At 40.9% G+C, this 144,179-nt stretch overlaps 2 protein-coding genes across 7 annotated transcripts; one reads left to right on the plus strand and one right to left on the minus strand.

Annotated features, from left to right (window-relative positions):
* Positions 1–4,489: 4,489 nt before the first annotated feature.
* CHRNA2 (cholinergic receptor nicotinic alpha 2 subunit) lies at positions 4,490–22,140 on the plus strand. The gene is made up of 6 exons (XM_007427095.3): positions 4,490–4,556; positions 8,867–9,024; positions 9,715–9,759; positions 11,546–11,655; positions 17,070–18,162; positions 21,926–22,140. The coding sequence occupies exons 1-6, from the start codon at positions 4,490–4,492 to the stop codon at positions 22,049–22,051; spliced, it is 1,599 nt and encodes a 532-aa protein (XP_007427157.2). The 3' UTR covers positions 22,052–22,140.
* A 3,166-nt stretch (positions 22,141–25,306) lies between these two features.
* On the minus strand, positions 25,307–118,878 carry PTK2B (protein tyrosine kinase 2 beta). Of its 6 annotated transcripts, none has more exons than XM_007427091.4 (31): positions 118,644–118,878; positions 70,612–70,867; positions 68,255–68,433; positions 67,667–67,754; positions 65,363–65,442; positions 64,746–64,808; positions 63,723–63,777; positions 62,662–62,802; positions 61,293–61,367; positions 59,403–59,504; positions 57,104–57,221; positions 56,302–56,341; positions 55,335–55,381; positions 54,713–54,766; positions 51,991–52,088; positions 51,175–51,259; positions 50,019–50,119; positions 49,738–49,853; positions 47,879–47,979; positions 43,088–43,177; positions 42,568–42,772; positions 41,948–42,056; positions 40,273–40,338; positions 38,588–38,713; positions 33,833–33,979; positions 33,297–33,335; positions 30,590–30,617; positions 30,126–30,172; positions 28,653–28,799; positions 27,616–27,696; positions 25,307–26,940 (listed from the first exon to the last, which is right to left on the minus strand). In XM_007427091.4, exons 2-31 carry the CDS (start codon positions 70,831–70,833, stop codon positions 26,725–26,727), a joined length of 3,066 nt encoding a protein of 1,021 aa, XP_007427153.1. In that variant the 5' UTR covers positions 70,834–70,867; positions 118,644–118,878; the 3' UTR covers positions 25,307–26,724. The 6 variants fall into 6 exon arrangements, with proteins under 6 accessions (XP_007427153.1, XP_007427152.1, XP_088008380.1 ...); XM_007427090.4 differs by having other exon boundaries at positions 30,126–30,181; XM_088152254.1 differs by lacking the exon at positions 38,588–38,713.
* Between the last annotated feature and the right edge of the window lie 25,301 nt (positions 118,879–144,179).

Consider the following 144,179-nt stretch of genomic DNA (forward strand, 5'->3'; position numbering starts at 1 on the left):
TCCTTTTTTCCAATGGGCAACAGGTACTTTAACTTTTTTTTAAGTGGACAATTTCTGTCACACGCGTTGCCTATGACTTGGCTATGGAAGCAGTGGCTTTGTTGGGCTCCACTGAAGTTACATTTGACAGGATGAAATAAATAATCCATGCGTAAAATACCCAGCGCAGAGTTAAGGGGTTGCTGTGGGGTTGGCTCTGGAACAGAGGAGCAAACGGTGGGCAGAAAATGGTTGGTTTTTAAACGACATTTGAGATGACAGCAACAGAGATGCACACAAGCATGGAATGGGGCTTGACTTTTTAGAGTTTGTTACTACACATAACTGCAGAATTAAATGGAACAATTAGTTCCATGATTGGGAAGCTGTATCTCCACTGAGGCAGCCTAAAATTGCATTTGCTTTGTTTGTAACCACTGCATACTGCTGACTCATACTTAGTTTGCAAAACTAATATTCCAAGATCTTTTTTCGCAAGTCCTCTTACCAAGTCAGGCCTCCCTCACCTTAGACCTGTGCAGTTGATCTTCATTTCCTAAGTGAAGAACTTTGGACTTGTCTCTTCTTTAAGCTGTTTCTGTCATCTGGGCAATTATCTATCCCATCCCATTTTCTGCCATCTGCAAATATGATATGCACTCCCTCTTCAAAGAAGTCATTGATAAAAAATACTTACTATAAAACAGTGAAGCAGGGTGGCAATTGGCACCCTCAATTTCAGTGCTATAGTTCAGAGTTTCTCAATCTCAGCAACTTTCAGAAGTATGGACTCCAACACATGCTGGTTGGGGAATTATGGGAGTTGAAATCCACCCATCTTAAAGTTGCTGAGGTTGAGAAATACTGCTGTAGATTATTTAAGCGTTCAAAGTTTGAATCTTTATCACTGATAAGGCGAAGGCCACAAATGGAATCCGCTGAAAAAGCCAGCTATCCTCAATATGGGGCTCAGCCTGGAGGACACCAAGTTGGGGAAGACAGCTTGACTCAATTCATTGGGCTTTCTCAGAGACGACCTCAGTAAGGTTTTGACTTTCCAGCCTAAACCCTGTGAGGCCCAGATCAGAAGCTGCTCAGAAGTAGTGCTTCTCTAGTGCTTTCTGCCCTTACATAGATATGTCTCTCACTCTCATATATTCAGTGCAGCAGATCCTGAAGTTTAATGACAGTTGGCCAAAACGCCATGGGCATCTGCAGTAGAGATGGAGGGAAGTGCTATCGTGGGCATCATGACATGATGCAGATTACATAATCTGCATCATTTGTGCAATGATGTCATTATGTGCATGACATCGCCATGGCTTGTATTGGACTCTGAGGCACGGAGCACAGTCATTGCATTTCAGAAAAATGCCTCCATGCATGAAAAGGAACCATGTTCTAGTGCTGGGCAGCTTCTGATCTGGGCCTCACAGGGTTTAGGCTGGAAAGTCAAAACCTTACTGAGGTCGTCTCTGAGAAAACCCCATGAATTGAGTCAAGCAGTCTTCCCCAACTTGGTGTCCTCCAGACTGGGCCCCATATTGGGGATAGCTGGCTTTTTCAGGGGATTCCATTTGTGGCCTTCGCCTTATCAGTGATAAGCATTCAAACTTTGAACCGTTAAATATATGTTTTTTTAAAAAAAGAGGTATCCTTGAAAGTTGAAGATAAATATACAGCATATAGGACTATATCCTTGAGTGTGTCATTATATAGTCCTTCTCCTGAGTGCTCATTGTCTGCATTAAATGGACAAACTTAGTGGGGCAGTCAAGGCATCAGGAAGCAGTGGAGTAACGGGCCAGGTTAGACTCAAGATACTGTCAGGTGGAGAAGCACTTGTGCTATTAAACAAACTGACTTTTTGCCACCACCATCAATCAGGGACCATTGTGCTGTATCCCAGCTTCTTTCTGCTGAAATTCGGAGGGTTGCTACAGTTTTTAGGCAGGGAATGATGCCACAGAAGCAACAGGGTTGTGCAAATAATGTTGCATGGGGCACTATGGGCAGCCATTGAAGAGAAGGCTTGGCTTGGCTTGGCTTGGCTTGGCTTGGCTTGGCTTGGCTTGGCTTGGCTTGGCTTGGCTTGGCTTGGCTTGGCTTGGCTTGGCTTCCAATACTGTGGCAGTAAATTTCCGCATAGCAGTGGAGATCAGGGTTATTGGGTAAAGAAGTGCAGCAGACAGAATGGAAATTGCCAGATTGATGTATGTTCGACCTGTCTGCGTTCTGATGCAAAAGTGAGTGGGTGAGATGAGATACATCTTACTGGCCAAATGGCATGCTCTCATTTGTCTGTCCCTTCTTTAGATTTGCAAAGAAGTAAGTGTACCTATTCCTGATTCATCCAGGTAACCATAAATAGTCAGAATAGCCTGCTCAAGCCCTGCTTCATTTTCATTCATTCATTCATTCATTCATTCATAGGCTGGTTGCTTAGAATTTCTCTAATTTGGTCCATAAAAAAGTGTTTTTTGATCTGGAAGATGTGTGTTCACACTTTACTCAGTCCCTGATTTTGGTTAAATCGCTATGTTGCCCTGCTGTTGGCAAAATGAGTTTGGGAGGGTTGGAATGGATTAGAGAGCGTGACGGAGATGCAGACTGGCAAGTATGCTAGAATAAGTGGGAGATGCAAAAACAAATGGGTTTGGGGTTTATTTTTTTCTCCTGCAGCAAACAGTGTGCTCAGTCCTCAGTGATCTATTTTGGAATCCCTCTCCCTACACTTTTCCAAAATAGCTATACTTCTGCAAACTTTGGCATTTTCCCAAACTAGTTGATACTTCCTACTTGTGTGTGGGTGGTGCCCTTTTGGCTCGGTAATGATTGGTGTTCTGGAAACAATGACTTTGCTACTACTACTACTTATGGTGATTAGGATTAGACAGATCTTCAAGGGGCTGCTTTGCTTTGAAGAAGGCTCATGTGAAGCCCCCCCCCCGAACCAAGATGGTCCCCTCGCTTCCAAGAGCAGGGTGAAGTGGTTGTGTTGCTTCTTTCTGCCTCTCCTGACCAGCAGTTGCAATAGCTGGAAGGAAACTTTGCCCCAGGCACCTCTTCCAACTGGTGCAAATGCTGGTCAAGATAGGCCAAGTGATGCAAAGTGTCTCATTAGCCTCCATTGGGTCACCTCTTTGCCTTGAAAAGAGAATTGCATGGCCTCCCTGGGACAGAGTTCTTCACTGAAGTAGATCCAAGTGGTTTCATACATGCCTACTGATGATAGTTCTGTTAATATTTTTTTTCTCTTCCACTCAGAGTTCTATATCAGATGAAGGGCAGAGTCCTGCAAGATGTTCCCTTGTGCCCATCCTCTTGGAAGTAGACACCTGCTTACCCAGGCCACTTTGGTGTTGGGCTGTCCTCTGTGACTACAAAGAGACACCTGATATTTCCAATTAGGTAAAACCAGCCACGAGGTATTTTAAGTGCCAAATGAAATATACAGTGACTTTCCAACTTGTCAGAAGAATAGCTAAATTTCCAATAGCAAAGGATTTATAGACCTGAAAGTGAAAGACCTGCATGCAAATCGTGTTCTTTCTTTCTTTCTTTCTTTCTTTCTTTTGGCCTTGTCTCCAATGCTATCAAATTCCTAAGTTTTAAAGAGAAATATTTTGTAGCATATTTTGTTCTCTCTATTCGCTCCATCCCTCTCTTACCTGCCTATGTGCTGAAAGGATTCCAACACAGCATGGTGTGTATGAATTAGTACGTGCATGTGATCTGCAAAATGTGAGTGTATGTAAGGGCAGATATTCATGGGCCCTCCAATGTAGGTATGTGTGTGGGGTGTGCGCGCGTGTGTATATGTGTCATGCTTGAGCCCTAACCCATGTATCCTGTTATAGAAAAGAGCAAAAAGCAATTGCCTGAATCCCAGGCAGCTCTTGATGCTACAAAATATTTTTCTTTGAAACTTCGGAATTTGATAGCATCAGAGGTTCAAACCTCTCCCACATGCCTACCATGAGGAATTAATCTCACCTTCTCTTTTGTAACCCCAAGCCATATATTGTTTAAAACATAGTGGACTGTGAATACCGGTCCTATTCCCTTCCTCTGGACTTTGACCTCATGGTATCATTCTGTTGGTTTCCTAGGGACAGTGATGCCATATCCTTGCCTGCACCCTTGCTTGAATGTCCTGCCTTGACCTGCAATCAAACACTTTCCTTCTTTTGTTCCCATGTAAATGTGAGACAGCATGTTTGGACTATCCCTATGCTGTAAAAGCCCCTGTTAACGTGCAAATCTCTAGGTGACAAGAAGCTCCTCCAACGGTAAGACCAGCCAGCTGTCAGCCAGGAAGGGACCCAACCAGTGCAGCCCTGAGCTCAGCTACCTTCCCTGATGGAGTCAAAGAGGGTGAACATGGATGTTCATTCAGCCTCCTAGGTGTCATTTTGTGAGACCTTGCCAGTGAAAGAGGCGCTGAACAAATTTCTATATCTGGGCCAGGAATTTCAGGGGGAAGCGATGAACGACAACCTCTGAGAAGATGGAGCCATTTATGAATGGATTTCCAGCCTTCTGGATCATCCTAGCCTTTTGGTTTGTGTTGTCAGGTAAGGGACAACAACTCTTTTCCCTCCACCACCTCAATTCTAAAATTATTTACCTCCATCTTTAATCAAATTCCAGTATCTTATTATGCAGATCAGTGTGGGATGTGATTAATGGGATGTTGCGAAGGAATGCATAAACAACAGTAAAGAGAAGAAGGTTTGAGATGTCCCAATAAATGTCAATTAGCTAAAGAGAATTTCTTTAATTTCCCAGTGGGCATCTTCTGGACTCTCTAAAAGGTTTCAGGAACAGGAGAAATGATTTTATATTGGTTTTACTCCTTCCTGAGTAGGCAATACCTGTCAGTAGTGATGGGGAAGAGTGGTCCAGACTATGGTCCCTTTCATATGGGGTGCTGCAGGCCTCCATCCTCTAACCTACACTATCTAACCTACATACACTAACTTACACTATCGATGTAAAGCTGCTGGGAGAGGTCATCTATTGGTTTGGGGTGAAGTAGCATTAATTTGTTATGATACTCGGTTGTACATCTCTATCCAGAACCAAAGAGGAGATGCTGTGGAAATCCTTACCCAGCATCTGGCGGCTGTAAGGCTCTGGATGGGACAAAAAGAGTTGAATCTTGATGAGACAGTGTGACTGTTCAGTGACTATGTAGTGGTTGGGTGGTTCCCTTGCAGGCTTTGGAAGAGGCTGTCCTCTATCCAAAGGAGCTTGTCTATAACTTGGGAGGCTCCTGGATTCATAGCTTCACCTAGATTTGTAGATCAAAGCTGGGATTAGGAGTAACCAACGCTGGCCGATGGGCCAATTGCAGCTTTCTAGAGTAGGAATCTCTGGCAACAGTAATTCACGCCCTCATGACCTCCAGACGGGGTTACTGCAATTCACTTTATCAGAGGCTGCCCTTGATGACTACTAGGAAATTGCAGTTGGTGTAAAAAAGGCAGCAGTATGTGTGCTGATGTGCCAGTCCATTTAGCAATGGAAGATACGTTTTGTGGATCTTGCACAAGTGCAAATCAAGGTGTTAGTTTTAACTTATAAAGTGCTGAAGGGTAAAGGCCCAGGATATCTAGGGGACCATCTCCTCCAAGCTGACTCTGGCCAGCCTGTTTGTACTGCTTAGAAAGGGATGATTCATCTTCAGGACCATCTGTGGGGTGGGGGGATCACTCTCAAATGGAGTCCCTAGATCTGCTTCTTGTCCCATAGGTCTTTCCTGCACCCACAACTTCATACCTTTGATGCCTTTTCCAAAGGTTTTATTTCTTCTCATTTCTTGGGGATACCCTTCCCATCCACCCTCCATTCGGTCTGTCAGAACCCTTTATCTCATTTTGTGATTTTTAGCTCTGTTTCCATCTTTTTGCTTAACCCCCCAAGGCCTCTTTCCTACCTCCTGTTAATTACAAATTCTAGGCAGCCAGATTCCTAGCACACAATTTATTTCCTTGTTTCTCATGACAAATCTCAGGAGTGACCATGGGTGGGGGAGTGTCAAAACCAACAACATGGCAGATGAATCATTACAACCCAAGTTTCGCCTCTTTTGAATTGTGTGATGCATCTTGAAAAGGGTGGGGCTTGCATCGCATCCCTCTGCCATCGTGACAATTTTAACCCCTGCCCCTGCTTGTGCTGCTGTCAAATCTCTCCCAACATGTGGCCAGTTCTCACTCTGAAAGAGTCTCAGCAGACTCAGGTAGGCAAAATATGGCTTGAGTCCTGACATGTACGAATGTAGCAATAAATGTACGAACAGCTACAAAACAAGTGAAATGTCTTTCTGCAGTTTCCCCCATCAGCTGTGGGGTAACAGATGGGGTCTCCTGCATGCTTCTGATAGTGTTGATTGCACAAGCTCCCTCTTGTACCATCTTTCTTTCAACGCTCCCCAAATGAGTTCACTTCCAGAGATGAGGTGCTATGTCTGTATTTCAAATCCACTTGCCAACAGCAGGAAAAAATTAATCTGGGTAGCCAAGGGCAGGTACATGTAGTCCCCAGTTTAAGAACAAATTCCATTCCCAAGGTCTGTCCTTAAGTCGAATTTGTACGTAAGCCGGAACAGTATTATTGCATAATACTGTATAAATAGTATTGTGTAATGAACTAGAATCATTGTGTATTTAACTCGATTCATTCTGTATTTAACTCACATTTTGCTACAACAGGCTCCGTTCTTAACTATGGGTCATTTGTAACCTGGGCATTCTTAACCCAGGGACTGCCCATAAGGCCTCTCAGCTGCACAAAGGCTACCTTTCCTTCGTGCCAGTCTGCCCCTGGGGACAGGGAAAGCCACCCATTGATTCTGTGGCTCTAGCTTTTCCCTTTCGGTGGATTGGTTTCTTTCCTGACAGTTATCTGGCACAGTATTTTGTCACTTGATTTGTCCAGATCCATGGTCTGCCTCATCTTGAAGAACCAGCATGTGAATTTGCAAATAAATACATAAATGCCATTAAAAGCAAACACCCACTTAAAAAAGAAAGCATCCAGCAAAATCACAGGAGACAAAATCCAGGACACTAATGTTGTTTTGTATCAAAATGCATTTATTTATTTATTTATTTTATTTTATTTTATTTTATTTTATTTTATTTTATTTATTTAATTAATTTAATTTATATTTCAAATTTGCCACCCGCCATCTCACTGTGAAGTGACATTTGTGTGACATACAAGGCATCAGGCTAGACACCGAGAGACCGTGAGTTTTGTCTTGCCTTAGGGTGACCTTGGGCCAGTCCCTCTCTCTCAGCCCTAGGGAGGAGGCAATGGCAAACCACTTCTTGAAAACCTTGCCAAGAAAAGTGCAGGGAGTAGTCCAGGCAGTTGCCAGGAGTCAAAAACTGACTTGAAGGCACGCACATATATACTGTAATGACCCTGGTTGGTGCACAATACTAAGAACAGTTGAAAACATTATAAACAGCAAAAGAACAATAGATCAACTCTTCATCCTCCCCTTTCTTTGTATGGTTGTTAATGTTTAACAACAAGAATCAGGATAGAAAAGGCTTCTTTTACAAGCTATTTTAGGAGAGCTCTGCAGCTCCCAGAATTGCCATCTCCTTTGGCCATCTGAGAGGCGCAGCCTTAAGATCTCTGACTGAGAGGAAGCACAGCTGTGAAGGGCTGTGAAGATTTCATTTTAGTCTTTCCTCTGAAACTGTTCTGCTCCTTACATGGCCAACCCTGTGTCACTGGAACTCACCTGTGGGACCTTGGCCATCAGATCTAGCCTAGCTGTTTTCTTACCACTCTCATCCTCCCTTCCATCCTGGGCAAACTATGGTTCTTCGCCTTCATCTGCTCTTGTTGTATAACTGCTATTAAGAGCCATAAAGGAGTAATCTGGTGACCCAAGCTACAATTGGCATCTTGACTTTTAAGACTGCCCTGCAGACATTACTGGATCCAAAGCTAGGAATTATAATGATACAGCTAAACTTCTGCATTTTCTGTTATTACTTGTAGCAATATGAGGTTTATATCCTTTCCTTCAGCTTTGTTTGTCTTCTTGAGCTAGTAAATTTCCTTTTTATGCATGCAAACTTCTGCTCAAGAGCTTTGCATTTTTGTGTTTTTCTTCGTATAGATGTGTTTTTGCATAATAAGGAATAATGTATAGGTGCAGGTTCCAGTAATGCCTATCACTAACTGGTTTAGAGAGTTTGTTCTCTTTTTCTCAGTCTCACCCATCATTTGTTTGGGATATTTTAATGTGGATGCCTGCACTGAGCAGAATGGCCTCTTCTTCCAGCTTTAGGATCCTAGAGATTGATTGTTTGATTTAACAAATTCATATAACTGCCCATCTACCTACAGAACCCATGTGTGCCAAAATGTTCGCTACCTTACCTCATGGTGGCTGCAAAAATTACCACAATCTCATGAAAGGTCACATCAGTATATAAGATCTTCTGGATTTTGATGTGTTTGCATGAGACCTTGAGGTGAGATGGCTTAACTCTTGCATGATAGTATCAGTCTTGCAAGATTCAGAGGAGGTGGAGGGAATTTTCTTATTTATTTGAGCCACCTAAGCCATTATGCAAGATCGTATATTAACACTCAAGGCTCAACAAAGTTGCTGACTTCGGGTTTACAGAGTTGTCAGAATGATTAATGTAAGAGATGTGAAGGATTGCTAAGCTTAAATATTTAAAGAAGCATCTGGTTGTGTTTGAATGTTGATCTCAATATTTAATCTCATTATTTAAATTTATTTAGAAGTTGACTTGCAATACTTATTTTGGAATATTTGAGAGATGATATCCCAGTTTTTTTAGTTTGGTTAGGCTGACCATAACAAGCTTGCCTGTTCCGTTTGTAGATTCTGCATCTGTCCAAGGCCGGACACAGACCCAGGCAGAAGAACGACTCTTCAGATATCTTTTCAATGCTTACAACAGGTGGTCCAGGCCAGTCCCCAATACCTCTGATGTTGTTATCGTCAGATTTGGACTTTCCATAGCTCAGCTAATTGATGTGGTAAATATACAAAATGGCACTTGATCTTTTTTGTAGAACTTTCAGCAAAAATATTTGTAGCTGAAGAAAACACTCATTAATTGTATTCTCAAGATACTATGAAAATAGGAGAAAGGATTCAGATTAAATCCCTCTTTTGGAATTGACGTGCTTTCAAAATGAATTTGTCTTGATTTTTTTTCTTTGAAAATAATTTGCGTTATAGGTATCATGGAACACATGTTGCAGAAAACAGTCAGGGACATATTTTTCCTTAGATGTTATGGAAAACACAACCAGTTATAACAACCATTCTCAGATGTCAAGGAGAAGGCATCTGTGCACTTCACTCTGATGAGAAAAGGGAATAGCTGTCCTTAGAGTTACCAGAGTTCATACAACTTGCTGAACCTAGACTAACAACATATGATTGCTGTATTCTTGGAATCTGCTGTGCCCAAACAAATGAGCCACTTTATGCTTAGTGCAATGGCTTGGTTCACACAACCTGCTAAGGCAACAGCTGAGTTCCTACTACGTGCTGTAACCCCCAATTTTACCCTAATCTAGCATACTGATCAAGACCAGCCATACAAGTGCAACATTTGGTCTCCTTCTTTCTAGGGTTAAATGCAGTGACAAGAGTTAATTTGTGTCTTTCTAATTTCAATCCAAATACTTTTTATTTATTTTTTTTCTTTGCCTATGAAGGATGAGAAGAACCAAATGATGACCACAAATGTTTGGCTGAAGCAGGTAAGCAGGACAGGTATAAATCTGGTGGGAAGTGAGACTCCAAGGATCGATTACCCAAACGTAACAACATGACATGGATCTTGTGCCACTTAAAAGGGGTCATGGCCTCCTTTGCTCTTTCACTTCTAACAGATAATCCAGAGGGCATTACAGCAACCCTTGTGTTGCGTTTCCAACTTTTTTCTACATCTGAATATAGCTGGTGTCTACCTACAGGCTGTCCAGTTTGTTGCATTTTTCAGGGCTATGGCTTGTTTATTTAATCCTTTTGAAAAGCCAAGGAAGACAATGTCTGAGGTGAACATACCATCACTATGTTCCTACAACCAAGTCCAGTAAAAAGAGCAGATGCTTTTGCACAATGTGCTCTTGGTTAGTGTTAACCTTGATTATGTTTTTGTGGGTTGGTGTGTCCTATAAACCTAGCTTATTTGCATAGTTTATGATTCAGTGTATTCAGCAAATTCAAAATATGGGTTAATTCAACCAGAGAATGTGAAAAAATAATATATCTAAGAACATTATACATGTCTACCCCATGCCAGGCAAGTGATGCTGTTTAGATGCGGCTCAGTGCCTGAAGGCTGTAACGGCCCCGATGGGAGAAACTGACTGCAACTCAACCCTAGCAAGACAGAATGTTGTGTGTTTTTGGCCCCTGGGGTGAGGAGAGTTTACATCTATGACTCTGGATGGGGCAACACTCCCCCATATAGATCTGGTGTACAATTTGGGAGTCCTCTTGGACTCACGGCTCCTACTGGAACAGCAGGTAGCAGCCATGGCTGGGGGGCTTTTGCACAAATCTGTCTTGTGCACCAATTGCACCTGTTTCTGGACTGGGAGACCTTGCTCACAGTCACCCATGACTTAGTCACTTCCTGCTTTGATTACTGCAGCGTGCTCTGTATGGGGCTGCCCTTGAAGACCATCCAGAAGCTGCAACTGGTCCAGAATGCAGCAGCATGTGCAGTTTTGGGTGCCCCACAGTTCACACAAGTAACCCCACTTCTGCATGAGCTGCACTAGCTTCCAGTTGTTTTCCAGGTGCAATTCAAGGTGCTAGTTATCACCTTTAAAGCCCTTCATGACACAGGGACAGGTTACTTGCAGGACTGCCTCTCTCTGAGGGCATCTGCCTGTCCTACTAGGTTAGATTGGGTGGATGTGCTCCAGGTCTCCTCCCTTAAATGTTGCCATCTAATGGGGGCTTGGAGACACGCCTTCTCAGTGGCTGCCCCAACCCTTTCAAACAGCCTCCCACCTGAGATCAGAGGGATCCCTACCCCTCTAGCCTTCTGGAGGGTTGTGAAGACCTGGCTCTTCCCCCAAGCACTGGGCTAGGAGGGGTTGAGCTGTGAAGATATTTGGTCTGGTGCATGGGGGGAAAGATAGCTTTGTTTTTAACTATGTTTTATGGATTGTTGTGAGCTGCCTAGAGTCATTGTATGAGATAGGTGGCCATATAAGTCCTGTAAATAAATAATTAAATAAATAATCAAAGAATCCTCATGGTGTGCTTATGAAAAGTCACATCATCCTGTTAGAGAAGAATGAACAAAGACTTGCTTCCTTTCCTTTACTGTTGTAATGATATACTATGCTAAACTTTTTATTTTTTGTTTTGTTTTTGTCACTTTTTTGTAATAGCCCTTTTTAATGTTTTTTCCCCTTCTTCTTGATAGTGTATTATTATTACTCTGTTTTGTTTTTGTTTTTCTTTTTTTGTTACTAATTCAAAAGCAGTAAAAATTATTTTAAAAAAGACTTGCTTTCTTACCATCAGGAATGGAATGACTACAAGCTACAGTGGAATCCAACAGATTTTGACAACGTTACTTCTATCCGAGTACCTTCTGAGATGATTTGGATCCCGGACATTGTGCTGTATAACAAGTAGGTGATTCACCCAATCTGGGTGAATTGGGACAGTGAGTAATACCAATGTAGAGATCTCAACATTGCACTGAATCAAAAAAAAATTTTCTCTTAAAACTTAACATAGAAAGGACTAACGCAAAGGAACACAGAGAGGCAGATTTCAATAATTTTCATGAAATAATGCAGCTGAATGAAGCGTAATGCAGAGCCATAATATGCACCGAGAAATGGAGACAGGGTGTTGTTAGATATTTTTCAACCATGGCGACAAATATGGAGACAACCTATGTCTGCTGATGTAACTCCAACCTTCTGCCTGTTCTGTGTCTGAATGGATGCTCCTTGAAACTGGATGTTCACACTGAGCATGTTGAACCAAACAGCCACAAATCTAATGGCTGCATTGACATCAGATGCTAAGTTTGGTTCTCTTGACCTTCACTAAGTTTATTTGGGGGCTTAATGTATGATGTAAATCCAGGCCATTGCGTGAGTTTGCAATTGTATATATAACACAATCCAGAGAATGGATTAATTCTGTAATTAGTTTAAGCATGTTGTGTGAACACTGCCTGAGTAGATTTGTGGAGTGATTGCCAGCTGCTCTGCTACTACATACTGGGGAGCAGAGTGGTGTCAAGAAGAGATAGAGAATTGCAAGGGGCAGGTTAGGTCCCTTTTTGCGCTAACTTAACTTCAAATGTTGGTTTCCACATAGCTCCAAATTTCATTCAGCCCAGCCTTGGTGCTGAGTGACTTGTCACATGAATGAAGATCAACAGCAAATCTGAATTTCAGGGAGAGAGAGAGAGACTCCTCCATTTCCAGGAGCATCTACAAGGAGAAGCAAAAAAAGTCAAGATGATGGTCATGACCATGTGATCAAAACCCTACTACTTTTTAATGTGTTGTACAACACACATAAAAAAAAAGGTGGGGTTTCAATGACAGGATCATGACTGCCCTCTTGATTTTTTTTTTTAACACCCATGGATACCTCTTCCCATTTCCCCAAAGTGTGGCTTCCTGCACCTCAAATTTAGGGACTGGGAGAAGATTGCTTTTGTGGGATGTCATGGCTTTCTGGTACATTTCCTTGGCATTCATCCATCTTCTTGTATACAAGTTGAGAGGATTTTAGAAACGCAAGTGAAATATAGGCGCCTTGGCAGCATCCTATGTACAGTACAAAATAGCTACGTGGAAGTTCACTTTCTTAAACTCAAGATAAACTCTTCCTGTGTGACTGTGGGAGCTTAGAGCCAGAGCTTCTCAGGGCAGAGATGACATAAGTTTGTATGCGTGCACGCACACACACACACACACACACACACGCATGTGTTTATCGCTTTGAGGTAGGCCAGGTCAGGAAACAGACACCACAAGAAATACTAGAACTCTACTTTATTGATATTGGCTATAATAACAGAATCTTGAAAGCCTGTCAGATTTCCCTTCCCACTCTCTTACACCAAAAAGAGTCAAGGCAGGGCAATCTTAAGTTTCTTTCTCATGCTTTTTTGTTTTCCTGGGCTAAGATTATGTTTTACTCATGGTTGTCTCTTACCTTCTCCAAGGTCACCTCTGTGTTCCTCTACATTGTGGGTGTGTGAGACAGAGTGATTGCTTTTGTGCACTCTTAACTGTTATTAATTTTACTTGTTAATTTGGATTGTGGATGGACCATGCCCCAATGGGGCACACATTGTAAATGAAATTTATGCCCTTGTTTGTAAATGAACTTGTCCTAAAATCTTAACAGATTTATTATAGCAATAGTCCACTGAGGGCTGAGCAAAAAGACACGGAGACAGAAAAAAATAATATATATATATACTTCATTAGAACAAGCCCTACATATTTCATTCTTGATAGGCCTTCATTATGGACAATCTTATAAATATTTAAGTCTGCATCCTAAAATAAATAAATGAAAACATTAAATAAATAAGTAAAAATAAATCTTAGCTAGTAAGAGGAAGAAGACCTCCAACCATGAATCATTCCAAAAGCATCAACCATCCTTGCATTCTTAGTAGAATAGCAACACATCTGAAATATAAACACATCTACAAGTTATAGACATCCTGCAGTCAAGCAGAATTATGCAGGTGTAATATTGCATAATCTATATCCCTCCCCACCAGCTGTAGACTTCAATAAATGGTATAGGGGAGAGAGAGAGAGACATACAATGGTGATATGAAACAGTGAACAGTAAGCTCTAGGAGAAATGAAATGCAGAAGATGCAGAGAGTAATTATTACTTAGATAGTGCCATTCAAAAAACTTGCAATCATTCTTGTACTTGTACAATATGATAAGAATGATCATTTGTTTATTCTAAAGAAACGTCTTAATAAGATCCCTAACCTTAACACATTCCAGCTCAGCTGTTTGCAATGTGTAGCACAATTTGCTCCTTGTAACTCATGGGATACCATTAGGCAAACTGGGCATTCATCTTATCCTGCAGATGCTGAACAGCAGCAATAAGGTATTGAAAGAAAGCTCCCTGGCATGCAATTTATCTTGGACCCTTCTCTGGTTGCTTGCAAAGCTTAGGTGCTTTGGAGCCTGTCTCATGTCCAGTGTTAAAAAAGTTCCAACTGCAGTTGGCTTTTGTACACAGAATGGGAAGAAGCCCTGATCTTGCTTTTTTCCTCTAGCAGCAAAATGTTGTGAGCCGGCCCTGATCATTATGGCTACCATATCTGAATTGCAAACATTTGAATAGCCACTACGTGGCAGGAAAGAATTCTTTGTCTCTTCACTGACACCTGTAGTTTTATAGCCCAGATATGTTAGTCCTACGTTAGTTCATATCATTAGTGAAAGCTTCAGCAGGTGGTAGTACAGGCTGGCCTTGTCTGGGCTTGGTGTCTAAATAGGGGCTGACCTGGTTGGGAGACCACTAGGTCTGTGAGAATGGGAAGTAGAAAAATATTCTAGGAGAAGGCTAGGGGAAGCCACTTCTGTACCATTGCCAAGAACAGTGCATGGATGTATCCATGAACTCACCAGCAGTTGCTTGACTGAGAGTCTTACAAAGGCAAACTGGCACCTTGAAGGTGTTGCAGATAGGTGCTAAATTCACGTTCCCATGTTGTGGAAGCTGAATGTGAAATATCCTTTGGAAACAGAGGCCAAGGTGCTACATAGCCCTAGTTGGCCACGTTCAGGGGCTGCAGATTGCAGATCATTGTTGAGAGAAAATGGGAATAAAAGGAGAGATTCCTGATGGAAGATTTGACTGGAACCTTGAAAACTGGAACTCTACTTGGCGACATTGTTCTGCAGAATCCACTTTTTTAGACCTAATAGCGAATTGCTCAGAGGCAATATATTGATTCAGGCTGCACCCCTACTACTCTCCTGCTTCAAAAGTGGCCCACTGAACATAGTGAGACTTTCTGTCAAGTGAAATATTTTGTCAAAATGTGAGAAGTTTCGGATGAGGCATGCTGCTTTTATGTCTCAGTTGTTCCCTTCTTATCCTGCTTACCAGAAGCATCTGTCTTCTGGTGGAAACAGGATGTTAGGTTAGAAGAATCTGTGGTTTGCTCCAGCAAACCATACTTTACCTGCATATGATCTCTCCTGCTTCAAAAGTGGCCTTGAGCAAAGTCTGTGGCCTCTGCAGTTCCAAATTTGTGATGTGCTTTGGATTTATTCTTGAAAACATGGCATAATTTTAGCAGGTTTGGGTCTTAAGGAATTACTTTCTGCAATCACATTGCATGCTCAATATGAAGATGTATCCCATTTTTGACTGCTGCCGAAATGTTGTATTCCCTCAATAGCAATGCAAACTTGAAGGATGATGCCCAGCCTGTTCTCCCCCAAGGAATACTGGCAAATATCTTTTTTGTTAGGGGGGTCTGTGTGCAGATCTCAATTCAACCCAAGAGGAATGGCTTTCTTCCATTTGCTGGTATTAGGCTGCCATCAAATGGCTTTCATGAACAATGACAGTTCTGATTTCAGTTCTAGTCTATTTAGTCCCAAATCTTTGAAATTTTCTTAGTTGTGGGCAGGGAGGGGAGTGAGGAGGACAGCATATGATGGGAAGGACAGTGGAAAGGATTGTCCAGGATATACATAAATGTACCACCAGAGATGGTGAAGAGAATATCAGGGCATGAATTCTTAAACTATGCAAATTATAAAGTCCTTATGTTTGAATTAATGTAATATCGATTTGTGAAATGTGCAAACCTGCGTGCTTTCTGCACAAATAGCCACATCAGCTCTAATCTGCCAATGTTACACATCAATATATTATTAACCTACACAAAAGGCATCTCTTAAATGTGCATTACAGTTGCTGTAAGGCTGGAATCAGTTATATTTTCTGTTCCCCTTTGAAGGTCAACCAGTTGAGATAATTTGATATTTTTGACTTTCCAAAACATTTTCAGTAGCTCTTCTTTTGTTTGAAAGTTGGCAATTATACTGCTGATTCCCTAAGACAAGCATCTTGTAGGGACCCCAATCTCTGTGAGATGGATTAACCATTGGGATTTGTGGTAGAGGACAGCCTTGGGATGAGGAAGGTCACAGGTTTGGTTACCAGCATTCCCAGGGAGAGCTCAGAAACTGGTCTGAAATCCCATAGGAGTAGTGTAAAACATTGTCCCTGAACTGGAGGGTCAGGAAAAGCTGATGTCAACAAATCTGAGCTAGATGGTTTGATGATCAGAGCTTGCACAAGGGCTAATAAATATGAATTCTACAGGCTGCTATTAGAATGAATAATGATTACCAATCTGATGTTAATCTACCCAATTTTTCTTTAAGTGTGGTTTTCAGTTCCAAAGTCATCTTCAGGCTTTCTAAAAAGACAATTTCCATGAAGCTATGATAGTAGCCTCAATGAAACCTAGATATATTAACTTCATCCTCCTTATTTATTACATGATCAAAGCCTTAGTAGTTACATTACCAAGGCCAAATACATCATCAAAGCCCATTCTTATAACATTACCAAAAGATGACTTATACTTAACCCTTAACCTAGGGTTCAAAATATTGCATAGATGTATTTTCTTATTAGCAATTAATATTAGCAATTAATGTTTATTATTAGCAATTAATTGTATTAGCAATTAATTAGCAATTGACTAGCTAATTAATTAGCAATTCACAATAGCCAATTAATTAGCAAGGTATTTGCAATTCATATTTGTGAACAAAGAAAGATGGGAGTTTCAACTCTCTTGTTTGGGGGGAGGGGACTGTCTGGTTCCTCAAAGTTTCTGTCACAAGAAGTCAATATATTAGAAGGCTTTCTTGATTGGCTTTAACTCAGTAGGTTACAATGGTGTCCTCACAAAATAAATAAGTTAGATGTTATAATGCCTCAACATGCAGAAGTATGTTTAAGGTTACCCAATCTCCTCTTTACTCCTCTCTTCTCTTCTCTCAAGTGCTGATGGAGAGTTTGCTGTCACACATATGACAAAGGCTCACCTCTTCTCCAATGGCAGTGTGAAGTGGGTGCCACCAGCCATCTATAAGAGTTCCTGCAGCATTGATGTAACCTTCTTCCCCTTTGACCAACAGAACTGCAAAATGAAATTTGGTTCATGGACTTATGACAAGGCCAAGATTGACTTGGAGAGTATGGAGCGCCATGTGGACCTTAAGGACTACTGGGAAAGTGGGGAATGGGCCATTATCAGTGCAGTGGGCACCTATAACACCAAAAAATATGATTGCTGCAGTGAGATCTACCCTGATATCACTTATAGCTTCATCATCCGTCGCTTGCCACTCTTCTACACCATTAATCTCATTATCCCTTGCCTCCTAATTTCCTGTTTGACCGTGTTGGTCTTCTACCTGCCGTCCGACTGTGGTGAGAAGATCACCTTGTGCATCTCTGTCCTTCTGTCCCTCACTGTCTTTCTCCTACTTATTACTGAAATCATTCCATCCACTTCCCTAGTTATTCCGCTGATTGGTGAATATTTGCTTTTTACCATGATCTTTGTCACCCTCTCCATTGTCATCACAGTCTTTGTTCTCAATGTCCATCACCGCTCACCTAGTACTCACAAGATGCCACACTGGGTCCAGACCGTTTTCCTGGATTTCATTCCCCGCTGGCTCTTCATGAAACGTCCTCCAGTGATAGCTTCAGGGTTGAGGGTGACTAGTGAAGAAGTAATTGCGCAATATGACATGCCTCCAGTAAATCTTAGCACTTCTCGGTGTTGGCTGGAGACAGATGTAGATGACAGGTGGGATGAAGAAGAGGAAAATCATGAGGAGATGATTCATGCTGGCCGACTACCCCTCCAAAGCATTTGTCATCGCCAATGCCTTCAATATCGCTACACCTGTGCTCGACATCTGGGAAGAAGATTTGTGGAACTGGTTCAGCAACCAGCCACTACCAAAGCAGAGAGTTCAGCCTCATCTGAGCAAGGCATCCAGCTGTCTCCAAGCATCTTGAAGGCCCTGGAAGGGGTGCACTACATAGCAAATCACCTACGGGCTGAGGATGCAGATTTCTCGGTGAGTCACTGAGCCTAAGATACCAAGAACTGCTTTTCTGGATTAGAACTTTGGCCCACTCAGTCCACCTTTTGTCATATATCCCCAGTCCTGAGGTATATTGCCTCAGCTTCCACTTAAATCATGTGGAATCACTTAAATTCAGTATTCAGAAGACTTGTCTCCAAGAATGTTCTTAGTCCTTTTCTGAGAGTCTAAGATGGAGCTAGATTCAAGTGAGAAATCAGCCTAGCAGAATGGAAGGATAGGAGGAGGAAGCAGAGCCAGACATGCTAGATAGCCTTGTGTGAAAAAAGGGGAAAGGAAGGAGCATAGCCAGAATTAGTGAGAAATCTGTGATTTGATCACAAATCACAATAATTGATTCAAGGAGAAATATTTCATGAACCTCCCCCACTGCGCCCCACAATATGCTTTGTTTTTGCTGACTCATGTAACTTATTCTACAGTATTTTTATTTGTGCATAAGATCAATTAGGTTTAATGGGCTTATGGTGATTCAATCTGCAATGGACTGCACTGTTAATTTACGATTCCATTGTCTGCCAGATATGGCATGCGGTATTCTTTTTAACCTTTGGAGCTCCTTCCAAATGAAACTTCATTGGCATTTTGCAAGATATTCCTTTTCTTTCCAGAAAAGTCAACAAATTGAAGTCACCCATTTCACTGTGAAAGGGCTTTCAGGTCACCTGGAGGTGTGTATGTGTGTGCTGTGGCTGGAGGGATACATAAAACTTTCTTGTTCCCACCCATCTTCCTGGAGGAAGGAAATATCTGGACTAGGCTTTTTCTTAATACTGACTTGTGAGAGAGACCTGGGATTCTTAGCAGCCTAAGCAAATTACTCACCCATAAACTGGGAATAAATAATGCAACTCTGTAGCATCACCTCCTGGTTCTAGTAGTTTTGTGGTATGTGGCTAGAGAACAACAATCCTTTCTCCTTTGGATGAGATAAAAACTGAAGCATGATTTAAAAGTGAGTTTTATTAAAAATAAGAAAAAGAAAAATGTTCTTTTAACTTGAGATAATTAAATGCTCAATTACAATTGGGTAGAAAAGGCATTCAGTGCTGATAAAAATGCCACCAGTAGCTCAAACATCAGTCTCTCCTCCTAGGCATCCATGGTGGGGTGGTGGTGGGGTGGGGTAGGGTAGCTAGATATAACTGGAGGGGCAGTGGGGTGTCAGACATCCAAAATTGGCCTCATCAAATTGTTTCTAATCTTCCTGGAAGTCTGCTGGAAGTGGACTCTTATGCTGTTACCTTTATCCTGAAGAGTCATACTAAACAGACTCAAGGCTCATCTTCACAACCTTCTAATTATGGCATAAACATGCCCACTAGCCATTTTTAAATATCATGTCCTCATGATGTTGCTTTGGTCATATCCTCAGCCCACAGCAGAAGCAGTTTAAAGTTGCCTGGAGCTGTTCTAGTTTTGAAGTAGTGTTTTCCCTCTTTCCCCAATACTGTTTTTTGGTCACGGACACAAATAGGATAGGTCACAGCCAATGTGGTCAATGATGTTGTCAGTGGCTGGGATCTGCCCATCCACAATTGGCCACTTTGCCTGATGTGACATGCCCCTTTCCCTCAGCCCTTGGGCATCTTCCTTCATCATTCTGCTTTTGGCTTGAGGACAGCTTGGAAACTCCCCAGCCAGTTCTGCGGGAACTGACCAGTGGGCTTACTCAGGCAAAGCCACAATCCAGTTTAACCATCTCACTTACTACGGTTGTCGTTATACAGCCAGCGTAGTAATCAATTAAAACTGGCTCCTGATTGTCCCTGACAGCTGTGTGTGTGAGAGAGAGAAGAAAGTGTTGGTGTGAAAGAGGGTGTATGAAGATTCCCTCTCTTGTCCTACCATTTCAGACCAGCATGAATCCCCCCTTTCACTTGCCATTCCTCACAGCGTTGCCCACTTCTGGAAGCCCAGTGAAGCATGGAGCCTCTTGCTTTACCAGAAGGCTTCCTGCCATCCCATGGAACATGGATTGTGGTGGGAAGACTGACTAGTAATGCAAGAAATTCCCCATTCACACTCTGCAGATCAGCTTTCTACGTAGCAAGTGACACGGAGAGCAAGAACCCAACTGGTTCCCTCCTGCCTCGCTGGTGGCCCCTCCCCCTGACTTCTAAGCTTGCAACCTATCAGCCTGGCTATTTGGGGCATTACTTAGAGGCTTTTTGGATGCACCTCCCTACCTGTACCTTATCACTTGGCCAGTGGGAGGGAGTGCAGAAATGGGCTTCCTCTGTGCCCCTCTCCCCACCCCCCACCCCCGCCTTAAGGAATAGCTTATCCCGGCTCCTTCCCTTGGGATATTCTAGAGCAGTGTTTCTCAACCTTGGCCACTTGAAGATGTATGGACTTCAATTCCCAGCATGGCTGGCTGGGGAATTCTGGGAGTTGAAGTCCACACATCTTCAAGTGGCCAAGGTTGAGAAACACTGTTGTAGAGACATGTTAAAACCTGCCTATTGTGGAAGGCTTCTGGGGACAAGGCTGCTGAAAATGATGTGATGCCACAAATGACGGTTGTGGGAAGCTATATCATACTGTTTTACTGCATTGCCTTTATTAGAGATATTGTTGGGCTGTGAATTGCTTAGAGTTGATTGCAACTGAAGCAGTATAAAGACTCATCAATCAAGCAAGCAAGCAATAAAACTTGGAAGGTGGTTAAACCTTCTGTTCCAGGAACTCCTGTACCCCTGCCTAAAGCTTCCTCATCACACATCAGTGGATGTTTTCTGACCAGCAGGCAATGCTCAGTGGGAAGGGAAACAAGGCCAGCAGAATCCACTAACAGCTTTCCTTAACTGGTCCATCATTAAAGCAGTACCTCGAGGCAGAACAGTTGAGGCAGTGCCATTTCTGCTAGCAAATTTTTCTGCAGGCTGGAGGATAACACATGAAGGCAGTTGTGAAGGACACCTCTCAGCCAACCACAGTGGTCAGCCCACAGGGACCCCGTCCCTGAAATTCCTTCCTGAGCAAGGTTCAGCTGACCCAGGGGTGAGAAACACTTTTGGCCTGGGGGGGACCTATTGTAACTTCACACCCTGCCTGAAAGGCATGGCTGGTGATGGTCTAGAGAGGAAATGCAGCTAGTTTGCCCCTTCACCTCTCTCTGAACACCCATTGTGCAGGGATGAGGATATTAATCTGTATGACATACGGCACTCATTTTATCTCTTTAACTTTTTTTTTTAAAGTCTCCCCCCTCCACATTTCAGGTTCACCCAATTTAGATGGGACTGTGGGCTCCACATGAGGTGCTAGAGCTATACATCTCCCCACAGGTTACCAAAATCTTTCCCAGACAATTTTGTTTTTTTTAAATCAAAGCCTCCTAACTCCAAAGGAACCCAACTGACTGAATACTTTCATCCAGCACATTGAAGTTTCTACTCTATGTTCTGTAGGGTTACCAGATCTGGAATACCAAAATCTGGACAGCTACTCAATAGATAACTATGGGATATCCATAAAGTGCTACATTTTTGCTGCCATCTAACGCTCATCTGGATTTTTGCGGCCCAGTCCTGATAGTCTTATTTTCTATCTATTTTAACTCTGATGGATAATTATTCTGTGGTATGCCATATTGATACTTTTCTACCACAGATAGGACCAAGTTACTGATGCATTCAGGGTATGTTATTTAAGTTTTCCCACCCCAATCTTGGTGCATTCCAGTTAAGTTGGTGATTAGTTGCCCAGGTCATGATTTTTCACTTGGTTGCAGGTCAAAGAAGATTGGAAATATGTTGCCATGGTGATTGACCGCATCTTCCTCTGGATGTTTATCTTTGTCTGTTTGCTGGGGACGATTGGACTTTTTCTTCCTCCATTCCTGGCAGGCATGATCTAGAGTTGGTACTCAGGATGAAGAAGCTACGTTCTTTAAATATATCAACACCACCCAGTCTCCACAAACATGCCACACAAACTTCCATTCACCTTCTTAATGAGGCCAATAACAAGATCATCATCTTGTTCAGCATCTGTTGCCCAGAAATTTTAACATTAGGTATTTTCTCAGTTACTAAAACTACTTAAAAAACCAAAACCAAAAATCAAATGGGGAACAATAATGTGGAGGTTTTATGCACCTTGAGGTTTTATGCACCTATTTTACATGTTTTTGATTTGCCAAAAATCAAGAGAAAATCATGCCACCATTATCCAGCAGTATGATCTGGGGCAGCTCTGTGGGGCACAAAAGGGGCCTGTGAGCCACGTGTAGTGTAGTGCCCAAAAATTCTTGATGCTCTTGCTCATGGAGCTAGTCTGCTGTTATTCCAGAAAACCAAGGGTAATGTTAAAAAAGCTGGTTGCAGTGGAGAAATGTCATAGTGTGAGCTAGAATAATTTCCAGACTGGGAAAATACTTTGACTTAACTAAGAGTCTCCTTGTTAATTGCTGCTAAAGCAGCATTTAATTCCCTGAATTAGAAAAAAAATGTGCTGTTTCTGTGTTGAGGATTTATAAATTACAAGGATTTCTGGAGGTCCATGGGAAATATTTATTATTAATTTATTTGGTTTATACCTTACCTTCTTGCTCTGGCAAGCAGTCAGGTGTATAATATATTTTCTATTAAGGGAAAAAGTAGAAATGTTATTAAGATAGTAACTAGTCATCCATACCCTCTAGGACCCAATGTTTCTGCTAAATGCTTCTGACTTATTGAATCCTGGGTTCTGTTCCTTGGTTATGGCATAGCAACATCCCCCAATGTGACTTTTGTTAGATATGTTGGACTAAAATACTGATCAAAGGTGGTGCTGGCTGGGGATGATGGGAATTGTAGTATGGTACATTTGGAGGGCACCAGATTGGAGAGGGTATGAATGCTACATTAAAAAAAACAACAAGCTTGATCAAGTAACTCTAACTTATTCCTTGGTTAATTGCTACCATCATGCATGAAAATTAGATGACCTGTTCATTGGTGCAAATTCTCAGACCTGAGTCATATTGGATGTGTCATTTCCTGTTGGTGAAGCACAGAGGTTTCAGGTGTGCAAAGTCTCCTGTGAAATCATGCCAAGCACCCTCTTTTCCTAGGATGCTAAGAGACTAAGTTCTCCTTCTGTAATTTGTTTATAGGCTTCCTCTTGCCAGTTATACTCATCTCTGTAAATTGGGGGGCAGGGGACAGGAACGAAGTCTTGTTTTAAAAATCTGGCTTTCAGAATGTCATAGTCTGTCTTCAAATCTAAGAAAATCTTATGAGCATGAGGAATGCATGCAGTTTGTAGTTATAGGAACTGGAGTAACTTCTGAATAGCACAGAGACTTTTCAAAGATTCTGTTTTGAATTGGAGGCAAAAAGAAATATTTGCAAATATCTCTCTTTTTGGGGTGGGCGAATGGAGAGAACAGCCTTCTTTTTGGCTAGTTTTTCTTTTTGCCTTTTTACTTTTTCCTTTGCTGTGGTTCCCTCTTCCGGCAATCTGTCAGCCTTGATGATTGACCAGGAGTCTCAGTCTCCGTCTCCTCAGGTCCTCTTTGTCAGGCAAGGCAGATTCAGGGAGGACGAAGACAAGTGGAGCGTGCGCCACTTGAGATGGCTGCGAGCCAACTGCTGATAGCAGAAATAGTTTGCAAATCATTTCACTGGTACATCATTGTGCAATATTGGAGATAGAATAACATATTTACAATCTAATTTTTAAAATGCTGCTTTTGCAAAATGTCAGGAAGTAGATTTTGCATTCTTTTCATTGAGAACTCACTTCCCCTCCCCAAACTGGTGAGTAATCTTGCCTCTGTTGGCTTCTGAAGCAAAAATTTCACTTGAACTGTGTACTGGGTGGTACAATTAACCTCCTTGCTGGGATGCAAACACATGGGGATCCATACAGCCAATTTAGTCACTTTTTGGCCTGATTCATATATAAGTCTAAGCCATAATGCCAGGGCAGGCAATGGTTCTGGAGCCACTTTAAAATATTTGGGGCAGAGCATGTAGGTGACCAGTGACCTCATGTTGTCACTAAAATCAACAGGACCAAGCGTTTTGCTTGTTGGTGGTAAGTTTTAAGGGGCATTATGGATCTATAAATATTGTAGAAACATAAAATATCGATATTGTCCTTTTAATACCCCCCTCCCCCAGCAAACTTGGAAAAATGCTAAATTTTTTGTAGAGGTGATTAAGATCGATTTCACTGTTTAAAATACCCTCGAGCACTGGAAAAATGTCCAAAATCTTTTGCCCCACCATGCCATGTAGTTCTAGAGATTAATAATTTGTCAAGAAATTTCCAACAGCAAGTAAACATACCACATTTTAAAAAAAAATCTAGCATAACCAGCCTTGTTTTAATTGTTTCCCCCTAGCCTTTAAATTCTTTACTTGGAAAACCTGACCCTTAATTTGAGTCACTTGTATTTTTGTGCAGCTTTGCTATCTGCTTTAAGAATTTGGCGTTGGAGTCCGAAGTAATGTACATACACCCTTGCATTTGCCTAGAGAAGAGTTTATGGGGTCCAGAAAATAATTGGCTCTGCAGCTTGAGACAATTTGAGACTCTCAATACTGGGTTTGATGAGCAACCCAAAATGTGCATATATTCTAACTCTCCATGAATCTAGTGAATATAGCAGTGTTTCTCAACCTTGGCAGCTTTAAGATGTGTGGCTGGGGAATTCTGGGAGTTGAAGTCCACACATCTTAAAGTTGCCAAGGTTGAGAAACACTGGAATATAGCAATGTATCATAAGCAGGCTACGTATGATACGTTCGAATCAAAAGTAGCTTGGCCCTCTGTCAAAAGAGCTGGAAGTTATAATAAGCTGAAGCCTCAAGTAAATTTGTGCAGAGTTGTCACTGCATTCTGTAACCATAGTAGCTACATTACTATTGCATATAGTAGCTATTAAGTCCTTTGTCTGACATCCTAATGGAGTAATTATACCAGCAATGGCTCTCCAGGTTGCAGGCAGGGGGTCTTTCCAGCCCTAGAGCAATTTCAATTGGAAAATGCCAGGGACCAAAACTGCAGCTTCTTGTGTGCATACCGTAAAGCATGACACTGCATGATGGCACCAGATCAAGTCTCTAGCTAAGAAAAAGAGCCGTTCTTGATGAAGAAATGGAAGATCAGCCACTGGAGTTTTGTATTTCATTTATCTCAGGCAAAATAAACAACATTGCTTTAGTTTTCTGATCAAAACCCACATAGCAAACAAAGTTTTCTAAACTTGTTGTTTTTTTTCAAAACACATAAAGATAATATTATGAAGAAGTATGGATAAGCTATGCTGACCTCACCTAGGTCAAGAAATGTAAATACCTTGTCAATTTCTTAGGCACCTTCCCCAGCTCCCCCCTCCCCCCCATCCCTCCCTCTCTCTCAGGGATGGATTACCTGCATTCAGGACAATGGAATTACAAATATATTAATGGCTTCTAATCCTTCAAAGCATTGTTTTCAACAAAAACTTCAATTTTAGTAGCAAAATTTAAGCCCCATATTTATGAGGCATGTTTAATATCAATGGTTATCAGGAAACTTAAATTTTAAATTATAATTCAGTAGCAAATATGGGATCAGATCTGTGTTTGATCTGTATTCATAAGATCAGTGAAGGGAGGGAAGATATATGCATACCAGCCCTCAGCTGTATTGATGTTGTCATTTGCATCTAAAACTGCAGCCTTCTATCTAAAAAGCCAGAAAGACTGATGTGGCTACAAGTATCTTGTGGCACCTTTCAAATTAACAGACTTATAATGGCTGAAACACCTCCAACTTCTTACACTCTGATGCCCTCCCATGCTTCTTATGGCTTTATATATTTATTTGGAACTGCTTAATTGACAGAGAGATCCATTGTTTAAACTGGTTCAAAAGTCATCTCAAGTTCAATAAATGAGGCTATTAGGAGAAGAGGAATTAGGGAGGGTGCAAACATTCAGACATGGCCATTAAATATATGTTTCTATACAACATAGAAAGATGCAAACAGTCTCTTCTGAGGAACCAGTATCCCCATGGGAATATCTTCAATCAAAATAGATGAAGCAAGACCTAGCAAACATACTCTCCCACACTAGGCCTTTAGAGCCCTTGGATCAACCAAGGAGCAATCTTACCTGTCATTTTTTGGCTTATCCTGAGAACAGTGTAGGGGTTCACAAACCACCCCACCCACCCCTGCCTTTGATTCCTTTCACCAGTGAGACAGACTGTATCGCTTGATGCCAGAGGTACTGTCAAAGGAAGCAGAATGTATACAGAAGTCACTTTCTATGATGGGACTACTGGTGCAGATTCAGAGTTCAAAGTTTGATTGAAAGAATCCTCATCACAGGACTAGGATCCTATCATGCACACAGTGCCCCTTAGCAGCATTGTCCACAGAACACTGGAAAAAGTCTCTTCCCTGCCCTGAGCATGGCTTTGCCATTGCTCTCAGAAGACAGACATGACAAAATCAAAGACACAAGCAGTTTTTGGTGAGGCAGGGTCGGGGAGAGGATCTAGAAGTTGTAGAGGGATATTTAAAAAAAAGTAAGTCAGCCTTCTTGGTCACTCAAAAGAGACTTTCACAAGGTTGGCTCGCATCTTGGCTTGGTCTACAGCATCCAGGAGATTCTTTGCATCCACAGCCAGAGTATGTGAAGCCGTTAACATCTGGCGCTTGCATTCCTCGCTCAACGAGGTCATAGCATTCTGCTGAGCCAAACGCATCTTGTTGATCAGTTCTGCAAGGTCCTTATTTAGGAGCTTCTGGGTACCCTCAATCTGCCAATGGGAAACACACAGGGATAGGTAGCAATTAAATCCAGCATTATTTCAAGGCCATTTTTAATAGGGTGTTTTGAGACAAACCCAACCACCTGGTTTGGTGAAACATCTGACTCCATATTTATTTGCTTTGGGGTTTAGGAAAAAGGGTAATACTCCTCAAAATACAAAAAAATATTTAATATTTCAAAATAGATTAACAAATAGAACCTAAACTACCAATTACTGTCAGCATATTAAAAGCTTCTTTATGCTGAGACAAAATACTGATGTAAAACTGGTAGCTCAGAATTGTCTATTCTGTAAGCAGTAGTTTCACATATGCCATGTAGTATCTTCTGGGTGTATTACTGGCTCCCAGAAATGTCCTTTCCAAGTCTTGGATAAAAAATTCCCTGATTTCTTTAAAGAGATGATGCCAAGGAATGAATTTTGGACCTTCTGCAGGCCAAGCAAACTTTTTGCCACTGCCTTTGATCTCTGCTCAGTTCTAGCGCTCTACATGGACTATTAGACAGAGGATTTCAAAGAAAATTATCTTTACAATTGGCCGCAATCTCCTGCCATAAAAGTTAGTCAAGGATGACGGGCCCATTTCTGATCATTCTTGAGTTGGGGGGGGGGGTTGTCTCACTTGGGAAACAGAAAGACTCATTGTTGAGCAAGATTCACCTCAGTGCGTGAGGATGCAGGTAGAGCTGGAAGGATGTCATCCACACTCCCAATGAGTTTTCGAAGAGAAAGACCCACATCCTACAAAAGGAAAAAGTCAGAACGTAATATGAAAATTCTAGTTATTTTGGTTCTTGGCATAAAGGTTCTAACTAGATCTGGAACTCACATGAATGGGAAATGCATTTTAGAAAATAATTGCCTAGGGTAGAGTATTTCAAATTGTGTTATGCAGCACCCTACAAGGGCCAGTTTGGTCTAGTGGTTAAGGCACCAGGCTGGAAACCAGGAGACTGCGAGTTCTAGTCCCACCTTAGGCATGAAAGCCGGCTGGGTGTCTGTGGGCCAGTCACTCTCTCTCAGCCCAACTCACCTCACAGGGTTGTTGTTGTGGGGAAAATAGGAGGAGGAAGGAGTATTAGGTGTGTTTGCCATCTTGAGTTATTTATAAAAATAAGAAAGGTGGGGAAAAAAAATCTAAAAAAAAAAAACCCTTGATGAGTTCTGTGAAAGACTGAAGGCAAATAAATAAATAAACGTTATTTTGGACACAGCCAATTTTCTATCCCTACAGCTTTGCCTTTTGATTTGGGACTCTGGATTTTTTTTTAAATTAACAGATTGTGAGGCCTGAAAGAAGCTTGACAACCCCTACAGCATATATCTAGCTTGCCGTTGTGGTTTTTCTGAGCTTCTGCTAGGGCTTTCTTACCCTCCTCATTGCCTTAATGATTCTTTTAACTCAGCCAACTCTGAACTGGTACTTCCTAAGGGAATACCAATAAAATGATAACGCTGACTTTCTAAGTCCTAGCGGACTACTCTGACAGCTGCCCTACTACTTAGTCCCAGCAATGGATCCTTTGTTTGTTCGTCCCTGTTATTTCTGGACCCTTTTATTGCATAGGCTTAGATTGGTTTCTTCTTGAGGACAGTCTCATGTTTTTGCTATATACCTCACTGCTTCCTTTCCTGGGATGCATGCCATTCTGAGAACTTGTTCAGGATTGGGTCAGATAAAAGTAATATTGTATTACCTTAACAACCAGAATATATCGCTCAGGTGGATGGTTGCTGACCTCATTCTTCAACCGCAGGACAGCCTTCACCAACCCCATGACATCACTGTACACAGGATCATCTGTTCGATCAAGATTGGCTGTGGGAGTTGGCTGCAGGGACATCTGAAAAGGGGGTATAAAGTTACTGTCCAATAAGTGTTTCCCCAACCCAGGGGCATTCCTCTTCATTATTATTTATCATTCTTGTTAATCACCCTTTCTACTTATTTTATCACCATGTAGCATAGACTTTGGATTCAGAAGGACTTCCAAAGTGACATAAAATAACAATAAAATGCAAGAGAGGGCCTACCAGAAAATGTCTGTATTTCATTTCCAACTGATATCTAATGTTCCGTACTACTCAATACCATCTATCAGGATTTTTATTTTTTTCCCTTTAGGTGTACAGATTTTAAAATATTCTATTGGACTTCTACCAATTCTGAAGTTTCTCCAAGCATGCTAATATCTCTTCCTCTGGTGGCCCATTTTTGCTCCCCCCCTCAATAATTTTATTAGGAGTTTCTCTGGTGGCCCATTTTTGCACCAGTTTTTTGTCAGGGTTCACTAAGCTTGTGCAAAACAATGGAAAGGGCACTTTGTAAGACCTGTTGGCATAAACTGAGGGCCCTTTCTCAAAGCGTGGAGGGAGTTGCGTCCTCTGAAAGGGTTGCAGCAAGTACTTGGAATGCTTTCCTAGCCTGCGTGTGCACAAGACACTTCCTCTGGAACTGTCAGCAAAGCTGCACACACACACACAAACATATATATATAGAGACACCCAGGGACAGCCAGGGCTGTGGCCATGCTGAGCCTCTCACAGGATGCTTCTCAGCATTTCAAGGAAGGGAGCTTTGTTAGCACCTATGCACGGTGCAAGGCACCTCTCTGAAACCTTTGTGTATCTGTTATGCTTGTTACCTGAGTGTTACATTAACAGAAGAACAAGGCTGGGACTGTAAATGTAATGGGCTGTGAGAATAATCTTGAGAGACAGGAGGAAGAGCCGCAGCCTGGACAATGGTCTGACGAAAGAAATCCGAGTCCAAACCAGAAATATAATTGGAGAAAGCGTCTCAGAATTGACCCTCCCTAGTTCTCTGGAACGTAAAGGCAGGGAGGGGGGAAACACTTTCCAACTTGCAATACTGGTATCAGCCCTTCGAGGTAGTCCAGACCAGGAAACCAAAACCATGAACACTCATATTATTTTTACTGTAAGGTTACAGGAACAGAAGGAACCAGCCACCCTAGTTACTAAACAGTTGGAAACTGTTTTGAAAGAAATTATATTCACTCCCACTGGAATTTTTCTCATCTTTCCTCCCAGTATGAGGATAAATCAATTAATACATTTGGATAATCGCAGCACATCTCTTGTGTGAACTGCTTCAGTTCTGGATTGAGATTAGGAGGAGATAGTAAAAATAAGGTCCAGTTATATACCTGAGCTCCAAGCCTGGGTGGCTTTTTGGGTGGTCCTGTAAATTCAGCTAAGCCATCAATAAAAAGAAATAGAACAAATTATCATCACCATCATCAACATTATGATCATCACAGTATTACTGTAGCAGCTGTGAAGTGGTGAAAGATTTGTTGCTTTAAAAAGAAAACAACCCCCTGTTTCTAATCAACCACTTAATAGATTACATGCAGATATATATATTACACTTTGCAACTCAAAAGGCAGTGTTTTTCAAACTTGGCAACTTTAAGGTGAATGGACTTCAACTCCTAGAATTCCCCAGCCCACACATTTTAAAAGTTACCAAGTTTGAAAAACACTGGCAAAAGGGGTAAACATCCTTCATTGTACAGAAGGAGAGGCAAAATACACAGAATCAGTGGACAGCAGATAAAAACAGTAACAATACTTTGTGAAGTTAAAACAGCTTGAGAGAGATACTCACTGTAGCTTGTCTCCTTCTCTGGCAGTTTCTGAAAAGAATAAAACAAAATAAAATAAACAAACCCTCTGACACCTGTAGCACAATGCTACATAAGAGTGTTAACTTCAGAAGAAGCTCCAGTGTTCCAAGGATTGAAGCTCTAGTCTAGTGTTGTGCAAACTTGGCCACTTTAAGATGAGTGGACTTCAACTCCCAGAATCCCCCACCCAGCATGGCTGGCTGGGGAATTCTGAGAGTTGAAGTCCATTCATCTTAAAGTGGCCAAGTTTGGACAACACTGCTCTAGTCCACAGAGCAGAGAGCTTATCTGGAACTCTGAAGCATCAGAGAAACAGATCACACACTCCTAGGCAGTTGTCTGGACCCCTCTTTTATATGGAATGGAACCCTTTTGGAGCAGTAAAAAGAGTTTTCTTTTTCCTCCATTGGAGGGTAAGGCAAGGGCCACAGAAACAACTGCAGGATTGCTGTTGGAAAGAAGAGGGAAGGAAAGTCAAGCAAAGCCCCACAGCTCCCAGAAGCAAACAGCAGTATGATGGAGCTTCAGGAAAGAAGCAGAATTCTATTGCAGCCTCCCCTCAAGGGAGGGGGGGAGTTCTAGGAATTTCAGCAAAGGGTGAAGCAGTGGTGTGGCTGTAAAAATGGAGGGATAAAGGAGAGCCCATTACATGTAACAAGTCTCAGGTGAGATTGTGAACTGCCGATCCTGAAAGGACTGTAGTATAAGGACAAAAACATTATGTATGATTTAGAGCAGTGTTTCTCAACCTTAGCAACTTTAAGATGTGTGGATTCAACTCCCAGAACTCCCCAGCCAGCTTGGGAGTTGCCAAGGTTGAGAAACCCTGATTTTTAGAGTATGGATGTGTTAAAAGCAAGGATGGCCTGCAAGGATAGAAAGAGATAGGCATGATATTGGGGTAAACTAGATTTAGCTATGATTCATTTTCTTCTTCTTAACTCATGCCTTCATTTCTTTTACTTGCTGTTTCTTACTCCCTTTCTACGCTCTGAATAGCATTGCTTACTCCTAAAAGAAACAACGTGATGGATATGTGTGTAATCATCTATTCCATTTCACGATCTCTCAACAGCATCAAAATACAGGAAAAGAAATAGAAGAAATTTATCTGGGGTTGGAAAAAATAGCAAAAGGCATTATCCACTCTGAAATTAAAAAAAAAAAAAAAGAAGCGTATGGTCTGACCTCAGAATAGAGAAGATGGTCTTTTAACAGGCATTAAAAAATGAAAATCAAAAATATATTTCCATTCTGAGTTTACTCTCAGTACATGAGATTTATTACTCTACCCATTTGGGTGCAAGGTGAGTGAATTAGTATTATGTATAGTGTTGTATATTGACATATATAGAAGCATCTCTCAAAAGTGCCCTTTGAGATTTTATGCCCCTAGGTCAAAACTTTTTTTGCTAGTTGTTTTCAATTGTGATGTTGGAAAAGTTCATAATTACATCTGATTATGAAATGGACTGGCTTGTATTTGGTTGCATTACTGAACAAGTGGCTTACTTCCCAAAATGTTATTTTAGGACTTGTGCACAGACTTGTCTGAACTATAATTTATATAATTTAGAGGGGGAAGTTTGAAGGACAGTTGAAAACAGTGCCAAATTCTGACAAAACCCATTGGTTCTTAGGAGGAGCTTATTGAAAACCTAATTCTCCAGAAAGTTTACAGTAAAAAAATCTGATTCCATATTGAGCTGGGAAGATTGCTCAAGGCACAGTGCTATCCTCCAGTTTGTGAGCTGGCAGAAAAGTATGCTAACATAAACTACACTGCCCTCATCGCCAGTACCTATTCTGCCCTAGAAAACAATGGCTAGCAAGTCGTGCTATCCTTACTGTTTTAATGTGGAACAAGTTAAGGGCAGCAGTTGGTAGAATAAATTAATTTAGAGGCTGCCAACTCCAAATGACTCTGGGTGGCTTATACTTTAAAAGAAAGAAACAATAAAAATTGAGAAAGAGATCATGGGCATCCTGAAGAAAAAACCATACAGAGCAACATTCATATCCCTTCCCTTCAAGTGCCATCTGCTGGCAGCAGAAAACTTGGTTTTATATTTTCAGTCATAAATTTCCTTCAATCCACTGTATATCAATTTGCAAGTTATTTTTACAAAACTGCACAAAGACGTACACAATTTCACAAACATCCTAACAGCTATACTTCTGCATAAAACAAGTCTAATATTTTTTTTTAATATAATGCACATTGTTTATTATGTATGTATGCATGTATGTATGTATTTCTGAGATCTACATCCTTCCTGCCTCACCAACTTACTATGGACCCAATAATGAAAAAAGTAACACCTGTGAAAAAGTGCATAATTTTTTTTTTTTTAACTTAAGTGCTCATCACCACTTTAGGAAAAAAAAACATTGCTAAATCAGGGAAATGCAGAGAAGAAGACCCTGCTGCTGGATCAAAATAAGGCATTCTTATCTATCCTGTGGCTGTTTTGTGTGAAAAGAATTTGTTAGGAGATTCTGTCGCATTTTACCCTCATCAGGAGTGTAAATCTAATTCAGTGACTGGCTAATTTCTGAGTGTTTTTCTGACTTTATCTTGTTTTGAAACTCTCAGCAGAAGAAAGAAAGGCTAAGACTTTAGAAAGAGTGTAGAGAGCATAGGTTGGGCCATGATGCCAGGAAGGGTGGCCCTTTGAGTAAACTTACTGGGGGGGAGGAACTGTTGTTCACAGAAGCCATGGGGTCCTGTGATAGAGAAGAGGGGCAAAATCAACAATAATAATAAAAAACCCCAAGTATTTTGAGTGATGCACTGAATGCAGAAATAACTTGCAATCCAAGATTATGCCCCACCAAGGTGAAAATCGGAGCATCTAAATTTACAAAGCCCAGCTTTCAACCCAAGACAACTCATTTAAAGAAATGCTAAATCTCATTTTGAATAAGTGAAAAACCAAGCATTGCTATTTGGAAACTCTAGGAGGCTGATCCACAAAAAAAAAAAAAAAAATGCTTTTAAGCAGTTCCACACTAGCTATTTTTAGCTTCTCCACATGGGCCCTAGGGCTGGTTTTTCAGTATGGCATATCTCTCTCAGCCGTCCCCTTTGATTCTACCAGAAACAACAAAAGAACTGTGGTATGTAAAACAACCTTCCCTGAATTTACTGAGATTGTTTAGCTGGAAGGTAACAAATCTTATTATCCCAGTGGTTGCCTGTTTTGCCTCTTTCACTCACTGACCAAGGCTTTTTCTTCCTGCCGAAGCCACTGATAGTCCTCCACCATCTGCTTCTGCTGCTTATCGAGGAGCTGACGCATTTTAGCCCGTTCCATCTCCCACAGTTTCTGGGCTTCTTCCCGGCTACTGGGCCTAAGGAAATCCTCCTCCTTAGGAAAGAAGGAAAAGAATGGAAAGTGAGAAGCCTTTCTCCTGAGATAGTACTCCCAAATCTCTGACTGGTTACCAGTCCCATGAATTACCTTAGGGACAACCGTCAAAGAAAATGATTGAGATACAAGTGAGCCCCCCATGAGCCAGAAGTTAAAGTGATGAGATGTGATTTTGGTATACATTTCAGGGAGAGGTCACCTGAGATGGAAAGATAGTTCAGGCTCCCATATTTGGGCTGCAAAAATGTTGCTACATGGTAGCAGAGATACAGATCTTTATCTCTTTGCTACCATCTAACGGTCATCAACATTTTTGCAGCTCAGAGAGAGAAGGCTAAGGATATCTCACTGCAGAGGTTTGGGCCCTCAGAGGGACAAGGGACCACCTACAATTCTAGATAGTCATTGTCCAGTGTTGGTGTGAAGGGGAAGGAAGAATTTGCTGAGTAGCTTTTACAGGGATCAAAACATGGCTAAGCTTAAGATGGATATGACTTTCAGAGTTTAAGAAAAAAAAAGGGAGAGTTGGGGGGATTTAAAGGATACATTAAAAGTTTAATTAGTCTAAAATCCAAAGAAACTTTGGAACCATACCAAAACAAAAATAGAGTACAATCTTTTATCAGCATACCATAGCTCTTTCCTTTGGCAAAATAAATAGCGAAGCCAATTGGCTTCAACAGTAGTTCAATAAATAATTCCAATGTACTTCAAATATGTTTGTCAGCGGAAATTGCTAACAGTAAAGCAGATTAAAAGCATCTGTCATTCCATTTGCAGAGGAAGGATGTTCCAACGTGCAGTGTTGGATCTATTTAATTGCTAAACCATTTTGCCCAACAAAGAAATCTGAAATGCACTGAGGACAATTCCTCAAATTATGTTTGCTTCTATGTTTGGCCGTGTCACTTTTCTTGCTATAGCCACACCCCACTTTTTGTTTACTTCTTAAATGAAACCTGGGCTGAAGGTTTTTGGACTCCTTGAACTTTTTCTAGGAAAGTCTCCAGGAGCCACTGGATGGCTTCAGTTCAGAAGCAAGTTAAAGAATAGAGATGAAAAAAGGAAAAGGTTTGTACTTGATTAGCATGACTCACTCATCAGGACTCTTCTTGATTTAATATATTTTATTATTGTTTGTTTCCTGAACAAAGGAAGGCTATTCGAGGCAAGTCATTCCTAGAACCTTCTAGGACCTTCCACAATAGATAGGACTGCAATGAAAGCAGGCTAGGCAGGACTAATTGCAAAAAAGGACATGTAAGCGAATTAGGCAAGAACATTTGCATAAGCAGTAAAAACAGTAGCACAAAGGACAACAACAGCTATACAGCAAGGGAAGATAAAAGTCCTCCTTCCAGAGCATAGCTTCTCACATACACCTGCTGACTGGTTGCCTGTAGCTTTTAAAAGGTGCAGGCCTGCATCCTATTGAATATTTCAACCCCACAAAGGCTTATGTTCTGGTCCATCTTGCTCACCTTCACTATTAGAGTCTTTTATACCCTGGCAATTTGCTGCTAGAGAACTTCAGCCAGACCCTGGATGGATGGATGGATGGTGTCACCTAGCAATATGCATGAAAGTGGGGCCAACTAGTCTCCTGGACTCACTAGTTATATCATCTTTATGAAATGACTCAGGCTGCTTGTTGCCTAGCAACATACATTAGGAGCTTCGGGAAAGACTGAAACTTTTGTCAGTTTGACAAAGGAAACAGGGCAGCTACTTCAGAGTTCTTCATGGGGTTCTCTGTTTAAGAGAAAGCTACTAGTAGTTAAGGCAGGGGGTTTACAATTCTTTATTTAACAACTGGATAGACTTGGTGAGGAGAGCATCACAAATACAGAGTCTGTCCTCAGATTTCCAGATTGATCTGTACTTGTTTGTTTGAATGTTAGAAGAAAGTCTACATGCACCTTATTTACTTATTTATTGCACGAATATATGCTGCCTTTTTTCAGAGATCACATGGGAGAGGCTCCCTGTTAATTCTATCTCCCAAACAATGACCTTGTGAAGTATGCTGGGCTGAGAGGGATTCATCAGAGAGTTCTCTAGAGAAGCTGGACTTAAACTGGTGTTGCCCTGGCCCAAGCCCAACATCTTAACCTCTGAACTGGCTCCCAATGCATCTGACAGCTTTCATAAGACATCTGGGAATTTGATAATTGGCAACCCACCAGCAGCAGGTAGAGATTCATTCTACTCAAGTTGAGTATATGAAAACTTAAGCTGCATTTTTGTCATCATAGTCACAAAGTTCAGTTCATAACCCAGTCTCAGGATCAATTACTATTTTTAAAAATTCAGGAATGGATCTTTGCATCTATACTTGTGGTCACATGTTGATGTAGAGCTGTGCATGTTAAAATAATTCAACCAAAGGACAGGTTGTCAGGTCTTAAGAGTTTCACAACTTGACCCTCAGGGATGAAGTGTGAAAAATACAGTGTTTAAATGATTAGAGTCCAGAGAAAGCTAGCAGACCAGGGTCTGAAGCTGAAGAATTCTTAGGGCCTTTCCCCATTAGCACCTAACTATGGCATAAAAATGCCCTGATGATGTTGGTTTGATCTCACCTTCAATCCACAAAGGCAACTTAAAGCTCCCCTTAGCTTTTCTGGTATTAATGGTTTTCCCCTTTGAGCAAGCAATAAGTCATAGCAGTATTGTTGTGGTACAATCTAATAGGCTTCACCATCCTTTCAATTGGTGTCACAGTTAGATTATCTGTAGGAAGTTGGATTAGCGTGGTTCCTAGTGACTACTTTACACTGGTGCACACATGCCCCCTTCCCTCTGGTGCCTGGGCAATGTCTTCCAGGGTCATTCTGCTCCGGGCAGCAAAAGAGTCTAGATTTTTCAAACCAGGCTGTCTCCTTGTATCTTTCAGGCCTCTAAGCTGAGTCTCTGCTCAGAAAACTGGATAAATTGAACAGCTGATTAGTGATGGTGGCAGGATGGGGGACAGATGGCTAAATCCACCCATCTAGTCATCTGCCAAAACTCATTGCCCCACACCATATTAAGAAGAATGATCAGTGCATGTTTTCATCTTGGTTGGTGATGTTTGTGGAAAGGGAAGAAAACAAAGTCAGGGGAATGCATCAGTCCCTCTCATCAACATGTGCTGTACACTGTAAATAGCAACACCATTTGCCACAATTGTGCCTGTAGTAGGACAGGGACCACCAGTGGGGGAAGGAATTTTCATACCATCATAGCTTTCTGCCAGCTTAAGGGCTGGTGGACAGTACTTTATCTCAGCCATGAGGAAAAGTCCTGAGTCACTCCATGATGGAACCTGATGGATAGGGGAGCAAAGCTAACAGCAAAACCAATCAAGAAGCCAAGCAATACATTGATTTGCTTCCTTGGGGACTGGCCTTTCACTTGGAAGGCAAAACCTGACATTATATTTCATGTAGCATGATTTGTTCCAAAAATAAAAATAAAATAACTGGCAAATGACCCCTTCTCTCTGTCCAGATTAGCATCCTGGTCAATACGAGGCAGTTCCCTCTACTGGCAGTATCAATTCAGACTGGAATGGTGGAGGATGGGGTTCATTTTTTGATGGGGTATTTATTCTTCTTCTTTTATTGCTGTTATTGAAGAGTGTTTTTATTATACTTTTTTGTAAATTGTTCTGGGCAACTTTGGGAGGAAGAGCAGTCTAAATTGAAATGCCCGGCATGGAAACAAAAGCTCCCAGTGGAATTAATGGTGAGCTGGCCCTGAGATTTTACTTCTTGAGACTTCTTGGGGTGACCTGAGGTAAAATGTGAATTCAAGTAATTTGCCCTACCTTCAGAAAATGAGCTAACACAGGTTGTCATCAGCATGGTACAGTAATCCTAACTTACAATATCTCTGTAAAGTATACAGTTAGAAGGGGAAGCCCCAGGCTAAGAGGGAGAGAACTAAGTGAAGCCTTTTTGGAGTTGGGTGGCCTTCAGAAATCAAATAAATAAATAAATAGCATAAAAGTCAGGCATGTATGTGATTCTAAAATGACACATTGCCTTCTTCCAATGAGCCAAAATCCAGGCAGTTCTGGGTAGGGATTAAGATCTTGGACAAAGACTGGCAAGACCCAGGTTCTAATCCTCCTTCAGGCACAGAAACTCACTTAGGGCCAGTCACTGAGTCTCAGCCCTATCTACCTCACAACGTTGTTATGGGGAAAAACAGAAGGGGGTCTGCTACACATCACTTTAAGCTCCTGAGGGAAAGACATGATATAAATCTAATAAATAGTATAATTAGGAGATATCTTCCCATTTCAGCATTTTTTTAAAAAAATCTTTCCTCTTATTCCAGTCCCTTTTCATTACTGTGAACTGTCCTGACACTGCTCCTCATCAATATCATGTTGAAAACTACTAACTTGCAGCAAACTCTCTTGAGAATTCATAGAAGGAAATATAAAACATACATTTTGTGGGAGGATGCAACTTTCTAATCCCCCAACAACCTACTAAGGTCGGCCAAGCCTTTCCTCTCACTCACTCACTCACTCACACGAAGGCCTCCCCCCGCCTTTGTAGCCTTGAAGGAGCCATCTTGCGTTCGTCTTCAGGCTGGCCATCTTTGTCTTACCCTCATGCTGTGACGCTTGAAGACGTTGTGTCTGTTGAGCGGTGGGGTATGCAGAGAGTTGACAGGTGATGGGTACTCGATGGGGCTGGTGAGCGTTGGTGAGCTGGCACACAGACCCTCGGGTACCTGGGAAGGTGGAAGGAAAAGGCAGCGGGCACAAAACAATAGACACAGCATAAGCAGTAGGCACACAAACTGAGCAGAGAGAGCACCCCAGAAACAAAGTTGCAACAACAACAGAACAACGTTTTATATATATAACGTTGTTCCATATTTTAGTGAGCAGTACTGGGTATTTTTTGCCAGAGAAGCTTTTAGGATTTCCGGTCAGATTTTAGAACCCATATTAAGAAGCACCAGAAACTATCCTGATCAGGAGGTCTAATGCCTTTATTTGATTTCAGAAAAGGGAGGTAATTTTTGCCATCAGTTCCTCTTGATTGTGAGAGTCTTTTTTAAAACTTCACATATATTGCCATTTTAAATGTTTAAAACTGAGATTCCTGAGTACAGGGGCAGTGCATTTTGTCAGTTCCCTTGAAAAATATATGTCATCCATTTGTAGGCAAAATAAAACATCCAAAGACCAGTGAAGAATCCCAGTAGGTTTAAGGACCTCCAAGTTTGCATTAGTTCCCCCCTTCAAAAAATCCATAGGCAAAACTAGTAGAATGAGACCAAATAATGTAAACAAACAAACAAATAAATGGCTGGAAAAAATGCCAATGAAGATTGAGTGTGCTCAATTGGCACAGAAATGCAGATGGGGATAGGAATGGAATAAATTATCTTCAAAATTGGCATAACTAGCTGGTAAGGTGCAGCGGAGGACAAGAGTACTCTATAATGCAACATATTGGTTAGATTTTTACAAGTGCATCTTTAGCAAAGTGATATATTTGCAGAGATGCAAGTACTCCTTTCAAAAGTAAATGTCAAGTAATCAATAAAGGAGCCAAATGCAATACAATAAAGTGGTGAGATCTGTCAATGTGGTGAATTTTTAAATTAAATTAAAACTGAGATGTAACTGCAAACCCACCAAATAGATCTTCAGGTGAAGATTTTGAAACTTATATGCAAAGACTGAAGGATCACACTGATTACTTGGTTTAGAAATGCAGAGGGTTGCAAGATGAAGCTTTTATTTTGAAATGATTTGCCCTCAGGGGCATCTGCTAGGAGGTCAAAAAAGATGGTGGCTACGACCATGTGATTGAAGCCCTGCCCCTTTTTATAAACATATGTCACACATGTAAAAAAGGGCTTAACTTTTTTCATGCCCCCGTCTGCCCCACTGACAGAATTTTACAGAGGATCCAAACATCAGTGTCTTTCTTATGTGCTTTCCCTCCTCCACTTCCACCTTATTTTCCTACCCAGCAAATCTTTTAAGCAAAGAGGACAGAATAAACGAGTGGTCTTTCTAGATCGGTAATTGTAGGGGAAGCCATCCATTTGGAATCTCCTCTGGAGAAAAGCATCAAGCAGCTGCTACATATTCAGCACAGGGTGGGATGGGGGGAAGTGACGCTTATCAACAGCTCAGAAGAATAAACATCTATGTACATCTGGCAAAGTCGAGAAAAAGCCAACAGCAAAAGAGATGCATTAGTTCTGAAAGTGTGAGTAGAAGAAAACACTTAAGAAATCACTTTAGGATATGGGAACTTCTTGGATCTTACCTGGAACTGCAGTTTGGGGGCCAGTAAATTGGTCTGAGGAGGTGGTTTGTACTTTGGTCTGCTGGGCTGAGAGGAATAAGAAAAACAACTATATGAGGCAGTTAGCAAGGCCAATAATGGAAGAGTATAAAGCCAAATATCTGGAAATAATTCCTATCTTTACTTCTTTCTAAGCCTCACCTCTACTTTTTAAACAGCAAATCTATAGGCACGAAATCAGTGTATATTTATAAACATCCACAAACATATGCTCCAGGCACTCTGCAAAAACATATGTGTAATATTTAATACAGCATCTCCATCAAATCCATGAATCAAAAATGAGCACTCCCAAGAGCAATGTTAATTATGTATTAATCTCTTAATGAGAGACTGTTTGTGTAGTGGTTAAGGCACCAGGTTAGACCGTGAATTCTAGTCATGCCTTAGGCACAAAGGCAGCCAGTCTCTCTCTCTCAGCCCTAGGAAGAAGGCAATGGCAAACCACTTCTGAAAATCTTCCCCAGAAAACTACAGCGATTTGTCCAGGCAATTGCTCAGAGTCAACACTGATTTGAAGGTTCCAAAAAATAAAATAAAATAAAAACAAAAACAACCCTCCTAAAATAGGTATGTTGAATTAGGAGATTAATGTGTGTAATTGTATAATTTCATTACAATGGCCACCCCAGAAGGTCAACGAAAAAGAGAGAGGAAATAAAAGAAATGGAACCATGGTTCTATCCTTGGTAGAAATTTTAATTGACTGTCTTCTATAGATATAGAGAAATGTTTTTCATCATAATGCAGCTCATATTTTCTCAAATATATTTCCCAATGAAGTTTATGTTTGTCTATAAGGTATTGGGTCCAGAAGCACTGGCTTTCATTCATAAACTTTTGCAATGTCCTAATATAATAAAAATATAAAAATAAAAATATCTCGAGAGAAAAATAACAACTGGACAATGTCTTTTTGACTGTTAGAACCAGGAGGTTTTATCCAAACAGCCCTCCACCCACCACACACATGTCTGAAGCACGGTTCTTTCTTTCCTGTCTTCCATCTTCTAACCAACTGCAGACAGTAATTATCAATTTTTCACAATTTATACTGGATGACACAGAAAAATGTAACTGCAGTAACATTTGTATAATCAGTCATGTGTTTTGCCTTTCCAATTATTCCACTGTATGCAGCAACTGCAAAAACATTTTAAAAATATTGTTTGGGAAGACAGATCATGATGATCAGAACCTGCAAATAAAGTTATTCAGAACTCAGGAGTTGGTGGCAGATTAGTAATTGGTATAATTTGAGCTGTGTTCTCTGCAAATGTTAATACTGAATCAGTGGCATTTTAAGAATGGATTTTTATTCATTTTATATTGAACTGATTGGGGCTGAGAAACAGTAAAAAAGCATGAAGATCAACTCAGGAGTGAAATATATATTACCTTTGCTTTTTTAAAAATGGGTGAATCCTGAGGAATCACAGAAGTGACACCTATTATAATAAAGCACGGAGCTTAGATAGAATGGAAATGGTTGGTTCCTGTTTTGATGGCAAAACCTGCATGATTCTTCCCAAAACTAATAATGGGTGCTAAAAGGCCACGTCTTTTTCATCTAAGCTTAAAAAAAAACAAAAAACTGTCCAGATCTGCTGAACATTTGCCAGCAAAGTCTTCTCACCTTTGGAGGGGGCTCTTGGAAAGAGGTAGGCTCCATAATTTTAGGGGGGCGGCGGCGATTATTCTTCTCTTGTTCCCGTGCAATCTCCTTCTCCATCTGGTAAATGTCACTGAAATTCAGAAACGGAAGGGAAAGGGAAGAGCACAGTTCAGCTTATCCATGAGCTCCATCTGCTGCCTATACAGTGCTCTGTAAGGCTTTTCTTTCCTTTTCATCTCAGCCCTGCGGTTTATAAATAAAAAGATTTTACCATCTTCTTTATAGAGATGGTAGATTCTACAACTTAAAGGGCTGGAGCATCTTTTTGTCCATGGGCTATGCTAGCTGGGACTGATGAGACCCTGAATCCAATGTAAATGTCCTCCTGCTCCATATCCCCTGCAGCATTCAGGGTTCAGCTGGTTGAAATCTCAGAACTGGGTACTGGCTGATTGGAGTTTTTGTTATTGTGTGAAGGGCTTTAGGCATGCAACTTACTGACAAATTGAACTAGAATAAATTATGCACAGTAAGAATAATTCTGAATATTTGCTTACATAATCAATTCAGATTGCAGAATATTACTTTCTCCCATGCAATTTCTGGAGGACAAGTTTGGAAGTGACTAGTCTACCACTTACCTTAAACTACAGACCAACTCCTTAAACTTGGGCCTGTCATTGGGGTCATAATCCCAACAGCGTGTCATCAGAGCATAGAGGATAGGTGGGCAGGCATCTGGCTTGGGGAGGCGGTCTCCTTTCTCCAGCACCCCAATGACATCTTTGTTCTCCAGCCAGAAGAAAGGCTGTTTGCCATAGCTAAGGATCTCCCACATGCAAACAGCTGTGGACAGAAGGAAATGTTTTAAAAATTGGGTTGTATATACTGCTTGCTGCTTGGGAACTAGGCTGGCAATGTCTGCTTATCAAGCCCAATAGTCCCTTCAACCACCAATGCATAGGCTAGACTTGGTTGCATTCTCATGTTTAAACAGTGCCACTTGTTTCTATAGAGCTTTGGAAAAGGTGACACAATTTGAAGAAGTGGCGTCTTAAACCATTTCTTGTTGGCATGCAGGCACAGATAAGCTCTCTATGGCCTCCATCTCTGAAGGATGGGGATGTAGATGTGGCTGTTCCTGTCCAACCTTCTACTCACCAAACATCCAAACATCACTAGCAGAGGTGAAACGGCGAAAGTTGATTGATTCTGGAGCCATCCATTTGATGGGTAGGCGAGTCACTGATGCTGAGTTGTGGGAAGAAGAAATCAGAGTGAAATGTTTTTTAAAATATAATTAAGCTAGCAAGAGGCAATTTAAGTCATTAGACAAACTTTTCCCATTGTTTTAATTTTACTGCCTGGTCTATTTTCTCAGTTTTGTGAACCACAAAGGCTTCCCAGACAGGCAGACCATTCATTTCCCAAGTATTACAACACAAGTTTAAATGAAATTGGAATACATCCAAATTATCTTTAGCTTTTTCTGATCTATGTTGATGTTCACAGCATCTCAATCATGGGCACATCTATACGTTAAAAGTGTACAACTTAAAGAGAAGATTAACCAGTGCTCACATTTGCTGCCTTCAAGCTGGTCAATGGCTGAATGTCCTTTGTGCCCAGCCAGAAGTCCTGCCACTGTGCATATGATTAACAGATGAAAAGATTTCTCTGAAACTAAAAAACTCCCTTCATCTCCTAGCAACTCCCTTGCCTCACTGGATCTACATATTTCATACTTCATAAAATAAAATCACTGAATTGGTCATTTAAGCCATCAAGTCCAACCCCCTGTTCACTGCAGGAATCCGTATGAAAGCATTTCTGACAGATGGCTATCAGATGGATCCTTTTTGAGATGATTCTTAGAAAGATCAGTTGTAAAATGTCAACGATTGCCCCAGGGTGTAGGTTAATTGAGATAGCAATAAGCTGTTATACAAAAGCTCTCCTGAGTGTCTTCAGTCACACTGGTAAAGCAGCAAGCTTTGAAGTATTGCATTAAGCCTGCATTACAGAAGCTATTCTGAGCTGTGGGCAGGGGCAGTGAAGGAAGGTCCATTGCAAATAATCCATACAGAAAAACCAGGATGTTGGGTACCTCAGGATACTAAACTTCAAGGGGGGGGGGGTGTTTGTGTGTCTGTATGTGTGTGTGTTGGTAGAGATTGACTGCACATGTCACAATACATTGGTTTCACATGGAAAATTGAAGCTGTGCACAGCCAATGGGAAGTGTATTGGTGTGGGGGGAGGGGTGTCATAAAACTCTCATGGGCTCCAAAAGTAGGGTTAAAGTTTCTGATGTTGTAACCTGATGGTAGTATTGTGGATTTCAAGGATAAACTAGCCTTTCTCATTTTGGAAAATGTTGAGAGAGGAGGACCATTTTACTAAGAAATTTGATGGCTTCTGAATCATGAAAACTACCAGTAGACAAGATGTTCTCCTAACAGATTAAAAAAGGCATGCAGAAATCTCCTTAGTATGACCACCACATCCAAATTTATAAATATACAAAACTGCCATCTACCAGGTTAGATGCTATCATCTATCTAATCAACAGGCCACGAGTCTTTGGGATTGTTTCCAACCCTGCTTTCTCCCATATGTTTACCTGGAGATGCTGAGGACTGAACCTAAAACATTCCTAATGAAAAAGGTTCTATTCCAGTGCAGCTTATATAAGCACCATTATGCCCAAGCTTCTCATTGCTTCCCTTTGTGCCCATTGCCAATAAATTGTGAAGATGAGAAGAGGCACTGACAGAAAAAGACCAGAAGCAGGGACTCTACAGCACCAAGCATCCCCAATTTCTACATCAGAGAGTGGGCTTTCAACTACTCAGTAGTCATTGTTGGGCTGTCCAGCTTCCCCCACCCACATGCAAATACATTCAGATGTATTTAGATGTTTCTTTGTCTCTAAGAGTAAAGTTTCTTTTTCTTTCTCTAACAGTAAACAAGATTTTGGCAAGGGAGTTTAACTGAATAGAGGGAAGAGAAAAAAGAGAGGAGGAGGAAAAAGAGCAAACGACGGGAGGGAGACAGATTCTGCCTTATTGCTGTTGACTTTTTCCAGATTGCTGCTGTTTCTTGAATAATGCTGCTGACTGCACGTTGTGTGTGAATGGCCCAATGCTTGCTGCTGATCTAGCTGAGGCAGCTTCTGGGAATACATAAGGAAGCCAGTTCCCAAGAACTCAGCGCCTGAATGAACAGAGAAAGCAGCAGGAGTTTGATACAGAATGCCAAGGTGGAGTCCCTTATTTTGTTTGCTGCTGCTGTTATCAGAGGAGCATGGAAGTGGAAGGAAACTGCTCTTGTGACTTGCAAGGAATGTGTCATATTTGTTTTTCACCCTGAAGACAACAAAAGCTACACATGCCACAGATGCAAGCTCATTGAAAAAGATGGTGAAATGGCTAGAAGAAAAAAACGTCCACTTTCTAGCTTAATAGGAAAGATGGAGAATTTTTGTATTGGATATAAGGAGCAGTTGCAAAAGGACAACTGCACCAAGAAGCCCCCCCCCCATGTATTTACTGATATTATTCAATTTTTTAAAAAAAGCCAACCAGAGGGTAAAAGAATGGAGGAATGTGACACAAAGTCTATCAAGAGGTGGTCTTATACTCTGGAATTTCATTTATTTAAATATTTATTATTTCATTCATTGGAATTTAATTCCTGTTGAAGATATTTTTGGATCTCAGGATAAAGATCAGGCTCTACCAGCTTTGCCAAAGGAAGGGTTTCTGCTTCTATCCTAAAGGGGGAAGCAATGGGTCATGGGGTTTGGAGACTCGCTTTTGAGAGGGCTAGGAAGATCTCAAAAATAAGATATTGGAAGTACAACTGTACACGATTCCTACGAGAAAAGAAATTGGGGGAGGACATCTTAGGAAATTGTTGTGGATCCATAGGGAACTTTCAGTTGAGTAAGAATTAAAGGGATATGTATCTGAAATGGAACGTGGACATAAGCAGCAGTAAGGTGTACCAGCAAGTAGCTGATACCTGCAGAAAGAAAGTTAGAAAAACTACAGCACAAAAAGAACTTAGATTCTGAAGGATAAATGAAAACAACAAAATGGGCATTTGGGGTATAATCAGTAGTAAAAGGAAGAAAAAATATCTGGACCCTTTTCAGTCAGGATTCAGGCTGGGCTATAGTACAGCATTGGTCGAACTTGTGGATGACCTCTGGAGGGCTTGGGATGGGGGTGGGGCTTCCTGGATCTCTTGATGGCTTTTGATGCCATCGACCATGGTATCTTGCTAGACTGACTCAGGGGATTGGGAGTGGGGTGCACTGTTTTGTCGTGGTTCTCCTCCTTTCTCCATGGCCGATACCAGTCAGTGCTGGTGGGGGAGGAGATGTCCAGCCCTAGGCCTCTGTTATGTGGGGTGCCTCAGGGCTTGGGTCTCTCTCCCCTCCTATTTAACATCTATATGAAGCTGCTGGGAGAGATCATCCAGCAGCATGGGGTTTGGTATCATCAGCATGAAAGAGCTTCCCACCTGAAATCTGAGTGATCCCTACCCTTTAAGCCTTCTGGAAGGCTGTGAAGACGTGGCTCTTCCCTCAAGCATTGGGGTAGGATGAGAGGCTGTTTGGTCTGGTACCTGGGGGAAAGGGTACTTCTGTTTTTATCTGTTTTTATGGATTGTTATGAGTCATCTAGAATCATTATATGAGATGTAAATAAATATATTTATTTATTTGTAAATAAATAAATCCTGTAAACAAACAAACAAACAAATAAAAGACGTGTAGATTGCATCAACAGAGGTGTCACAATCAATAGAAGTCATTGTCCTTCTTTGGTCTGCATTGGTCAGAACGTACCCAATATATTGCATCCAGTTCTGGGCACCACATCTTAGGAAAGACATTGACAAACTGGAGCATGTCCAGAGGAGAGCAACTAAGCTGATAAAATATCTGGCAGCAAAAACTTATGAGGAAGGATTGAATGGATGAATTTCCTAGCTGTAACAATGGGACAGACAGACTCAGAGGATGGACTCTCCTTCATTGGAAGTATAAACATCTGCTGGGGACGTTTATCCCCAGCTTCCTTCACAGAGGATGTATAAACATCTGCTGGGGATGCTGTAGTAGTAATTTCCAACCTGAGCAGAGGCTGCACTAGATCATTTCCAAGGTCCCTTCCAATCATTACATTCTATGATTCTCTGATTTTCCATTTGTGTGAAAATATTCAGATGGCAAAAGCAAGGAACACTGCCTATCTGTGACTGGCCACACTCCACAGCACTCACCTGATGGTCATGAGAATAACCCTTCATTAGCATTCCAAATGATCCCAAAAGGTTGGAACTTCCTGGATGTACTGTAGGTAGAGGTATAACTGCCTTGCAAGGTCAAAGCAATGGCCTATATATAGATAACTGCACAACATTTGTGGAGACAAGAGCTATGTTTAGCCTTTGAGTGGCAGGCCAGGAACAATAAACAGGCAAGGCCAGGACAAAAATTTAATTTATTTTAAATTTAATACACTAATATGATTACTTCTCATGCATTTAACAATTTTCTACTTCCATCTCATTAAAAATTAAATCTAGCAGAAACTCAAGAGGGACTCCAAAGGCTTCAGGGGACTGCCTATTGCCCTGGGCAATGCTGTCTCTTCTGGCTGACAATGGCACCTCAAGATCCTAGGCAGAGATACTTTCAAATCAAATCAAATCTTTATTATGGTCATAGACAAGCATAAGAGATACTTTCACTTTTTCCAGCCTAGTTACCTAAAATTGTGGCCACTGGAGATGTTGAGAGAAACTTGGATTCTTCTGTATATTCTACTGAGAAACTAATGGTGCATGTGCAATAAAAGCCAAATAACATTGTTTTTGAATGCATATAATGTGATGTCTACCCCCAAAGTCTGGGTTCTTCCCAGCTCCTTTCCATACCTTTGTAATACTCATCATCCTCAATGTATCTGGAAAGGCCAAAATCTCCTAGTTTGACACACTCAGGAGAAGCCACCAGCACATTCCGGACTGCAATGTCCCTGCAGATAATAAAGTAAGCTGGTTACTTTCTTTTGGGAAGCTCTGAATAGCTGCAGGGCAAAATACATGTGCCGCAAGAAATAGGAGCAAAGTGTTTGAGCGTGACTGTATGGGATCCTAAGTCAATGATCATTGATCTGGCCATATTTTCATTTTTTGCATAACTGTGTAACATAGATCCATACAAATGGATAGGCTCTTGGTATTTCAGTATGTGGGTACTCATTTGTTATCTCATAATCAGGAGACCAAAGCAAAAGCAGGAGGAATTAACAGCAAATGAACCTTCACTTGTCTCACCCCTGGCTGCCATCACAGCTGCAGAAGATGAAGTAGGTTTGTGTGTGTGCGATAAGGGTGACCTACTTCCCAGAATGGTGCTTGGAGGTAACTACTATAGGGGTCATGAGTTCCTACACTGGGCTAAAAGCATGGCAAAAAATGATTGCATTACAGTTTTACATCCGTATCTATGAAACCTGGAACCCCTCTCCTCTCAAGCAATTACACTGTTACCAGGCTGTGTATAGAGATATGGCAGTTCAGGACACTGGATAGGAAGTGGTGGGAAGCTGGCATTTTCTTTCCAAGTATCCACTGGATATTAGTATTGATATGATTGGTATCCATGGCATACAGATTTGTATCCTACCAACTACCAAACGTGATCCTACTGCTTTCCTCACTGGAGAAGACTGTCTCCTTCCAATCCACTGCTCTCTGTTGAATTTTGAAATTCGCTTTTTGGGTTTGCTTGGGCATTCTCCAATTATTACCTCTAATTTATCCCTGCATCTTACAAAACAAACATTATGAAAAGGCTGGACTGGGTGTCTTTCAGCATCGATCTGGCTATAATGCTAATTTATTGTGCTTTTTTTAATGACTTCAAGCTGCCCGGGAGCCTCAGTTTTCAGCACTCTCTGGTTATGCCACATGAGGTTGAACTTGAAGCTCTTTTGTAAAAGGTCAGAATCTACTGCAATGTGTTATATTGTAGCTCCGCTTGAAATATGCTTTTGCTCCATCTGGCACACAGCATTCCTTCCAATTCCAATGGAGAATAATTAAGGAGCATCCCTTCCTACAAAGACCAATTCTCAGACATTCCATATGTTCCTCAAAAGTTGTCAACAACAAAAGCTAATTTCCATGTCCTTGTACATTTTCAAGGGCTGAGAATCTCAACCTGGTGATTCCCAAGAGTAACAATGGGCAACTTATGGCTTGTGAGCCACATGAAGCCTCCAGCACCTTATTGGCAGTGCTCATAGTCCTCACAGAAAGGGTTAGGCTGAGAGTTTCAGACCTTTTTTGTGTTTTGAGAGTCTGGAGTAGGATATAGGGGGCAAAATAGGTTTCTTAAGCCTTCCAGGAACTTAAGATACTCATTAAATCCTTCAGAACGCCACTATTTTTTCCCGTTTGGAGGGACTTAAAGAGCAAAATGGGTACCTTAAGACTGCATAGCTTATGGCATCAATTTTGCCACTGAATTTCCCCCTCCAAAAAGAGTTCCAGAATTTCAGCCCCTACCCTGCAGTCCTCAGGCACAGCAGAAAGACAGTGGTCCATGAGCCCAAAAAGGTTGCCCACCCTGGCCTAGAAGCTGCATCCTGGGGGAGGCTGGATTCCATTTAGCCCTGGATGTAGCAAGATGGTGCATGAATATACATAAAGAAATGTTTGTGTGAGTATGTATATATCTGTATGTGTCACCTTTCAGTCTGCCCAGTTAAAATAAAAAGTCCTTGTACCTGTGCACACAGTTGATAGCCTCCAGGTAAGCCATGGCTTTGCAAATTTGCAAAGTATACAAGATAAGGGTCTGCACCTTCAGGTTGGCCTTGTTCTGCTCGAGATAGTGTCCCAGCTGCAGAGGGGAGATGAAAAATCTGGATAGGAGTCTGTTTTTAAAACTTTCTTTCCAAGGAAGCTCAGAGTCAAGGGAGTTCATGTATTTTCTTGGTTCTTTGCTTCCTTATCTTTTTTTAGATTCAACTTCCTACTCCCATTGCTGTTGGTACCGTCACCTCACCTCTCCATAAGGATAGAGCTCCATTACAATCCATGTTGGCTCCTCCTCCGTGATGCCAATCAGTTTCACAATGTGGGGATGGTCCATCTTTTTCATGAGCACTGTAGGTATGTTGGAAGAAACTTAATCTTGAAAATGCCAATTTTTAATGGGAAAAATAGCCTTAATTTCAGAGATCCTCACGGAACATATCTTATTCTTAGAGATGTGTTAGCATCAGTTTTCCTCCACAGCATGATTAATGTTCTCACCCCCTCTATCCAATGAACAAATTATTTTAAAATCCCTTGTTTCACATTAACAATCACTGCCAAGATCCTTTCCTTTCTTACATTTGTTGAAGCTGCTTTAATTAACTAATAGCATTTTTATGATGCCCAGTAATGTTATCCTCTTATTTAGCTTGGAAAACCTATCTTCACTGATTTAAAAGTCAAGGGTACTTGTCCAGTTAAGCATTTACTTGAAAATATAGTTGCTCTGCAGTGCATCACTTGGTGTGATGGAATGTCTAACAGACCCTGGGAAAGCAGAGGATGGAGTGCGACAGTTACAGGAAGAAGCAAGCCCTGCAAAGCTGGCAAGCTCAGAAACAAGAACCACTTAGATTTCTGGAAATGTCCTTATTGCTAGTAGGGTATTGTAGCAGAATCTTGAAAGCCTGTCAAAGCAATTCTCCAGCTCAACTTATACCTAGCACAATTAAGGAGTAACTCTGAGTCTTTTTCTCATGTTTTCCCCTCCCCTGGACTCAGGAATCTTTTCTATAACTGCTCCGCTTTCTCTTGTAACTGTTGTGCTGCCTCCTCCGCTTTCCTAGGGTCTGTTAGACATTCCATCACACTAGGAATCTAACAGCTGCAGGGTGCGGAATTGCAGGTTTTGTGCATACTGCCTGTTGCCTTGACAGGCAAGTGCACTGAAGATAAGATAAATCCCACTCACACGTTTAATTTGGAGAGAGCATGGGGAGAGAGCAAAATCTTTAAAAAATGGCAACTCTACAAGCTCACACTGAGAAAATCTGAAGAAATCAATCCCAGAGAAGCTGCCTCTTCCCACTGCCACAGCCCCATTCAGTCATTGTTGTTACTGTCCTGTGCCAGATGTGGGGGGAGATAGCATTTCAGTTCACAGAAAAAGAGAACCTACATACTTGCTTCACTCATGAACTTCTCCTTGTTCTCAGCAGTGCAATCTTTCTTGCAGGTTTTCACAGCCACGCTGACCCGCTCCCCACTCTGGAACAAGAGTCAGATCCCAGTATTAAGAAGATGCTCAACACGATAAATCACAGAATTTGCTAGTCTGCTTAACTTCAGCTCTATTGGTAAAATGCAATGATCTGGAGTTCATGTATGTCAATCTTTTTAATAGGAGCAAGTGGCACCTTTGGATTTTTAAGACTGTAGCAGTAGTTCTGGGGTCAGGCCAAAGATCTAGAAACTTATTTCCAAAGAAAACCAAAAGGCAGAATATCCCTGCCCACCTTCAATTTTGTAATAATTTCAATGGTCCTACATCACAGCTAAACTATGTGCATGATATCACATGTAATTTGGCACCATGGATAGGCTTCTCCCAATCCTAAAGTCTTTCTAGTGTGCAAAAAACAAGACAGGTATATACAATATATCTATCTGTCTGTCTGTCTTTCTATCTATTAACAAACATTGATAACACATTTTCCTTTTTTTTTTTTAAATTAAGAAGTTGCATGCATACTTCTTTGGCAGGTGACCACTCATCCTTTTCCTTGTGCCATTTGTGACACATACTACACTCTACAGACCAAACCATTCTAGTCTACAGACCAAAGGCAGTCTAGTAAACTGGTGCTCTTTACACATGCTGGACTAGAATTGTCATGAAGCCAGCTGGACCATGGCATATAATGGAGTTGCAGCCCAGCACATCTGATGATCATCTGGTTAGGAAAGACTAGTATAGAGTCCTACTGCTGCAGACTCACCTCATTGATGAAGACACCCTCATAGACTTCTCCAAAGAAGCCTTCTCCCAGGATCCTGCCCAGAGAAACATCTTCTCGAGAAATCACAAACTGTTGGGCTGTGCAAGGAATGGAATTATGAGGCATATCAGCTTGTCAATTGTAAACAACAACATAATGTAATGTAATTCCTCAGTACCACCATAGATGAGAAGGGAAGAAAGGCTACCATTTTGCTGGCTGGCAATGGGCTGACCCAACTATAACTGCAAGCAGGAGGAGGAGGACATTTTACAGTGGTTGCAGTAAAAAAACACATTCAAGTCTCACCTGTCCATAAACTATGGCTTTCAACTAGTTATTCTCTTTCAGGACTTCAGTAGCAATTTTGGAATGGTAATACTGGCTACAACGTTTCACGGTTGTTGTTAATAGTGTACTATTACTAGCAGTGGCTCCTCCACTTATAAAAATACAATATTTACCACGACAATATAGAGTACACCACAATCCAGAATGGTGCTTCCACCTCCCTTCCACCCAAGATCGGACTCAGATTTAGCACCTTGAATCTTCTGCCAAATTTCTGACCCTCAAATTAGGCCCTGCTTCTTCTTCATCTTAATGCTGTGCTTTGCTTCTAAATTTAATCTGTATGCATTTTCTGCTGCAATTTCCTAGTGTTTCTTCCCTTCTCTGCCTCAGTCTCAGTACTCAGTGGCTGCATTCACCCAACATGCTTAATCTGGTTTCTGAATTAACTAATTTTCCTGGCTTGCACAGCACATCGAACCATAAACTAATGAAACAAGCTGGCTGTGCACAGCATGCTAAGCTATGAAAATCCTATCCCAGGTTAAAATTAATCAGGGTTAATATATTGTGCAAATGCAGCTGCTGGTTAAACACATTATATGAATGTAGCAAATGGCTGCATTTTCATGACACACTTTAATCCAGATGGCTGCTACCTGCAGAAAACTGCATACCTGGTGATTTAAGAGCAGACAATGAAAAGTCTGCAGAGATATCCCCACTCAATGAGGTGCACTTACCTTGACAGGTATCCAGTTCCCCTTTTTTCCCCTAGTGCTTAATCGCAGGGAGAAGTCTGCCAGGACTTGATTAGGATTGCAGCCACTGCCCTGGCGGCAGGGTAGGGGAAGGTTGAGCCACACCAAGCCTCCTTATATGCCAATGGAGGACTTAAAAGAAATCATGCAACAGAGAAGGGCTGCTTACGGAACTAAGAATGTAAGCAGGGCCCTGCTGGATTGGACCCATGGTCCATCTAGTCCAGCAGTCTGTTCTTACAGTGGCCAACCAACTGCACAGTGGCCAACCGTCTCCCAGCAGATGGCATTCAGAGGCAGTTATGCTCCCATCAAGGCTAATAGCCATTGATCCCCATGACTTCCATGTATTGGTCCAACCTTTTTTTGAAGCCAACCAAGCTGGTAGCCAGCACCACATCTTGTGGTAGCAAATTCAAAGTTGAATTATGTGTTGTGTAATAAAATATTTCCTTTCATCTGTTCTGATTCTTCCAGGACTCAGTTTCACTGAGTAACCTCTGGTTCTAGTATTTTGGGAAGGGGAACATAGCTTTTTCTTGTCCATTTTATCCACACCATGCATAATTTCATACACCTCAATCAAATCCCCTCTTTTATCTCCTTTCTAGATTAAAAAGCCCCAAATGTCTCAACCTTTCCTCATAGGGAAGCTGCTCCAGCCCCCTGATCATCTTAGTTGCCTTCCTCTGAACCTCCTCTAGCCCCACTGTATTTTTTTTAAGGTGTGGCAACCAGAACTGCACATAGCATACCACCACTGGTATGCATACCACTGGTTACGCCACTGATTTACATAAGGGCATTATGATATTGGCATCTGTATTTTTGTGCTGTTGGCCTTTTTTACAGCAGATGCACACTGTGTTAACACCTTCATTACTCCAAGATCTCCTTCCTCATCAGTCACTGCTAACTCTGATTCAATTAGTCTATATAAGTAGTTAGGATTTTTGGCACCAGTGTGCATCATTTCACATTGTACTTCATTTTTGTAAGGCTATTCTAAGCATTTATTTCCATTGATGGCAGCCAGAGGCAGGGTGTGATTCTTTTCTGGAATCACACAACATGGCTGAGTTAGGGAGGGCAGTTTGACCCAAAACAATTTCTGAAACGTTTAATTAAATTTAATTAAAATGTCCCTCTCCTGTCCTACTGCTGTTTGGTTTTTGTTCACATAACACGATAACTTTACCCTTGATTCAGCTACCCTTGACTCAGCTAAGCATATTTTAGAAAGCAGTCATTGAATAATGGGGTTAGATTTAATCGTCTAAAACAGTGTTTCTCAACCTTGGCAGCTGTGGACTTCAACTCCCAGAATTCCTCAGCCAGCATGTGGGAGTTGAAGTCCACACATCTTCAAGTTGCCAAGGTTGAGAAACAGTGGTCTAAAAGGTCCTTTCCAACTCTGTTTTGATATATTATGTTATATATGTTATCATATAACAATATAACAATACTATAACAATACTATATCTCTGAAGTGCCTATTTTTTTGAGAAAACCCTTTCTTTTAGATTAGTACATCACATTATTCTAGGTACCATTTCGGCATAATAATACAGCCATCAAATCCGTCCTATATATCAATCCAATCTAAAAGTGCAAATGATGAAATCTTAACCCTATATTATTTTGGAAAGGGAACTAAAGTCTGAACAAACCTCCAGATTTGGGTCTGGATGCTTCATCTGGAATCTCAGCATAAATGTCAGAATCTGGAACAAAACATTATCTGTTACTTCAGTGTAAATATCCTTTCCAATGAAGATATCCCATTACCTGGTTCACATAAATATAACCTGGGATGTTTTCAGAAGATTTTACTGTGTTCTCCAATATAGCTTCTTTTCTTTCAAGGAAAAAAAAAAAAACTAGGAAGGGAAAGTTGAAAAGGTCCAAATGATCTTTTGATTGGCAGTGTTAAAAGCTGGTGACTTGGGAGGACCAACCCTGGCTGGAGAAAGAGGATAGTATTTCCCAAATCCCCACCTCTCTTTCAGGACAGTTGAATAATTATATTAGACCTTACTTGATCAGAGAAGCTTGGCACGATTTTGTAATGTTTCAGAAATATGTGCAATCTATTTGATTAGAAATGATAGGACAACAAAAGTATGTATACATCAGCCTATGCTCAATGTAAACTCTATCATTCCATGACTTCTGTTAAAAATGCCACTGCCAGAGGGTTAAGACAGATCAAAGCAGCTGAATACACAGTTCATATATCTGATGTCGTCAATCCTCATTGATCTGACAGTGGTGAAGTAGAATTCAACTTACCTCCACTGAAGCTCTCTGTCAGGGTGGATCTCTTCTCTTCTATATGCCTGTGGGCAGAAAGATATTCAGGAATAGAATTGGGTTTGCTAATTTACTTTGATTTGTACAAAGAAATGTGAGCATTAGGGAGTCTATAAATATAATCAATCAATATGAAAGCCATTCTTCCAATAGTGATGAAGAGTTTAAATTTTTTATAGTCCCTCCATTTAGGATAATGTTTGGGCACCTAAGAGAGGGCTGGAGAGCCAGTCTGGTGTAGTGATTAAGTCACCAGGCTAAAAACCGAGAGACCATGAATTCTAGTCCTGCCTTAGACACGAAGCCAGCTGGGTGACCTTGGCCAGTCATTCTTTCTTAGCCATAGGAAGAAGGCAAGGCCAATCCACTTCTGAACATCTTCCCAAGGAAACTGCAGGGACTAGTCCAAGCAGTCACCAGGAGTTGAGAAGGAGAAGGAGAAGGAGAAGGAGGAGGGAAGGAGAAGGAGGAGGTGGAGGAGGACTGGCAACTAGGGAAAATAAAGACATGAAGAGTCCTGACAGATCAGATCATTGTCCATCTACAGTAATTCAGCATCCTCTCTCCTACAACAGCTGGTTAAATCCCATTAGAAAGCTTATGAGTAGAACATTGAAGGCAACCGCCCTCACTTGCTGCTGGTATCCCAGCAATAGGCACTCTATAGTACAATTCTGTTTTGTTATCAGCATTCATAATTATTGATAGGTGTTGTCTCCATCAAGTTGGTCAACATTTTTCTGTGAACATGGAACATGCTATTCTACTACCTATAATACTTCCAGACAGCCAAAGTTCTGCTTCATCTCTGAGTAAATTAAGAGCTCAGGGACCATTGAGGTAATTTTATGGCCCGTGCAAAACCAGTCTGTTCTCCTACTGTCCTCTGGTATTCAGTATAATGTACAGTCATAATTTCCTAGGGTAGGTCCACCATCTTACTTACTGTATTGGGACCTGAGGCAGACTGATCCTCTTCTCATTCTCTGCAAGGGAAAAGGAGATAAGGCATGTCAAGAAACTCACAGCTCAAATCTAACTGGCCATTTTGCTGTGAATGAGACCTCTTCCCTGTCTTGTTTTTTCCCTGTCTCCAAATAACTAAGTATGGGTGGACTTCCCTTGTTCTGTTCTATTATTCTCTTACAGCTTTGCTTACTCCATTCCACCAAATGAACAGGGAGAAATTCTAAAATGAATTCTGGAACTAGAATGTGCAAAGTTTTCTGTAGCATCCATAAGCACTAATGAACTACAACATGGGCCAGAACATTATTACACAAGTGAATGATTGCTTATGCACATCAGTGAGGTAGAGAAGACAGAGGACTAACAGAATTAAAGTACAAGTAAAAAAATATTTTTTTCCTTTCTAATGTTGTATTTTAACTTTGAATGAAAAAGCCAAATAATTTTAATGTTCGTAACACTGATATCCTAAATGGTAGCTAATACTGGTAGAATATCTACTTTTTTCCTTTATTTCCAATACTCTAAGTTATCTAAATAACAGAATGTCAAGATTTTGTAATGGTATCATATAAATATCACTGTACTGAAATAACATAATGTATCAAGATTTATAACAACACAATAAAAAAGAAAAAACCTCCCACAAATAGCTTAATACTGTTTTAACAAACAAAGAACATCACCCACTCTGCACTATTACATTCCCACTGTGCCCCTTGAAATCAGATATGATCCATCCTTATCATATCCATAGGATCACCTGGTTGCTTTCTCACCTCTGTTGGGACGGACGATGAGGGAGGTATCCAAGCATCCCTGCAACCTGCAGTAGCCATCTATCAAGTCAGCCATGTTCTCTGCCTCAGCAAGGGAGGACGTCTTAATCGTCAAGGACTGCCAAGTAAAAAAGCCACGTAAGGTCCCTATGCCAACCACATAGATAGAGACTTCACTGTCAATGCTCAAGTGTTTGCCCATCAAGATGGTAACTACATTGGTTTAAAGAGCTTGGTTGGAGGTCAAGCTGAGAAAGAGGTGAGCCAAAGCAAACTGTCAGCATTGGAAAGGCCCAAAAAAGTATCAAAAGTAGAACCTTTCATTTTTGAACTTGTATGTTTTCTCAGACTTCCTTTATTGCCTGAGAGAGTCACTTCTAGCAAAGGTTTGATAATCTGAGGTTGAGTCCAACCTGTGCATCTGTAAAGAAACTGAAGTCTCCCTCAAGTTGAGCTTGTTCTTGTCCATGACTTCATGGACATGCTTATGTAGTTTTCATGGAAACAATCCAGAATTAGCTGGCCACTGCCTTCTTCTGTATACTTTCTGGTGGCCTCCTATGTAGGTACTAAACTGGTCTGACTCTGCCTAGCTTTTTGAGATTGGTTTCTACAAGTGGAATGGCTGTGGCTCACCAGGTCTTGTCTAGCCCCGGGGGCATCCACAGGAGGGGCTCCTTGTTAACATGTATTACATCAGTGTTATCCAAACTTGGCCACTTTAAGATGAGTGGACTTCAATTCCCAGAATTCCCCAGCCAGCATGGCTGGCTGGGGAATTCTGGGAGTTGAAGTCCACTCATCTTAAAGTGGCCAGGTTTGGATAACACTGCATTACATGCATATAAAAAGGGTCAGGACTTTGACTGCCCAGGCACAACCACTATTTTGACCTTGCCAACCCACACCCCCTATGCATGCTCCTGTTTTGTGTCTTCCTTCAATAAATCTAGGACTTGCTATTCGCAATGTGGTGAACAGCAAGGTTGCCAAATTTGTTGATGATACCAAATTGGTCAGGATAATAAAATCAAAATGGAGAGCTCCAAAAGGATCTCTACAAACTGAATGAAAGGGCTTCCAAATAGCAAATGTAGCTCAATGAAAGGAAGTGCATATGATGTACTTTCACGTACACATTAATGTTACAAGAGCTGGCAGTGACTAATCTGGAAAGGGATCTTGGGAGTCACAGTGGATAGCTTAATGAAAATATCAACCCAATATGCGGTTGCTGTAAAAAAGCCCAATAATTCCATATCTGGAATCATTAGAAATGGAACTGAAAATAAAACGGCCAGTTTGATAAAATCCCTTTATAGTTCTATTGTGAAGCCACACTTGAAACACTGAGTGCTGTTCTGGCTATCATGCCTGCTAAAGGATACTGAGAAAGGACAACCAAAAATGATTAGGAACTAGAGCAGATCTACTAACAGGAAAGATTACAGCAATTGTAGCTTGGAGAAAAGGTAGGAAAGGGATCTTAAGGGTATATAAAATCATGCACAGTTTTTAAAAATCATTTCATCATATCAAACTATCTAACAGAAAAAAATGAGTATGAGTGTGTGTCTGCGTGTGTATGGGATGCAGTTTGGTGTAGTGGATAAAGGCATTGGGCTAGAAACTGGGAGACCATGAGTTATAGTCTCACCTTAGGCATGAAGCCAGTTGGGTGACCTCGGTCCAGTCACTCTCTCTCAGTCCTAGGAAGCAGGCAATGGCAAACCACTTCCAAAAAACCTTGGCAAGAAAACTGCATGGATTTGTCTATGTAGTTGCCGTGAGTTAAGACTGACTTGAAGGCACATAAATTCTCATAGTATGAAATCTATGGATAGAGACAAGTTTTTCTCCTCTCACAAAGGCAGAATGTGAATATCACCCACTCAAAATAAATGCACAGAGATTTGAGACTGATAAAAGGAAAAAGTACCCCTTTAGGTAGTGCATAGTTATAAGTGGAATTTGCTGCCATCAAATGCATTGATGGCCATCAATTCAGATGGGTTTAAAACGGCTATTAAACTTGATGGAGGTTTGCTACCTCTGAAATCAGATATGGCATGCCTTGATTACTAACTGATAAGGAGCAAAAGTGGAGGAGGGACATTGCATTCTGGTCCACGCTTGTGAGCTTCCTGAATGCATTGGACTGTCTACTGCAAAAGGCTGGACTATACTAGCTCTTGGCCTGATCCTGCAGGATTCTTATTTTTTTCTCTCTCTAAGTTAGAAGACTGGAACAGGGAGACAATTGAGATACAATAAAAGCCATCCTGCACTTTCTTCTTACCTGGGGGTTCCCAGTAAGACCAAGCTGCAGCAAAGCTCTGCCTTCTTCCACGGTAGTACATTTTATGGATTTGATCTGCTTGAATTCAGCCAAGCAAGTGGGCTGCAAAACAGCAACATTAATGCATTACAATCAAGAAATCTTTCTGCTCTCCACATTCTTTAGGGTAGGGTAGGGTACTATGCCAGACCTATACATGCAAAGTAGCAGCATTCTGATTTGTGCCTCTTCATTTTTTAAATTTCACAAAGAAACATTTATGATGACATCCTACACAAATCCCATTATATTTTCAGGTAAGTGTGAATATAATTATAATTTAGGCTCCATGGCAAAACAGCCTTGGTCAACCTGTACTTTATACTTCACTAAGTGTTGTGCTTCGATCTAGGAAGCTCGTCAGTTCTTGCGAGACTTCAGCTCTAACATGTGAAGAAAATCAGCTCTGCTACCTTGGAGCTAATATACACATATAATACCTTACCATAACCTCTGATTATACTTAGGTCATGCTGTAAGCAAAGCACGATAAAGTTTTATTGATGGAATTATCTACAGTCTTGGTAAATGCTGAACCAGGGGTCTCCTAAAATAGCCTTGTCCAAAATGAACTGGATTTTCCTGGGCAGCAGTGTCAGTGGCCTCACTGGCCAGGCTGCTTCTAGACTTGTTTATTTATTTATCCATACATCCATACATAGTATTATAAAGTTGAAAAGGATCTTGGAGGTCATCTACTCCAACATTCTGCCCAGTGCAGGAATTCTCATTCCATCCCAAATGTATGAATATATACATTTATATAATTTATGGGGCTGCCCAGCTCACAATTTGAAATTCTGGGTGGTTTACATGGGGTTAAAAAAAAGACACAGAAAACCTCCACAACAGAAATATGAGCACAGTGCAATCAAGGCCAAAACCACACTCATAATCACAATACAAACCATTACTAGATGGGCTCATCCAATGCCCTGGCCCACTGACTCAGGGAAGAGACAGGTTTTCAAGGTCTCACAGAAGGTCAACAAAATCAGGGCTATCTGAATCTTGGCATGCCCTTTGGAAGAGGTGTCATGACAGAGAAGTGATACCCGCTGGGTCCACCAACTGACAGAAGGGACTCAGAATATGCCCATTCTGTTAGCACTTGTGGGAAAAACAGAAACCATTGGAGATAGGCAGTTCCGCAAACAACCTGGCCCTTTTCCAAGAAGGGCTTTATAAGTGGTAACCAGAAGCTTGACTGCATCTGGAAGCCTACTGAGAACCAGTGTAGCTTGCAGGGTACAATCATTATATGGGCATTCCTTGGTGCCCCCATGACTGCCCACACTGCTGCATTCTGGATCAGTCGTAGCTTCTGGATGGTGCTCAAGGTCAGCCGCATACAGAATGTGTTGCAATAGTCCAAGTGGGAGGTGACCAAGGTGTGAGTGACTATATGTGGAGGAATTAAGCTTGAGAATTCATTCCATCTCCAAGCACATAAACCTGAATTATCTAGTGGAGAGATAATACCCTGTGTTTCATGACTGTACCCTCTACAAGATCCTTTGCCTTACGTCTTACTGCTTGGTTTTACTGCTTGAAAGGACATAGTCCACTTAGTCTTATATCTATTGGATTTCTACTCCTTAAAAGGTTCAGGAATCCTGCATTAAAAATTGTGTTACCCAAGTGTACCAGTGGCATTCAGAGAAGATGATTGTATGGCACAAAAACAACCCGAAGTTACCATGGAAACACTTCTGCTCCCTCACCATCTGCAAAATAGCTTAACTTGTATTCAAGCAACAAAGGAAAGGGAACAATACAAGGTGATGAAAATCTGTATTTGATGGATTACGAAAGCCCTTCTTTACAACAAGGTAAAGGTGAGCAACTCACCTTTGCTTCTTTACTTGTCATCTGTCGGATGCCTTTTGGGCCAATCACCAGGTCCACAGTGATATTCCATCCTTGCTAAAAAGGGAAGAGAGAAAAGTAATTTGTGCTCCAGCCAAAACAAGACTCTCCTAATTTTTGCAACCCCTAACATTCTAGGTGTATTGAGCAGCTGAAGAATTCTAGAGCAGGAGTGATGAAAGATAATTCTAGAGCAGGAAATTATGCAAATAACTAATTAATACTATTATATTAAAGATCAACAAAAAGGTTTAAGCTCTCCTGTATTTTTTAAAACTTATATGGGATTTAGAAGGAAAATATCAACATATATCATTTTAGATCAGCAAAGTGTTGTACGGGTAGTCCGTGGGTAAAGAATGTCTGGGTTACAGATGACCCATAGGTAAGAATGGAGCCTACTGTAGCAAAATTTGAGTTAAATACACAATGGTTTGAGTTAATTACACAATACTACTTATACAGTATTATACCGTAATCCTGTTCCAGCTTACATACAAATTTGACTTAAGGACAGACCCTGGGAATGGAACTCATTCTTAAACTGGGGACTACCTGTACATTTGGAAAATTGATTTGGCTTCAATTTCATCGACCTTTCAGGTTGTGACTCTTAGACACCATATGACTGGAATTGGATATCAGTCTGGAAGTGGAGAGCTAAGAGATGCCACAAAGCTTGAAGCAAAGTGGAAAGCCCCACATTATATGAAACTACTGTGAATATGATACATTACCTAAGTAAGCTCTTAGGTTTGAAAACCTTTTGGAATAAAATCCAATTAAGCATAAATAGGTCCCAGAGACATCAGGTAAGCAGGGAGGAGTCAAAGATAAGCATGTGTAAATTTGGATAGAAGCCCCAATTAACAGTAGAGAATGACTATCATAAAACATATATTTTTAATTACTTGCTTATCTCTGTTAGTTGTCAAGTCTGAAGTTTTGGGATATAGCCTTTTTTCTAAATATGACAATGTCAGGCTAATGAGCTAGAAAAAAAAGTTACTTTATTTAACAAGATTTTTTACCATTGTCTTGGATCACCTCCTGATCTATCTGACCCCCATCTGTCAAACCCTATCCTCTATCTTACAAGTTCCAATCCACTGAATTTCAGAAGTTCTAAAACCCCCAAACTTGGTCCCTATTCTTCTTGCAGCCTGTCAGGAGATCTCTTTGTACAGTACTGGTAGAGAAGACGCCAATCACAATCTATTATGATGACATCCTGAAGAGACGAAGTTTTCAAGGTCATCCTTATTTGATGCATCTATATCTAAACTGTAATTGGAACCACAATAAGGCCACACAGACTCTGGAAACATTTCCTTGCTTGCCCAATACTTACAATCAACTCACAGCGATAGCTTTCTTGATCAATGTTGGCAAAGGTGGAGAGGGTGCCAAGGAACTTCATGATGCATTCTTCCTCTCGCAAGAGTGCATACTGCTGGAAAGTCTGCTGGATCATCTTGCGGAACTGCTTTGGCTATGAATGGGAAGCAGGGAGGAAAAAAAGAAAGAAAGAAAAGAAAACCCCCTCAAACTTCTTAATAAATGAAGTCAGAAGTCTAAGATGGAATGAAGTATTTTTTTCTGAAACTTTCACATTTGTACTACCAGAAACCTAAGATTTTTCTGCTCAGGCAAGCAGAATACTTTAGACAATAGACAGTGTGAGATTATTGCAATTTTCAAATAGCTGTTTCTGTTGTTTAATTCTGTTGTAATTAAAGAAAAATAACCCAGTACAGTACTTTGCTGAACAGTTTTTTGATATGGAGAGAAACTTTTATGCAGAGGAGCAGTAAAAGATATTTTTGACCCAGCCCTTCAGTCTGAAAGTGATGGTATAATTCATTCAGCCATTTCAGATTCTGAAGCCTTTTTCTGCCATTTATATAGATCAGACTTTAACCCAGCAGCATCTGTAGAAAACCACGATGATGCCAACATGACAGGATGCAGTGATGTCATCATGCAAATGCTACCATTGCACACTTATGTTCTAAGATCTGACCCAAGTACTTAGGTTGCATGACTTGTGTGATGATATTTTCATGCATATTTTGTCTCCTCCCAACTCTCATGGATGTTCATACTTTAAACCTTAACTATCTAACTTGTGGGTCCAAGTCTGGTGATATATTAGGTAGTTACTTTTCCCCCTTGTAATTCAGGCTGTGAAAGAACTGTTCTATTACAGTAATTCCTAAGACAGATCAGAATGGGGAAGAAAAAAAAAAGGGGGGGGGAGAAAAATCCACTCAGAATAATTGTAGGAAAACTAGGGGCTCTGCTAACCTTTCTCAGATGCATTACAACTCCCATCAACTCCAGACAGACTGGCTAATGTCTTGTTCCCACCCTCAGTCTAACACATATACATGGAGCTAAAACATTCCTCACCTTCAAGTTGTCCTGCATCTGCTTTGGAAAGAACAGGTCCAGCCCCACTTCCTTCCTTAAAGAGAAAGAAGAAGCCTCTTTACATGTCTGTAGGTGTCCAACATGTGGCCATTTTAATTTATAGTGCTTCTGTTTGGATTTGAAAGCCATTCAGGCTCCATTAGAATGGGCTTTAGCCATGATCATTCAATCTATCTTGCACTGCTGTCTACTTTGGCTGCCAGAGGAACACCACCTTGCTCTCAAGCAAGCATCCTTTCCCAATCATCTGTGACTGTAGACAATGCCCTCTGGGCAAGGAGAGCAGGGATAAGGTCTGTGAAGGAGAGGAGCTTCCCCTGAGATCTTTGTGGACTGGATGGGGAGGCCTCTGGTAACCTTACTTAGGCTGTGGTGTGGAATTGTATAGGATCATTAACTCCTTCCAATTCAACTGAGATGACCCACATCATTGCAGAACCTGGGACCAAAACTATTGTTAATTGGTGCCTTAGCTCCCCGTCATTCCACTTCTGCACCGCATGGAATTTCTCCCCACTGATTCTTTTTCCAGCTCAACCTTCCTCAAGCAAATAAATATTGGGATTTCAGCTAGGGTGAATTGGGGCTACAACTCTCAGTTTGTTTGTTTGTTTGTTTGTTTGTTTGTTTTCTATAGCCACCCATCTCAACCAAGTGACTCTGGGTGGTGACTGTTTCAGTTTTCCCAGTTGAAACAGACAACGATGTAAGCGAGTAGGAATCGGACTCAAAAAAGAGTGCAGCAATTAGCTGTTAAGTCTTAGAGACGCTGCTGTGAATCTGTGGGTGGGATTTGGGAGATCCTGTTTCTGTCTCTCTTCTTCATACATGAACAGACACACACACCTACACACATTTAAAATATCTTCTCTGGTTATGCAAGCAGGGCTGCATAGAGGTACACAGGTAGAAAAAAAAGAAATCTATCAGATAGTTATCACTACAACTAACGAGAAACATTTTAAAAAATCAACCAGCATAGGTAAAATGTTGTCTACATACTCTAGGAATTCAAAGTTGGACTTCTTGTCTAGAGCATTGTGAGGCATGTCCTTGTAGAATCTCCTGCAAAAATTGGATATTAAAGCTAGCATGATTCCCAATTCACTGCAAAATTCATTCTGATGTTTTTAAATTAAACTTTCCCATCTCATCATCAATGGAACATCATTCAGTATCATCACCTGATTCATGCATAATGCTGAGCATTGGTGTGGTTTGTTTTGATTTAGCTAAATGTGGAAACTCACCTATTAAGAGTTAATGCTACATGCAAATCAACCCATTATGGTTTAGCTTGGTGTGGAAAACCCATTCACCGCAGCTTGTTCAGTAAACTGCAGTTAACAATATCCTGCTTTACTATTATGCAGGAGCTGACCAGTTTCTTGTAATATTCCTCCCTAGTTGCATCCTTTCAGATCTCTGGCTTGGCTTGTGTTCTCTTGAATTCATGCACAGTATTCAGCTTTCCTCAGATCCTTCTTGTCAATGTCCCAGCTTCAGTATTTTGATTCCTGTTTTGCTAGGATCATTGTGCAAACCAAGATCATCATTTGCTAGGATCATTATGCATTTCCAAACGTGCTTATGTCAGATGCAACCTAGCAAGTACATACCTAAGCTCCAGGCAGCCTAGCTGTAGAGCCATCCCCTCACTCACTTTGCTCGCATAAAGTTGCATGTACTCACTCCGGAGCTGAAAAACACAAATAAGATGATTAGTTAAGGATCCCAGGTCCCTACCGGTGCTCACTACTCTTTCTCGAAAGCAGAGATGAGTGGGTGTTCTTTCACAGAGAAAACACTAAGGGCTTTAAGTAAATATATAAAATGCATTTATATAATACATATTTATTCATTTAAATCCATGCATCTATTTATTTAAGTAAGTACATTTAACAAAGTGTCAGCCTTGTGAAGTAGTCCAGACAAGAAACACACCCAAATGAACTAATCCTACTTCATTGTAAGGTTAACTGAATCTTATAAGACTGAAAGTATTTCTCCCCTCCTTTCCTTTTAGTCTCTGGAAAACTAGGGAGAGTCCCTTCTGGAATGCTTCCCATGCTTTTCCCCCTCCAGCGGCCCGAGCTGCTTCCTATCAGTCCATTGCCTAGGCTGTCGGTCTTCCTCCTGTCTCCCAAGGTCATTCCCACACACCATTATAAAGTGCTTTTCAACCATTCTTTCCCATGTTAGGCTTTGAACCCACCTACTTTTTCTGGGTGGGAGCACATACAGCACACCATAAAAGAAGAATCATGCAGCTTCCTCAGACCATGACTCATCTAGTCCAGCATCTAGTTCCCCACCATGTCCAATCAGAGGCTTTCTAGAAGCCTAGAAGCAGAGCAGAAAGGCAATGCCTTTCCTTACTCCTGCTCTGCAGGAAACAATCTCCAGGGGGCAGAATCTCTGACATCATTTGGCCAGGGTCTCTATACGGTATATTGTACACTGGGTGACATTGCTTTCCCCTCAATCTAAATCTAAATAAACCACACCGGTCATCCAAATGTTCAGGGAGAGAGGACTACGACTTTAGTAATGTTATCTTCCACATTAATTGTGTTCTGGACCAACTGCAGACCTGTTTGGTATTTTTCCAAGCATTTGACTGTAATCATGGGAACTAAAAACCTGGTCTCTAGTTTAAATGAAAAATAAAGCTTTCTGCATTAAAAAAATGGGGAGAAAGATACCAAATTCTTGAGTTGTGCCTGTGAAATCAGAAAAAAAGTTCAGCTTAGAGCACAGGGCAAGCAACACAAGTTGTTACAGAGCATATACAGAAAAGGGTCAGAAAGAAATGAAATCTATCATCAAAGTTGGTGAACTTCAGAAAGAAACTCTTCCCCACTTCTTGCACTATCAACTTTACCTCATATGGGATAGACAAACAGTGCCTCTTCCCACACAGTTGGCAGATGCTAGCTATTAAAACACAGACTTTCTTTGGGGGTGGGGTGGGGTGAGAAGCTAAGGGAAGTCAGAACTGTGAACTGAAAGACCTGGAGGTTTTAAGGTCCCAAAATGCAAGTACAGGGTTTTTTTTTAAAGCTCAGAATCGTTTGTCAGGAGTTCTAATACCTAAAGTCGTCATATTAAACCCTGTGCAGAATAATTCCTCCTGCTCTTTGACACTCATTTAAGAACCCCTGATTAGGAAAAAAATTTTTTTTTGAAAGCAGACAACCAGCCCTGCATTGAGGTGGTTGGTTCAGGTGATGGCTAGGCCATAAAGGTGTCACTGAGCAGATCTCAGCCTACCTGCCTTCCATCCTTTCCCACTTCAGTCTAGGCAACTCTAAGTCATATACAAAAACAACAGCCCCAGCCAGTACAATACCAAGAATATATAACAGCAGAAATAAAATATATAATTAGAGGTAAAAAATTACAATTAATATAATATTCTTGGTGGTAGAAGTTCTACTGCACTCAAACTCTCAAAGCCTTCCAGACAGCTAAGTTCTTGTGAGTTCTGAAAGAGAGAGGTAAACTATTCCATAGGATGGATCCCCCCCATCCCCAAAGCTCACTTTCAGCATTTAATCCAATACTGATTTTGATTTTATACATGAAAATATGTGCATTGTCTTGCCTGGTTGGTCCAAGGCCAACAGAAGAAAATGTTTTGCTAAGATGCTGATATATCAGCCAATGCACTGTTTTTCAAACTTGACAACTTTAAGATGTATGGACTTCAATTTGCAGAATTCCCCAGCCAGCGTGCTAGCTGGGGAATTCTGGGAGTTGAAGTCCACACATCCTAAAGTTACCAAGTTTGAAAAACATTGAGCTAGAGGATGTGATGAAGTTGCATTAGTAAGCACAATGGAGGGTGCAACCTCACCCATTCAACACAGTTACACCAGAGATAACTCTTTAAATAGGGACTACAGTTCTCGGATTCCAACCTGTTGGTAGAAGTACAGAAGTGTTGTTCGGTCCTCTTGGAAGCGCTCAATATAGTCTTCGGGGAGGTATCGGACCTGGAGGTCATACCTTAAAGAGCATACCAAACTTTAAGTTAAACCAGCTTTCCTCAAGTTTAGTGCTCAGATTTAACAGACTACAAAACCTAGCTTCCCCAACTAGCAGTGCCTTATTGTTGTCCTCTTTTCCACAATGCCACTTCTACTTCTAGTACAACCTGTACTAATTTTACATTAATATTATATGGATCCTTTTTTTTCCTCGGTGTCTTCCCCTCATCTTAAGTTTATTTTATTTTAATCGTTATATTGTACTATCGCTGATGCATTATTTTTGTTTCATTTTACTAATAAAATTAAAACAAACCAACAACCTGTTTGGAGGTGAGATGAGACTTGCTGGGAGAATACAAGCATAATAGGATATCCCAAACACAACTGGACTTCCCCCCGTCATCCCTTAATACCTAAGCATGAAGCTAATCTGGAAAGATTGGCCGAAATTATCATCTCTGTATTAAGGCTAAGGAAGTTGGTGGGAATGCGATGGATACAAAAGGGGCTCCGTACCTCCATTCAGCCTCAATGTGCAAACATTCGTATTTCTCCTGGACTTCACCAACTGTCAGGTCTGGATGAAGCCAATGGATCTCATCTGATTTCACATGCTTCAGGCGTAATCCATAGCACTCAGCAAGCTGGATATCAGGACCAATTCTTCCACTCTGTAGGATTGACTTTATTACTTCCTGTAAGGAAAAATGCAGATAAATAGCAGGAAGGAGAGAAAAAAATAACAAGGAGAAACTTCTGAAATGGATTCTGGACAGAACAGACTGGTAATTAATATCAGCGGTACCTTAAAAGTAAATCAGATATCCACCCTCTTTTCTAGATGTTAGCATGGAATTTAGTCTGAAGAAGTGCAAGCATTTCTAATTAAAAACAAGAGTCAAGGGGAAAAAGTCACTAAGAAATGGGGCTTCACTGGCATGTGCGCACTGAGAATGTTCTATTATATACTCCTCACCAGCAAGATCTTTGCCAACCCACTAATGTCACTTTGGATGTCATCTCTAATGTTTCACATATACAATCATTTTGGATATTCCTCCTTGGACCCAAGAACTAGCATCTGAATGAAAAAATTGTGGAGATCTAAGACTTCCCCCAACATATTGAATCACAGATACATTTGGGGAAATAATTGTTTTAGATAAATGAAAGCAGATAGCTGTATCTTGAAGGTGTATTTGACTACAATTCCCATCAGCTAGCATGACAATGGTAAGACATTGTGAAAGTTAGTGTCCAGATATTCAGAAGGCACAAGATTGTGATTTTTGATAGGGGAGGACAGGTATGATCAGTGTTTTTTGGCATTTTGTCTGGTTTTAACTACACTACTTCCATATGTACCTCCTGTATTTGGAATTATATTCAAATTGTCTGAAATATAAATTGTGAGAGGCTGTATATGACTTGAACATTACAATGAAGAAAGCACGTTGTAAAAAAGTTGTAACCCTGTTAAAAGGGGCCCTAAATTCTCACCAAACCCAAGCAGGGAGATTATATACTCAGAAGAGGTTGAGTAAAACATATTTAGAATGTTAGAACTGCTTTGCTATATTACACCAAAAATACATGTAGTCCAGCATTTTATTCTCAAGAACAGCTTGTTCTCTAGAATATTCACAGAGCATACAGACAATACATCTTTCTGCTTTGCCCCAGCAGCTAAATTTTTAAATTTATTTTAAATTTATTTTTCAAATTTATATAAGCTGCCCAACTCACTATACAAGTGACTCTAGAGGTTTTTAGAGGTAGACTGCTTCTAAACAGGGGTGTTCCACTTAGCTACATTCTAATGTTCTCTGAATATTGAAACTTATGTTGCCAAAACATCATTACTCATGTACAAGAGGGAGAGTAGCAGTTTTGGGTTTAGCCCGATGGTATGCAAAAGTACAAGAAATATTAAGAAAAATAGATATTCCAAAAACTGTGTGTTTGTGTGTTTGTATATAACAATCCAGCAAGGACAAGGATACCCTAAAGTATTTTTAATTTTGTCAGTTTTGATATATTGTAAAAAAAAGAATTTTGCTGAGTCCACTTCTTCTGCAGGGCTAATCTTTGTATAACCCTGCTTTTCCCCATCTCTGGTTTACCTTGTTTGATCTAAATTAACCCCCTAAATCGTTTAGCCTATGGGTCACCAACCTTGGCTGATGGGCTATATGTAGTCCCCAGCCCCGTTTTTAGAACCCTATAGGTTGCTCCACCTCAATCGCCAATGTTTAGTTGCACATTTTTTCCAAATAAAAGGTTGGCCCTGTCCATTTTGATAATGTCACTGTGTCACTAGCCTGCTTCCTATGGCTTTGGGAAGTTTTTAAAAAAAAGTATGGCCTCTAGCCACAAAAAAGGCTGCTCATTCCTGCTTTAGCCCCTGGCCATTAAAAGTTTGTCAACCCAATTTAAATTAATTCTGATGGGGGGAGGTATGGCAGCCTGTCTTGAAAGAGCTCTATTACTGTTAAAAAGCCAGTTCCTTGTATTCTACCATTCTCTGATAGATAGAATTACTATCTATCTATTATCACTCAGGGGTGATAAACTGACAGCCCCCAGGAGCCTGAGACTGTTGCTGAATTTTGGTGATGTAATTTTGGACTGTTTGGGTGCAATTTTAAGGATGGGAATGGGAAAACAAGTTTTCCCTCCCCTCTGTTCCCGTTCTCCCCACAGCCAAAAAGGCCAAAACAATTCTCCACACTCTGGTCCTCACTGACTGGGAATTGGCAGGGGATGGGATGCAGTTTACTGATTAATGCTTAAATACTGATTAAATGGAAGGATATGGGTTCGAGCCCATTGCAAGAAGCCATCAGCCAATGAGACTGATCAGTGAAACTCACCCGGATCTCCGTCATGACTGTACATTTCACCAGTTTGAAGTTCTTGCCCATGTTGAAGCTGTTGCTGTGAAAGCAAACCTTAAGGATCCGAACTTCATCCTTGTCGATATCGATGGGTACAGCGACCATGGTGGACTCCGAGGGCCCTGCCAGGCTGAAGCAGCTGCGGAGAGAATTTGCTCTCAGCCGGCTCAAGGCCTCTGGCAGTCCGGACATCATCATGAGCAATGTAGCACTAACGCCGGAGCATTACCTCCTAGCAACAAGAAAGAAACCATAGAGGAGTCAGCAGGAAACTGGGTTTGCCAACCTGGACCTGTCGGTACCAATGTGCCAATGCACAGATTTCTTGATTTTTGCCAATCTCTTTGTCCCACCTGACTTTTTATACATTAAAATAGTTTTTCAATTTAAAAAATCAAGAAGTTGGCTTACTGAAAGCCAAAACACCAGCTCTATTAGTACATTTATTTCCAAAAGTGTGTTAGGCTCCACAAAATTTCTTTGAAAATAAAAAGTACTAAGTACTTTGTCTGCAAACATATCTGCCTGCTCCAAAAAAAAGAAAAAGACGGCTGGTATCTGTTGGAGAGCATCCTACAGAATGGGAATAATAGAGGGGGTGGCAAAGAGCCTTCTGTTCCAGTGCTACCAACGTCCTCCACGGTAGCCAGTTTGAAATGAGGCAAGTCCTCTTCCAGCACCCATTATCAGGGAATGCCTACAATATGCTCTTAAAATGTCAAAGGTATCCACTAGGCCAGTGTTGTCCAAACTTGGCCACTTTAAGATGAGTGGACTTCAATTCCCAGAATTCCCCAGCCAGCCATGCTAGCTGGGGAATTCTGGGAGTTGAAGTGCACTCATCTTAAAGTGGCCAAGTTTGGACAACACTGCACTAGGCCCAGAAGAATATAGCACAGAACATCTGCAGTCTTTCCCATCTGGAAGAAAAGTCCTGGCTGCAACTGTCTTGTTGAGGAAGTCAAAGGAGGTGGACATAATGCAACATTTTCCCATTATTAACTTTTCCCTCAAAAGCTCAGAAAGCCATTTTAGGAGAAAAGGAAAGAGGCCGTGGTTTTGGATACTGTATTACACATTTTGTGAAGCCTCATGCAAGGGAGCTGATGATTCTGAAGTAGCAGGCACTGAAGGCCTGAACGTAATGGTTTTCATCCCCTCTTGGCAGGCTGCAATCAATGGACAAACCTTTTATACCTTTTATATAAGGAAAAAGGGGTCTAAGCACAGAGTTTGGGGGAGCATATTTCAAGCAACCCTTCAGGATGAATCCCCCACAAGTATACCTACAGGCTCAGGAGACTCAGACCTCCAATCAAACCTGCATTGACAACACCATAGCACCGATTCCCAGTGCCTTGGGTGTGGCAGGGCTGCAACCATCCTGCAGGGCACCCCCTGCCCCAGGGCCACCCTTAAGCATTTCTTTCCCTTCCTTAACCCCAAACACTGATCAGAAGGTGGGTCTAAACACCATTTTAATTTTCTACACTGTCCCTACAAACTGTTGCAGAAAGGCATTGGTGGAAAATTCAAAGGGCCTTTAGACACAGCTGCCTGGCCTGATTTGGAGAACAGTGGTTGCCTGCAAGAGCCCAACAGGCTCCCCAAATAGAGGAGGGCATTTCTTGCTACCCTCTCATCTTCTCCTGTTAAACATAGATGTCAACTCTTTCTACTTTCCAGGGAGAATTCCTCCTTTTTGTCTTGTTTGGATCCAGTCCCTCCTTTGTCATAACGTCAGGAGCTTGTGCACATGTCTGTGCCCTGGAAAACATGTGTTTTCCTTCCGCTCTTGCTTTCACATAGCACCCCCCACCCCCAGAGAGTCAGTGCTACTGAATTACAAATTGTTCTATAATAAGGGCAACCCAACCCACGGAAAAAGTAAATGTTCTTCGGTTATCGCTAAAAAGGAGACCCTCATGGTCCACATACCAACATGCTCACTGCAGAAGAACCAATGTCAGATAGCAGTGTTAGAGGAGAATAAGAGGAAGAACAGCAGCAGCCTGTAAAAAACATGATCTCTCCTTCAGTATTGATCTCCCTAAGCCCAACTAAAAGCATGTACAGTGAATCTGGGCTACCTTTATCCCAACCAAGAGCAGCCTTGAGCAACGTGCAAGAATACAAGACGGGTAGTTCAAGCAGAGGAAGTGGAGACACACCCCTCCCCAAAGTGCCATTTTCACTTCTGAAATATCACACCCAAAATATGCTTTTGTTTTCATTAGTGTTTACACATCATTCTGCAGGGCAAGGATATGACCCATCCACTTGCAGATTGCTGGCAAGAGCCACCCTCCAGCAGGGACCCACTGCTATTACAGAGCCCTCCTTTGCTTCCTCCCCCACCCCTTCTCCCTACTGTTCCTTGCTCTCTTCAAGTACACAAGCTTCCCCAGAAGCTGGGAGAAATATCCACAGCCTCCCCTGGCTTGGCCCTCTCTTCTGGGGCAGATTGGCCCCAGAAGGAAAGGAGAGTATGCAATGATGGTTGGGAAACAAGCCCATTTAGGACATCTTGAATCCTGGGTTTAGTCCAAGGAAGGTAGATCTTAGCTGAGCATTAAGACATTTCAGTGCCACAATTAAAGCATTTACTTAAGAGACTTCCTGCACTGAGCTAGATCTAAGACCCCTTCCAGTTTTTGTTTTTGTTTTTGCTAATCTAGCACTTCCCCCTCCCTCACCATCCGTACCACTTCTCTGCATTAGTAGCATTCAAAGCATCTGATCAGGCCCTGTGCAGGGATGTGTTGCTATTATTCATCTCTTGTGAAGGTGGGCAGGAGAGGGCAAGTCCAAAAATAAGCCAAGTTCTGCCAAGTGGGAGTGTCCATGTATCTCTGGGCTTCCTCTTCCCCCAACCCACTTGGAGAATAAATATAACGCCATTATACAAGAACAATCTCACGATGGTCTCTTTTCTGTTGTTAAGTAATGTTGCACTTCTTGAATTTCTGCCTGATAAGCAGCCACCCAAGCAGCAGGAGCTTTGCAGGAAGGAAATGGGTAGTTTCAGATACCGCTTTTGCTCCAGTTGGACACTAGAGGGTGTCAGAGCCACACAAACCTGACCTCTGAGGACCACACCAAGGTGGGAGGCATCTGATCTGCAGGGAAGTGTGATTCTCACAAGTACAGGCACTTCCCAGGGGAGCTGGAATTGGTTGGCTGAGCTTCTCCAACCTGCTGCCACTCACTGATCTTTGCCAATTTCAACTCTCCATCTGGTACCCAGAGCGGTTCTGCTCCTTGTTTATCAGGACTTCAAGCAGGAGCATCAGGGTGGGAATGGGGGAGAGACACACTCCATAATTTCCTTTTAGCTTCTCTGCTTTCAAAAGTTCTTTGTTCTCTCCCTTCAAACCGCTCACAGCTTCCTGGGGAAGGAAAGAGACACCAAATGCAGCTGTCTTGTGAAGAACTTCTTGGCCTTTCAGGGTGCCATGGAGAAGAACTGCAGAAGATCCCCCTTTACTCCTCTTCATGCCTCAGCTGGGGGAAAACACATGTCAGGCTGAAATCTGGTTTAGTGGAGCATCCCACCCACCTTCTTTGGAGGAGTCCCAGGTAACTACAAATTTACTTATTTGTTTAATTTATATATCCACCCATCTCACAAAACAAGTGATTCTGGGCAGTGTTTTAACCTTATAGCTTATAACTTTTTAACCTTGTAGCAATTAAGATTTGCTGGGCAGGGCCAATTCAGTGAGCTTAGTAGTGGTCTACACTTGATTTTCTCTACATCCAAGCCCTAAACTCTACCCAGTACATCAAGATCACCTTTGAAATACCATAGCAGCCACAAAGGAACCTTACAGAACAAATAAAAATATGTAGTCATACAAATTGGTCCATCTAGTCTAGCACTGTCAACGGCTCAAGGTTTCAGCTAGGGAAACTCAATGGACTTTGAAGAGTTCTTTTTTCTGAATATGCTGGTAGACTGAAACTGGGAGCTTCTGTGCACTTCCCCTAAATGATGCACCCTTTATGGTTTGAAACAGGGATTTACCACTGAATCTCATTCTTGGCCCTTCTTCTTTGACATCTCTGTCTCCCTCCCCTGAAAGGAGACTACAGTATCCACTAAACTTAGTAGTGTGTCATTTGGTTGCAAACTTACTCATTTTGTACATCCCAAAACTATAAGGCAGGAGTGGGTTACTTGTGGAATGTAGATTGTCTGGAGCCCTCCAGCACCCTAATTTGGCAAAAAGATTGAAAGGTTAGCCATCAAACTTGGGATGGTTTTCAGGGATTTTGGAGGGAGGGGATTAAGGGAGAAGAACCAGAGGGAGTTGCCTTCCAGAATCCTCCCACTTCTATTCCCATTAAGCTCTCCTAAAAAAAGGCCCAAAGCAAATAAAAATGGCCCTGCTGTTCCAGCAATATCAACATGTTACCAGAGGATCTCCTGTGGCTCTCTAGAACACTGCTTCTCAACCCCAGCTAGCTGGGGAATTCTGGGAGCTGAAGTCCACACAACTTAAAGTGGGTGAGACTGAGAAACACCATTCTAGAAGGTCAAAAGCAGAGCTGCTGATAGCTCAGAACTTGCCCTGTCTTGCTAGAAGGGAACCAGAATGCAACAGCCCACCATAGGTAGTCCCCAGATTAAGAGTGCCCAGGTTACAGATGACCCATATTTAAGAATGGAGCCTACTGTAGCAAAATTCAAGTTAAATACCCAATGGTTTGAGTTCATTACACAATACCACTTATACAATATTATACAACAATACTGTTCCGGCTTACATATCAAATTTGACTTAAGGACAAATTTGGGAATGGAATTCGTTCTTAAACTGGAGAATGTACTTGTACTGTACTTCAAAGAATTTTACAATACAGTTTTTACTACAAAACTGTATTAGTAGGAAAAAAAAATATGACAAAGCATATGATAGGAGGAAATGGCTTGTAAAAATATGTGAACTTGGAAAAACATGTAGAAACCTATATGGGAAAATTGTATACAAAAATATTTAATACAACCATGTGTGGGACTAGTCAGGTTCAGAATCTGGGTGGGAAGGAAATGTGGTGTTCTCCAGTCAAAGTTCCACAAGCCAGCTGAAGGTGTCAGCACAAATGTTGACCTCTTCACATGTGGTCTGACAATCAGGTTGATGCCTGTTGGAGCTATAAAGGTTTTTACAGTAAAAAAGAAAAATGCTTCAGGGTTGGGGGGTCGAGTTTATTTGCAGCAAGTTCCATCATGCCTGATTTTTCAGCCTTTTCTAACTAAAATCTAGAAGTGTTTGCTACGCTCTTTCTTGTCTTTCTTTCATTTAATATTTGCACTTTGTGAAAAGGCACTTTTGGCTTCCCTGCCTTGTCGCTGCGTCATTTTCTGCTACGAACGGATACTCACTGCAAAAAATAGAGAGAGGGGAGTAAAGAAATAACTTCTTATTTGACAGCAGGCCAAATCCTGAATTGCTAAGAACAGACTCGCTGTGTTAATGGGCCTACTGAGGAATTGGCTGACCTAATCCACTCTACATCTTCTCTCTAGAGAGTGTGCTTTAGAATGCGTGTGCGTATGATAACAGAGCCCCCATCCGTGTTTTCCTGCAGAGCTAGGCTGTCATCGTGCACCTGGTGACATGTGAACAAGCTGTGCGGGGTCAGGCCAAAGCTCCATTTCATCCAGCATTCTGTACCCACAGAGACCAGTCAGAATGGCTACCATATTTAGGTTGAAAACAGAACATCCTAATGTTGTGCTGCCATTTACTGATTGTCCAAGTTTATGCAACCCAAATAGTCTATCAACCCTTTGAGGTAGGCCAGGTCAGAAAACACACCACAGGGACTACTGGAACTCTACTTTATTGTTGTAGGGCAGTGTTTCTCAACCTTGACAGCTTTAAGATGTGTGGACTTCATCTTCCAGAATTCCCCAGCCAGCACACTGGCTAGGGAATTTTGGGAGTTGAAGTCTACACATCTTAAAGTTGCCAAGGTTGAGAAACACTGTTGTAGGTTATAATAACAGAACCTGGAAAGCCTGCCAGTGTTTCCCTCTGCCCCCTCTTTATACCATATAGAATCAAAGCAGGATTATTTGGAGTCTCTTTCTCGTGCTTCCACTTCTCCCAGAGCCGAGATGTTATTTACTGTCTCATTTATCTACTAATGGCTTGTGCATTCCTTCCTGTTCTCTCTCCTCCCCATAGCCCTACCAAGCAGATGCCTCTGTAGGGAAGAGCAGCTGTGTGATTGTCAGTGGAACACCATAAAAAAAATGCCCCTAAAATAGCATTAGCCTTCACCTTACGGGCAAAGCCACAGAACGGCAGCACTGACGGAAGTTGGGACGGAGGCATTTCTGGGCTAAAGATTCCGTGATTTTATTTATTTATTTACTTACTTACTAGATTTATATAGCCACCCATCTCAAATAAAATGACTCTGGGCAGCTTACAACATTAAAATAATGTTTAAAAAATTAAAATGTAAAAACCCACAGTGACCCAGGATCACAACAACAAACCATGAGCAACATAACCAGGAAATGGGTTTCCTCATGCATCTGGAGCCCCAGGCTCAAGCACAGAGCGACATCTTCGGGGTCTTGTGGAAGGGCAACAGGAATGGGGTGAATCTGATCTCTGGAGGAATGATGTTCCAGAGGGCGGGTGCCACGACAGAGAAGACTCTCGTCCTGGGCCCCGCCAGCCAGCAGTCTTTGGCAGATGGGACCCAGAGCATACCCCTCCTGCCTGACTGAATAAGATCTGTAGAAACAACTGGGGAGAGACAGTCCCATAAGTAACCTGGCCCCAAGCCATGAAGAGCTTTAAAGATAACTACCAGCACCTTGAATTGCACCCAGAAGCACACTGGTAACCAATGCCGCATTCTGCAACAGCTGCAGCTTCCAAATGATCTTCAAGGGCAGCCCCATATAGACCGCATTGCAGCAGTCCAATCTAGAGGTCACCAAGGTATGAGTGACTGTGAGTAGGGCATCCCAATCCAGTAATGGACACAACTGGAACACAACCCAAAGTTGTGCAAAGGTCCTCCTAGCCAGGGCTGCCCCCGGCTCTTTGAGCAGGAACCGTGAGTCTATTACGCCATGAGCTGTCTTAACTGCTGTGCCTCCCTCCATTTCACTCCCAAGGTCAAGCCATGTTAAAGCATGAAATACCAAAGGAGTCTCAGGGTCCACAAAGACCGATACCTTAATATACCTGTTAGTTATTTAGTACCATATCATTTGCATGTTAGGGGGAATAGGTAAGGATTTGCTGTTGTATTTATTTAGTGCACTGTTTGGCGGTAGTTTCATGGCAGCAAACAGTAAAAATGTCTTATGGACTTTTAGGAAGGACTTCAGCAAATCTGTTTCAAAAATGCATTTCTCAAGTTTTGTACTGCTTTGAGTCAAGTGGATCTTGACTCAAAAGAAACTACCTCTTTATTGATGTACTACCAATTAGCTAAAAATGCATGAAATCACTATGCCATGGCCTCATTTTCTTCCTCAACACAGCAATTTTTCAGCTTTTATAAAAGGCCCTGATTCTAGTTTTAAAAGCACGACATGTACATCTATCCAGCTGAATATATATTTGATCACGACCAATGGTACCAAGTTCTTTTCAAAACCATGGGGGATGGGACAAGATTAAAAGTTATTTTATAGAAGTATAAAGGTACATGCACCAGAGCAAAAGTAAAAACACACTTATACTTAATACACTGACGTGATCTGAATTAGGAGTGAATAACCCAGAAAGGATCTTGGTAGGTAATTCATAAAAATGTCGGTAACTTTTTTATGACAGTTGATAAGACTGTTATGGAAAAAGAAAAATCCTTTAGGGATCCTCAGGAAAGGAATAATATCTCATAAATGGGGCATGACCTTGTGGGGTTATCTGGAGTGAGTCTGAGCCTGTGACACTTAATGAAGTTGTTAAGACAGCCCAGGAGGTGACCTGTTGTTGGGTCCATGCAGTGATGTCAACCTCTTTGAGAAAGGGTGTGGTCCCTCCAGCCTTGAAGGAGGTAGTGGTATGCCCCCTTCTCAAAAGGCCATTGCTGGACCCAATTCCTCTGGTCAGTTATCATCCAATCTCCAACCTTTCCTTTATTGGGAAGTTGTTAAGAAGGTGATTGGACAACAGTTGCAGCGGCTCTTGGAAGAAGCTAATTATCTGGACCTGTTTCGGGCAGGAGGCAGCATTGGTTATGCTTGTTAATGACTTTTGGTGGAGCTAGGATGGGGGTGGTGCATCCATTCTAGTTCTCCTTGATCTCTCAGTGACTTTTGATACCATCAATCATGATATTCTTCTGGACCAGCTGCAGGGATTTGGAGGTGGAGGTACTGTGTTGTGGTGGTTCTTCTCTTTTCTTCATAGTCAATCCCAGTCAGCTGTTAATGGGGGGGAGGGGAGAGATTAAATCTAGGGCTTCTCAGGGTGGGGTGCCTTAGGGCTTGATGCTCTCACCCCTTTTTTTAAACATTCATATGAAACTGCTAGGTGAGGTTATCAGTCAGTTTGGAGTCAAGTATCATCAGTGCACTGATGATACCCAATGGTCCATCATGGCCACAGGCTGACCAAGTGATCCTGTCAAGGTCCTGTCCTAGTGTCTGAAGTCTGTACATATCTGCATGGGGAAGAGCAGACTCAAGCTCAATCTTGTCCAGACTAAGTGCCGGTGGATATTTGGCTCCTCCAATCCTGGGAACTTTTCATATTTAGTCTTGGGTGGGGTTGTACTTCCTCACTCAAGACTGCTGCACAATCTGGGGGTCTTCTTGGACTTACAGCTCCTACTCAAAGAACAGCTGGCAACTGATTTTAATAGCAATAAAAAATAGAATAGGCGGCAACTGCACAGATACATAAAAAGGCCTTTCAAACAGTCACTCATGCCTCAATCACCTCATGAATGAACTCCTGCAGTGCATGCTACATGGTGCTGCCCTTGAAGACCATTTGGAAGCTACAGCTGCTCCAGAAGGCAGCAGCATGGGCACTGATGGGATATGATGCCACTGCTGCACTGGTTAGCAGTTGTCTTCTGGGTACAATTCAAGGTGCTGGTTGTTACCTATAAAGTTCTTCATGGCATATCTGAAGGACCACCTAACTTCTATTGTTTCTGCCGAGCCAATGACATTGGGCATAGTGGGTGCACCCCAGGTTCCTTCAATAAAACAGTAGCACTTATCAGGATTCAGGAAGCATATCTTCTCTGGCACAGCATCTATTCCCTGGAAAGCATCCCCCAGATAACCATATGCCTCCTGCCCTGATGACATTCAGAAAGTAATTGAAAACTATTCTCTTATGCCTGGAGGCAGAGTGGTGGATGAGCCCCAGTAGGTTATTTTATTGTTATTTAGAGTTTGTCTTCTGGGTATTTACTATCTTTTTTTTTAATTGTTCCTACTTTTTTAATATAAGCGTCATCTGGAATTGGGGGGACTCTACATTGAATGAATGAATGAATGAACGAACGAACAAATAAATAGATAGATAGATAGAAAGATAGATAGATAGATAGATAGATAGATAGATAGATAGATAGATAGATAGATAGATAGATAAATAGCTTAGGGGCAAAATATAATGAAGGGGATCTGACAGATGTACAAACCTATGGATGCTGAGGAAAAATAATTCTGTATCTGTCTCCTTTCTCTTTTTCTTGCTCTTACACACAGGCACACACAATACTAGAGTCTGGGACGCTTAATAAAGCTGAATGGTAGGAAATTCAGGACAGATTAAAACTTTTTAAACTTTGGAATCCCTGCCCCAAGATAAAGTGATAGCTTTAAAAGGGAATTAGATATAGAGAATAAGATTAACCATGGATAACAGTCATCATGGATATATATTACCTTCAGTGTTAGAGGTAAAAAGGACCAAAAATGTAACTTGGTGGAAGGCATTTCTCTACATCTCCCTGCTGGTTCTTAGATATACTGCATTATATGAGCATCTATATTTAGGTATCATGATAACGACATTGCCATATTCTGCGTGTATTTGCATAACCTTATGGATTGTCTTTCTGCACAAAATTAGGCCTGCCCCATGCATTCTCTGAGGGAGGGTATGCTGATAGATGTGCTTTCTCTGTGGTTGCCACCTTGCCCTGAAAGCCCTTGCCTCTTGAGATACAGAATGGCCCTAACCTCTTGGCACTGAAGATCTCCAGAGTGTTTGGGGCTGATGCTGTAGAGACTGCATAGTTTATGACAGTGTTTCTCCACCTTGGCTTCCAGGGTCCTGATAGATGACATTGTTTAACTGAAGGAACCTGGAGTGCACCAACCCTGCAGGATCAAACTGGCCGGATGATACTATGGGAAACAGGCAGTCCCTCAAGTAAACAGGCCCTATGCCATGTAGGGCTTTATAGGTAATGATCAGCAGGTTTGTTCCTCCTCCTCCTCCTATTTTTCCTACTTAATTAAACAGCCCAGGATCTAGAACAAAGCCTTGCAATACACCACTTGAAACTTGATGTGTAGTTGCTTACATATACTTGTGGGTTACAATTATTCAACCAGTCCTATATCAAATCTATATTTTGCCCTCTTCTATGCTAGAATCTCATGGGAGACTTGAAGTCATGCACCACGTCCCCATGGTCTGATAAACTGATAATGTTACCAAAAACAGGAATTAGGGTGGTTTGGCATGATTTCTTCTTGATGAACTCATGCATCTCCTGCTGAGCAGTGTATTTTTTCTCCCAAACACTAACAAAATAACAACTTAATAATCTGTTCCAGAGTTTCCTCCAATATCTATATCAAGCTGACCCATCTGTAATTCCCCATGTCTTTGTCTTCCCCCTACCCTTTCAAAGATATATATAACATTTACCTTCTCTAGCACTATGCCCCTTGCCCATGATTTCTTAAAGATCACGGAAAGGAGCTTAGAGATGTCATTCACAAGGGCCTTCAAGCTGCCATTTGTAACTGAAGCTTGTCTATTTAGTTTTCAGCTCTAAAACTGTTATAAAGCTACCTTCTGTTTTTGGGCTGAATGAGACCCACAACATATACAAAGGCATTTAATAGGAAAAAATATCCAAGAAAAATCCCAGAATTATATTGCTGGAAGAGGCCTTAGAAACTATCTAGTTCAACTCACTGCTCAGTGCAGGTTCCACTATAGCAGTGTTTCTCAATCTTGGGAACTTTAAGATGTGTGGACTTCAACTCCCAGAATTCCCCAGCCAGATATCTTAAAGTTCCCAAGGTTGAGAAACACTGCACTATAGCATCTCTAATAAATGGCTATCCAGACTCTGAGGACTTTCAGAGATGGAGAATACTTCATAACCCAGTTATAAAGCAGATGCTTTGTAGGCCAAAGGTCTTAGACTAAGTGGCAGCACATCTGGAATGACAGAATTGTAAAGCTGGAAGGGACCCTGAAGATCTTCTAGACCAACCCCCTGCCCAGCGAAGGAATCTTCAGACAATTCTAGACAAATGGCTGTCCAAACTTTGAAAATGTCCAGTGATGGAGCACCCACAAATCAAGAAGGCAGGTTGTTTCACTGGTTAATAATTCTCATGATCAGGAAATTCCTCTTTACTTTGAGTTGGACCTTTCTATAAAGTTTCCATCCATTTGGTTTTTGCTCTATCCTTAGGCATTATGGGAATAAAACCATACCCCCTTCCCTGTGACAGCCCCTCAAGTATTGGAATACTTATATCTCATCTCCCTGTAGCCTTATCTTCTTTAGGCTAAACATGTCCACTTCATAGGATTTAGCCTCCAAGCCCCTCACCCTCTTCGTTGTTCTTCTCTGCACTCTTTCCAGTTCCTCAGCATCCTTCATGTACCATTGAAATTAAAACTGGACATGGTATTCCAGATGTGGCTGACCAGCGGAGCATAGAGCAGAACTATCACTTCCCATGATCTTCAAATTAACACTGGCTAAAGAATAAGACTTGCTGGTTGAAGAACCCTCCCTCTGACTGAGGTTTCTTGGGAAGCCATTGGCAGGCAGACCGGGCATTTTACTATAATTTTTTGTACCCTAGCATTCTGCCCAAAGGGCAGACAATACAGGTGTAGATGAATCAATAGTCAAATTGAATCAAATGCCAAGATATGTTGTTGACTGAAGTGAAGCAGAAGACAGGAAATGTAGAGCAGCGCAAATTTGTGGTTGCTTTGCACCCTTACCTCCACTGCCTGGAGTTTTGCCTTCCTCTGCCTAATGGTAAAGCCAGCTCTGATGAGATCCCCCATAAAGCAGATTCACGTGCACAGACAGACTAGGAGCTTTATAGGGAGAAGGCCTGAGGTTCAATCTGCATTTAAAAGTCTATTTGGTGACAGGGGTGCTGTCAGACAGCAGAAGCTGCCACAGTGGGCAAGACTGAGCTAAATGGACCAAGAAACTGGGCAAGAGGCAGATTCCCTATCCATGGGGAACAAGCACTAAGAGCCTTTCACATGCTGCACTTTCTTGAGCAGGATGGATATTATTAATCACGCGTCATCATATTACCGGTTCTTGATGCCAGGGAATGGCACCGTGTCACCACCTCCATCCCACACAGAGCCGACACTGCTAACAAGCGAGATGAGGAGCAATTGGTTTCCCTGGGAGAGTCCTTAAATGGTCCTGATGAATGAATGAAAGACTTGAGCCCGTGGGAGGGATGCAGTGGTTAAGCCAGCAAAACACAGCGCAGGGTGTTGTTGTCTTTGTGTGGCTCTGTCCTACCTGCTAAAGAACAGCAGCTGCAGGTGGCCCTGGCTGGAATCTTCCCCAGATTTAATTCACACATGAAGAATTAAAATCATTGCACATTCTGCAAAGTCCCAAGAACAATCAAGGGATGATTTGGCTGATTGTGGATGAGACCAGCCAGATCTGGCATCAAAAGACCATCAAGTTCTATGGTTGCATTTGCTCTGGAGCCATTTCTACCTGCAGCATCTGCTCAGCAAGCAAGGCCACCTACGTATATTCAGGGACAGGTGGGTCACAGCTCCTATTCTGTAGTCCTTATATTGTGAATATCTTCTGCATGTGTCACAGATGGATTCATCACTCTGACACAGATGAGCAATCAAATACCCAGTGAGATTCTGTGGATGAAAAGGATAGGGAAGATGGAAGGGGATCTTTATTGTTTTTTTGTTTCTTTAAACTATTTATATCCTATCTTTCCATCCAATAAAAAGGAATCCAAGATGGTGAACATTACAATAAATGTTGAGAAAAACGAAAACAGCAGATTAAAAACAAATTAAAAGTACTGCCTAAGAGTGAGCGAGTTATGACAATCTGTTAAATTATAATTCCCTTCTTCCCAGGTACAATGGATTTTGGAGGGAGAAGATGGGATGAATCTTATTTTATGCAGCAAGAAATTCCATAGGTTCAATACGCTAATAGAGAAGGTTAATTTCTAAGAGCCTGGCAACTAAACCACCAGTGGAGGTGAAAGTAAGGTCAAATCCTCCTTCAACAACTTGAATGGGTAAACAGGATTGTTTATGGGAGTGTGGTGACAGTGGTGATAGAAAATTGTCTTTTTATCTTTTCCGTTTCAATGATCAGCTGAGGACCTCGAGCTCTTTAAAGATTCTCTCCTACTCTCCTTAATTGACATGCTGTATTGCTCAGGATGGGGGATTTCTGATGCAAGAGGCAACCCTGGTGTTAATTACATGTTGCCCCTGTCTGCTTGGCTGTAGACTACTGAAAAGCCTTGATACCTCAGCACTGTAGCTGGGTGTTGGGCTTCATTCTGCCTCTCAGCCCCTAGATTGGTTGGGATAATGCAGTGTTTTTCAAACTTGGCAACTTTAAGATGTGTGACTTCAACTCCCAGAATTCCCCAGCCAGCATGGGATAGTGTAAGGCTGTTTTACTATAGTTGATTTCAAGTGCTTCCTCAGAGCAGTAATTGGCCAGAGCGTTCAGAGCTTGTTTAAATCCAGTTAACATTTGTGATAGAAGTACTATGTTGTCTGCATACAACAAAGTTGCAATGTGTCTGTTTGCTAGTTTTGGAGGGTGATGTTCTAATTTATTTATTTTGGCCACGAGTGGATTTATGTACAGATTAATATTTATATTGTTTTGTCATATTTTATCTTGCTTTGTTTTTACTTTATTTTTATTTTTACTGTGTTTGTTTGCAATTCTGGTCAGTGACCATAATAAAAATATTCATTCAAATGTAAGGCTGTTCCTTCTCAAAGAGAGCTGCTTAATTTCCCAGGTAAGAGACGGTGCAGGGCTTTACTCTTCTGCATTTCCTTTAAAGGGAAGAGTGGAAAAGGTGCTTTAAAAGCTTGGGGCGTAGAGCTCTACATTCCTCAAAAGGCTGGAGGGCCAAATAGATCAACCACTACAATAATGTGTGGGGATGACTTGAGTTTTCTTTTATCCCAAGTCACTGCTCTTGTATTACACAGACCAATAGACCCAAAGCATGCCAGATTGGAGAAGGCAGTATCAGACAGATTCATGAAGGATGAGAAGGCTATCAGTGCTGTTAAATGGCATTTTCTGTTACAGCAACAACTGCTCAGAGCTGCACAATTTGTGGCTTGCATGTGGGCCTGAAAAATATCCAGTGTTTCTTAAGAGGCCTCCCCAAATGCCCCACATTCCTGGTGCCAGTAAGAACTGATAAGTGCTCCTCCACAATCTCCCAACTTTTTCACTGCTTCCTCCCTTCTCTTTGCTTCTCTGTGGCATATTTTCTGAGCATGACTTTGGAATAGCTATTTCCTCAATTGCTGGGAAATTACTGTTGGGAAGAGATGGACTCCTCTCCACTGGAAGTGTTCCAGCTGAGATTAGATAGCAACCCATCAGGTATGCTTTAACTTGAGCAGAGGATTTGCCTTGATGACCTAAATGGTCCCTCTCAGCGCCTTCTACTATAATATTCAATCAGTTCTAGATTACGGGGATTATCCCTAAGAAGGAGCTTCTATAGAAAGTAGTACACATGAGAGTTTCTACTTGTGAGCAAAAGGCACTTTAGTCTAGATCAAATAAATGTGCACATGCAAGTCTGGGAGATCATAGTCAAAATCTTCCAAAGTGGCCAAGGTAGCTTAAGGTCCCTTAAGCCTACTTCCTAGACACAAGAGTCTTTCTTTTGGTTGACCAAGTGAACTACTGACTGGTGCTTTTGTAAGGTGGTAATTTAAAACAAATCCAGTTTGTTTCTTGGCCCAATCAGCAATTTCACAGATTTAGAACTACTTGAAATTTTCTGGACATTTTCAAAGGGATAGCAAGCACTGCACTAATCCAGTCTTCCCTAACCTGCTACCCTCCGGATGTACTGGACTATAACTCCAAGAACTAGTGAGGTGGCTCCCTCAGGCAGCAGTAAGATGATGGAGGACTAAGTCATCTGAACTAGGTGACCTGCCTTGCGCCTTATGCTAGCCTGCTGCCCTCATGTACAATGGAGGACACAGTTGCATCACCTGACTTTAAGCAAGCTTCTGCCATCAGCTGAGACAGAAAATGGAATTATCCCCACATGGTTCTAAGACCTTCCCACCATCCTCCACTTAGCATGGCCAAATAGGACCTGTTATTTAACCCAGAGTATCTCAGACTGGATACAGTTGCAATAACTGGATGTGATTGGAGGATGAAGACAACATGGGTTGCAATACAGGTTATAAAGATCACTCAGCATGGAAGAAGAAAAAAGAAAGAAAATGCAGATGCAAACTTCAAAGTGGGCAGTGGAAATAAACATACCCTAAATGTGTCTTGGCAATCTGTTGGCATTCTGGAATTCCCTCCCCTGAGTTTGGAATTTTGAACATTTGCCATTTTGATTATTTGATTATTTCTGGAGCTGGAGACAGACACAAGGCTGTTTTTGTTTTTCTTCTAGATTGCTGGAAGAGGCATGTGCTGGGAATTCCTGTCCCAGGCTCATCTCTATCCACAAGTTCTGTAGGTTTCTGTGTGGGCTTCAGGACAACTACAGAATCTTTTAGAACAGATATTTCAACAGGACAAACATGTCCATACAACATGTCTACACAACAGGAAACAACTATTGTCTGTCTAGGCTTTCCCCACTCTGGCAGCATTCTGATGTGCTAGGCTATAGTACAGTACCCATTAATTATCTCAATCTCGTGTTGATATGGATGATGGGACTAGTAAACCAGTATATCAGGAAAGGGACAGGTGGGAGAAGGCTGGGGTGCCTCCAGCCTATATTACTTTATATATTTATCTTCTGTCCCTGACAAACCGCTCCCCGCACCCTGCCAATAGATTTCTGTGAGGTTAGAGATCATCCTGGTTCATGTTATCAGCATCAAGTACAGAAGAAGAAAAAAAGAGTCACTTACAAAAATTACTTTTGGCAAGAAAACAGTTAACACTGGTTGTAATTGCTTGTACTTCTACCATGCTGAAGCCCTTCCAGACTATCACAAAGAAAAAAATGAATTGACATACATACAGGGTGGGCATGTGCACAGACTTTCTTATGAATATGGATAGGGCGGGACAGGGACTTTCAGGACTGTGTCCTCCAACTGGTGTTGACCCACCCAATCACGTACATTGCCAAGTGATGGGACTGGAGGCTCATACAATACATCAGTGTTTCTTAACCTTGGCAACTTTAAGCCAGGCTGGTTGGGGAATTCTGGGAGTTGTAGTCCACACATGCTATTTTTCAGGAGAGGAACTTGCACTTGGAATTCCATGTGTGTATGTCTATTCCAATATATACCTATGCTGTTGGCTTTCTTAAGCTATTAAAAATAGAAGTGCTTCAGAAAGCCTTTGTTGATATATGAGCTGACATTCTCTGTTACAGCACTGGGTATGTTCAGTTTCTTTTATTTTATTCTTCTGTCTTGTTGTTGTACTATGGATGTTTTATCATTTATACTGATAGATAATGTAAACTGCCAATTGTGGCAGAGGTAAATATAATCAATCCATTTCCAGTACATGGCTCTTTTGCCTATATCCGTTCATATGGCCGTTACATCCTATTTCAGCAATAATCTAAACTGCATTTACTTATTTATTGCATTTATATCCCACTGCAATCCAAATCAACTCTTGGTAGTTTTTAACAGTCCACACTAAAAACTTTCACTGAAGTTGTTATTTGTAAACATATTTTCTCTCCAAATATGCTTTTTTTTTACTTCAATGTTTGTTTGTTTTGATAATTTGCTTGCGCCTAGAGCAGTGTCAGAATATTGGGAAAGTGAGAAAGCCAGGAGATCTCTATGTTCTGGCCTGCATGTTAGTTTGGAAAGCGCAGATAAGGGTCAGCTTGTCTTGGAGTTCTCAAAGATGGACTCCTCAAGCATCACATCCCCTTGTGTGCTCATTTGGACATAATGAATGTAAGAAATAAGACATTGCTCGTTTTTGCTACAGGGGCAATCTGATCAGCATGAGGCAAAGACAGATATCTGAGATGTCTAATCTTTTGCTTTGAAATGTTGAAAAGGAGATGCAACGTCTCCTTCATTTCCCCTCCCTCTTTTCACCACAACCACGGCTAGACTCTTTCTATTGCCTTAAGCAAACTGTAATAGCTCAGTTATGCACAACTCATTATTATCTTGCAGAGCTTTATATTACAAGATGAAGCAATGGGTCAGTGGCCTAGATACACAGAGAAGGGGCCTATCAATGACTATTGGCCATGACAGTAAAAAAGAAAACTACTGTATCTCTGACTACCTGTTGAAGAAAATACAAAAGGAGAAGACTATTACTTACATGCTGTATTTATGGGCTTCTCCAAAAGCATGGCTAGCCATTATTGAGGATGTAACACAAGAAACCAGATCTGGTCTAAACTGGTAACACCTGTAATGGCCCTACATTTTATTCGTCCATCTTAGGGTGAATTTAATGTGGTTTTACCACTTCTAGAAAATGAAAAGCAAAACTGAGAGTGAGTGGTTGAAATTAAGAGACCAGGTAAATGGTCAAGAGCTTTAGCTATCAGTATTAACCAGAAGACTAGAGCAACCTAGTGCCCCCCAAATGTATTGTACTAAAATTTCCAGCCAATGTGTGTATTGTCCAAGTTGACCGAAAATTTGGAAAGGTCAGTACATCTGGAAGCCACAAAGTTTCATGCAACTGAAGATACACTATTTTTTTTACATATTTTATTATTACCTTTATAACTACGATGGTTTCTCCTCTAAAGAGTAATGGGAAGTATAGGTTGGCATTAGTTTTCAAAACTATACCTTGGGGAAAGGGAAAGTTCTTTAAGGTAATTTGATGGCCAAACCAGATGTTCCTTAAGATAGTCCCAATTAGAGGGGACAAATAGGAGATTAATGATGTGACTATTCCCTTTTTTGGGGGGGAGGGGGACAAATTGAACAAAGGGAGAAGATACATGATTCATGTTAGGGCAGCCCTCCCAAACCTGAAGCTCTCCAGAACAGCTCGACTTCAACTGTTGCAATGTGGTCAATTGAGGAAGGCTGAATTAGGGCCAAGGTACTGGCTAGAAAATTTTAACACTTTGCCCCTAGTCATTTTCCTGGTTTAAATAGCTCCTCCTCAGGTATGTTCCCAAAGGGCTAAAGATAGGTTTTGCAATTATAGTTGTTTGCAATATTTTTCTCTTTCCATTCTTGCATCTGTCCTTCAAAAAAATATAGAAGACTGCTTTACAGGCCTTCTGCTATTGATGGCACAATGAGAGATGTAAATGTGCCTTGAGATAGATATTTATTGCCAAAGTCGATTTCTCAGCAATTTATGGATGGATGGACCAACACAGGTCCTTAGCTGTACCAGGAAGCGAGATGAGGCAAAAAAGACAGAAGGAGAGAAACATCTTTTCTTCTCGCCCAGTTTCACAGTTCTGTTTATTTTAGGTTATGACCAGCTGCCTTCTACAAATTAAAGCTTTGCTTCTGGAGCAGTGCTGCATAATTGAGATGCCCAGAACTGATTTTTCCCAGGGGAATGGCACCTCTATCAATTTTTCCCCTCCTGATTTCCATGAACTTAACACTTCCAAATCTTGAGAAGTTGAGATCTTCCTTGTAGTCCAAGATTAAACAATCCAGTAATTTCTTTGTAATACACTGGTTACGTTTTGGAGCCTAAAAATCAGTAATTAAGGTAAAAGAGTCTTTCTAGCCAAGAAGTAAGGAATTTTTCTGGGCCAGGGGCACATTTGGAATTTTTAGAGTATGCTTTGGGTGATTGTGCAAAAGTTCTGGAATAGGAGGGGCCTGTCTATTTAGAAAAAGATTGTCATAGTGGTAATGGCTAGTCACAAAACATCCATTGAATGGATGTTTGAAGCTGGTGACATTGCTCCCAGTCCCATTAGCAACCCTCTGTGATGCTCTCTACCACCCCAACTTACTTTTGTCTTTTTCTCTGAAGGTAAGCTACTTCAGTCACACATTATTTTTATTTTCTAGCAATGTCTCTAGGGCCTATATGGGACCCAGAGACATTCTTTTAGTTAATGATGATGCTAGGATCTGGTACTCTGCTTTGCAGCATGTCCATATCACATATAATTTTGTCTAAAAGAACCTAGAGGAAAAATAAAGTCAGGTGGAGTAAGGAATCTGATGGGTATCAAGGGAGATGCCTACAAGTGCCATATTATCTATCTTTGTCCTGTCACCAAGCTGTTTCCTCCCTAGTGAGTAACAAGACCTGTCTCCACCCTCTCCCCCATATGAAATTTAAAAAGTTGAAATCTTTTTCCAGAAGGAAGGCTTCTTATACTACCAATCAAAAACCATGGTGAAGCTATTCCATAATTTACATAAGCCAATGAAAGGGTTTTCTCTTCTATCCATACGCTGACCTCTTGCTCTGCTCTCCTAAGCACTTCCAGGAAACTCATGATCTCCTACTGCCTGTTACATCTATGATACTTCCCCCTCCCCAGTCTGAATATTAAGACCACATCTGTCTCACTCCCTTCACGCTTTGTCTAATGTATCTCTCCCATGTATTCTTGAGATTTGGGCTTAATTCCTTGGTCTTCACTGCAGTCTGATATAAAATCCCAGTTTACATACTGTTCTTGGTCACTCTCAAGCAGTCAAAAAATATGCCGCAGGCTACCACTCAGTAGAGCAGCCATGAAGGCTTTGGAAAAGATATTCAAATGCTGTGATGTGTCTATAGCTACAAAGATCAGAATTGTGCAAGCCATGGCATTCCCTGTGACGCTCTATGGAAGCAAAAGTTGAACTTTGAAGAAGCAGGATAGGAAGAGTACTGACGCCTTTGAACGCTGATGTTGGAGAAGACTCCTGAGAATACCTTGGACAGCCAAGAAAACAAACCGATGGATCATTGAACAAATCAGCCCAGAGTTCTCAATCAAGGCACAAATGACCAGGCTCAAATTATCCAACTTATCTCAGTGCTGTTATATAAATCTTAGATAATATGATCTTGAATAAAATAAGGAGCATTACTATATTTATTTTATGCAAATACCTTTTTCTAGAAGAATACAATCTTACTGTTCTTTGGACTGGCCTGTGCAATGTTCTTCCATTATGCCAAAAATAAACTTTTTACTGCAAGAGGAGCTTAGTTGAATCCTGTCCTGCCAGACGCCTTCCTGATCTCTTAGCACACTAATGCTGTGCAGGTCCACGTCAATGTCAGCTGGGTGTTGCAATTCCTTCTTAGGCACACCTTCTGGGAGATGGCCATGCTCTTCACTTTCTAGCTCCTTTCTGATTCTCTAGCATAGTTTAGTCACTGCTGTAGGCACATTCCTAAAAGACTTCAGCACTCAAGAGGCACCTAATACTCATAGCCTAATACTAGCTTGTATATTTTAAATTGCAGGATGCTCTGTTAGCCTAAAGAAGCACAAGAAAATCAAGACAGCTGTAGCATCATCCCTGTGTTAGATTTAATTCAAAAACCAGTGAGCTATCGTCTGCATTTCACAGAGCTATCCCTCAGTTTTAATGATAGTTAAAAGAGAATATAGAGCATGACACAAGCATTTTAAATCTCCAAATGGTGATTTATGATCAGGCATAAATTCCAGGTTGGAAAAAGATAAGGCTATCCCTGAATGGCTACATGTCACTTTCAGTATCAGAAGCCATAGATTTCCAAACACCAGCCACACAAGCCAGAGGATTTTACTATCCTAGTATTGATACTTTGGTATGATCTAAACTGCCTGGAACATGGCTAGAACATTATTGACAGTTATTATAGAAGTGAGGTATGAAACTTTTCCTAGCTGAGGGTTATGCTCATCCTGTAAGTGGCATGCCAGGGGATGGACTCCAAAAAATATGGGCAAGTCCCTTGCAAAATGAAATTGGCTTTCATTTCATTTAATTTCATTAAAATTAAACACTTGCTTGTCTCATTGACACTTGACATTTTAGGTGCAGAGTTAACAAACTTGGATGTCTAACTGAAACACCAATGTATGAACTGGAACTTTTTTAGGGACCATTTTCACCAGACTGATTAACTCAAGACACTCTTCAGATCGTTCATAAAGAGATCAATGTTGCAATTTGAAAAACAAAACAAAAACGTTGAGCTGGTTGAGACAGCTAAATGAGTCACTTACATATAATTCAGGTTGGTTCCTTGCTACTCTTGGACTATCTAATACAATTTTCCCTGTCTTCAACAGAAACCACAACACACTCACATAGCATACCTTTATTATACTTTTCCCAGTCTTCAACAGAAACTACAACACACTCACACACCATAGCTTTATTATGCTTTTGCTTCTAAGTAGAGCATCTGCACACACAACTTTAGCAGAAAGAATGTAGTTGCTTAGCGACAATTGCGCCTAGCGACCAAAGAGCTTGGAGACTAATGAAGGACCTGTGCTCTCCCCCACCCCCACCAACACGAGTTTTCTATGGTGCAAAAGGCTCCCCCCACCCCAGCTCAAAACACTTCCTTTCTAGCTTGCTTGCATTCTCCTGGCGGATAAAGGTTACCAGGAAACACGCCCATACCTGCTCCTGGGGGGGATGTTTTTCAGTCACATCCAGTCCACCTTGTGGGGGAGGCTTTGCAGCAGCACTCTGCTTTCTTTTAATGCCATTTTTTGTTGGGTGTTGTTGCTCTCAAGCTGCTCAGAAAAGGGAGGCATGAGGGAAATAATACTGATTTCTATTTTGGAGCAGTGTTGCGATGCTGGGGAACCAGCAGATCAGAAGAGAGAAGCTGCTCATACCAGATCAGGTCACTAGCCCAAGTACTGGCCACCCTGACTGGCAATTCCCTATATCCCCTATTGCAGGGACCTCAGGCAGAGGAAGGTCTTCTCTATTGCTTGCTACCTTTAACTAGAGGTGCTAGGTGTTGAACCCAGGACTTTTGGCATGTCTAGCAATTGCTGTGTTACTAAGCAAAGTCTTTCTGTGTTCCATGAAACATATGTATGCATACAAGTCACATGAAAAAGTAAGCATACCCCATTGAAATGTTCGACTTTTTCAACATATTTCAATATACAGATACAGGTAGTCCTCACTTAGTGACCACTTGTTCAGCAACGTTCAAAGTTACGATGGCACTGAACGAGGAGACTTATGACCGATCTTTGAAGTTGCAGCTGTTGCAGCATACCCACAGTCACATGATTGTGATTCAGGTGTTTGGCAACCAGCACACAATTATGAGTGTCAGAGTCCCAAGGTCACATGATTGCCATTTGTGACCTTCACTGTCAGCTTCTATCAAGCAAAATCAATGGGGAAACCAGCAGGAAGTTGCAAGTTGCAGTCACATGATGTTGCGTTTAATAACTGTGCATGATTCACTTAACAACCACAACCAGAACACCTGGAATTGCCATCATAAGTTGGCGTGGTCATGTGATTTTTCACTTTACGACCACATCACTTACTGATAGAGTTCTTGGTCATAATTATGGTTGTTAACTGAGGACTACCTGTATTTGATCTTCATTTCAACAATATAAAGGGGATATAACAAATATGCACCATTTACATTTTGCGGTTCATTGCGTAATTTAAATAAATGCAAATTTTGCATGTGGAAAAAGTTAAGTACACTGCTACATTTATCTCTACCTCCAATACCTAAAATTAGAATCAGGTGCACCAGATCAGGCGCGTATGACGAGAGAGGAACCTCTCTTATTTAAACCTCAGACATTTAGTTTGATTTGCTCTTTGTTGTTGAGTGTGTGGTATCACCATACCTAGATTGAAAGAGTTCTCTGAGGCCTTCAGAAAGAAGGTTATGGATGCTTACGAGTCTGGGAAGGGATTTAAAAAGGTTGCCAAACAATTGGATATCAATCATTCCATTGTTCAGAAGATCATCTACTAGTGAGAAGATTTCAAACAACTGACAACTGACAACTGACAACTGACAACAGGCCAGGTCATCGCAGCAAGTTCAGCCCAAGAGCAGAATGCAAGGTGCTGAAAGAAGTATCTAAGAACCCCAGAATTTCATCATGTGACCTACAGGTAGCTCTCACCGCCACTGATGTCAAAGTGCATTAGAAAGAAGCTGCACAAATTAGGTCTACATGGGAGGTGTGCCAGGAGGAAACTTTTCTGTCCAGAAAGAACATCAGGGCAAGACTAAAGTTTGCTCCTGAACACCTAGGCAAAGACCAGGACTTCTGAAACGATGCACTCTGGACAGCCAAGGCAGAGTTATTTGGCCACAGTACCAGAAGATATATTGGCCAAAAACCAAAGAAAGCATTTCACCAGAAGAATGATTTGGGGCTGCTTTGCTGTATTGGAGCCTGGGCAGTTCACCATCATAGAATCCATTAGGAATTCTTCATAGTACCAGAGGGTGCTTGAGGATAATGTCAGACCATCTGTCAGAAGATTGAAGCTCAACCCAAAGTGGATCTTGCAACATCACAATGACCCTAAACATTCCAGTAAATCCACCAAGGAATGGCTGAAAAAAAAAGAAAGAAAGAAATGGAGGGTTCTGGAATGGCCAAGTCAAAGCCCAGATCTAAATCCCATCAAGATGCTGTGAGGTAATTTGAAATGGGCTGTGCATGCAAGAAACCCCTCAAACATCACACAGCTGAAAAAATTCTACATAGAGGAGTGGGGAAAAAAATTCCTCCCAGTCAATGTCAAAGACCGGTAGACAATTACTTAAAGTTGTTTCTGCCAAAGGGGACAATACCAGGTAGTAGAGCCAAGGATGCACTTAACTTTTTCTACAGAAGACCATCTCATATCTTTTAATTCTTTAAATTTATCATATTTGTATACTCACCCATCTCACAAGAAAGTGACTCTGGGCGACATACAAGACTCAATTAAAAGAAAACCAATAAATAATATAAAAGTTATTATTAAAACTATAAAAACTATAAAAAAGCACATGGAACAAGAGAGGATGATGTTAACCACAAAATCTCCCCAGTCCCTGGAGGGGAGGGGAATGTTAAGAGGGATGGAGTTAACCTCACTTCCGGGGGGAGAAGAGGTAGGCAGAGAAGGCCCGTCTCCTGGGACCCGACAAATGTAATTCCCTGCCAGACAGGACCCATAGCATGCCTTCTCTGCCAGACTGAATAGGACAGGCAGATGTAATCGGGGAGAGGTGGTCCATCAAATAACCCAGCCCCATGCCATGAAGGGCTTTAAAGGTCAGAACCAGCACCTTGAATTGGACCCAGAAGCAAACTGGCAACCAATGCAGCTTGCGGAGCAGAGGTGTAACATATAACTGCCCACACCGCTGCATTTTGCACCAGCTGAAGCATCTAGATACTCTTCAAGGGCAACCCCATGTGGAGTTCATTATAAAGTCCAAATGAGAGGTGGGCAGGGCATGAGTGACTATGAGCGGAGTCCCCTGATAAAGGAATGCATGCAATTGGCACACAACACGAAGCTGTGCAAAGGCCCTCCTAGCCATGACTGCCATCTGCTCTTTGAGCAGGCGTCATGAGTCCAGGAGGACCCCCTGATTGTGCGCCAGGTCTGTCTGTGGCAGTGTCACCCCATCCAGCACCAAAGATGGCATAGTCCTAGCACTGGAATATTTTTGTTGAGTAAATTATTGCAAAGTCAGTTTTTCATAGGTTTTTTTTGGGCAAGCATTTGCATATGGCCATCATAATAACCCAGTGGAATCTGCATGTCCAAAAGCAGTGTATCTCCAGGCGCTAGGTGAAACCAGCACAGAAGGTCCTGCTTCTGAGTTCTTGGGATCTACCAGCAAAAGAGCATTAAGGTATTAGAAGGTCAGGTTGGATTGTACGATATTGGTAAAGACAAGGAAGCTAAGACAATGAACTGCACTGGCAGGGAAACTGATGACTGGAAACATAAAGGCCAAATTAAAGATATTACCTGCAGATGTAGAGAATAATACTCTAAGACAATTGTTTTTAAACCAGGAATGGCACTTGTGGAGAAGCTGAAAATCAGAGAGGAAGCTCAAGAGAAGCGACTTAAATTTTCTCCTACCTGCCATTACCCCATTCCAAATATCCTTTCTCTTCTCACCACATCCAAAAAACCTCTCATTGGCACTGAATTTAAATGCAGAAATGCATTCCTTTGTGATATTCTGTGCAGGTATGAAGGGATTGGGCATGATTCTGCAGCTTGTACAAAATGAATCCATAGACTTTGAAACCAATACAAGGTCCACTTCAAATGGCATGTGCTCTTCGACCATGGGAACATTGTCTTGTGCAGCTCCCACTTATTTTTTCCTTGCAGATGAACTCCATATGGAGCACTGTAGACTTTTCACTTGCACCTATTTTTTTTTCCCTGGGTCAACTGCATATCACCTAAACTGAAAATACCTGCATTGAACGACCTGCCTTCACTTTCCATCCAGAGGGAGAATTTGTATGATCTACAATTGAAAATATTGCAAAAACATAAGTAAATTACACACTAAGTAGACATGGCTGAAAATGTTTACGAATACTTCTTAGATTCTCAGGTTATTTTTTAATTTTTGCTTTCCTTCATTCCTTCCTAGTTTCTAGGTAGCATACAATTGCAAACCCACTAATTTATTTTAAAAAGCACATGCATACAGCTTCTTAATGGCTAGCAGTGAGTCATCACCACCTCCCTCTATAATTCCTCTATAACCCCTGATGATACTTTGTGCTGTATCAGAGAAGGAACGTAGGGGGAAAAACAGCATCCAACTCTGGCACCAGGCGTTTCTTTGAGAGCTTCTTATGCAATGTGTTATGAATCCAGGTGTGGGAGGGGAAGCAGGATGAGGAATTTAAGTGTGTGTGTGTGTATGCATGTATGCACGCGCAAAGGAAAGAGTGCTGTTTAGATTAATTTAGCCAGCTGGATTTGAAAGCCTACTGTTCTTCTTGATGTTCAGAACAGACAGTTTAAAAGGAAAAAAAAACTAGAGAGGCTGAATATGACGGACAAAAAAAGGATCAGCAGCTTTGCCTATTCTAAAATACTCTCAATTATTGCATTACTGAAGCAAAATATATTTTAGAGCTTCCTCCCAATGTAATGTTTTCAACAAATCATTCTCCATTTTTAAATCAAATGATACACCTGAAGATGAATCCTGTATAAAATGTCATAAAAACTATTATTAGAGGGTATTATACAAGTATGGCCTACTGAATTTAAAAAAATGAAGCAAGGTTTAAAAGCTAAAATGCTGTAAAATATTTTTCAAATGGAGAATTAGTACAAAGGGGCCAGGAATTATGCTGCTCTAAATAGAAAACTTTAAGATATATTAGCATTGAATAATGAAGACATTAATTCAGATCTCATTCATTTGAAATATAGCCATTATGAGTTTGGAAACTTCTTCAAAATTATATATATATATATATATATATATATATATATATATATTCATTCTTAAAAAGGAAGATAAAAATACAAACTAATATAAAGTAAGAAGGAAAAAAGAAAAAGAAATAAATCAAAGGGAAAGCTAAAAGTGCAAGAAAGGGGAAAAAAGTAAAAGAGAAATAGAAGAGAAAGAAAAAAGATACAAAGAAGTCGCTTCCAATCTTCTTTACAGCAGTTATTAGTACAATTATAAATTTATCTCTAAAGTTACAACATGACTTTCTTCTTTTTATAATCTATCATCAAAACCATAAATTATAAGTTCATTTTTTTCTGTTGTATGCAGAAAGTCCACAAGGGGTTTCCAGTCAGCAATAAACATAGATATTATCTTTTCTCTGATCAAAGAAGTCAATTTGGCCATCTCAGCAAATTCCATCATCTTCACCTCCATTGTGGGTAATGTCAAATCTTTCCCTCTTTGTGCATACAATAATCTCACTGCAGTTATCATATACAAAAACAAAGTTCCATGACCTTTTTCCAACTGTTTGTCTATCAATCCCAAAAGAAAGACCTCTGGTCTTAATTATATATTAATTTTTAAAATCCTCTGAAACAGTGTTTGTATTTGAATCCAAAATTTTCTAGCTTTTTTACATGTCCACCAAGCATGAAAAAATGTCCCTTGTGGTTTATATTTCCAACTTAAATTTGAAGTGCCTATATACAATCTAGACAATTTCTCTGGTGACATATACCAATGGTAAAATTATTAGCTTCTTCAGTAAAGCAAACAAACAAGCAAACTGAAATGCTATTGCTTGTATAATTGCTAAAAATCAGGTGTATTGATTAAGCAAAAAGATATATAGAATATTTTTACAAAGTAATATTTTCCCACATGAATAACAAATAGCCCTTTGAATTCTGTAAATACTAGTTACTTAACACATTCTGTGTAAATAAGGTCTCCTTCAAATCCAGATTAACTCCAAGGGACTTCATAGTCTCAGCCATATCATTTTCTTGGAACAATGAAGAAGTGCTTGGGCACTGCCTTGTTCTGGAATGTTTTTTCAGTTCTGTTCCTACCCTACATCCCTTAGATTTCCTAGTGGCCTCCCATCCAAGTGCTAACTAAGTCCAACCAGCTTTCCAAAATCAGCCAGCTCTAAGCAGTCTATACTCTAAACCCACCTAATTAACTGATGGACACAAAGATTCTCTTAATCAAATGGTAACAGAAGACGAAAGGATGTAATATAATAATAATTTTTTACTTGAATATTATAAATATTGTAAAAAAGAATATAAAATCTATGTTATAGATACTTAAAAACTGGCACAAAAATCCCTGATTCCTGGGGGGGAACTTAGCCTTCTGATTACCCCTAAATCAAACAAATTCTACTGAAAATGAATTTTGGGCATCATATTTATTCAAGCAGTTACATTCACCAGCACAAACAGTAATCAGCATCAACAGAGTAGATACTAAATTATTTCAAAGATACAGGGCATTTAGCAAGGGTGCCCACCTTCTCCTAATTTGTTTAATCTAATCTGATTATAGATTAAGCACCGAATAATAGAAGGGATATCATTCAACTTAGTATAAAAATAGAATAGAATATAATAAAACTGTTTGCATATGTTATATTTATTTTTCTTCAAAGTCCAATATCATTAATAATTTGAATTGAATAAATTGTGTATAGTAGCAGGACTAGACATTAATTCTGAAAAACCATCACGTATGTGGCACCAATAGAAGAGAATATGTGTAGCTCAGAGTTGGACTGTGGAGTCCTTGGGGTTCTCTGAGCTTGGTTGTTTTCTTGCAAACATTTCATTACCTCCATAAACTCAGAACTAGAGTAAATCCACGTCAGGAATACTACACAACACACCCGACCTAACCAGATACACCAAGATCGAAATACCCAGAATCATGGACCTCATCAACCTCTGCCTCACTACCTATTTCCAGTTTGATGGACAAATATACCAACAAATCAGAGGTACACCCATGGGATCACCACTCTCAGGATTCATAGCAGAGATCAAAATGCAACGCCTAGAAACTATAGCACTTCCATATGTACAACCAAAAGTATGGATCTGGTATGTAGATGACACCTTTGTTATAATAAAAAAGGAACAACTAGAGAAGAATATGAAAATAACAACATCTTCCAAGGAATAAAATTCACCAGAGAGGAAAACAACAACAACACGCTACCCTTCCTGGATATCCTCATCAGCAGAGGAAACAACAGCAAATTAGAAACCCAAGTCTATCGGAAAACAACCCACGCTAACCAAGTACTCCATTACCAAAGTAACAACTCAACCTCCTACAAGAGGAGCTGTGTAAGAACATTATTCAAACAAGCACAAATGCACTGCAGCAACCCAGAACATCAGAAAAAGGAAACAGACCACCTATACAACATCTTCCAACAAAATGGATATCCACGCAACTTTATCAAAAAGTGCCTGAACACTCAACCTACTATAACACAACACACACAAGCTATGAAAAGGATAACACTGCCATACATCAGAAATGTCTCAGAAACAACCAACAGACTATTACAACCACATGGCATCTCCGTAGCACACAAACCAACTAAAGCCCTCCAAAACATCTTAAGCAAACCAGAAGACCCAGTAGCCCAAGAAGAAAAAACAAGAGTCATCTACAACATACAGTGTAGGGACTGTAACAACTACTATGTAGGACAGGCAGGCAGAAGGCTAGCACAGAGCATCCACAAACACCAACTAGCAGTCAGAAGACACAGTGAAAACTCCTGAATCTCAAAACACATGGACAGACATAACCATAGTTTCAACTGGGAAACTGTCAGCATCTTAGACCAAGCTAAATCCAAAAATGCGAGGGAATTCCTGGAAGCTTGGTATTCAGACAAGGCAGCCATCAACAGGCACATAGAGATAAACAACATCTACACACTATTCAAGAGAGACAATAAAAAGGAAACAAAAGACCAGAACATCTCCTCACCAGCAATCATCACTCAGATAAGCAGAGGCTGACATCAAGATTATCACCAGACATACAATCAAGCAGTAAACAATACCCTAATCAAGGAGCTACCAGAGAAACAACAACACACACACACACATACCCCACCCTGGCAGGGCATGCCACTGTTTATAAACTTGCCAGCAAACAACTAATATTCAGCACTCAAAAGACATACATTAGGTACAAGATGAGTTACCGATAGAGCAAACCCCACTTCATTCTAGCACTGAAGATGTTACCTAGCCAGGTAATGAAATGTTTGGAAGAAAACAGCCAAGCTTAGAGAACCCCAAGGACTCCACATCACTTGTGTTTATCAGTACTGAGAGAAAGTCACAAAACTGCTTTCAAGACCCTACTGGATCTTATATCAGATGAATGTTGTTATTTAACAGAAATTATTACAAAGGATTGGCACCAGTTAAAGAACCATGAGTAAGATCTTTTCTTGTGAAAGCTAAAAACAGAATTCATGGTAACATATTTGTTAGTGCTTGACAGAATAACTGCAATGAAAATGACTGCTCTTCCTAAAATTTTATTTCTGTTTAAATACTTAAATCCTCTTGTTTATTACTTGCTTTCCTACATAATTATAAAAAAAAAACTTGGATCGGGCATACAATCAAAAGTATGATGGAGATTTAATATACTATACCTGAAATGTACATTGAAATATACAAATATACATTGATGCTTGTCAACAAACAACCAATATTCAGCACTCAAAAGACATGCATTAGGTACATAGACTGATAGACTGTCAGTCTAATAGCTACAATCATGAATCAATATTTTAAAATTATTATAGAAGTTTGGAAATAAGTTCTGCTCCTGATCCTTCCCCTGATTTCCTGTTTTTTAATCACTATATTTTAAACATAAATTCGATCCATTCAACATATGGGAAAGTATAGGACTCTGCAGAATTTTATTTTATTTATTTATTTATTTTGGTGCCTTCAAGTCAGTGTTGCCTCCTGGCAATTGCCTGGACAAATCCCTGCAGTTTTCTTGGCAAGATTTCAGAAGTGGTTTTTGCCATGGCCTCCTTCCTAGAGCTGAGAGAGAGGGACTGGCTGCCTTTGAGCCTAAGACAGGACTAGAATTCACTGTCTTCCACTTTGTAGCCTGATGTCTTAACCACCACACCAAACTGCCTCTCTCTTCTTTGTAGGATTAGAACGTGAATAACAATATAGCATTTCTACTGAATACATTGTGCAGAAGAGTGGGTCATAACTTCCAATTTGATTTCAAATGAGACAGATGTGGTGTTTTTTTCCCTCAAGCTTATAATCTTACTAATTAATTAAAAATGTTACTATATGAAGAAAGATACAATTCTACTTCTCTTAAAATCAAAGGAACTACTTCAATAATATACAGAACTTCTATATAAAATGCAAAAGGCTGTCTTATAGGTCTTTAAATAGTACCAGAAGAGGACCTGAACCGGATGAGTCAGCAGGGCAATCTACAGTATAAACTTCCTTTTCAATCTATTTTAGCAAGTCATCAGAAACTGAGTATAAAAATAATTCATATATGGTGCTTTAAAACTGCATTACATTAACCATTCTAGATTGCATCAGAGGGCTTGTAATCGCATAGATACATATTGTTATCTCTGATTGCTGTGGCCCTTTAGTTACTCTCATTATTTTATTTTATTTTTTTTTAGAAAAATTGGGAAAATTACGCAACCAGCTAAGGAAAAATTACACAGCCTTTATCATCCAATATCAAGACACGTAAAAATGATGCAGCACAAGAAAGTCACACAATTTCTAAAGTTAGGTGCTAAATTTAAAACAGCAAAACATTGGAAAACTGAAGTACATTTTTTTTGGCGAAATATGAAAAAAACAAGGAAGAGTCTAAAAAAAACCCCTCAAATTAAATATTATTTTATTCTAATTTGGTTTCAAGGTTTTTAGTTGTATCAAAGTAATTCCTGACAGATTCCCTCTATTTATACAATAGTTACTTTATTATTGATACTGTTGGTTTTGCATGCCAGAAGCCCAAGGTTGCATACACAGCAGATTCTCCTCCATTTTTTCCCCACAACAACAACCCTGTGAAGTAGGTCAGATTAAGAGAGAGTGACTGGCTCAAGTTCTCCAAAGAATTTCCATGGCTAAGGATGGATTGAACCTGGGAGGCCCTGAACTAAATCCAATACCTCACCACATTGATTCTCCTGTACCGTACTTCCTCTTAAGATATTAAATTTATTTTTATATCCCCATAAACTGTACTTGCTTCTTTTGTTCTTACTCTGATTTTTATTTTCAATGTTTTGTTAATCAAAGTAGGTTTAAATAACATTTAAAAGAAAATTGCCCACAAATCACTCAGTAGTTAATTGAATTTAAATATGTGAATGTACAATGCCAACTCATAACAGATTTTTTTTGGCAAATACTTTGAGAAACATAAGTGAGATTATGACAGAATTAACAAAGGGACAAGGAAGAACAGCTTCTCCCATATTTTATTTTATATTGCAAATTGTTCTGATCCAAGACTAAAAGCAAGAATAGTATTCAGTCCCAATCCCACTGATCAACATATGGAGATCCCTTTTTCTGGTAGTGTGGCGTACGGTAGCATAGAGTGAAGTAAAGTAAAATAAAAACTTTACCTGAAGTGGATAATCTTTTGGTGGCCAAGGGCTACACAATATTTGGGGGGCGGGGAGGTTAGGCTGAAGGCCACAAAGTGCGGGGGGTAATTCTGGGAGGTCTTCTCTCCTTCTTGAAATGATGATGCGTCTTTGTTATAACTAGCATTACAGTTCATATCTATAACTCCCCTCAGAATGAAGGGGAACAGTACCTTAGCTTCCAGCAAAGAGTCAGAAGAAGTTCTGAGAACTGCAAAAAATGAACTTGGGTACCCAAAGCTTACCCCTCTGTGCTTTAGGGTAGTGTTTCTCAACCTTGGCAACTTTAAGCTGTGTGGACTTCAGCATGTTGGCTGGGGAATTCTGGGAGTTGAACTCCACACATCTTATAGTTGCCGAGGTTGAGAAACAGAGCATGAACTGTTGGAAATTCACCTTGGGCAGCATAATATAACAAGAGAAAAACTGCCCTGATAAAACAGAGCAAAATCCCAGTTAGTTCAGCACTCCGTTTACACGCTGGTCAACCAGATAAAGGAATATTTGATAACATGGGATGTGAGCTTAGGAACATAAGGAGGGGCCTGTGGAATCAGGTCAGACTTTCCTCACCCAGCATTCAATGTCACCCATTGGTCAAGAGAAGGTCACCTTGTACAGAATGAGCTATGAAAGTCCTTCTCCATTATTGCTCCCTAGCAACCAGTATTCAAGATATGCTGTTTTGGATTCAGGAAATCTAATATAGCCACCTAGTACCCATTCATAACAGCACATAGCACCTCCCACTCATGTTCCCCAGCAACTGGTACTGAGAGACATAATGCCTCCGTTACTGGAAGAAATGTATAGCTATTATCATTAGTAGCCATTATGGATTTGTCTCAACCCTTTTAAAGAAATTCAGGTTGGCTAGCATCACATCTTCTGGTAGTGAGTACTATAGTTTAACTAGGTACTGCATGAAAAAAAATTCCTTTTATCAGCTCTGAATCTCCTACCATTAGCTTCTTTAGATGACCTTGGATTCTGTGATGTGAATGAAAAAGTAAAAGAAGGGAAAAAAAGCTTATTTCAGGGGCAGGGGTGCTCTGCTGGAGGTTTTCCCAGTGAATTGTACCCTGTCTTCATTTATCCATAGATCACATTCAAGTTCGACCCCTTCATCTATTTATTTCAGTTTTGAGCCCACCCAACTCAACTCACCTCACCTCACCTCACCTCAACATAAATGAATATGTTATGGCATGAGAACACAGGAAAATAGTCACTGAATGAGTTAGGTGTGCAAAGCAGAGATAGAAGCTGACAGACAAGGGAATGAAGCTACTAATTAAAATATCTGTTTGATCATCTCAGCTGTACCTTTGAAGATGGTGGCATGAATGACATCCGGATCCAGGAGAAGGTATTTACATTTTCCTTTTTGGACCAGTGTTGGCTTTTCTTAATTAAACCGGCCCTTATGGGATACAATAGAGATTCATAAAACGATGCAAGATATGGGGAAAAGAGATTGAATATTTTTCACAACTCTTAGGGTCCCCCAACTTGCAGGCCCAGGATGGGCAAAAACCTCCCCACAACACATGAGCCCTCCCCAGTCTGGTACCGGACAGACACATGAGACCATTAACTTATACAACACCCTGTTACAAAATGTGGGGAGTTTTGTTATATTTCACCCAAAAAAGTAGCATATACTGTATGTATTTTTTGTCCAGAACAACATTCTTAAAAGGAGTAAAATATATGTCAGGTATGTAGCAATGCCTGTTACCCAGAAAAAGCACATGCAGAGCCAGTTTAACTATCAGCAGTTTGTGGTTAAGGATGTAGCTGACATAGGATGCTGTTTTCAAGCCCTCATCAGGACTTTACAGGGCATCTGGCTGGTTGCTGAGAACAAATCTTGATTCAGATGACGCCTTCTTGTATCTATGAAGCTGGACACTGCATTTTAGAACTGTCTCTAGTTTTGCCTTCTGCCGTTTACTGCCTTAGCTCTCCCTCACCCTCATGATTCACTCTATCACAGATGGTCTCCATATTTGTCATTTCACAGCCTCCAAGCAAAAAGGATTTTGCTGCATCCAGAACAAGAAGTTCTGACTCCCCCCTCATCTTTTCTTCTTCCCTCCCCCTTTTTTTCTTTCACTTTCTTTTTATAGTCATCTCCACCCTTGATGTTAAGCATAAAGTGAAACACAGCAAGTGGTTCTGACAGAAAGCACATTTAAATTCTTTCTGAGCTCCTCAGTTACCCAAGAATGATTCACTTCTGTGCACAGCCAACATTTCCTGCCAGTCTGTAAACCATTTCTCCGGAAGTAAATAGGAGAAAGTAATGTGCAGCTGGAGCACAGCCACTGGGCCAGAGCTGCAAACTAGACATTCCTGTTGGGGCCAGATGCGTGAAGGTCCTCTGACTGAAGGCTAAAAGTATTTCTGTTGTTGCTGCATAAAACTGGATTCTCTATTCCAAACCCATCATGATATTTCTTATGCAGTGTTTTGGGAAAGTTCAAAACAGCCAGTTTTAATCAGTCTTCCTCATATGGGGCCCTGCAGTTGCGTTTGATTGCAATTTCTAACATCCTCAGCTAATACGTGAACAGCCATGTCAGCTGAAAATAATAGAGGCTGTGGTCCATTTCATTTGCAGGAGGATAAGTTGAGGAAAGCTGGGCTCAATTTATAATTCTGAACAAATATAAACATGCTTCAACATTTGAAATAATGATTAAAAATGCGTGTTTATATAAAAATTCTTGTCCCGACCTTCTAAGTGCTGATGATGTATTCCTGGAGGCAACTAACAATAGCTTAACAACACAGTATTATAAAATTGAGTTTATAATACATTAAAGCAGAATGTTATAGATAATGTATAACCTTCACATAAAGCCTGCTGGAAACACTTATTTTCTCACTGGTGGGCAAACTTCCAAGGCTGATTTTTCATAATAATTGTGTAGCCACTGAGAAGGCCCTGCCTTTCCTCATCACCAATCATTCATCCATCCAAAGTGGTATGCAGAAAAGAATTTCCTAATCTTGTCCTGGACTGAAAGTATTTAGGATTTAAATTAATATTAATATTACATTAATAACAAGTGCAGCAATTGCATTCTTGGAACGAAACTTTCAAAGACTTCAAACATGTTGTATAATGAAGGGATAAGCACTAATTTCAGACAAATCTTTATCTAAAAACAAAAAATTGTTATTTATCCCTTGAGAAGTATTTGACTCATAGGCAAATATGAGTTCTTTATCCATTAACAAAGTAGAACACATAATTAATTACTTAATTATGTAATGAATCTTTCCTTAAAAGCATCAAGAGAGAATATTATTTTTGGACATGAGAGACTGCATTTATAATGTTATACTGGCTATTGGACTGCAAAAGGAATGATCTATCTTCCCCTAATCCATCATCACTCATATTCTTTACCACCACATGCTGAAATGGTCTTGCTTTATAGTTCATCACATTTAGAGAGGGAGGGGTTCCGAATGAATGGTTCTTTAAAAAAGTGCTGCAGTTTGGGGTGGTGAGTTTAAGGGGACTGAAGTATTGCATCAATTTAAAATACCAAAGAATGGACATGGACACACATGCATGCCTGTCCACGCATGCATGCGCACACACACGCATACGGGATTCCCTGCTGTCTCAGCAGCTATGCAAATTGCTTGGTAAATCCTGACAGGGCACAAGCCACCAACTGAACTTTTTAGGAAACAACTATAAGAAAGTGTAACTCAAAACATTTCAGGCTCTGGGGTTATTCCCATCACATTTATGGTCTCCTAAGTGGTAATGCTTTCCATGTTTTTGCCAGCCCTCCTACCTGAGGTGCCAAGAGACTCAACCTGCAGCCAATGGCATGCAAAGCCTACTTCTAACGCCCCTCCTGTCATTCAATCACAGGGGCTTTGTTTCCCCTCTGCAAACTTCCTAAATTCTTCCTCTCTGCAGACCTTTTATGACAGGGTGGACAACTCTTTGGGGCTTGAAAGCCCCCCTCCCCACACAAATTTTGACTGTTGGCATTTTCAGCCTCTAAGGGGCACAGAATTGATGGAGTGATATCAAAGGGGTATGCAATCTTTTTCCTTTGAGGATGGTTGACCCTTTTTTATTTGAGAGCTTTCATTTTTTTACCTGTTATTTTAACAGAAAATTGATGTGTTCCAGAAAGAAAGAAAAAAGAAAGAAAATTAGTTACGGTTCTGAAAATTTCCATTTTTCAACCACTTTTTGCTGGCAAATCCTGGGAGAGCTGGAAACCATAAAAATGGGGCTCAGGCCACATTCTGAGTTGCTCATCCCATTGGGTGGGGAAAAACAGAATAGGTCCTCTTCAATAACTCAGTAACTACCTTTCTTGCTCAAAAAATAGGCCAAGCAGAAAGAAGCAACATGGCATTTTCATCATCGTAGTTATTTCTAATCCACCCAATCTTGGGTTGGAAAACAAAATTACTGAAAACACTATGAACAGTAAACATAAGAAAACAACTTCAACAATAAAATACATTAATATCTGTAATATGATGGGATAGGGAAAAATCATGATCACCACTTTCTTCTACCTACTGAGCAAAGACAAAACAGATACACATTGTGAAGTACCTTCAGAGACCAGTAAGTCCATGAACAGCTTTGTCCTGTGCATCAAGGTCATGGACCTCTCTCTCTAAAAGAGACTCAGAAACCGAATATCTCAAAAGTGACTCCTATTTGAGGGAGCCATGTATCTGGCTAAAGCTCTGAAAAAATGCTGGTTTAATCACACAGGAAATACTTTTTCCTGAGGCAGCGAGAATCCTGATGCTGCCTCATCACCAACATTTCTACTCTCCCTGTTCTTCTGGCATCATGACTAAATGCCAAAGCTATGCCAGATTGGAGTAAGGCACCCCAGGCAATAAACTCATTTTAAATATTCTATATGAACACGTGCACATTATAATGTTGGCTGGATGTTCAAGCCAAGAGCTGCTTCACACATGACACAGTGCCAAAAATAAGTTTTCTTCCCAAGGATATGCAAAGTAGTAATAAGCTAATCTTGGCTTCCTAAGATATGTAATTCTATGATATAAATTTCTTGTATTCATACATTACAGTGTCTTTTCAGTGCCCCATATCAAGTTAGGGCAATACTTTGGTTTGTCCAATTCAAATATCACAAAATGGAGAGCAATAATTCTAGTACTCTAGAAACACTAAGAAAAGTCACATTGAGTTCGACAGCCTTATAAATCTTATAAATAAATAAATAAATATTTTTTTGTGGCCAGGGTGGGACTGGGGGGCTGGCTGATTCTTAAGTCATGGATGGAGTCTGTACTTAGTCATAAGCTTAGGACATATGTGGAAGAAGCTAGAATTTCTATTGGAATTATGCAGATTCCCCTACAACTGGAAGAACTCAAAGCATTTTTTCCTCTTCGCCATTTTTTAAAAGAGCCACATAGTCAGTTGCTTATATCCAGTATTTGTACCACACCTTTAGTCTTAAAAAGGTCCAAAAGACAAATAGACAATAGGAACAGCAAAACAACTTAAAATGACATTCCAAAAAGAGGTTAGCTGAAATAAAACAGCTTTCAGTAGAATTAGATTGCCAATTAGACTTATCTTATTGGGAGACATTTTATCTGGTATTCATCAACAGAAGAATAATTCAGGTCTCCACACTCCATGTGCATCTCTTTCGATTCTGGCAGTAAACATGAAAGCTTTATGGAAAACATAAGGCATGGAGAGATGCTAGTATTTCTGTTGGTTCTAATTAAAACACTGTAGATTGATTGATTATATGCCATCAAGTCGATGTCAGCTCTTAGCGACCACATAGATAGATTTTCCCCATGATGATCTGTCCCTAACCTGGTCTTTCAGATCTTCCAATGGTGCATTCATTGCCAATGTAACTGAATCCATCCACCTGGCTGCTGGTTGTCCTCTTCTTCTCTTTCCTTCCACCTTTCCCAGCATCTGAGCCTTCTCCAGAGAGCTAGAACTTGCTTGCAATCCAGACACATGGAGAAACATGTGCAGTGTGAATGTGCTACATGCTAAATTGTATCTTAATAACTGTAGTTACCAAACCCATACTGTCCTCCAAGAAATAAGAGCCAGTTCAACTTATCTCAGGTATCTAACTTGAATTTGGAAAGATCTGAATATTATGAGCATTTGAAGCCTCCTTAAACTGTTTGGTTTGATACCAGGCCATTATTTTATTTGTTTGGTGTAGGGTTAGTGGCTGGTGTGAATTTATAAACCATGGTATATTTATAAGTCGTGCTGTGGTTTATAAATCATGATTTACTAACTAGTCAATAAACAGTTAAACCAACCTATGTGTGAACCCCATCACTTCTTGTCATCAGCCAATCCAGTCTTAGCTCTTTACTGTCAGATCATAGAACATAACATGTCACATAATCACCTAACCAGAGGTTCCCAAATGTTCTTGACTCTTGGGGAACCCTAGAGGTTCCCAAACTGTGTGCCATGGCACCCCAGGATGCTGCAGCAAACTCACTAACAGTTCCATTCATTAAGTAGTAAAATATCTTATGATGCCCTTGTGAGTTTGCTGCGGTGCCCCAGGGCACCTGGCGCACCATTTAGGAACTGCAGACCTAACCAGATGAAGGAATGCAGTTTTAGGAAATATTCTGTTCATGTTCTTCAGTCTGCCTGGTATCTCATGAGTTCTCTTGCCAGGAGATTTCTGGCAAGGCTTCATTCTTTTTTTCCCCATTGTCCAGACAGAAAGCAAAGGGTGTGGCTTGGACGTTGCACTCAGTCAGAGGCAGATTTTATGGCTGCTCCATCTTAGCAGTGAGTATTGTAAATAATGCATTGTGCTTTTGGGCACTCTACATCTTTTTTTCTAGGAGAATTGTCTGAGAAGGGCTTGGACAGTGCCCCATGCTAATTAAATCTTTGAAATTCCATATGCCTGACTGGGGAAGGGTAATTTGACTCATAATTGCCCTGCTCCTGATCCAGATTAAGACTGTTCTTCTCCCGTCCCGGTACTTGACTGAGTTAACAGATTCGTGCAAATGGATAAATGGTTGGTCAGTAATTTAACTGTCCTGAATGACCCAGTCACCAGATCAGACTACTGATCCATCCACCCAGCCCAGTTCTGTCTACTGTGATTAGTGGCAATTTGGTTACCTACTATATTTAAACGGGATAAGAAATCTAGGCCTATTTGAATGTAAAGCACATGCCCTATCTCCTGAAGTTGGTTATGTAATCTCATGGACACAGATTGGACACACTGGGGATCTTTTTTATGGGCATCTAATCTAATCTAGTTTTTGGCTCCAACTGATCTCAGTTGGAATAATTTAAACATGCATGCAATCCGTATACTGAAATCAATGGAACTTCTGGATAGGGCTCAGAATTGCATCCCATTAAACACACACACACACACACAACCTTTTCTGAATGCTTATCATACTAGTCCAGAAGTTTCCATGTATTGTTTTGAAATTATAAAAAAAGAATACAGTTTTTCTTTCCTCTGTAGTATCTGAGAATTATTTAATTATCCTCTCCCCACTTCAGTACCAAGCTATTCCAAACTGAAGCTTATGTGAATTCTGTTCTACAATCTGGCTGCATTCACACAACCTGCTTAATCTGGTTACTGAATTAACCCATACAATGGAATTATCAATTAACTAAAAGGACTCAGTTCATGCAACATGCCAAGCTACAAAACAAAACAAACAGCCTTCCCTGCCATTGCCCCCACCCTATGCAACTCTTCCCCCAGAGGTGAGGCGGGCCCCCACGCTCTTGGCCTTCTAGAAAGGGTTCTTGAGTGGGGCGAGGACCATCCCTGGGGGTGGCTGGCGCCTTGAAGACGCTCCCTGAATCTAACAACTTCTAGTTAACATCAGTTCCTTGGAAGCTATTTATTTTTTATATAGGAATATTGTTGTATTTTAATATATTTTAATTAATATTATTCTATTTTAATTAATATTTATTCTTTTTACTGTAAACGGCCCAGAGTCACTCTGCAGTGAAATGGGGGGTGACAAATTTGAAATATAAATATAAAATATACAACAAAACCAAAGTTAACACTAACTAAGCTTAGCATGCTGTCTGAGTGCATCTGCTAAGTCTTTACTCGACCTGGTTAAGCGTATAGCATGAACTTAGCCAGTGTCCTTGGTTGTCCTTAACTGCTCACTTAACCTCTTGCAGCATGACTATCCCTCCTCACTATCCTTACGTAGGATACTCTGCTATTCCTCTGCATGTGCTATTTTAGCATTAAAATAGAGGAAGAAGCTGCTCAAACCAAGAGAGGATCCCACACTTAATACACTGCATCAATAAGAAGGAACACATGATTCATACTGAACAAGTCTGTACTGGACACATCCGATCGGATGTGTATATCCAGACTGCTGGTACTTACCCAACTACGTACACCCGTAGAACTACTGTACCCTGGCTGGCATCTTTTTTTTACAGGTTCTGCTCCTCTGTTCTCAGCAGATGCCCAGCACACAGACTGTAGCAAGTAGAATCATTTCTCCAATGCAGGTCACTGGTTAAGAAAAACTTTGTCTGGTGGATTAGTTCCTATGACTGATCTGCACATTATGCTAAGCCAAAATGTGGTTGATTTGGTGTTTTAGCTGAGCATCTTGCATGAAAACAGGCATTCTAATGAATAAATTGTGGCTTATAACTTGATGGGATGCATAAGCCCAGCCAAATGTGGCCTATTCAACACATTGTGGTTAAGCAAGTTATAGCTTACTGACGATATCTAGATGGAATCAAAAGACAGAGGAACAGAACCGTTAAAAAGGGAAAGGGGCAGCTATCATGAGTCTTATGATGGAATTATGGTTCTGATTTATTTTGATGACTTGTTTTATGATTATTGCATTATTAATACAATTATTGTTGTTGTATTTGTATCTTACTACTTGCGAGCCACTTAGAGTCACAATGATTGATATGACCCAAAAGCATTTGTAACAAATAAATAAATAAATGTTGTTGCTAAAAAACATTTGAACAAACTCTGATCCAGAAGATGTACTAACTAGCTAGATCCATTGCAATATGAGCATGGCCAGTGGTCTCCTTGCCATTTGTTGTGGGTCTGGGTTCACTGTGGACCTTGCACTGATCATTGATAGTGAAAAGGAAGAGCTAATGTCAATTTAGTAGAAAAATGAGCCTCCCAGCAGTGTTACTGCTCAGCCATTCACGCCTGCAGTTATGCTCACAGATAGGTAAAACACTTGGTATGGCAAGGATGAGGAAGTAGGAGTTTCTTCCAAAGAAAAAGAAAAGAAGGAACACAATGTTCATGAGCAGCAGCTGTTCTGCAAGAACACTGTAGAAAGTGGAAGTGCGCCCAAGAATCAAAGAACAAAAAATGCATTACTGTATCTTCATGTCAGTGATGCTACCCAAAGTCCATTTCAAGCTGCCTTACAGGGACAAATCACTGGTACATCTCATGCAATATTATCTAAGCTGTTGGCTATGAGAGGCCTATTTCATTCCTAACTAGCAGGAAATTGTTAGATCCCTTTTAAACTAAAGATGCCCAGGAACTTCTGCATGTAAACCAGTGTTACAGATTTAAAATTAAAAAGGTGCTTCCAAACATGTGGGAGCACCTGTTTGCAACTCTTTAAAGAAGCTGCATTTTTTCCAAGATTGTCCAGCTGCTCTCTACACTGCAGCATGAACGCTGGAAGAGAGATGTTTAGTTTATGGAGCTGCAGTCCATCCACCCTGCTGCTGGTCATCCTCTTCTTCTCTTTCCTCCCACCTTTCCCAGCATTACAGCCTTTTCCAGACAGCTGGGTCTTTGCATAATGTGTCCAAAGTAGGATGATTTGAGCCTGGTCATCTCTGCCTCAAGTGAGAACTCTGAGTTGATTTGTTTGATGATCCATTAGTTTGGTTTTCTTTGGCTGTCCACAGTATTCTCAGGAGTCTTCTCCAACCCCAAAGTTCAAAAGCGTCAATACTCTTCCTATCCTGCTTCTTCAAAGTCCAACTTTCGCTTCCATAGCTTATCACAGGAATACCATGGCTTGCATGATTCTGGTCTTTGTGGGTATAGACACATCATGGCAGCTGAATATCTTTTCCAAGGCCTTCATGGCTGCTGTACCAAGTGCTAGTCTGTGGCATATTTCTTAATTGCTTGTTCCTTTACTGTTGACGGTTGATCCTAAAAGGCAGAAGCTATCCAACACTTTGACATCTTCATTATCAATTCTAAGGCTGGTTGTTCTCCCTGTTGTCATTACTTTAGTCTTCTTTATATTTAATTTTAGTCCCATTTTTTCACTTTGCTCCTTAACTCAGTTAAGTCATAGCAGGCAGCACTGAGATATATGGACCAGTGATCTGAGTTATATGGATTACACAGACCAGTATAAGGGCTATAGTTGATGTGGCTGGCTACCTATAGCAACCACAAATATGAAGCCTTGCATAGGGACTGACAGTTTTTCAGCCAACATCTCCTATGGCTTTAGCAAGTGATTTAACTTGGATTCAGACAATTCAGTTAGCCATAATGAGGTTTGTTTGGTCTGGATTTAGTGTGTTCTAGGAATCCAGACAAATGTGGCTTATTAACAAATTATGGTTAAGGGAACTATCGCTTAGAGCAATGCTAAAATACTGGCTTTCATGCCACACAAACTTCATCTGCCAATTCTTGGAGATCCGAATGCTATTTAGTGCACAGGAGCAGAGGAAAGTTAAAAACTTGGCAACCCTGAACTGTATACTTGTCTTCCCTCATAATCCACAATGTGTCTAAGCAAACATGCTACTTTCACACATATGTAAATGAGGCCCCAAGCCTTCTTTTGTGCTATTTTACATTAATATTTTATTTCTCTTCATGTATTAATGAAATAAATTAGATCTTCTCATGAGGAAGAGGAGGAACTTTGGTAATGCTACTGGCCATTCTGTCCAACAGAGATCTTACCTTCATGTAACAAAGCTAGAGTGAGCCAGAGCTGATAAACCTTGATGCCCTCAAATAACTTCCCTAGGAAGGGAACCCATGGGAATATTCAGAGATTTGAGCTACTGTTTTAGGCTTAATCTGTGGGAACCCATTTTGATTCATAGCTTTGGTTTTATGAACATACCAACTGGGTATTGATTAACATATTTCTAGTCTTCACAGTTGCCAGTATTATCAGTATAGATGTCTGTATATTTTTCTGGATGGGACAAATGCAGATTACTTGAATCAGGAAACCAGACAGTACAGAAAGGTTAAGCTCACTTCAGGTTCTATGGATCATTATCACTTTCACTCTTTCCTTTACAAAAAAATCTGAGAAGACTCTGACTGCAGTTTTTTATACTACATTCAGCTATATCCTTAGACCACAGTATATCTGTTCCCTTCTATCAACTTATCCAGTCCTTGAAAAGTCTGTAAACATGCACCTAATTTAGCAATAAGCAACTTAATTAAATTTGCACATATGCACTCAGTTGCATAATTGAACTTGATGATAGTCATTTGCAGAGAACAAATCTAATTTTTAGTGCAGATTTGGAAGAGAGGATGGAAATTTCTCTAAAAAGTTCCTTAAACACTACACCTTTTTTTTTTTTTTAACTTAAATATATCTGCAACTCGAGATGTTAATTCTGCCTGTCCTACCACACAGCTAGCAAATAAAAGCCAACTTAGATTCGGAACCTCTCTCAAAAATCAACAGCCAAAGAATGTGTGTCAGGCTTTTTATAACAAAATAAATTGTTATAATTTATATACACAAACACATATGTACTGCAAAATAAGAAAAACCATTATCAATGGGTATACTGAATATGGTTCTTTTTTCCTCAGGTAGCTTGGTTATTGCAATTCTGAGTTTAAATCCAAACCGCTGGAGGTTTTCCACAATCAGCTCCAAGCAATGTAGCAAGACCCTAATTCACAATCAGTTTTAAATATATCTATGTGGAAGTCCCACTGCTTTCAAGGGAACGCTTAAGGAGTTAGGATTTCAGTTTTGGAAACTGTCATTTGGCATGAAGGAGTTGTTAATAAAATCTGACCTTTATCTGAGAATTTGCAGTATGATGATCATATTATAATTCCCAAGATTCACTAGGAAAATTAGTGCAAAATTTATATATCATGGGCAATCACCAATTGTTAGGCGGCACATCAAAATGACAGGCTTAAATTCACATAGGACTTCTCCCTTCTTCTCCTCCCTTCTCAGCCTGCCCAAAATTGGTTAACTACTGGCCAGGTTTATTTCTTTCTATAACTTCTGTTGACCGAAGAACATATTATAGCAGGATACAGTGATTGGTTAAGACAGCTTTTAAAGGATCCTAAAGAAATTCTATGAAGGTGTATCAGCAGCTATTAGTTGTGATAGCAAGACAGGAGCTCCATGTTCAGAAAAAGTATACCTGAATGCCAGATGCTAGAGGCAAGCAACTAGAGAAATGCCATTATTACCCTTTGGCTGGCCACTGTTGGAAATGCATTCCCATCCAGAGATCAAAGATAAGCCTCTATCTTCCTTGTAAAGAACTGTGTAGTTTCACTCATAATGAAGCATAAATCTTCACATCGGAATCTTTCTTGGAAGGATGTTAACCTGACTCTGGATTGCATCATTACATATTATGGATCTTTCAAGAATCAACCCCAGACATATTGTTGCATTTGCACTTAACTAACCTGTCAAGGATAAGCATTCTAGCATATTCTCCTTCCTACTTGCTCATTTTCTATGTTTACAGATGGCATTTTTCTCAATCTCTGGCTAGGTTCCACATGCTAAGGAAATGGCTGGGTTTCCACAAAACAATGAGCATGTTGTGTGAACCCAACTTCTATGAACCTCCATCTCTATCCAGAAGTGATTCTGTCCTGAAACAAGACGTCTGTCTCATTTGCTACTTATTTTCTATTTTTATCAATGTGGTGAAAAGGTTATTTACAAACAGGAAGCTTGAGACACTTGCGTGGGAAGCCAGCATTAGGTTTTGGGAGCCCAAATTGTCAACTAATGTTTTACATAATGTATATATGTTTACATCATTTATTCAGACAGCAGACTTTCTAGATTTTATTTGACAGAAGCAATATTGGAAGGAGAAAGATTCCTTGGGTTTGAATACATATCCGCCCCCCCCACACACACACAAAACTTTACATTAAATGCATCTGTTATGCAATTACAGCTTCCTGGGGCTTTTCCAGAGGATAACTTATCAGATAACCTTCATTCTGCAGGTTGTGGTGAAGGGAGGAGAGGCAAGGATTATCAGAGTGTCAACTAGCACCTGCAATCCCCAGCAGGCACAATAATCACTTGCACACCCAAGTAAATTCAAACTAGCATTCTATTTAAAATCTGCAAACCAAACAATGCAATCTTTCTGGCATTTTTTTTGGTTGGGAGAAAAAAAAATAAAGCCAGTTAGGAGTGAGAACTTTTGCCTGTCAACAATTATGTGCAGAAGGCAGAACTTTCCACTTTATGACCTGACTCAAATAATGCACTTAGCCATGATCTGCTTCATTAACAAGTTAGCAAGTTAACAGTGGGCAAGATTATTTCCAGTTTCTCCATGATTTCCACTTCTTCTCCATAGCCATAGGATCTACCTGAAGCAAGCAGCCAGAAAGTATTTTGGGACATGTACTTGCTTCAGTGACAGGTAAGCACAACTAGTTTCATCTCCCAAATTTGAGAACAATAGAAAGGACTTCCTGAAAACCACTGTGTCCAGGCAGTTTTATATTCAACATTTTGTTCTTTCAAGGGATACCTTTCTACCACTGCAGATCTATATTACCCTCATTATGATTAGGAAGTTTCTCTTTTTTCTTTACAATATTCCCCCCCCCCCACCAAAAGCTTTCTAAACTCTACATATTTAAAAAAAACCCAAACAAGTACCATGCCAGCAGATACAAAGAATAAAACTCAGTAAAAGTTATCCTTCAATTGTAAAATCTGAGGTTTTGCATGGAAGAGCAGAACATCGCCAATTCTCTGAACATGAATATTTTCCAGCCCTTTTATTTTTTTCTAGAAACATTAACAGAGCTTTATTTGTAGAGCCTGAGAAAAGCAAGCCCCACTGGGCACCCAAATGAAAAGCAAGGATTTACGTAAAATCCAAGTTTATGACAAGTTCTAGAAAGGAAGCCACATTAATCTGTTGCACCAAAACAAAGAATGTCTATGACATCTTAAAAATTGTTTGATTATTACTGTTGTAGGTCAGAGCCCACCTCAAATTTTGCCCTCCTCCCCACATGTCTCGAAAACATCAGTTAGCCTTTAAAAGCCCCTCACCCCTTTTATATCGCAAACCATCTATTCAGCGGAGCAACCTGCAATGCTTGACAAATCTACTGATTGGAAACGATCCTTTTCCAGAAGAAAGATTCTCTGAACTCAGTGGCACTTAGTTCTAAAGAAATAAATAGGGTGTCATTGTTAGGGCCTGATCCACAGACATCGGATAGAACCTAGTCCTCCCTCTTGGGCACAGTCAGTCTTATCAAATCAAATGTCAATCTGCCTGACAAGTACAACAGCCATGATATAAGTGCTGGGAATTAACTGTCTGGCCACCAACTCTTTGCCAATGCTCTGCCCCCACCCTCCAAATTCTAAATTGTTCTCAGCAAAAAAGAATTAGGAGAAAGTAACACAGTCCAATCAGCTACCATTGAGCAATCAACTTCAAAGTTTGGATGGGTCCATACAACACACTAAACCAGAGTTAACAAATCCAAACGGGCATCTTTATATATCATGCTAAACCTGATTCATACAATATACTGTATGATGACAGCTGGGTTTCCCACAACACGCTAAGCCCCAAACCGAGTCCATTTTAATATAGTCTGGTATGTTGTGCGAACCCAGCCTGAGAGTTACCGCAGCGCTAGTCGGTGCGCTTTCTTCATTCCGCCGGGGGCATCCGTGGGAGTCTGTGATTCTCCACCTGGCGCCCCCCTTCTCCCTTCCCTTCCTAGGGACACGCCTAGCCCAAAGTCACGCAGGAGCAGAAGCTCCCTCTCCTGCGCGCCCCGGACCTCGGGGAGGCGCGGCTCGAAAGGCGACTCAGCCCTAGCCGCAGCGAGGGGTCGCCTTGGGGTCCCAGACCAGCTGGAAGAAGCCGCGCCGCAGAACCGAGAGGAAGCCCGAAAGGGCGCGCTGGGCGGGAGGGGCCGGTGCCGGTCGGAGGGCCACGCCGCCTCTCTACGCTGCTTCCCTCTCCAGGACCGAGCCTGGCCAGGAAAGTGCGGCCGGCGTTTCCCAGGCGCGTACCGCCGCCTTCGGAGAAAATCAAAAAGAGAAGGGGATAAAGAGGGGGAAAAGAACTGGAAACAAGTGTCCCGGCCACCTCGCCTCCTACCTTTCAGCCCACCTTCGAAGCCGGAAGCCGAAAGCCGTTAAGACGGGATCAAGAGCGCCACGCGCCAGTTTGCTTCTTCAGTCCAAGGGAGGGAGCCGAAGCCCTAACCCTTTCCGACGAAGCGCCCCCTCCCCCGTCCCTCCCTCCTTCTCTCCGTCTCTGTCTCTGTCTCTCTCTCGGCAGGCCCCGTCTGCCAAAGGCACCCTCGCGCCCACTTCCTGGTTGCGTCTTTACTTCTCCCTGCCTGCAGTTACGTGTGTGTGTCAGACTCCAGCGTGGTGCCAGCGCTCGAACGCGCCTCTAAACCAACCGGGAACCTGCCTCGGCACGAAATGCGACCGGCCGCTGGGCTGTTGCGCAGCATTTCCCTCGCTCGGCCGGTCAGGGGAACTCACCTGAGGTCGGTCCAGGCTACTTTTTGGCCGGGGCCGGCCGCGATCCTTCCAGGGAGGGTGCCAGTGGTGGTAAGGGGCTTGTCCTACAACCGGTGCAGGGGAAACGAACTTTTGAACTCGTTCACAGCTATGTATTTTAAGCGTAGCCACTCCCCTGGGTCTGGCTGCCCACTTCTGTCAAGAGCTCAGAGAGGAGGAGTGCAGAACCGGGGCCTGAATGTTCGACGAGCAAAAGGCCTTCAGTCACAGTGACTGCCCAAGGGAGCAAGGAAGCAAGCGAACCAAGCCAAGACGGTCTGCTCTCATCTGGACAGAAGAGACAGCTGCTGGCCCTCGGATCCACATGCTTTTGAGCCATGCCAAGTTTGTCAGAATTCGGCCTAATATCCAAGCTTGCCCATGTTATCCAGCACCACACATTTCCCAGCAGTGCCGGAAAATGAAAGCCCTTTGAGGCCAAACCCAAGCCACAGCGGGATGGAAAACAATGGGGGAGGATTTGTGCTGAGCTAACAACCTCTGGGCTCTACAAAACAGTAAAGATACACAAAGTGAGGGCATGGAAAATAAGTGATCTTCCCTCTCATGATTGATCACTAAGTGCAGAAGCATTGAGTAGGAAAAATGGCTTACAGTGGTCACAATGAATCAAACATTTCTAGAAACGTGTTCTTTCTTGAATAAGAAAGATGTACAAGATTTAACTCACAGAGCTGAAAAAAAGTAAAAGAAGAAAGCAGCAGCATAGGTGTGCCTCATCTGCATATTCCCCAAATGTCTACATCCAGCCAGAAACTTGGATCCTCAGATTTCTAGCAGAAGAGTCAAGGGTGTATACAATGTCATTCTACCTTCTATTCCCATGTGGTGTTACCAGCACCTACTTAGCCCCAGCTCATCTCACAAAAGCTAAACTGGTATGGATCTGGCTACTTTTTAGATGGGAGATCACCAGGAAACCCCAGGGTTGTATTCTAGACTGGGAAGTAAAACTGGAAGAAAACAGTGGCAAACCATTTTGCAGAAACTGATATGTCCACGTCCTGGTAATCACCAGCATTGAAGGAATTCTTACCTTTTTTACCAATGAGATGGGGCAGGGGCAGAGAGTGGCAACAACATGGCACTGGAAAGGCTGGCAAGAGCCTTGGACTGGTCAAGCATAGCAATGCCCAAGAATGCCCCTGTTCTCGCCCAGACATTCCACAAACTCCCCCAGGCTGTGTTCACGATATACTTAGCCTGATTACTATATAGCCCATTTGCACAATACAAACATAAACTATCAAACAGTCTGAGTCGGCACAATACATCATGTCCCCTCAGCATCCCAACCAAGGATAAACCAACCAAGTTGCTAGATCTTTAACTGACTCATTTATATGAACATAGCCATAGAAACTGCTCCTTGTCGGTTCTGCAGCATCAGGATAATCGATCAATCTCCAAAAGTAGCATAGATTCAGCAATACCTGTGTTGCATTATGTATCTCAGATAACAGTGAGCAAGCCCAGCCACACGTGGCAGGGGAATTTGCTAAATCTACCCTCTTCAGAAAATAAAACTAGGAAGTGAAGAATGCTACATACCAAACCTGGTTACAGAGTGGTGGTTGTGGTGATGGTATTTTATTTCCTCTAAAGTGGCATAAACTTACTTTTATAAGTACATGGCCATCTGTCAAATAAACTGATGCATACCAAGTGAAGAAACACCCATAAAAGAAGTATAAATATTAAGAGACAGGATGAACGATTTTGAAAGATTTCAGGGTTACAAATAGCAAGCCCAACAAGCGGCGCCGCCCACACCACAAAAGATAATTTTGCTCATACTGCCCCTGTGTGGCCATCCAGTGCAGTTATATGTGATAGAAATTGCTCTGCAGAAATGATGTATCCACGTTCACATCAGAGTAAGCCACAGGACACACATTTTTCATTTGCTGCAATTCTAGTAACTTTTTCAACATTAAACATTAAACTCAAAACCTTACAAAACATAAATGCTGCACTCACATAAGTTTGATTATGCGCCATCAAGTCGGTATCGACTCTTAGCGACCACACAGATTTTCCCTATGACGATCTGTCCCTAACCTGGTCTTTCAACTGCAACTGAGTCCATCCATCTTGCTGAGTCCATCCCCTTCTCTTTCCTTCCACCTTTCAGATTTGTCAAAAAGTCTATTCACATAATGCGTCCAAAATATGATAATTTCAGCTTGTTCATTTGTGCTTTGAATGAGACCCCTGGACTGATTTGCTCCGTCCATTTGCTTGTTCTCATAGTATTCACAGGAGGCTTTTCCAACACCTAAGTTTTAACATGTCAAACCAGTCAATCTTAAAGGAAATCAACCCTGATTGCTCATTGGAAGGATTGATAATGAAGCTCAAGCTCAGATACTTTGGTCACCTAATGCGAAGAGAGGACCCTTTGGATGCTGGGAAAGATTGAAGGCAAAAGGAGAAGAGGACGGCAGAGGATGAGATGGTTAGATAGCATCACTGAAGCAATGAGCATGAAACTGAGCAAACTCAGGGAGGCAGTGAAGGACAGGAAGGCCTGGCGCAATATGGTTCATGGGATCATGAAGAGTCGGACACGACTTAACGACTGAACAACAACAACTCTTTTTATTCTGCTGGATTAATGTAATGGTTTGGTTCATGCTTTGTACGACAATTGCTCTGTTTCCACAACCCACTGAGTCAGAGTTCAATCCCGTTTAGCCTAATGTAGCATAAAGCCAACCCTCATGAGACAGTTCTTTGCCCACAAACATTTTTAATCCATTTCTATCTGGTGAAATGGGTCAAGGTGGTGAATGCATTAGGCAAGATGGTGCTCAGCAGGTCCATTGTAGCAGCTAACTTTGGGAGATGGAAGCAGCATTTCTTTCCCTGAGTAGAACGCCCCATCCAAGCCCACTGAGGATCTTGAGTTCAGTATGACCCATGCTTTCACAGCATAAGGCACCATCCAATGCTTTGGAATTCCCACGGCATATTAAAGCCTAGATTAGCCTCTCCTAGCCTGGTCTCCTCCAGCTGTAGTGTTGCAGCACAACTTTCGGGTAAGCTAGCAAGTGATGCAAGTTATAATTCAACATATGTGTGGACAGCAGCAGAATGAGAAGCCTGAAAATATTCTGACTGAAAGTGATGGAAACTTTCTTCCTGAATGTCCAGAAAGTAGGTTTCAAAATAGAGTTTCCAAATATGCAGACTCTTTTTTGTTTGCTTGTTTAGTCCACTTTTCTTCTAGGAGCTCAAAGCAACATATCTTGGGATTTTTTCTTATTTTTTTCTCACAATTTTGTGCGTTGGTTTGGATTGATAGATAATGGCTGTGTTCACGTAGCACTCTTAAACAGGTTAGCAAGTGTGTTCACACAGCATGCTAAGCTTTTTATTATCAACTATGATTAGATTCTCCTTATGGTTTAGTGTGTTGTATGAATGCAGCCAGTTTAGTTAGATTATGATTCAATGTATTGTGCAAAATCAAAAGATGACTTAATTCTGTAATCTCACTAAGAGTGTTGAATAAATGCAGACAACAAACTCCATATTTGACTGGGAACTTGAACCAACAACTTAACCATTGCAACACTCTTACTAACTTGCATCAGTGATACCTGGAACAAACCACGATAACATAAAAATGTAACACATGCATTATAGTTCCATTGTGCAAACAACACACTTATCTAATTGCATCATGGCATAAAGAAGTTGTGTCATTTGCAGGGTGGTATCATGACATATGTGTCATCTTTTGACAGCCCATCCCCTGAGGATGCTCATGCATTTCTCAACTTGAAATATGCATGCCACTGGCAGTACACAGAGGTACTCTAAGTGGAATGTGACTTTCCTCCCCAAATTGGTATGGTTGTGAAGGCAGTAACATCATAATGTGCACAAGGGGTTGGGAGGGTGCTTCTCTGCCATAGTTGCTTGGAAAGACACCTCACCCCTGTTGTCTCTGGACAGAAAGCATGGGAGTTGATAGTTGACAGGGACTATATACAGAAAGTGGGTGCTGTCAGCCACATGGCCCTAAAAATGGAGCCTGAGGTTCAACTTTATTAGCTTAGGGTTTCGGTATTGTAAAGAGTTTGTTTGGGTTGAAACAATATTTCATTAAATTACTCCAGGAGTACATCAAGTGATCAGATTGGATTTTGGCTGAAGAAACTCTTGCTCCAGTACTTTACTCCAGAGTAAACTGGTTTATAAAACTGAGGTTTGATTTTGAAACCCTGGTTCAGCCCTAATTGTCTCTTTCTCCCTACTTAAATTAATGTGGGTTTTTTGAGGGGGTGGTGGTGCTTAGGTTTAGAGGCAATAATAAAATAGCATTTTGGTGGTGGTGACAGTATGGGTGATGGATTCATTTATTCAGGTTGGTAATAAAATATGAACTGTCGTTTACAATCTCAGAGGAAAGTAATCCAACATTAAAAGAATTATTTAAGGATCTGCCTTTAGGCATCTCCTGACTTAAAGTGAAGACAGAATAAGAAGTACTTATTGAAAAAAGAACCTTTACTTTTTTAATTAGTTTATGTGAACATATCTCCTTTGCTATGCAACTGTAAAAACAAAACCTGATTTAAATTCAGCATAGGTCTTTGGATTGGTGTTTCAAACATCCCAAGAACTGAGTTGCCTCGTGAAATGCAACCACTGGCTTCTCATTAATTAAGTTGAATTCTGGTTACATCTTTGCTGGTGGGGAAATTATCACAGGGTCCCCCTTCCAATCTCCATCTCCGCCCTGGCTTCTAGTGCAATTGGTCCACCTCCCTTAGAGGCATGCGGGGCTTCCTCTCCCATACTACCGTAAGGTCCGGGGGGACCTCCAAGGTATAGGAGGTGGTGGAGCTCCGTTCTAAAGATCGGGCTAATGACAGCTGAGAGAGAGATGGTGAAAGACAAGTAGCGGGACACTCTCAGGGAAGGTGAATCTTATGTATCTAAGGCTAATCCCCATTTCTGGCCCCATGTCCTCATTCTGGAAACTACATTACCAGATCCTCAGATTCTCCTAGTCCCCTGCTGTTGCTGCTGAACATTAAGTCTATAATAAATCCTGCCTCATCCATGATCCTGTTGTAAATGAGAGGTAGATTTGGAGTGGAGAACCAAAACTTGGGTAGATGGAGTTCCCCTCTCTGAGGTATACCCATCTGGGTTTTGACTTGAGCACCAACCATAAAGCTAGTAGGGGAAGAAGGTTGCCTATTGCAATCCAGGAAATCCTGATGGCAACTAGAAGCACTGATCCACAAATAACCAGATGCAAAACCTTGTTTGTGAACTTGGGCTCCAGAGACAAGCTGGGATTGCTACTGTTTCACTATCTCTTGCTACTGTTTTACTCTCTCTCCTGCCTGGGTTACTGAACCTCATCCCCATGCTGTCAGCAGAGTTCCCAAGGCTTATGGTGCTGGGGAATTTCAACATGTCATCCTTAAAAGTGGGGTCTGAGGTGGCCTGGGAGTTTGTGGCCATCATGACAACCATGAACTTATCCAGGGTTATCAAGAGTCCAACACATGCTTGGTCTGGTTTTATCTCAGGGTAGATGTAGCATGATCTAAGATTGGGGGACTGTAATATCCGCCTCCTCTGGTAGTTGGATCACTCTTTAACTGCTTTGGGGTTGATCTGTGCCACCAACCTCTGTGGGGGAGGAGGGACCTATTTGATTGGTCTGGGAACACTTGGCTTCCAGGGAGCCCTTGGGGAGTTTGCTGCGGCTCTGCTGGGCTTTAATTGCCTGGTGGAATGAGGGAATGGCTGCAGCCTTGGATAGGATTGTGCATGAGTGACCTCCCCCTGATATATGGAAGTTCCTGTGTTTACTGAGAAGTTCTAGGGGATGGAGTGGCAGAGAAGACTCCTAGAGTACTGCTGTTAGAAAACAAAGAGCAAATCCAATCTAACATGGATAACAACTCATATTTGAGCTTATTCCATCACAGTAAAAGGGGCAAAATGTCAACATTTCTCCACTCTATGTTCGCGACTTGGACCCCATTGGGAAAAGATGAGATAGACAAACAATTACAGGATCACTGTGCAGAATTTTCCAGTCAACTGGAGGATAAAATCATTCAGGTCTGCCCAGAGCTAGATGCCAACTGGGCAACTTTTGTACATGTGACTGAGTCTATGTCTTCTGAGTTTATCTGGGATGAGTTTGAGATGGTACCATCAGCTCAGCCACCTGTGGTGTGGATCCCTGTATTTCCTGCTTGGGGAAAATGTTCAGGGTAGTAATAGAAGGTTGCATCGGTGTGAAAGACTATGGGAAAGTGTGGGGTTAGGCATTTGGTTCATGTGAAAAGAAGCAACACAGTTCGGATGTGAGAGACATGGGAAGAAAGCATTTCAAAGAGACTCTGCCTTACCTAACTAGCTATGAGTGAGGCTGGCAATTTATTCTTACAGTTTTCAAGATTCTGTGCTTACTCCAGTCTAGCATTAAATATATTTTGCTGAAAACTACATGGTTTTTGCTTCCTTGGTTTGCCAGCCACATGGAGCTTGACATTCAGGGCAGTGATGAATGCATCCTTAGGAGAGGGGATAATACCGCTTGCTTGGAAACAGACAGTGATGAGTTCCCTCCTTAACAAATAATTGCTCGACGAGCAAATGGTACTTGATGCAGAGATGAAGGACCCTGACATCTGCTGTGGTCAAATCACTTCCTTGTTAAACTGTGCCTTACAGGATACCATTGATCTCTACATGGACAAGGGCAGCAAACCCCTTCAAACAGTTGTCCCAGCACAGAAGGATTCCAGAGCGTGCTCAAGAACTTTCCCAACAGTTTGACAAGTAGTTCTGTCTTGTGCCTGGTCAACCTCTGGAACATAGAGTCAGCCAGAGCACTGGATGAGATGGCTCCTACAAGGCCTTTGCCCAATCACTGATCCTGAGCAGCTTCTTGGGTTCTTACTAGGACTGTGCCTCAATATCGTGGCCTTCACATAACCCAAAATTTCATCTAGGTGAGAATCAAGAGCCCAATTCAGATGTAACAAATAGAGCTAGGTATTGATGGCTGGTGGTCTTCCGGGCTGTGTGGCCGTGTTCTGGAAGTTTTGTTTCCTAACGTTTCGCCAGCATCTGTGACCGGCATCTTCAGAGAGCAGGAGCACAGACAGGAGATGCCAGTCACAGATGCTGGCGAAACGTTAGGAAACAAAACTTCCAGAACATGGCCACACAGCCTGGAAGACCACCAGCCATCGTATTCCAGCCGTGAAAGCCTTCGACAATACAGAGCTAGGTATTATCAGCATGCTGGAAACATCATGCCTCTGCTTATAGATGAGTTGCTCTCACCCTTTGTTTATTTGAGTTACTATTTTCTTCATCTCCAATCTTGCAATATCTTTTCCAAGTATATAGCAATTTACTTGCTTTTAAGATGGCAATGTTGGCAGTTTTATTTTCTATTAGAAAATAGAATTCCAAAGGTGGAATTTGTCTTTTTCACAGCAGCTGCATACCCAACTGATGTTTTATCAAGCTACATACTTCAAATAAATGTCCCTTTCTTAGTTTATCACTACCAGTCTAAGGGCATTTATGGGTTGGAGGGACATTTAAATGCCTCAACCCCTTCAAGTAGTGCTTTAAACCTTCTGAATAGCTCCAATGTTGTAATCTACCTTATTACAAGAGAGCATCTTTTCCCTCAGAGCTCTACAACTTTGTCTTGAATATGCAACCTTAAAACTAATTTGGTTGGCAGACATTTCAAGGGACTTTTTGCTCATTATTTTGTCTCCCTAGTTTCCCAGACATGTGTACAGATTTCAGAAAGAGCCTACGACTATTGACTTAGGAGTGCATTAGGCTATACTCCCTGCACAATATGCTGGGGTTGTTGGTTTTAAAATAAAATAGTCCCACAATCTGTTGCTCTATGGAAAGGCAGAAATGGGGGAGAGGGGAGCTGAACATTAATCTTTCACCAGCATAAGCCAGATCCCATTTTGTAATCTTTCTGCTCCCTTTGTAATTAGAACAGGAGACATAAGACCTTTCCCCTCTTGCTCCTAACCACAGCAAAACATGCCCTGGCAACATGTTTTTTTTTTCTGTTGTGGTCCACTTGAGGTTACCTTCATCTCTGCCCCAGCCCATGAGTGAGACACATTTAAGTATCAAAGTTAAAGTCATATTTTCCCCTTAATTCTGAAACCATCACTCTTGGAGGGAAGGGAAGTGACTACAGTGATGGAAACAGAGGCAACAGAAGCAGGATTCTGCTATTGTTCAGTTAGTCACTTCCAATTCTTTGGGACCCAATAGACATAATTCCACCAGGCTTGTCTGTCAATAACTGCTTGTGTCATCAATTATTGTATCTAGCTGCCTTTTCTTCTCTTGGACTTTTTAAAACTTGCTTTTTTCCAAACATTAGGGTCTTCGCCTATGACTTCTGCCTTCACATGTGTCCAAAATATTTAAACTTAATTTCATTATTAGTGCTTCCAGTAAGTAGTCTGGCTCAACTAGAATTGAATTATTTTTTTCTTGTGATCCAGGGTATTCTCAATAACCTTTGCAAGCATTGCAGTTCAAAGGTCTTTCCTTTGTTCAACCTTCCTGCTAGTCCAACCATGGCCTTGATAGTATATATTTTTATTGGCAGTGTGATTATCTCTGTACTTTAGTGTTTTGCCTAGATTGGTCATAAACTTTCTCCCAAGTAGCAGATATCTTTTTATTTCATGGCTACCACCACCATCCCTGTGAATTTCTGAGCTTAGGAAAATCCACTCTCTTTCTGCTTCAGCTTTTTCCATGAAATTTTGCATTGGGTTGGCATTGTCTGTTGACATAATCATAGTTCCTTTTAAAAAAAAAAAAATTCTTGAGCATCAGAATGGCTTTTGCGCTCTCTTCTTTCATCTTCAGGTTGAGATTTATTTATTTCTTTATCAAATCTATATGGCTGCCCATCTCACAAAAAGTGACTCTGGGCAGTGCACAACAATTAAGATAATAAATATATACAAACAGTCATTATTAAAAATATAAACAGTCATTATTAAAATATTAAAATATAAAAACCACAGGGCACAAGAGAGAATGAATATTAATCACAATGATGGAGCCATCTTAGAATGTCACTGGATCCCTGGGACTCCCAGGCCTGATGACATAGCCAGATCTTGAAGGACTTCTGGAACATTAACAGGGATGGAGCTAACCTCACTTCGTGGGGAGAAAATGTTCCATAAGGCAGGTGCCATGGCAGAGAAGGCCTGACTCCTGGGACTTGCCAAGTGTAAGTCCCTAGTAGATGGGACCTGTAGCATGCCTTCTCTGCCAGATCTAATGGGACAGGCAGTTGTAATTGTGGAGAGGCGGTCCCTCAGATAACCCAGTCCCATGCCATGAAGGGCTTTAAAGGTTAAAACCAGCACCTTGAATTGGACCTGGAAGCCAACTGGCAACTAATACAGCTTGTGGAGCAGGGGTGTGACATGTGCTGTTCTGGAAGCACACCTAACTGTCCGCGCCACTGCATTCTGCACTAGTCGAAGCTTCTGGATGCTTTTCAAGGGCAGCTCCATGTAGAGCGCATTACAGTAGCTCAATCTGGAGGTGACTAGGGCATGAGTGCCTGTGAGCAGAGTCCTCCAATCTAGGAATGGGCACAACTGGCACACAACACGAAGCTATGCAACTGCCACCTGCTCTTCGAGATTCCTTCCGTCTTCCTTGTTTCCAGTCATCATAGAGGTATCATCAGCATACCTAATGTTGATGTTTCTCCAAGAAATTTTATTTCCATTTTCTATTTTTTTAATGCAGGATTTCTCATGATATATTTTGCATATGTTAAATAAAGGGGCAGTGTAGAATCTAGCAGCAGGATAAGTGGGGTTGCTTTCAGCTTTTTTTCCAGCTGCACTGTAAGATGGTGCAGCCCTCACCTATTCTCAGTACAATGCATGAATCATGTTTTTGAAAATTACAGGTAAGATTACAAGAGATCTTGTTTCCTGCAGATGAAGAACTATGAGATGCCATTGTTTAGCCAGGATTTCTTTGTCACTGCAGTGGCACTGTTAAGTTTCCACTAGTGCAATTGAGGCAAATATTAGTGGCAGCAGACATATAAAAAGCTCATTCCAGCACAATATTTTATACCAAGAAAATTGCTTTAAAAAGTGTCAGCGGAATGACTACATATATGAATAATACATGTGGATTGGACAGCTTTTTAACATTTCCCAGAATTGAATTCTGGTAAAAGATACAATAGGAAACATAATACCTTATTCACAGCTCTGTCTGGGAAATATTGAAGTTGCATATCCTTTCGGCATGGCAGTCTCTTTAAGAAGTTCATTCTATGATGATGAAGCAATCTATAAGGAAGCAAAGTTGGCATTTGTTTCCATCCTGCTCCTTTCTTAATGTTTGTTCCTTCAGTCATTACGGAACTGTTCTGTGAAATTTTCTTCTCACCCTCATCTTACGTTGCTAGAAACTGCATGTTTTCACCCCCACACACATATCACTCACATATCACATGCACTCCCAAGCTTGGGTTTATCTGTTTCAACTAATCACAACTTGCTATGGTATAAATTGAAGTTTCCAATTGGGCAACAGACAATAAATATGAGCCACAAGTTCTCTAAAGGCTGTTTTCCTTGGCTGCAATAACATGCATTTCTTCTGTCCTTGAGCTGGCAGAAAAGTATGCCAACATAATTTGCACTATCCCAACAGCCATGCTATATTCTGCCTCAGTAATGAAGCTGGCAATGGGTGCTGTCCTTAAAGTTTAAATGTAGGAAGGGCAGTGCAAATTACACCAACTCACTACGTTTAAACTAAAACAGTCAAAGACTAATTTTTGAATCCTCCATGACAGAGATTAAGGCGATGTTATGAGGATATTTCCTTTAAAAATTGTTAGCAGAACTTTTTTGTACCATGCATGTGAGATCTTTGCCTCATTTGCTTGCAACCACAATACAATTGTACCCCAATAACCACTTTTTTCTGCTGTGTTCCCTCAACACTGCCTTTACTTTCTCCACAGCCCATTAGTGAGATAGGATTACTGTAAGTCATCCTCAGTTATACTAATGTTCAAGTAGTATTTTCCCTCTTCTGACAGTATCCAAGGGCACCTAAGTCTTTAGGCTTAGCCACTCATTACATTGGAGGGAAATCAGGTGATTGACACAACTATAAACAGAGCAGTAGAGGCATGATAGATATTAGCAATGGGAACAGCAAATTTAATGTTGGTATTGTTTTCTGTCAAGTCAAGATTAGGTGGACAGCATTTCAACTCAGCAGTGTGGAAAGACCCTAAAATGAGACAATTAGTAATGAGATAAGATCTCAAAGTGCAATAATTAAAATGAACAATGTATTACAAAATTAAACAGATGAAAAACTCCAGGAATGGATTTGTAGTAGCCCTGTTTGGGCTGTGATTGAAATATGGTGTTAGCAAATGAAGAGTTTAGGATGGATGAGTTGCTTTGCTAAATAAGGAGAAAGGGGATTTGAAGAAGTATTTTAGAAAATAGGGAAGGTGAAACTGGCTTAGAGGAAAGAGGTTCGAAATACAAACACTATGAATCCAAGCAAATCTGGATAAGTTTGCTTATGATAAGGGATACAGAAAAGAGAGAGAAAAAAGATTATGTTCCAGAACTAGAGGTATGAAATGAAATGGTTCCTTAGTCATTTATTATAGAAGAAAGACCTAGTTCCTGCACCAAAGCATCGAGGCTACATGGATATTCCCTGGAGATGATGATAGTCAAATTCATTGTGGCTTTCACATAACTGGTTGCTGGTAGTTATTTGCAGCAGGTGACAATAATTATCCAATCTGATCTCAACAAAGCTAAGCAGGTTGGATTTGGATGGGAGATGGCAATACTCATATTTGAATCAAAGTGTTTCCCTTAGGAAGACGCATCCCCTGGAATTCAGGGAAGTCACATTCTGAGTGCAAAGATGTAGAGATGGAGCACCTGAATGGTCTTCTGGGCTTGGAAGCTAAGCATAATTGGGCCTGGTTAGTACTTGGATGAAAGATTACTAGGGAATATCAGAGCTTTAGACAACACTGGAAAAATATACTGAAAAGCAACAGCAAAGCATCTCCTTATTGTTTCCAAGAAAACTGCAAGTTTCTTTTACAGTACTGAAACTTTCCAAATAACTTTAGCAGGTCCTGTTGTTTCCTGTTGTTAATATTCCAGCCCTCTCTGCTAAGATATGTAAAATTGGAGGCAACTGTATCGTTCCAAAGGTAAAGCATACACACTCTTTTGCTACAAATACTAATCAAATTCTTTATTGTATTTTATATATACTTCTAGTTCTCTTCATATATTAACTTCAGTTTAATGTGTAATTCTAATTCCCCTGATATATGTTTTAAGCTTGCTTTAATTCTTTAATAAACAAGCCTCTTTTCTGCAGGACTTTTGTCTGCAGTCTCTTGTGTGAATTTTTTCCTTCAATATCACATGATGTGCATGTGTGTTTTTACTTTATGTGCATGTAAGTTACATGTATGTACATAAATTAGTATATTTTTAACAATGCATAGTTTTATGCTTGCTTAATCAGATTTGTGCAGTCCCTTTTCTTTCTCTTTCTCTCATTCTTTCTCCCTCTTGCATGTAATTGTGTCTATGTTTTGTGTATAAGGTGCAGGATTAATGAACGTTACAAATGGAACACTTCAGAGGCATCCATAGGGAGAATTAAGGGGGGCAGGGAGGGGGAATGGTAACAACCATTTTGTCATAAGCCTCCAATCCTACAGGTGCTTTTTGGCTGCTTTGTTACAGGCAATTAATTTTAATCAACAATAATTAATTCAATTATTATAGTGCTTTGTCCTCACCCTGCTCTTTTCTGTGGCCTCTCTGATCAATTCATATGCTATATACACAACAATATGCACATACATGTACCATTGTGTCACATTCATGGGGAGGGGGGAGTAGAAAGAAACCTCCAGAGTTGATTCTTGTGGGAATTGGCATTTATAGCTGAAAAAGTAGGAAGCATGGGCTTCTGTGGAAGGTGGAGTGGAATCATGATATCTGTGTGCTAACATTATCCCACACATCTGTGACATATGTATTTGCATCAGATGTCATGACCCAAGTACATAATCTCAGCGGGTACATGATTATGTCATCATATCATCGTTTTGACACCATGGTGGTTTGTTATGGACACCGCTGGTAGGGAAGCTAGGGGTACAGATTTTTGTCTATCTTTCTTCTTGAGAGGATAGTCTTACATTCAGGGTTGTTTTACTTTCAGATAAATACTTGTTAAAGGAATTCAGTTGAAAAGCTCTAGAAACATATATTTAAAACTCTTATAACTAACCATGGAGAATACCCAGCAGAACAAAAGGTTCAAAAACACAAATTTAATAAAAACCTGGATAGGAACTTGCACATTAAGGTGGTACTTATGTTTCAAACCTTTAATTTTAATATGACACAACAGTGTATCTAAATTGACAACAATCTGAGGGGCCCAAATAGGCAGAATTCATCTTTTGTTACTCCCACTTCTGCAAAAAAAAAGTCTCTCCCATATAATACTTTTTATACAATAGCATAATTATTGATCTGGTTGGTGCCTTTATCATTCAGTGACAGGGTCATTACAAAGGTGGGTACAGCTGCAGATAATTGCCTGATTTGTTGCTAGATCCCAGATATCAGAAATGGAACATTTTGCCTAATTTGGCAAAGCAAGTTAATCTCCCAAACAGATTAGTTTTCAACACTGAAAACAATTGAGGAACAGCAATAGTAGGGCCTGGCTAACAACATCCAGTTAGAAGACCCAGATGATCTCTCTCCAACTATTTTCTCTGCAGTTAATTCTGAGTATGTGCTAAAACCCAAAACCTTATTCAAGTAGATAATGAATAACTAACTAGGCTGTACTGATTTTATTTGGAGTTTATGATTGTTGATTCCCTTGTTTTTCCTACATATGCTTTTCCCAACCAACTCAATTTAGTATTTGGAGGATGGCTTAATTGCTTTAAAAATTGGATTTCTCATTGCAAGTTTTTCCATGTGCAAGACTGCCCAGTTTCAGAGCTACCCTTCAGAGCCACTGGCACAATGTTTGTTATATTCTGTATTTCTGACTTTGGGGAGCACTTCTGTTTTTCCATGAGCTAGACTGAGGTGTCTTTTTCTTATAACTACACCCAATACACAAAAACCTGGCTGAACAAATTAAAGTTAAGTTGTCATAAAAAATTTACAAGGTATTACCAGGCATGTGAGGTGGGCCTGCAGTTATCTTGTGATATGTGAGGCCACAATCATCCCATCAAAGGAGGGGCTGCATCATCCTATAAAAAGCAGAAACTCAGTTTCACAAGAATTCAAGGCGTATTGGAACTTCTTTCAGATCCACTGAATTACAGGTAAAAATATCTTACATATGTTTGCATCATTAGGAACTCAGCTCCAGTTGTATTAATAGATGGCTTCCCTAAAAATAAATGTAATTATGTATTTTTCTGTTGGCCTAATGAGTCAGCAGATATTTCATTCAGATCTTCAACATTTTCCCCCAAGTTTGTTCTCTTGAGTGTGGTTCCAGGCAGGCCATTCAGAGACTAAGTATGGTTCTGCGTCCAGGGCCAGGTTGCACATCTCTATTTTAATCTATCTATGATAAAACTTGATATATTAAAATAATGTACAGCATTTTTAGCCTGAAAAGCCCTCCCCCCTTCATGTTTTTTATTCAGGAATGGTGATTTTGAGATCAACAACAGAATGTCCCGAGGGGCTGAAATATGCATTCACTGATGCCACTTCTTACATCACTTCAGGTTACAGCCAGTCTTTTTCCAGATGTATCGTTTCTGATCATTAAATCATTGTCTTTAGATATTTTTCAAGTATGTAGGATTTTGCTATTCTGCTTCTCACCTCCTTGACTGAACGCTTGTTTTATAAATTAATTCTTTTTTATACATACTTCATTATACCTTTAGGTCCTATTTAGACAACAGAGTTGTATATACAAAGGCCTCCAACCCCAAGAGTGGAGGGCTTGGGATTGTGTAGTTGCAATAGGTTTTCCAGAGAGGGCTGTCTCTCACATGACAAATTCTGCACATCCTTGTATCCCTGAATGGAATTGCAGTACACAATATATTATATACTCACCCTTACTCATTCTATGTGCTCACTTTATATAAATATTTTTATGTACTAAATATAGCACTTCAATGCAATGTGAGTTGGGAGACACTAATATAGATTGACCTCTCTCTCTCTGGAGTTTCCACTTTTTGAGAAGTTCAGATGTGGTGTTCTTAGTTGTCCGCCCAGGTATTGGTTTTGTAGGAATGCCAACCTTTTTCTGTTGAGGGCAGCTTTCCTTCCTGGGTAATCTGTTGGGGTCTTTATGCCAAGTGAAGGAGGTGGGTGGGACTGCCCATTCCATCTTTCTGTCCTCCCATTTTTTTCTTTCTCTCACTTCCTTGTTCAGATACTTCTATTTCTTTTCTTCTACAGGAAGTAGGTTTGTGGCAAGGAACACAGAGCAGTTGGCTGGCTCTGAATGTTTGTCTGGCAAAAGGCTTTTGATTTTAGCTAAGGGATGCATAAAATTAGTCTGAAGGCTGAAGGTGGACTATCTTTGATGTAGAAACTGATCTGTGTACTCTAAGAAAAATACTGAAACCCCCAGCAGGATCTCTCCAGCTCAACTGCATTTTACTTCAGTCTGGGGCCAAGATTCCAATTGCTCTCTCTAGAATTTTTTCCTGCTATACAGGTAGTCCCTGGGATAAGAACGCCCTGGTTACAGATGACCCATAATTAAGAACAGAGCCTCTTGTAGCAAAATCTGAGTTAAATACACAATGATTCGAGTTAAATACACAATGGTTCGAGTTGTATAATAACAGTACAGTAATACTGTTCTGGCTTACATACAAATTCGACTTAAGGACAGACCTTGGGAATGGAACTCATTCTTAAACTGGGGACTACCTGTACTCTAGTACCCTCAAATTCTTCTTCCTACCTTTAACTTTCCTGCAGCTCTGAGGCTTTGGGGGCTCTCCCCAGATCCTCTGTTCCAGATACACTGTTACAACAGCTTTTGTCTACTTTCACCTTCCTCCTGGTGGGTCTTATTTCCAATCTCTTCCTTTTTCCTCCCATATGGTGAAGCAACTGGTTCCATGCTTCTTCCTTCCCATTATTCTTTTGCTGTGTGGAGAGGAAGTGTGCAGAAACTGCTCCACTTCAGTTTACACATATCATTTTTCCACTGCAGGGTGGTTGGGAGGAGTTTCTTGCTCTGCTTGATCTTCTTTCTTTCTTTTCCCACTGTCTTGCTATGCTTTACCTGGACTTCCCTGATTTATAATTTTACCTCTGCTCTCTTTGCCTTCTCCCACATCTAACTTGTCCTTCTGGCCACTGTATCACCTTCCTGCTACCTGACCTTTGAACTTTAACCTGTGCACATCAGACTGTCTAACAGCAAGGAGGATCTTAGTCTACTTCTAATTGATTTCACATATCCTGCAGCTCAGCTTAATAATTTAACGTTTCCTGACTCCCATCAGCTTCTCTAAAGGTCTCTCTCTCTCTCTCTCCCCCTCCCTCCCTCCCTTTCAAATTCAACATTAACACCCCAAGAAATACAAATAGATGTACACCCGCAGGGAGATATAACTTTATGTACAACCACTAGATCATTGTAAATATTAAGATAGTTAAGTGAATGTCAGACAGCCACATTATTTTATGCTGCTGAAAAAGTCAAAAAAGCTGTTTTGGCTATTTTATTATCTTAAAGACTCATAGAAAATGATTTTATGTTTTTCCTTGCAATCAGTATGAGAGACAAAAAGGGTGAGATTTCTATATCCTGAATAATCAGGTAAATAATGTTAGCAATGTTAAAAAATAGCACAACATATTCTCACACAGGTGATTCTCTTTCTGGGGTAATTCTAAGATCCTTCAAAAGTTTTTACAACAAACTATGTGCAGTCTAAGCTTGTCATAGGCAATCCTTAGATATTTTATCAGGGACATCAGTAAGTAATTGGAAAAGCCAGTATATATCTTAAATTAAGCTTGCTCAGATTATATGAATCATTGATAACTGTGATCAAATATTAGAATTTACCAAAAGTCCAGCTGCTTTTCTGGGTATTAAAAACAAATTTGCTTGGGGTAACAGCTCATCCAAATATGTTAAATATGAAAATAATTATATTACAGAAATTTTGTGATTGCTTTTCATATGAGGCAAAAGGCTGAGGTATCATTTGCCCTATTGATCCTTGCTGCTGACATGGTGGGGAAGTAAGGTTGCCCACACAATTTTCATCTGTCCTTTTTCTGTCTACAGTACTCTCCCTTTGGGGGGAAATCTTTAATTCACTGTCATTTTCCTCTCAGATAAATACAAGGAAATATTCAGGAGTGTTTCACAGCAACCAAACTCTGCACTGATGTTATCAAAATCTGTCTTGTTAATGCATATTTCTTGCCTTTTTCATGCTTTAGTTGTAAGTAACCTTTTAACAATTTCAAAAATATCAGTGGAAGCTAGTATGTCCAAAGCACATATATGAAGAGGAAGAAGCTGTTGGTGGGAGATTATGTGACCAAAATTTTGAGCATTTGTAGTTTAGTTGAAAGCCTTGGCTCTGGATGTGGTAGGTCCAGGACAAATGCCATGCCCAAAAGTGCCTGTTCACTTTTCTTAACTAAGTGTTCTCAATTGGCTGTGCTGGCTGGGAATATGAGAGTTGCAGTGCCATCACATTTGAGGGCACAGCGGTGGAGAATATGGTGTTAAGTGTATGATTGAAATTATGCAGTCAGATATGCAAATGTTGTTTCAAGGAGTCAATATATAACATTCAGTGAGGTGCATATACACCTGCAGAATATTCTCTTTTTCCTCATTAGCTCCTGCTTCCAAGTCTCCAACCTCTTTTTATTTATTTGTTGTTTCCTCAGAAGAAATATTTTTCTTGAAGTGATGTTCAAGGATTTATGAAATATAATATTAATTCTTTCAGGGAAAAGACTGAAAACTGCTTTGAAAAGATAAAATGCTGTCTCTTTGTTTTGAAAGCCAAGAAGAACTACAAGGCTATTGAAGATGACATGATTGCAGCAATGAAAAATAATCTTTGTCCCTGTTTTTGATCCTCTTGCTATATAATTTGATAATCCTCTAGTGTGAGAAAAAGCAAAAAATTTTAAAGAATTTTGAAAAATATCTTTTTTAAAAAAGAGGGAGTCTAGATTCAAACAATACTAAACTGAATTTGGACTACAGCTGATCCTATAAAGTTACTAGTAGACCAAGTAATAAATTTTTAGACTTACAGTACCTACTGCTCTAATATACACTGAACTATTTGAATGCTTTCAGTACCTTTCTTTAATCTTTTACTTTATATATTTAATTTCTTTTTTCATTTGAAATGATATAGCTTATTTATTAAAGCTATAATTGCAATCTTTCAAGGTAAAATGGAGTCAAACCAGAGTGTTCATAGCACTTTGAGGGCTACGTACTGGAATAATGGTACATTCCTCTAAGGCAGTTGGACACTTAGATTTCAATATGAGGAAATTTGAGGCATTTTTGTAAGCGTATTCCAGTAAGTGAGTCTTTAAAACTCTCCTTCTAGTATTTGATTTATTTTGATTTATATGGCTGTCCATCTCACCATTGTGACTCTGTGTGGCTAACACAGTTTAAATAACAAGGGAAGCCCCATTTTAGGCACAAAGTGGTACTGGAGACCTCATAATTCCATTTTCTGCAGTCTTAGCAAGATCCATTCAGCTGCCAGTCACTTGTAATAAGAAAAGACTTAAACTTGTGATTACAGCATTATGCTCTGTCTGAAGATGCCAGTATCTTTTCTGAACATCTCTGTGGAAGTAACTATACTAAGCAATGCAAATAATATATCCTGTCCTGAGAACTGCTTTTGCTGTTAGGAAAAGGGTTGGTTTTTAAACATTTTTATTTAACTGTCTCCTAATATTCAGTATAAATCTGCCTGCCTATAACTTAAATCCATTATTCATATCCTGCCCACACTGCTACCATTTCCACAGTTTAAGGCCAAGTGTGAAATTCTGAGCTGCAGTATTTCTAGTTGAACACAGGCTTGAGAGTGTTTGCTCTTGTGCTGCAGCTTTGCTGGAAGTAAATGGGCTGAGCTGTCCAAGGAAAATTAGTATATGAAATCATCAGTATGAGAATGATAGAAATGAGAGTGGTAGAAATTATTTAGTCATAGACCTATACCATAAATCTCTACATCAAAGTATCAGTATGTGTGCTAGATAAATGTACAGCTTTACATTTATGGTTCCAAAGTTGCTTATCAAAGCATGCTAGACACTAGAGGCACTTTTGAGTATTTGTCTTGGTCAGTATTATTGTTGTATTTGGCTTATACCTAGTTGACCTTGGCTGATCTTGAAAGTTAAGCAGGATTGGTCCAGGTTAATATTTGGATGAGGGACCAGAGGAAATCCCTAGGATATAAACTAAGCTGGGAAGCTGAAAAAATCTCAGAAGCAAGCATTGGCAAGACACTTCTGTATTTTTGCCAAGAAAATTACATGTATATGAAGATGCCAGGAATCAAGCTTAATTCTAAACAGACTTAACTTTATTTTGGTCACCCCACTAGGAATTGATTGTTATTTTGCAGGGAGCCAGCCAAATTACACATTATTTATGAATTCATGCCTTCATGTCCTAATAGATATATATTTGTTTACTCATTTATTAATTATTCTGGTTCTTTTATGTATTTTTGTTAGTTTTTTCCCTTCTCTTTTGTTGATGTATTGTCTTATGAGGAGATTGATAGCTGCCCAGAGCCATTTAAGATTGGGCAGCATACAAATAAAGTAAATAAACTTTTAAAATGACATCTATCTTTTCTTGGGAAAAGCTGTTTTGGAGGCAGAAAGTTAGATAATGTGGGAAAATATTTAATCCTTACTTGCTTTTTCACATGTCCTCGTCTCAAGTATTTGAAACTCAGTTTTCCATACACCTGAAAAAGGAATTCAAAGCAATTATTTTGTTGTAGCAAAAAGGAAAGGGTTCACCCCCACCCCCACCCCCACCCCCACCCCCACCCCTGGCTGTTTCTCAACTCTACATTACCTGCCCTTGGAAAACATTCTTTTCTTAAGTATTTTTAAAAAGCAAAGTTAGGCTAATCATCTTCATTTGTATATAGAATGTGGATTGGCCCATAAGGGCCAACAATTGTTCTTATTTTTAAATTTCAAATGGGTGGATGGTCCATAGGCACCAGTATAGCCCTAATTAGCTATCTGTGTTGATTGCTCCTTGGTGCTAACCCTCCTCCTTTTTATTCCCTGGCAGTTCAAAGATCAGCTGTTTGGTGAGGTATCAGAAGATCATTGTAAAAATAAATTGTATCAGCTAACTCTTTAGGAAAAGGGTTATAATGCAATTAGCTGGTACAAATGTATGCAGTATTGTTATTGTTAACAGCACCTGTTGAGTATTGTTAACAGCACCTGTTGAGCTCTCTGATAACTAACAATTATCAACAGAGCCCTAACTTGGATATGGAGCCCTGCAGGAAGTTTTCTTTGATAACAGTTTAAGGTAAGTATAAGTTGCACTCATAGTCAATAAGAGAGTGGGAAAGGCAGTAATGGGGTACAACCTCAAAAACGACAGAATGATCTCAGTGCGTATCCAAGGCAAACCATTCAACATCACAGTAATCCAAGTCTATGCCCCAACCACTGATGCCAAAGAAGCTGAAATTGACCGGTTCTATGAAGACCTACAACACCTTCTAGAACTAGCACCAAAAAAAGATGTCCTTTTCATCATAGGGGATTGGAATGCTAAAGTAGGAAGTCAAGGAGTAATCGGAATAACAGGCAAGTTTGGCCTTGGAGCACAAAATGAAGCAGGGCAAAGGCTAATAGAATTCTGTCAAGAGAACAAGCTAGTCATAGCAAACACTCTTTTCCAACAACACAAGAGACGACTCTACACATGGACATCACCAGATGGTCAGTACCGAAACCAGATTGATTACATCTTTGCAGTCAAAGATGGAGAAGCTCTATACAGACAGCAAAAACAAGACCAGGAGCTGACTGTGGCTCAGATCATGAGCTTCTTACTGCAAAATTTAGGCTTAAATTGAAGAATGTAGGGAAAACCACTAGACCACTCAGGTATGACTTAGATCATATTCCTTGTGAGTACACAGTGAAGATGATGAATAGATTTAGAGGATTAGATTTGGTAGACAGAGTGCCTGAAGAACTATGGACGGAGGTCTGTAACATTGTACAGGAGGCAGCAACTAAAACCATCCCAAGGAAAAAGAAATGCAAGAAAGCAAAATGGCTGTCTGATGAGGCATTACAAATAGCTGTGGAAAGAAGGAATGCGAAAAGCAAGGGTGAAAGGGAAAGATATAAGCAACTGAATGCAGATTTCCAGAGAATAGCAAGGAGAGATAAGAAGGCCTTCTTAAATGAACAGTGCAAAGAAATTGAGGAAAACAATAGAATGGGGAAGACTAGAGATCTCTTCAAGAAAATTGGAGATATCAAAGGAACGTTTAGTGCAAAGATGGGCATGATAAAGGACAAAAAAGGCAGGGACCTAACAGAAGCAGAAGAGATTAAGAAGAGGTGGCAAGAATACACAGAAGAACTATACAAGAAAGATCTTAATGTCCCTGATGTCCACGCTGGTGTGGTCACTGACCTTGAGCCAGACATCCTAGAGAGTGAAGTCAAGTGGGCCTTAGGAAGCATTGCTAACAACAAAGCTAGTGGAGATGACAGTATTCCAGCTGAGTTATTTAAAATACTAAAAGATGATGCTGTTAAAGTGCTGCACTCAATATGCCAGCAAGTTTGGAAAATGCAACAGTGGCCACGGGATTGGAAAAGGTCAGTTTACGTTCCAATTCCAAAGAAGGGCAATGCCAAAGAATGCTCAAACTATCGCACAATTGCACTCATTTCACATGCTAGCAAGGTTATGCTCAAAATCCTACAAGCTAGGCTTCAGCAGTACGTGAACCGAGAACTACCGGATGTACAAGCTGGGTTTCGAAGAGGCAGAGGAACTAGAGATCAAATTGCCAGCATTCGCTGGATCATGGAGAAAGCACGAGAGTTCCAGAAAAACATCTACTTCTGCTTCATTGACTATGCAAAAGCCTTCGATTGTGTGGATCACAACAAACTGTGGCAAATTCTTAAAGAGATGGGGGTACCAGACCATCTTACCTGTCTCCTGAGAAATCTGTATGCGGGCCAAGAAGCAACAGTTAGAACCAGTCACGGAACAACCAATTGGTTCAAAATAGGGAAAGGAGTACGACAAGGCTGTATACTGTCACCCTGCTTATTTAACCTATATGCAGAGTACATCATGAGAAATGCCAGGCTGGAAGAATCACAAGCCGGAATTAAGATTGCAGGGAGAATCATCAATAACCTCAGATATGCAGACGATACCACCCTAATGGCAGAAAGTGAAGAACTAAAGAGCCTCTTGATGAGGGTGAAAGAGGAGAGTGCGAAAGCTGGCTTGAAACTCAACATTAAAAAAACTAAGATCATGGCATCTGGACCCATCAATTCCTGGCAAATAGAAGGGGTAGAAATGGAAGCAGTAACAGACTTCATTTATTTGGGCTCCAAGATCACCGCAGACGGAGACTGCAGCCATGAAATTAAAAGACGCTTGCTCCTTGGGAGGAAAGCTATGGCAAACCTAGACAGCATATTAAAAAGCAGAGACGTCACCTTCCCGACAAAGATCCGCATAGGCAAAGCTATGGTTTTTCCAGTAGTAATGTATGGCTGTGAGAGCTGGACCATAAAGAAGGCTGAACGCCGAAGAATTGATGCCTTTGAACTGTGGTGCTGGAGAAGACTCTTACGAGTCCCCTGGACTGCTAGGAGGTCAAACCAGTCAATCTTAAAGGAAATCAACCCTGATTGCTCATTGGAAGGACTGATAATGAAGCTCAAGCTCAGATACTTTGGTCACCTAATGCGAAGAGAGGAGTCTTTGGAAAAGACCCTGATGCTGGGAAAGATTGAAGGCAAAAGGAGAAGAGGACAGCAGAGGATGAGATGGTTAGATAGCATCACTGAAGCAATGAGCATGAAACTGAGCAAACTCAGGGAGGCAGTGAAGGACAGGAAGGCCTGGCGCAATATGGTTCATGGGGTCACGAAGAGTCGGACACGACTTAACAACTGAACAACAACAACAACCATAGGGAGTTTTCTTGCTAACAGCTCAAGCTAGGAATTTTATGGGCAAAGCCCTCTGAAATATGTTTGTAGGTAAACACTGTAAACATATTTTTCATAATTATTTCTGTGTGCACACCTTGCAAGGAGTTCTTTGTAGTTAACACCTAGTAAAAAACATATACATGCATGTCCATGCATTTACGCAGAGGGGGTCCTAATCCCGAGAATGTAACATCTGTCCCTGCCCTTTCTCCACAGCTGTGCTCTTAATAGTGGGTAATAATATGAATATTTCTGGTATAGATTAAATTGGATGAAATTGAATGTAAATGTTTATTTATTTAGAAAAATTATATGGCTACCCATCTTAAATAAATAACTGGGCAGTGAACAGTCAGTACAAAAAATATACCCCCCCCAATTAAAAATAATTTGGTACAAAGAAAAAAAATTGAGGCACTATATAGCAATGCAAGAAGAACTATGTACATATTTTGGGCTTCCCTAATGTCCTGGCCCTAATGCCTGGGAGAAAACTCAGGTCTTTTTGGTAAGGCCAAGAAGGTCAGGGCCTTTTGAATTTTGGGCGGGGGGGGGGGGAGCCATTCCATAGGGCAGGTGTTTTGACAGAGAAAGCATGCTTCCTTGGTCCCCCAAGATTGTACTGTTTAATGGAGGGGACCTGGATCATGCCTATCCCATTAGATCTGATGGAATGGGCAGACATCCTCTGAGTTAGATTGTCCCGCATGTGTTAAACTTAAGTACATCAAGCTTAGAAGTTAGAAACTGGTATGTGGTGTCAAAACTTGCTGATGACTGACTATTTTAAATATTTATTTATTTTACTTTCTTGGAGTACTCATGATCCTTGCTACCAAGTTTTCATTACAGAAGAAATAAATGTTACTTCTGCTCTCAAATGAATTTTGTCTCGTGACTTTTTCTGAGTACAAATATTAAGTAATGGTTTGCTTATGAGACTTGTCCATGGGATGCCCTAATCTTCAGGAATCGCTCCTAGAGGGGACTGAGAAGAGATGCATTGTTTGACCTGTAACATATCAGAAGGAGTGGAAATGCTATTGCATTGGAGAACAGCGATCCCTGACGAGCTGTTTGGCCAAGTACTGTAGTGCTACAATATTTCCCATTGTGAATGATTATTGAGAAACAGAAGAAATGAGGCTTTTTCTCCTTTCCCAGCAACTCTGGTCATGATCTGGGAGGTAAGGGGTGTGTGTGTATGTACACTCACACACACACACAGATATACACACACATACGCATGTGCAAATGCAGACCATGGACTCTGGCTAGACAGCTCAAGGGGCAAAAAAAGTTGCTCCATTTTAATGAATTCTCTGTGGCATGTTGCCTGCATTTGAACCCATTATTCATGCAAAAAAAAAAAAAAAGGACACTCAGATGAGATAAGATCTTTAGTTTGTAGGTATTTAATCACACTTACTGCTTTTCAGGCATTGAGGAAGCATGCAGAGGAATCAGGCATATAAATCAAAGGCTGCAGCATATGGAAAATCTCTCTCCTCTCAAATTCCTTCATTTCTTCAAGAAAAATTAGAGTTGATTTCTGTATCAACTCTAGGCCATTCAGACAGTTACTCATGACCTGGTCACCTCAATATTGGATTATTGCAGTGCACTCTACATGGGGCTGCCTTTGAAGACCACCCTGAAGCTACAACTGGTTCAAAATGCAACAGTGCGAGCAGTAACAGGAGCTTCTCAGTGTGCCC

This window comes from Python bivittatus, unplaced genomic scaffold (genome assembly GCF_059951505.1).
Source record: "Python bivittatus isolate LINGU-HERP-01145 unplaced genomic scaffold, Pbiv_v1 ctg000690_np1212, whole genome shotgun sequence".
Taxonomy (NCBI): domain Eukaryota; kingdom Metazoa; phylum Chordata; class Lepidosauria; order Squamata; family Pythonidae; genus Python; species Python bivittatus.

Coding starts and splice junctions, on each gene's coding strand:
- PTK2B (XM_007427090.4), bottom strand. CDS start 70,833: ATGATGATGTCCGGACTGCCAGAGGCCTTGAGCCGGCTGAGAGCAAAT. Junction 30,618..33,296: donor ACAACAGTTCCTCCCCCCCA/GTAAGTTTACTC, acceptor TATTCTTTTCAG/AAACTGCCAGAGAAGGAGAC. Junction 28,800..30,125: donor CACCCAGGCTTGGAGCTCAG/GTATATAACTGG, acceptor CCCCCTTTTCAG/ATGTCCCTGCAGCCAACTCC.
- CHRNA2 (XM_007427095.3), top strand. CDS start 4,490: ATGGAGCCATTTATGAATGGATTTCCAGCCTTCTGGATCATCCTAGCC. Junction 9,760..11,545: donor CAAATGTTTGGCTGAAGCAG/GTAAGCAGGACA, acceptor TCTTACCATCAG/GAATGGAATGACTACAAGCT. Junction 11,656..17,069: donor GACATTGTGCTGTATAACAA/GTAGGTGATTCA, acceptor TCTTCTCTCAAG/TGCTGATGGAGAGTTTGCTG.